At 40.6% G+C, this 143,334-nt stretch overlaps 7 protein-coding genes across 17 annotated transcripts in view; 3 read left to right on the forward strand and 4 right to left on the reverse strand.

Annotated features, from left to right (window-relative positions):
- cep135 (centrosomal protein 135) overlaps positions 1-2,159 on the reverse strand; it is a 12,736-nt gene extending 10,577 nt beyond the window's left edge. For 2 of the 3 annotated variants that reach the window (XM_039811804.1, XM_039811806.1), the window contains exons 1-5: positions 1,888-2,159; positions 1,361-1,482; positions 1,053-1,243; positions 632-799; positions 346-487 (exon numbers count right to left, since the gene is read on the reverse strand). In XM_039811804.1, the coding sequence (XP_039667738.1) occupies positions 346-487; positions 632-799; positions 1,053-1,243; positions 1,361-1,473 (614 nt within the window). In that variant the 5' untranslated portion in view covers positions 1,474-1,482; positions 1,888-2,159. Of the gene's footprint in view, positions 1-345; positions 488-631; positions 800-1,052; positions 1,244-1,360; positions 1,506-1,887 lie in introns of all 3 variants that reach the window. The other variant, XM_039811805.1, reaches the window with a different exon arrangement.
- Positions 2,160-2,277: 118 nt separating this feature from the next.
- On the reverse strand, positions 2,278-19,017 carry exoc1 (exocyst complex component 1). Of its 5 annotated transcripts, XM_039811862.1 has the most exons (20): positions 18,901-19,017; positions 17,276-17,407; positions 16,463-16,593; positions 16,170-16,329; positions 15,847-15,864; positions 12,010-12,197; positions 11,036-11,263; positions 10,557-10,689; positions 10,222-10,331; positions 8,230-8,379; positions 6,916-7,024; positions 6,272-6,316; positions 5,187-5,350; positions 4,653-4,766; positions 4,316-4,395; positions 3,909-4,137; positions 3,603-3,786; positions 3,306-3,505; positions 2,986-3,180; positions 2,560-2,712 (listed from the first exon to the last, which is right to left on the reverse strand). In XM_039811862.1, the coding sequence occupies exons 2-20, from the start codon at positions 17,397-17,399 to the stop codon at positions 2,560-2,562; spliced, it is 2,715 nt and encodes a 904-aa protein (XP_039667796.1). In that variant the 5' UTR covers positions 17,400-17,407; positions 18,901-19,017. The 5 variants fall into 5 exon arrangements, with proteins under 5 accessions (XP_039667797.1, XP_039667796.1, XP_039667798.1 ...); XM_039811863.1 differs by lacking the exon at positions 18,901-19,017 and having other exon boundaries at positions 2,278-2,712; positions 17,276-17,399; XM_039811864.1 differs by lacking the exon at positions 15,847-15,864.
- Positions 19,018-33,939: 14,922 nt separating this feature from the next.
- On the forward strand, positions 33,940-40,416 carry nmu (neuromedin U). The gene is made up of 9 exons (XM_039810439.1): positions 33,940-34,132; positions 35,017-35,057; positions 35,256-35,303; positions 35,427-35,480; positions 35,655-35,684; positions 36,851-36,919; positions 37,648-37,701; positions 37,798-37,840; positions 40,212-40,416. Exons 1-8 carry the CDS (start codon positions 33,976-33,978, stop codon positions 37,831-37,833), a joined length of 489 nt encoding a protein of 162 aa, XP_039666373.1. The 5' UTR covers positions 33,940-33,975; the 3' UTR covers positions 37,834-37,840; positions 40,212-40,416.
- Positions 40,417-43,998: 3,582 nt separating this feature from the next.
- On the forward strand, positions 43,999-70,729 carry clocka (clock circadian regulator a). 4 transcript variants are annotated; one of them, XM_039810436.1, is made up of 23 exons: positions 43,999-44,112; positions 48,548-48,637; positions 57,514-57,745; positions 57,835-57,926; positions 58,291-58,350; positions 58,599-58,747; positions 58,855-58,946; positions 59,035-59,124; positions 59,309-59,429; positions 59,544-59,657; positions 59,747-59,865; positions 60,970-61,052; positions 62,033-62,139; positions 62,254-62,401; positions 62,522-62,597; positions 62,682-62,826; positions 62,923-63,023; positions 64,009-64,158; positions 64,971-65,219; positions 65,348-65,563; positions 65,663-65,850; positions 67,080-67,344; positions 69,212-70,729. In XM_039810436.1, the coding sequence occupies exons 4-23, from the start codon at positions 57,907-57,909 to the stop codon at positions 69,494-69,496; spliced, it is 2,778 nt and encodes a 925-aa protein (XP_039666370.1). In that variant the 5' UTR covers positions 43,999-44,112; positions 48,548-48,637; positions 57,514-57,745; positions 57,835-57,906; the 3' UTR covers positions 69,497-70,729. The 4 variants fall into 4 exon arrangements, with proteins under 4 accessions (XP_039666370.1, XP_039666371.1, XP_039666369.1 ...); XM_039810437.1 differs by having other exon boundaries at positions 67,080-67,266; XM_039810435.1 differs by lacking the exon at positions 43,999-44,112 and adding an exon at positions 44,320-44,482 and having other exon boundaries at positions 69,212-69,496.
- A 4,439-nt stretch (positions 70,730-75,168) lies between these two features.
- Positions 75,169-84,913, reverse strand: tmem165 (transmembrane protein 165). Its single transcript, XM_039810438.1, has 6 exons — positions 84,551-84,913; positions 83,509-83,734; positions 82,328-82,503; positions 80,680-80,862; positions 80,298-80,403; positions 75,169-78,433 (listed from the first exon to the last, which is right to left on the reverse strand). Exons 1-6 carry the CDS (start codon positions 84,701-84,703, stop codon positions 78,357-78,359), a joined length of 921 nt encoding a protein of 306 aa, XP_039666372.1. The 5' UTR covers positions 84,704-84,913; the 3' UTR covers positions 75,169-78,356.
- A 2,827-nt stretch (positions 84,914-87,740) lies between these two features.
- srd5a3 (steroid 5 alpha-reductase 3) lies at positions 87,741-93,783 on the reverse strand. The gene is made up of 5 exons (XM_039812399.1): positions 93,492-93,783; positions 93,143-93,294; positions 90,788-90,973; positions 90,579-90,704; positions 87,741-89,364 (listed from the first exon to the last, which is right to left on the reverse strand). Exons 1-5 carry the CDS (start codon positions 93,737-93,739, stop codon positions 89,105-89,107), a joined length of 972 nt encoding a protein of 323 aa, XP_039668333.1. The 5' UTR covers positions 93,740-93,783; the 3' UTR covers positions 87,741-89,104.
- Positions 93,784-105,281: 11,498 nt separating this feature from the next.
- kdr (kinase insert domain receptor (a type III receptor tyrosine kinase)) lies at positions 105,282-136,283 on the forward strand. Of its 2 annotated transcripts, none has more exons than XM_039811551.1 (30): positions 105,282-105,631; positions 106,522-106,615; positions 106,701-106,903; positions 109,431-109,552; positions 110,301-110,469; positions 110,804-110,943; positions 111,681-111,864; positions 113,668-113,782; positions 114,595-114,761; positions 114,865-115,021; positions 117,574-117,694; positions 117,834-117,945; positions 118,857-119,186; positions 119,581-119,727; positions 119,816-119,947; positions 122,097-122,203; positions 122,693-122,828; positions 123,742-123,846; positions 123,971-124,084; positions 124,432-124,520; positions 124,759-124,921; positions 125,045-125,136; positions 125,246-125,368; positions 125,459-125,570; positions 126,847-126,946; positions 127,045-127,150; positions 128,907-129,052; positions 129,759-129,843; positions 131,540-131,625; positions 135,476-136,283. In XM_039811551.1, the coding sequence occupies exons 1-30, from the start codon at positions 105,565-105,567 to the stop codon at positions 135,690-135,692; spliced, it is 4,041 nt and encodes a 1,346-aa protein (XP_039667485.1). In that variant the 5' UTR covers positions 105,282-105,564; the 3' UTR covers positions 135,693-136,283. The 2 variants fall into 2 exon arrangements, with proteins under 2 accessions (XP_039667485.1, XP_039667486.1); XM_039811552.1 differs by having other exon boundaries at positions 110,304-110,469.
- The last annotated feature ends 7,051 nt before the right edge of the window (positions 136,284-143,334 follow it).

The following is a 143,334-nucleotide window of genomic DNA, read 5'->3' on the forward strand; positions in this document are numbered from 1 at the left end:
GATGCGTTTCGATTAGCGCGAAAATGGATGCTGAGGAGGTGAAACAGAGGCTGGCCTCTGGAGGACTTATTTTATTTCTTTGTTCCAACTTCCAAGTGGCCTATAGCCTAGATTAGTCATGAGTAAATAATGTTAAAAAATGTATACATGACTCATTCTTGACGAAAGACAAAAGAGCTGCGTGTGTGCGCACATCTGAATAATGTCGGGCTGTAAACTGGTTTGGTCTTTTAAAAAGCTGTCAATCAAAATGTACTTGTCGGGCCTAACTTCTAAGGCCCGATTACAGCTCTAGTTACCACCTCTCTCAATAATACAGTTCATTTGTCACAAAAGAAAACAAACCTTCCGTCTGCCAGTTGGAGTAGGTCAGCTATATACGGATCATCAGGCTGCGACACAGGATAAGCTGATGTAGAGGAGGAAGGTATGAGCTCATCAATCTGCATTCTCTGTCGTCTGAAGGGGATGCTGCGCTTCTTTCCACCTGTGAGTGTGCGAGAGGAAAGGAGGATCCAATTCTTCAGCCATGGTTAAATATTGGATTTTTGGTTGCTCTTTAAAATCTACCAAAGTCACTTGTCACTTTCAGTGTGTTGTCATAGAGCTTAGGTCAGACCCGTGGCATTACCTGGTGTCTGCACCACAGCTTGCATGTTCTTCTCCTGCAGCTGTTGGATGCGCTCAGCTTTAGCCTTGCTATCTTTCTCCAAGCAGCGAACTTTGTGCACATACTGATTATTTAAAAACTTTAGGTCCGATGTCTCGTGGTCCAGTTTTCTGACGTGGGCCTTCAGTTCTAAAACAAGACATGATTTTAAAGGATCATTTAATGAACATTGTGTGTGTGTGTGTGTGTGTGGGGGGGTCAAGTATAGGGCTGGGTACTGAATTCAATAATTTTTTAGGCACTGACTGAATTGCCTCTAAAGTATCAAAAAATGCCTCGTCATTCAATACCAAATTTCAATACCTAAGGAGTAAATCTCATCAGCGTCAGTGAGTGAATAAGCATGCTTCTACCAAGACAGGGACTGGTTATCACAGCTTACCTCTGCTGACACGATCCTTCTCCTCCTTCAGCTTGAGAAGTTCAAGATGCAACTCATTGTTCTCCCTGACCACCCGGGCATTCTCTGCCCTGTATGGCTCCAGAAGAGCATCAACGTTGCGACTTTCTTTCTCAGTTTTCCCTGCTGACAGTTTGGCATTGCGCAGGCTTTCTGTTGTGTGGATCAGGTCACTGTAACACAGAGGAAGACCTGTCTGAACTAAATCTCCTCAACTCTTAATTGGCTGGCTGGCTGGCTGGCTGGCTGGGATGAAAGGAGAGCAGGTGCAGAAGGATTAAAGGTTTCACCTGAATAGTTTCTCCACTAGTGGCAGTGACTCTATTCCCAGTGGGTGTCGGTAGCCCAGCTGATCCAGACGCTTCCTCAAATTGACGAATTTCCTCTCTGCGGTGTTGTTCATGGCTGTGATCTGATGTGGCACTAGTTAAGTTACTATTACACGACACAGCAACGGTTACATGAACTTATTAGTAAGGTAGCTCAATACAGAAGTAACGTGAAATAAACAAACAACGTAAATTGTTAAGACTTGTGTTGGGTTAAGAGGGTGACGTAACGTTACAGTGGCTAGCCAACTGTTAGGTTTGCTAACATACAGCTAACCAGCTAGTTGACGTTATTTAATGTTGGCTAACACAACGTAGCTAACGTTAGCTTACAGGCTAATAGCTAAGCCAATACTAGCATTGTGTGTGTTTAACTACTGAGCTACCTGGAGCGATAAAGGGTAGCATTAACAAGCACTGTTTGGCTAACCTTAACCAAGTAGCTAACTTAGTTAGCTAGCGTTAAATCTCAGTTTGCCTTAACTTACCTTGCTTGAAAGGACACCGCTTTCTTGACAGCTAATCTGAGTAACGTCAACTTGGTTCTACATCACCGACATTAATGTCTATATTGGGCCAATAACTTGCACTACCTTACTTGTGACATTACATTTTGTTCTCCGTTAACAACTCGTGAGTTAACATCGTTTCCGCGGTAAAGGGGTTTGAAAAGAGCGCCGATGATCTCCAGTTTGGATTCGTCACCATGGAAGTGAGACACTCGCTGTGGAGCATCTGGGGAAGCGTGTTTTGTGAACCGGCGTTGTCCGTACACAAGGTGGAGGGTGGAGTCAGCACAGACCATAGACTGTATAAAACAGTCACAGACTGACATCTAGTGTCAACAGTAAAATAACTACAAATATCCAACACAGCACTGAATGGGTCGGCAGCAGCAAATTTATTATGTACATATGGCATAAAGAAATAATAAAAATAACACAAACAATTGGGTATTTTAGTGCGGAGTTGTTGGATCTCAAATGGGACAGGCGCACACACACACACTGTCCAATGTACAAATCCCTTTCATTGAAATACACCGACACACACAAAAAAAAACAATACAGGGCCTAAATCGAGTAGCTTGTGTCATCCATCATCAGCCAATGTGAGGCAGTAGTGAATCACTATTAGAAAGTGCATAGCAGCTAGCTAGACTAATGAGACTGAGCAATGCTGGAGAAGTACTCCAACATGTCCTGGATGGTAAAGTCCATGGTGATTCCAGATCCAGGGTAGCATCTGCCGATCAAATCTTCAAAGTGCTTGTACTGACGGATGAACTCGTCTTGCATGGAGTGCCACACCACCTGGTGGAGTAAATCAGCAAGGGCAACAGTTCACAATTCAGAATCAGAAAAGGATTCATTGCCAAGTGAGTTACACTTACAAGAAATTTGCCTGGGTTGTTGGTGCATACATACATATTAAACATTAATAAGAAATAAACAAAACAAATACGGAGACAAATATATACAGTAGAACCGTTTAATGTTAAGAAATAAAGAGGCTGTATTCAGAGAGAAGATGAGGAACGTGACCCTACTGACCAGCTGAGCACCATTCAACGTTTCATTGCTCACCTGTAGCAGACTTTCTTCTTCACACAGATGTTTGTCCACCTTCTTGTAAAGGTTGTCAAGTCCCTTTTTCACCTCTTTGCCAGGATACTCTTTGATAACTTTGCGCAGCTCTTGTTTGTTGAAGGCCAGCTGGTAGCTCACCTCCTCCTCACGAACACCCTGAGCTACACGGGCCTCAACTCCTTCAAAGAAATGCTGCGGGGAGGGAAAGAACACTTTACCTAAGATGCACTGAATTACAATAAGTCGGTCAATGCTCACGTGCTGCCTCTCTCTACTCGTGCCCAGGAACTTTCTAACTCAAAGATATACTAACTTACATTGAGTTTTTCTAGAGGCTGGCCCAGAGAGTTGATTACATAGGACTGCAGGTGGTCTGTGTATTTGTGTTTGGCCTCTCGCCTCTCTGCTTCCAGGCAGGAGATCTTTAGACGCGACAGCGTGGAAAAGATGTGGTGGAAATTCTCCATCATCACAACGTCCCGTGGCGTCTTCTGGCTTTCGTTGGCTACCTTCTCCACTGAAAAGACAAACGGTATTCAGAAGTTTGTTTCCGGGCATCACGTAAAATACCACATCACCTGTAGCCAATAGGTAAGCTGACCAAGTGGTCTCACCATTCACGAAGACAGCTCGGATAAGTTTGACGTAAGCTTTATCCAGGTCCCCTCGGCGCTCTGCGTTACGGAAGATGGTTTCAGCCAGCTCGGCAAACTCCTCAAACGCAGTGACAAAAAGCAGGATACCAACTTTGCTTTTCTTAGAAATCTTCACTTCCTCCATCTGTCTGATCTGACCAGACTGTGAGGAAAAAGACAGATCGTATTCAATTCTGAGCATAATATCTACTGTATAAGACCTTAACCATACTTTGTCTGTTTTCAAAAGACTAGATTTTTTTCCATAATTTGGCCTCTACTCACAATGCATTTGTCAAAGTTCCTCTTGACAGTGACAAGCACATTGCCCAAAGTAGTGCTGAGGTAAGAGGCCGGGTCAACGTTCTCCGCTGTCCACACATGGTGACTCATCTTCACCAGCATGTAGAGAGAGTTGAAGCTGTCAATCTTGTCGCCCAGAGCAATGAGACTGTTGAGCTCCGTCTCGATGCTCTGGAAGATCTTATTCATCATCAGGCGCACAATGTCTTTCCTTCAATCCGGAAAAAAAAAGAGGAAATGAACAAGACAGAAAGGGAGGTGGAAGAGAAGACAAGTGAAACAAGGACAAGGGAGCGATTCATAGAAAACATAAACACTAATCTTTTTCGGCAGTGAAGATGGGTTACATTTTCAGCAGAACTGGTAGCCCACGACATGAAACTACTCACTCAGATGACATGGAGTGCCTGTGTTCAGCCTGGGGAGGCATTCTTGACGGCATGCTTCCATCTGCTTCCTCTGTTTCGGGCTGACGAGAAAAGAAACATAAAACGTGACAAATCCAACCAAACATCTGCATGTCTGAATGATGCTGCACCCTGTTATTGCTTTATTATATCACGCTTTCAGGCAGGAAAAAAACAACTTCAGATGCCACCACACACAAGTACAGCCACTAATGTAAAGTGAAGGATTAGACAATTTCATATGACTGCACATCAGTAGGTGGCATAGCGTACGATCCCCCTTTTCGCAGCTATTTCCAAGATCGGTTTACAGACTTACCTGAGCAAGAGGGGGGGTAACGGTCGGATGCTGCTGCAGCTTGAAGAACTTGCTGATGAAATCTTGTTCTGCGAGACACAGAGGCTCCAGCTCACTGAGGACCTGCTCAAATATCTGCGAAAACAAACACCCTCCCAATTAATCTCTCAATACAGAGCAACGTGCATGCACAGTTTTATTTCTATTTCACATTTGAAGGAATACGCCACCGTTTGTTGAAATAGGGCATATCACGTTCTACCCTGGCTATAGATAGGTGGGCCAACGCATTTTTTGTCTCAGTGCAAGTAATTAGGTTGTTTTTTTGTCTTTTGTTGGCTCACAACATGCTAACCGGCAACATAGTGTTCCATTCACTACGCTAAGCTAACTAGCGGCGGCGCTGCCGGTGTTGCACCGGACTAAAACGATGCATGCACAAAAAATGCGTTGGCCCACCTATCTACAGCTAGAGGAGACCGTGATAAGCCCTATTTCAACAAACGGTGGCGTATCCCTTTAATAGTCTGATAAAAACATCTGTGTCAGTGTCACCTTGTCAAACTTGGTCCTGTCAGCCACGTCCAGGTCGGAGGCGGACATGTTGCCCATGTCCAGCAGTGAAGAAGACTGGGAACGCCGGCTGTTGGAGCCCTGCACGGTCAGCTTGTTCAGACTTGAGGTAGAGCCTGTCAGCTTCCCAGAGCTACCATGAAGGCCTAACGCAGCACAACAAATCCAGCGATTCAATGTCACGTGTTCAGTGAGAGCGAGTCAAACTTTTGAAAGTCAATCACGACACTATTCAATAAATTGCATAGTCAAAATCATTAAAAAAATAACATGGATATCAATGGTATAGCTTTTTTTTTTAGGCATTTCTCATAGAATCAGAATATGTGATGGTGCATTCAGCTGCATTGTGAAGACTTAGTGCAAACAGGGCTTAAAAGTGTTATGTATCGGGGTAGCCAAGGGTTTTGAGCAAATGATTCCTTTTAGTGCCGCTATGTAAGAAGCAGATCAACATGGCATCATGACTTTGCGTAAACATACACGCCACTTTCCTAAAGCCAAATGGCGTGTTATCTGTATGCATTTTGAGCTATCCACGTGTATGTCTACGCTGTATACAGCGGATGTAAACACGTGGCGTGTTATCGCGAGAACAACGTCACACGCGTGTAAAAAAAAAAAAAAAAAAAGTTTGGGTTTAGGAAAAGAACGTTGGGATAGGCTTTAGTAACACAAAAAACACGACGGTGGCCAACGTCACACGCTTAGGAAAACAAACGGGTGGGTTTAGGAAAGAAACATTGGGGAAGGCTTCATCAAAAAAAAAAAAAAAAACACTGTGATAAACGCCACTCACGGGACGCGATCCCGGCTCTCCTGGGTGAAAGTCCTGTCCAACCAACTGCCCTCCGCGGACTGCCGTCCTTTCATACTACTCGCACAGCGATAATTCACACGTAATATAAGTCAATGGAGGCCAAATGGCGTTGATAAACGATTATTCATCTTGATAACACGCCAAAATGCCATACGAATTGGCGTGTCATACATACGCCACTTCGTGAGATCAGTCTGAGCAGACTGAGTAACAGAGTGGAATAGCTCTATCCAAATGTCATACTTACTTTCGGTTTCCTGTTTGAGTGCACTCTCTTTCCGCGGAAGCGTGGCTGCAGCCAGTTAGAAAGGCAGGCATCAAAGACAGAGACAAGTTAGGGCTTACAACATGCAGCATGGGACGGGGTGAGGCCAGATGTTAGATGTACAAAAGTAACATATATGCTGACGTGCAGTGCAGTGCAGCGGCTCAGGTGTGCTTGTAGCTCAGACAAACCTTTGGAAAACATGTTTTCAGCAGGAAAAGCTGATACAGAATGCAGATAACAGTTCTATAATTCTGCCAAAAACAAAGCTCAACCAAAAGACCTCTTCAGATTTTAAATATTCAAAAGAGAGTTGAGAATTCAACATGTGAGGTCCTTTTAAAAAGAGACGTCATCTAATCAGGTAAAACAAAAGGCAGGACTTCAGCACTATTTCGAAGCACACATTATTAGTTGGGAAACGTATGCTTTTGTTAACCGACGTGACGCAGAAAAGACTGTTTCCTTATTTAAACATGGATATTACATTCAATTCTGTGTGACAGTACAATACTGGAGGGAGAAAAAGACAAAAACAGACGTTACTTGAAAATCCTAGTAATACACACATATTAAGACAAGCATGATTCATGGCTCCAACAGACATGTGCATTTACAACTCTTACCGAACTTGCCCTTGGCCTCCTTGGTTGTACCCGCCATCTTTATCTTGGCAACCTCAAAGAAGTCTTTGATTTCTCGTTCATACAATCTGCTCATGTAGTCAACGTAGGTCTAAATGAAAACAGGAGATGAGATTGGTGTAGATGTTGAGATGACAGTAAATATGAAGCTACAATCATTAGACACTTAGCTTAGGGCAAGTTCTTTAGCCCAGTTTCTATCTCAAATGGGGGTACTAGGAATAAGTTGGAGTACTGCGGGGAGTTTGTGAATTTTTTAAATGCATAATTCCTAAAATAATTATGCTATAATAATAAATGAATTCAGTGGATTCTAATCATTTGAAATGTAGGCTAGCATTTAAGTATTTTTTCAGTTACAAGGTTGTTAAAAGGTGCCGTGCTGTATTGTACCTTTTATACAGGTTTTATTTTTTTTCCAACAAAAATGTTTTGCGCTGTTTAGGGTGTACTTGGCTGAATTTTTTCAAAAGGAGGTACATTACTGAAAAAAGGTTTGAGAACCACTGCTCTTTATAATCATTAAGATCTCCCTGGAATCAAACCCCATTATTGATACTGTTTATGATGGGCATTGTTTTCTGCAGTAGCCATTCAATGTCACCTTTCTATATACAGAAGTTGTTTTCATTGTTAGTGCTGCTGTTGCCACGGTAACCACGGGTGTCGCCAAAACAACCCAAGACGGAAATCTTAGGGATTACAACTTAAAGTGCTCATATTATGCTGTTTGGCTTTTTCCCCTTTCATTTATTGTGTCATATATCTTTTTTTGTGCACGTTTATATATATATATATATATATATATATATATATATATATATATATATATATATATATATATATATATATATATATATATATATATATATATATATATATATATAGGTTTACAAAGTGAAAAAGCCCAAAGTCCCCCCATCTCCCCTAAGGGACTTACCATCTGCTTCTGACTGGCTAGTAGTCCTTACCTAGGTACTGCGCATGTGCGACTCCCAACAAAGATGGAACAAAAGTGTGATGCCTCACTCTGTAGCTAAAACAGAGAGCTCAACACACAGGGTGAAAAGAGGAGCTGCAGCAATGTGCAGTACAACAAAAATATGGTGTTTTCTGAAAATTTAACCATGTAAACCTATTCTGGTACAACCTCTAAATACAATTATGAACCTGAAAATGAGCATAATATGAGCACTTTAACAGTGGCATCAATCTTGTCATCTAACTCTTGGTAAGAAAGCGCATAGGTGTATTTCGGCTATTCCTTTAGAGGTGTTCTCCAATAACAGCACTGACCCTTGACAGGCCCTCGTACTTCTCCCTGTGGGTGTTCTTCAGCCACTCCATGAGCTTGGCGTAGCGCAGCAGGTCCCTGTGGAGGGGGCTGTGTTTGGGCAGGCTCATCTCGGCTGTGTGCTGCACCAGGGTGGAGCTCTGGTCGTGGCCCTGGATGACGGAGCAAGGGGAGACAATTACTAATGCATTAAATTAAGAGTTAGCATAGACACCTAATATTAAGTCCCATTCCATATTTCTGTATACACTCAAACACACTCTCTCAACACATGAGGAATATTCATCTTCCTATCGCAAACATCTGGATAGGATAGGTTACCTCAAATTACCATAAAAACCAGAAGTTTCCAAGGTAAACACATTGTTCAACTCAAAATTCCACCAGATCTTCAGCTCATATTATTGACAAACTTAGTGAAAAGCACAGCTCTTACTGGCATACTGATGTTCTCCTCACATCGCCTCATTGTTATGTTCAGTATCTACTGCTTGTGCTACGAAACATGCACACGCAGAGCAGACAGGCACAGGATTTTAATGATATGAGACCTTTTGCAACAAAGCCAAGCTGAGTGCAGACAGTCGATGGACAAGAAAGATGAGCGATGCTTCTCCAGCTTTGGGTTCAAATGAAAGATGTTAAGTGATTAGAAATATATCCCATGCAATAAATAATAGGCTCTGTTAGGATATGGAAGGTCTGAGGTCTCTGAGGTAATGACAAGTAAGTTGGAGTGAGGTGTGAGCGGGTCAAACATTAGCAAAAGAGGGGGCAAGTGGGTGGTTGCTGTGAGGGTACTCACTGGAAGCGACAGACAGGAGGACCTATAGAACTGAGGGATGGTCATTTTGAAGTGACTGAAGTGGTTGAACTGACACAGAGACAGAGAGCAGAGTGGGATGATTCAAAGTGAGCAACAGGGAGAGTCAGGAATAGGAGGGACACAACTAGAAGGAAACGACACAAGGAAGCCCAGGAAGAGAGTCCCAGATAAACAGGAAGTCCATGAGGGGGGGAGAAGGAGAGAGAGAGACAGAGAGACACAGCCTGGAAAAGGAACAGGAGAGACTGCCTGGCGCTGCAGACTCACAATGGCAAGGCGTGAGCACAACAAAAGGTCTTCCTCTTAAATCTGTTAAAAAACCCTACTTTGTTGGCCAGAAAATAGAAAAAAAATGTCTTTGCCTGAAGATGTATGTAAAAGTAAAACATTTTGTAGCCTCTGAGTCTTTACGAGCTAACACAAACGTAGACATTTAAAACAAAAACAAAACGGTGTACAACTGCCCAGTTCAAACCAAGCACTATCAACAAAATGTGCTTAAAGTATCAAAAGTAAAAAATACTCATTCTGCAGTAAAATGTCCCTTGTAACGGATAAAGTAAAAAGAAATCGCTATTTCTATACCACTAACAAGGCTCAAAATAGCACCACACTTCAACGGTAGCATAATGAGGGTGGGAAAAACAGTCACGAACCACGAACGCCGTGCAACCAGTAACATGGCTCAAGCACGGCGTTCGTCGTTCGACTGATCGTGACCCAAGATGGCGCCCGCCTGTATACGTGAACAGTACTGTCTTTCTAAACTATCTTTTTAATAAACTGTCTGTACACTTACAAAGTTCTCAATGCTTGGGTTTACATGTAGGGACCCTCATGATGCTACCGTGGAAGTCTGGTGCTATTTTGAGCCTTGTTAGTGGTATAGAAATAGCGATTTCTTTATACTTTACTGTGCCCCAACGACTAGCTTCATAAGCTAATTAGCGGTTTGCGCTAAAACTGGTCACATTCGATTAGCATGAAAGCATATCCCAGAGAACAGTCAACTCGGTACAATGGTTAATGTGTTATTAACCCCTAGGTTCATTTTGCGCCGGATTTCTCCTTTAAAAGGATATTCCAATGTAACCTATCACCTGAAACTGCAAATTAGAAAGTTATTGTAGAAAGAGTTATATACTGGGAAGCATAGGGTGCCTGTTACCTGGTGAACAAACACATTGTTGAGGTGATTGGTGAGGCGGCGAGCGAAGGTGTCTCTCAGCTCAGCGAACAGGAGCTGTTGCTGGGTCACAGCCATCAGCTTGTCGTGGCCTATGGAAAGTAAAAAAACATCACTTTTATTTGATGAAAGGCATTTCCAGGCTAGGAAAATGTATGATATTGTATAAATCTGCTTGTAGGCACACCTTAGATCATTTGAAACTTATTTATTTTTTCAAAAATGTGTCTATTAGGTTTTCCAAATGTGCAACTTCTGAGAGTTGCTCGACCGACCGACTGATTCAGTTGATCAAACAAGTACATGTGTAAACTAACCTGGTCGGAGGGCCACGTTCATGCACTGCAGAAGAGCTTCGGAGGCATTGATGCAGGCCTCAATGCCTTTAGGGGAGGTCAGGTCTCCCTCCTGCAAGGCTCTGACGTGTCCCTTTGACAGGTCCATGTAGTTCTGCGTGAGGAGAGACCAGCGCAGTTAAAACTTAGTCTAGAAACCTAGTCAGCATTGTTTTAATGTTTTTTTTGTTTCACTGTAAAGTACTTTGTGACCCCTCTTGTCTGTGAAAGGTGCTATATAAATAAAGTTTACTTACTTACTTAAGGATCACATCCAGCAAATAGGATTGTTGGAATATTTTGCGCATTTACATCAGAATTATTTGAAATTTACATTAGTTTGCTGTAGTTTGTTCTTTAACTCTGGCATACTTTATCCACAAACTGTCTAAAAATCGTGTGACACTTGAGTGTGTGCCACCTCATTTAGTAATAATAGGCATTCAAATGTGTTTCCTAACCACTAAGAACTGGATCTCATCCAGCAGTTTGACGTTGTTGGTGTTGCTGATCTGGATGAGGCGGTTGCTCTGGGAGATCTGGTCCATTTGCTCCTTGACGCTCTGGAGCATCTCCTCGTAGCTGCTCAGCTTTCCCTCGATGGTGTCCACCTCGCCCAGCGCCTCGTCCAGCAGCTGCATCAGGATGTTGACCTGCTTCTCGGACGCCATGATGGACTGGATGTTGGCCTTGAAGTAAGAAACAATGAAAAGGTATTGTTAATGTTCCTGTCAGGGCTGGGACCATACGCCTTAGTCCCGATTCAATTCTTTCGCGATACATGGGTGCCGATTCGATTTGTATTGCGATTTTCATTTATTGTGATTCTAGAAGTATTGTGATTCAATAGTATTGAGTTTTGCGATTTTCTTTTCCTTCTTTAAAAAACAAACAAAAGTTGAGTAATGCACTTCTAGAGACAATACAGTATATCATAAGACATTCCTAAAAACAAATTGTTTTCTAAAAAGAATGCACGTCACGTCAGTCAGTCAGTCTGACATTTATTTCATCTGTAAAGGAGTACATAACATGGATTTTCTGCATTTTCAGCTTTCGCTCTGTTTTGCTGATAACATAGTAGTTTGCTGTAGTTGTAGGGCTGGACGAGTAATGTTATATTAACAGCTAATTTTAGGTTATCGTGCAGCCCTATGTACTCGGCGTTGGCGGTACCATATTAATAATAAATATTTAGGTGAATCATTGGTAAAAAAAAATTAAAAAAATACAGATTCTAGGGGAAAAGAATACATTTTAAAAAACGGTCGCAAAACGAAATCACGATACATTTGTGAAATTGATTTGTCTTCCCACCCGTAGTTTCTATGTTTTTTAAAACTTAAAACTGCTATAAAATGATATCATTACTCAGAACAATACTTTTTATACCTTACGTTCCTTTTATTTTTAATTTAGCCTTCGCGTTACTCACCCCATCTAGAACCTGCAGCTCCCTGGAGAGCTGCTCGGCGAAAGCCTCGGCGTTGGAGATGGCGTACTCACACATCTCCATCATGCCCTCAATGTCCTGCTCTTCGCGGGTGCTCAGCTCCTGGTAGTCGTCCAGAGCGTCTTCATCGCCCCCGGCAACGCTCTGACTCTCACCACTCGGCACAGACTCTAATTCCACAAACAGAGATGGAAAAATGTAGGTTGAAGGCGTGAGCACAACAGCAAAGTTCGAGACACATTCTGATATCTTCCAACACATCAAGTTTTAAACACCCCCTGTAAGAATAACTACGGACAAAAATACCTTCGGTGATGGGGAATGGGATAAAACATGTTTTAAAGTGCTCATATTATGCTCATTTTCAGGTTCATAATTGTATTTAGTGGTAGTACCAGAATAGGTTTACATGGTTTAATTTTCAAAAAACACCATATTTTTGTTGTACAGCACATTTCTGCAGCTCCTCTTTTCACCCTGTGTGTTGAGCTCTCTGTTTTAGCTACAGAGTGAGACTTCTGTTCCATCTTTTTTGGGAGTCGTACATGCTCAGTATCTAGGTCAGGACTACTAGCCAGTCAGAAGCAGAGTATGAGGGCGTGCCATGCTAGCAGCTAGGCGAGCATTATAACGTGTCTTGTCTCTGAAGTAAAGGCTGGACTACAACAGAGCTGTTTGGAGCAGTTGGTGAACAGTGTTTTCTGTTGGAGATGGTAAGTCCCTTTGGGGGGGGACTTTGGGCTTTTTCACTTTGTAAACCTGTAACGTGCACAAAAAAGATATATAACACAGGGAAAGGGAAAAAGCCAAAAAGCATAATATGAGCACTTTAAATAAATTTTACTTATTGACCACCAGTGATGGAAGAAGTTTACCTGCAATCTGAAATGGCTACTTACTGTACCATGAGCTTAATTTACTTCTCTATTTGTTCTAGCGGATTAAAAAAAAAGAAAAGAAAAAAAAGGCCTCTGTGAATCAAATTAAAGTACAACAGCTAAACAAACAACTGCACTTTACTCGGCTCTGGAACAATTAGAAACAATATGTGCTACAAGTTTCGGTCACATTAGATACGGAGTAAATTAATGAACACATGTCAGTGAAGAGTTATTATGAAACCCACGCAACTTCTAGGAGGGACCCGCCCTTCAATAGCATTCACACGCTACTATTGGCCAGGCGTCCATGCTTACGCAATGTAACGGAACCCGATTTGTTCAGGTCCTATCCCCTGACCAATCGGCTATCCTAACCTTAACCACTCGAGGTCAATGCCTAAAGGCTCCTGCATGCTGCCTGGGTGGCGTGAGCGTGGCGTTTCTGTTGCGTGGTGTTCTCTATGTCTGTGCACACCAGAAACGTGTCTGACGCGGCGCTGCTGCTGCTGCTAGCCTTGTCTGTACACATGTGTTTCCCATAAACATAAATACAGTGCCTTGCGAAAGTATTCGGCCCCCTTGAACGTTTCGACCTTTTGCCACATTTCAGGCCTCAAACATAAAGATATAAAACTGTAATTTTTTGTGAAGAATCAACAACAAGTGGGTCCCAATTATGAAGTGGAACGAAATTCATTGGCTATTTCAAACTTTTTTAACAAATAAAAAACTGAAAAAGTGGGCGTGCAAAATTATTCAGCCCCTTTACTTTCAGTGCAGCAAACTCTCTCCAGAAGTTCAGTGAGGATCTCTGAATGATCCAATGTTGACCTAAATGACTAATGATGATAAATAGAATCCAGCTGTGTGTAATCAAGTCTCCGTATAAATGCACCTGCTCTGTGATAGTCTCAGAGGTCCGTGTAAAGCGCAGAGAGCATCATGAAGAACAAGGAACACACCAGGCAGGTCCGAGATACTGTTGTGGAGAAGTTTAAAGCCGGATTTGGATACAAAAAGATTTCCCAAGCTTTAAACATCCCAAGGAGCACTGTGCAAGCGATAATATTGAAATGGAAGGAGTATCAGACCACTGCAAATCGAAGACCCGCCCGGTCCCTCTAAACTTTCAGCTCATACAATGAGAAGACTGATCAGAGATGCAGCCAAGAGGCCCATGATCACTCTGGATGAACTGCAGAGATCTACAGCTGAGGTGGGAGACTCTGTCCATAGGACAACAATCAGTCGTATACTGCACAAATCTGGCCTTTATGGAAGAGTGGCAAGAAGAAAGCCATTTCTTAAAGATATCCATAAAAAGTGTCGTTTAAAGTTTGCCAAAAGCCACCTGGGAGACACACCAAACATGTGGAAGAAGGTGCTGTGGTCAGATGAAACCAAAATCGAACTTTTGGCAACAATGCAAAACGTTATGTTTGGCGTAAAAGCAACACAGCTCATCACCCTGAACGCACCATCCCCACTGTCAAACATGGTGGTGGCAGCATCATGGTTTGGGCCTGCTTTTCTTCAGCAGGGACAGGGAAGATGGTTAAAATTGATGGGAAGATGGATGGAGCCAAATACAGGACCATTCTGGAAGAAAACCTGATGGAGTCTGCAAAAGACCTGAGACTGGGACGGAGATTTGTCTTCCAACAAGACAATGATCCAAAACATAAAGCAAAATCTACAATGGAATGGTTCACAAATAAACATATCCAGGTGTTAGAATGGCCAAGTCAAAGTCCAGACCTGAATCCAATCGAGAATCTGTGGAAAGAACTGAAAACTGCTGTTCACAAACGCTCTCCATCCAACCTCACTGAGCTCGAGCTGTTTTGCAAGGAGGAATGGGCAAAAATTTCAGTCTCTCGATGTGCAAAACTGATAGAGACATACCCCAAGCGACTTACAGCTGTAATCGCAGCAAAAGGTGGCGCTACAAAGTATTAACTTAAGGGGGCTGAATAATTTTGCACGCCAATATTTCCATTTTTTATTTGTTTAAAAGGTTTGAAATATCCAATAAATTTCGTTCCACTTCATGATTGTGTCCCACTTGTTGTTGATTCTTCACAAAAAATTACAGTTTTATATCTTTATGTTTGAGGCCTGAAATGTGGCAAAAGGTCGAAACGTTCAAGGGGGCCGAATACTTTCGCAAGGCACTGTATATACTGAATTGATTACAGCAAAGACCACATCGGCAGTATTGACGGCAAAATTGGCTCCAGAATATTTGGTTCTGTATTGACAGGTGCAATATTTGAAAATCGATAATTATTTATTATTTTTATTTATCTGCATTTATGTCAAAACCTAGAGACTTTCAAACATTAAACTATCATTTATTAAATGTATTCGCGTAAAAATGACATATAAACATCTTTTGTATTCTATTTTGCCTGGAAACGCTTCCAACACGCGTCTCGCGTGAAAAATAGGCGTCGGCCCTATTTCTAGCAGGCACACGTTTTTCGGGACGTTTCTGAGACGTGCGTGTCACGCAGGCAGTGTGCACGCTCTAACCTGTTAACATGGAAGCCGAAATAAAAACAGACACGCCACGCAGCTGACCCGCTCACGCCACACAGGCAGTGTGCAGGAGCCCTAACCCCAACCAATCGGGCTGCTCCAAAGGGCGGGACTTGCCTAGAAGTTACGTGGGATCCATAATAACGCGTCAGTGAATAATCCCATGAATTAAGGTGGAATGGACAAGTAAAAACAGCTAAAAGTGAGGTAAAAACATGACCTAAATGTGTGTTAGGATTATTGAAAAATGAATCATGCCCATCTGTACTTAGCGTCCGGTAATTCACACAGGAGGAGCTTTAAGGACGGGAGAGTCTCTAATGAGAATGGTGGTTCGAGGTCATGAGATAGATAACAATGGAGAGGAGTGAGGAGGGGGAAGTTAAGTCCTACCAACCTTCCGCTTTAGGAAGTTCTGGCCAGAGAAAGTTTAAGAGAGAAGAGTGAGAATAAAGAACAATTTAACACAGAAAACCATACCACAAACCAAGATACAAAGAAATAAACGTGCTATTAATAAAAGAATTTAACCAAAAACCAGCAGAAATTCTCACTTACTGGGCTAAATTAGATTACCTCAAACATGACCAATACACACTAGGGTCAGCACTATTGGTTTAAGAGTAAGAGACAAGCCTTTTAAAAGCAAATATAAGCAAATCATGAAAAGAGGCATGCTCTCACAGGGGTGGCTACAGTAAGGATAGAGCGTTTCCACACCTTCCAGCAGCTGAGAACTGACATTCACAAACTCCACCTTCTTCCTCAGGTATCGCTGGTTCAGCTTCCAAATGCACGAGATGAAGGAGTTTTTTTCAGCTGTACTGCTGGCCAGCCAGCGGTACACCTTCTCAAAGTGAAGATCAAATTCAGGATTTTCCTAAACCGTAAAAGTAAAAAAAAGAAGAAAAAATAAAGAGAGTGTATGAGCACTAAACAAGAAAGAAAAGGAACATTTATGACAACTGAACAAGGTTATGGGTGAAAAAAGTAAAAGATGCATTATGTCTGACCTTGCTTGCATCTTTGGCATCTACTTCTGTCAGATCTCGGAGCTCCCATGTCTGCTGTCGTTTGTAAAAGTCCCCTTTGTCAGATTTCTTCACCTTAACCACTTTAACCTGGACAGGCCTCTCTGTAGAAACTGGAAGGGAAAAAAAAACATTATTACAGAGACATTTACCTGTTATCCTTAAAAGGTCCCATGTGTAGGAAATTCTCCCATCTAGCGTTGAGATCATATATAACAATCAACTCTGTCACACCGCGCAGTTCAAAGTACGTATTACAGCTACGGTAGCCGCTCGGCGTCTCTTTGGATCCCCTTTTCCTTCATCAGATCTTTCCATCTTTGGAAGGCAGCTCCAATGTTCACTCTTTTTTGATGATGACGCCGGTCTCTTGCTCTTTTCAATATCCTTCATCTTTTTTTCTGGGCGAAAAGGAAGACTCCTGTACCTGAAATTTGGATTTTGAATATGTGTGGTCCTCCGTGTTTCCTTCTTCAAACTTGCCGGGGCCGGGAAGCTATGATACCCATTAGCAGCATTAGCAGCACCTGGGAGTTTATCATGTGACAGCGAAAACGTGAAAGGCGGAGCAGTATGTCCTGTATGTCCCTTACCAACTAATGTATTTCAAGATGGCGCATGAGTATGGAGCGTCTACCCCAGGTCATGCAAATGTAAATGTAAAATTTCAAGACAATAGGAATACTTGGAATTGATGGTGGAGGTAAATATTCATGAAAAAGGACAAGTTTGTGAACAGGCAACACAGATTTTACTAAACATGTTACACACTATTTAAAACTGTTTGTCTCTTACCTGTCGCACACAAGAAGCAGTTCTTCTTTTTCTTCCCGGCCTTGCAGACATTAACAATGCCCAGGAGACGCTCATCGTTGGGTGTGAAGATGTCCCTCTGGAGAGCATGCTTGATGGCTGTCATGGTGGATGCTGTCACACAGAAGGTAGCAGGTACTTTAATAATAATATTATTATTATTATTATTATGAAGATATAGTGGCCGGGTTAGCTCAGTTGGTAGAGCAGGCGCACATATATAGAGGTTTATTCCTCGACAAGTTGGATTGACACGCCATTTAGCCTGAATAGCATTTCCTCCCCCAGCATCAGGTAACCAAATCCATTTACATACGAAATTTGACATATCATTTGGGAATTCGGAGAGAGCCAGTCCTGCTTATGACAAGGGACAAATCCCAGCACACACATGAAGCTAACATTTCCTTAAAGGTCCCATGGCATGAAATTGTCACCTTATGAGGTTTTTTAACATTAATATGAGTTCCCCCAGCCTGCCTATGGTCCCCCAGTGGCTAGAAATGGTGATAGGTGTAAACCGAGCCCTGGGTATCCTGCTCTGCCTTTGAGAAAATGAAAGCTCAGATGGGCCGATCTGGAATCTTCTCCTTATGAGGTCATAAGGAGCAAGGTTACCTCCCCTTTCTCTGCTTTGCCCACCCAGAGAATTTGGCCCATCCATGAGAGAGAGACATCATGGCTTTCAAAAGAGAAAAGTGGCAGTTGGTCAAGGCCACACCCCCACCCTCCACCTTGCCCCCCCTCTCTCCTCCTCAATAGCTACAGACACAGAAATGGCACATCCTAAGGAAAGCTCATTGTGGGACTGGCTCTAGTGGCTGTAATTCTGCACCAAGGCTAAATTTCGGGAAAGAGACTTCAGATACAGTATTAGGGGACCACTAAGGTCTATATAAAAGAGACTTCAGATACAGTATTAGGGGACCACTAAGGTCTATATAAAAGCATCCAAAGAGCACCATGTCATGGGACCTTTAATGATATGCACGTCAATTAAAACCATTGTGCTTTGGTTTGTGAATATTAAGTTGAAACATAATTTCAGAGGTCATCTACGGTGGCCGACAGGGGCGGACGAACTGCAACTTTATGAAACATGCATATAGACAAAACACAAGCAAATAAAGAAAACATCTTCATTGATTTGACAACACATGCGCAGCATTTAGCAAACGCGTTGCATATACACACACATACACACACACAACACAACCAAATACACAAACGCGCTGCAAATACACAAACGATGCAAAAAGAAAAGCACCAGAAAAACCGCTGCAACGGTTTATAAGCGAGCTAACGTTAACTACCGCCGGTGTTGGCTACCGTAACTCTAGACTAACAGTGAGAAAGTGAGGAAGACCCTTTCCTAAATAAAGGCACTGTAAGTTGTCCTCTGCGTCTGTTAGCTTGCTGACTGTTAACGTTAGCTTGAAAGAGCTAGCTACCGTTAGCAGCAATTACGCTAGTTGCTCAGAACACGCAAAGGTTGTGACTACATGAGCGAAATAATCAACTAAACAAGTGGTTATCTGAATTGAAATGTACTCTCTCATCTGTATTTTTGAAAGAGTTAACGTTATATATCGTTAAATAGCCACTACCTTATTGTTGCTGTTTTATCAGCCCACCAGCCCTTTGCAAAGCACCGCCCTATGGCACCGCCCTCTCACTTCCTGGTTCACAGCCGGAGCTGTCATGTGACATGTGACAGGGGCAGTGTCAACATCCACCCTCCACCCAATGTTGCTGCATCCTTGCTTTTTATTTCTCTTTGTTGTAAAGAAAAAGAAAGTTCTTGCCGTACAGTTTCCTTGGTTCTCTTGAAAGATTTTACACAAACTTAGAAACAATGTATCATTATTTACACAGAGTAAAATAAAATAAAGGGTTTTTATTTATTTTTCTACCTTATCTTGAGGCACTGAACTCTTGTGTCAAAATCTAGTTTTTTTTTTTTTTTTTACATATTCCTAAATCAATTTGTGTTTAATCAAATTACCATTCGGCCATCTGTACTCAGGAAGTATTGTAACATTAAAACCACATAATAAAAGCTCTCGGTGTCTACAGAACATCTCCTTCCGTTCCTCATACTGTAATTATTCCAGAAGATCCAAATGAAATGTGTATACCCAGAGTAAAGTATATAGAACATAAAGGATAATGTGTACTGTTGATTGTCCTGCTCGTGTGTTCTACTGAGGGACAATTTCAAAAGGTGACTATGAGTCAAAAAGCACAGAGGGTGAAAAAACAGATTACATTAAGGCTTTAAGTTATGACAAAATGAGCTTACTTCCAACTAAATAATGACAATTGACAAAATACAGAATTAGAAAACTACAACAGACTATACAGAGTACAAGCTGAGTGCTACCGAGAAGGTTTATGTAATATCAAACAGTTGACGGAGGAAAGTCAGTTGCCTTCATCTTAGTTGTGACAGCAATATGTCGGCTAGTCTCTATAACAGTGTTTCTTAAATGGGGGTACATGTACCCCAAGGGGTACTTTGGAGGACTGCACGGGGTACGTGAGCGCTTTCTTCGAAGTTGTTGTCGCTGTTTTTGAAGTTTGTCACTTTTTTAAAGTTATTGTCGCTTTTTTGTCGCTATTTTCCACATGTTCTTGCCTTCCTTCCTTCCTTTTTTCCACCGTCTTCTTTTTTTTCTCCAAATTTGTAGAAGTTTTTGCCGTTTTCAAGGTTTTTGTCACTTTTTTCGAAGTTTGTCTTCCTTCTTTCTTCTGTGTTTTTTTACAAGTCTGTCGCTTTTCACAAAGTTTTTGTCGCTGTTTTCTAAGTTTTTGACACTATTTTCCACCTATTCTTGCCTTACTTCCTTCTTTCTACCAACTTTTTACTTTTTGTTGCCTTTCATTAGTATTTAAATGTTTTTTCAGTGGCTGTTGTTTAGTAAATCTATCACTGGTCAGGGGGTACATGGCTTTAAAACACAATTCAGATGGGGAACATTAATGAAAAAAGTTTGAGAACCAATGCTCTATAACAACAATGTTATCATTGATATCACAAGTTTTTGGTATATTGTACAGGTGTTGCAGCTGCCAGTAAATGTGATATTGAACACCTTTAAGTAGGGTAACAGTTGAATTAGGTTACAGATGAATTTGCCTTTAAACAAGGTCATTTTCTTTATCCTTAATATCATTTTAATAACAATATGTTATTTGCTTTATGTAAGCATTTATTTACTTGATCAATGAATGCATATTGGACTCGGCCTTTTAGTATAAATACACATGTGCACCATAACTAGTAAGTACTGCATAACTGGTCTTACATTTCTAGCCTTTAATGCGTGCCATTTGAGTTGATGCCTGCAAATGCCATGTGGCATTATATACATGATCTTTTTAGGACACCAGATGGCATTGTTAATCCATCTAGTAGTTATATCATACCATGTTTGTTTTCCTTGCATCTTGTCTTCTTATACTTAATCTATGTTTGTCACTTTTTTTATTTATCAGTGTTGCAGTGTATTCATGTTTCCTCGTAACAATAAGAGTGATGAACCATGTATAGCAAGAGCCCATAGAGGCTATTGAGACTGTGTGTCAGCAGAGTCAACACAGTGAGCCAAATGTGATGGATAAGAAAGTCACAGATTAACAAGTGATCTGCAGACAACGCCTTGGGGGTACACTGTCTGTGTTTGAAGTGATTGTGCAGAGACAGCACTTGATTTCCCAGCTGGTGAATGAGGAAGTCACTGTCATCAACAGTTAAATTCACGTTTTTTTTGTTTGTTTGTTTTTTTGCTGCCTGTGTCATAAGCTTTCGAACACAGGACATCATACAGTAATGTCTTCTTTAGAGAATTAAATCATGGGTATAATTCAGGCAAGGAACACAGCATCACTGTCAGGAGTGTGACATCCTATTGCAGGTCTCTGTGGTGCCTTTTAGCAGGCCGTCTTTATATTCCTGTTTGTGTTGACGTAAATGTCCCTGGACATCACTGTCTTTCCTTCAGCATCGGAAAACATGGACATGCTGTGATTGTAGCTCATGGATATTGTAAGTTGCATGTTAAGCTGTGCTCTACAATATTATTTGACACATTTGAGAAAAATGTAAAGGTCCTATGACATGCTGCTTTTTGGATGCTTTTATACAGGCCTTAGTGGTCCCCTAATACTGTATCTGAAGTCTCTTTTATATAGGCCTTAGTGGTCCCCTAATACTGTATCTGAAGTCTCTTTTATATAGGCCTTAGTGGTCCCCTAATACTGTATCTGAAGTCTCTTTTATATAGGCCTTAGTGGTCCCCTAATACTGTATCTGAAGTCTCTTTTATATAGACCTTAGTGGTCCCCTAATACTGTATCTGAAGTCTCTTTTATATAGGCCTTAGTGGTCCCCTAATACTGTATCTGAAGTCTCTTTCCCGAAATTCAGCCTTGGTGCAGACTTACAGCCATTAGAACCAGTGGGAGGTAACCTTGCTCCTTATGACCTCATAAGGAGAAGATTCCAGATCGGCCCATCTGAGCTTTCATTTTCTCAAAGGCAGAGCAGGATACCCAGGGCTCGGTTTACACCTATCACCATTTCTAGCCACTGGGGGACCATAGGCAGGCTGGGGGAACTCATATTAATGTTAATTAATTAAAAAAACCTCATAAAGTGAAATGTTCATGCCATGGGACCTTTAATATCTAACACATAACAATATTATCTTTAGCCTTCAGAGAAAATGGTGGAGGAGTTTACAGTAAGCCCAGCCAGTATACATTTGTTAGATTAAATTAGGTTTTTATAGACCTTTTTAAAATGGACATTCACTGCAACATATTGAAGTTACATATTTCTAAGACATTGTTTTGTCACGTGGTGCATCCGACATACAGAACAATCAAATTGTTGAAATTGTTGTGTGAGATCTTTATGCCTAAATCAGTACATGAGCCTACACCTCATGTATTTCCAGTTTCATTTAAATATTTCATTTTCGTATTTATTTTTTTCATTCAAAGATAAAATATTTCTTGTGTTTGGTCCATTATGTCCATAAAAATAATACAGTTTTTCAGCCCAACATGTGTACATCACACATCCCATACACACATATTACAAAACAGACAGACACTGACACACTACCATTATCTTTCTTCAACATGTTTTCCCACTTGTTGTGCTTTCCTGTAGTCATGATTCACCCACGGTTTCTGCTATTCTGGCACTTACTGTCTATATATTTTTGTGAATGTCAAAGGTCTGCAGTCAGCTCTGACGTTCATGTTCCTACAACCGGGGGTGGAAAAAGTACTCATCCTTAACTTAAGTAAAAGTAAAAAAAAAAAAAAAACATAGTCCAAAAATACTCCATTGCCAGAAAAAGTCCTGAATTCAAAATGTTACTTATAGAAAGTAAAAGTACAGAAGTCTTATCAGCAAAATGTACTTAAAGTATCAAAAGTCAAAGTACTCATTATACAGAATGGCTCTTTTCACAGTGTTCTATTATTATGGAATATGATGTCATTTGTTATTTGCATTTTACTGTTGTAGTTTATCAATGTGGAGCCAATTTGAGATTCTTTGTATACTACTGGGTAGATGATTAGTATACTACTGTATCATATCATATAAACACGTTTTTTTGTATTAAAAAAAGTAACTATAAGTGTCAAATAAATGTAGTGTAAAATGAAAATACCCAAGTAAAGTACAAGTACCCTCTTCATGGTAATTTGACTGCTAGAGTTATGTAACGTAGTGGTAGGCTCAGGCCTCCTGTGACACGAACTAAGCGGTATGCTCTCTTTACTTTTGTACTATGGCTTTTTTTTTTTTTTTTTTAAGCTATCAGACATTTGGTATTGTACACATGTAATGTTTCCATTCCTATGGATGAAATAAACTTGACTTGAAGTATGTAAAAATGATACCCATGTAGGGGAGAGCGGGACATCTCGTCATACTTTTTGCTTTCACTCCAATTTCTCAGTCTCAGTACATTACAGTCACTCATTTTCCATATTAAAGGAAATAGTAAAATTCTTTTCCACAAATGTGTAACTTCTCACTTTAATATAGTTATAAATGGTTAAAGGTCGCATGGCATGAACATTTCACTTTATGAGTTTTTTCTTCAGATACAGTATTAGGGGACCACTAAGGTCTATATAAAAGAGACTTCAGATACAGTATTAGGGGACCACTAAGGTCTATATAAAAGAGACTTCAGATACAGTATTAGGGGACCACTAAGGCCTATATAAAAGAGACTTCAGATACAGTATTAGGGGACCACTAAGGCCTATATAAAAGAGACTTCAGATACAGTATTAGGGGACCCCAAGGTACTATATTAAAGAGACTTCAGATACAGTATTAGGGGACCACTAAGGTCTATATAAAAGAGACTTCAGATACAGTATTAAGGGACCACTAAGGTCAATATAAAAGAGACTTCAGATACAGTATTAGGGGACCACTAAGGTCTATATAAAAGAGACTTCAGATACAGTATTAGGGGACCACTAAGGCCTATATAAAAGAGACTTCAGATACAGTATTAGGGGACCACTAAGGCCTATATAAAAGAGACTTCAGATACAGTATTAGGGGACCACTAAGGTCTATATAAAAGAGACTTCAGATACAGTATTAGGGGACCACTAAGGTCTATATAAAAGAGACTTCAGATACAGTATTAGGGGACCACTAAGGCCTATATAAAAGAGACTTCAGATACAGTATTAGGGGACCACTAAGGCCTATATAAAAGAGACTTCAGATACAGTATTAGGGGACCACTAAGGTCTATATAAAAGAGACTTCAGATACAGTATTAGGGGACCACTAATGCCTATATAAAAGAGACTTCAGATACAGTATTAGGGGACCACTAAGGTCTATATAAAAGAGACTTCAGATACAGTATGAGAGGACCACTAAGGCCTATATAAAAGAGACTTCAGATACAGTATTAGGGGGACCACTAAGGCCTATATAAAAGAGACTTCAGATACAGTATTAGGGGACCACTAAGGTCTATATAAAAGAGACTTCAGATACAGTATTAGGGGACCACTGAGGTCTATATAAAAGAGACTTCAGATACAGTATTAGGGGGCCACTAAGGTCTATATAAAAGAGACTTCAGATACAGTATTAGGGGACCACTAAGGTCTATATAAAAGAGACTTCAGATACAGTATTAGGGGACCACTAAGGTCTATATAAAAGAGACTTCAGATACAGTATTAGGGGACCACTGAGGTCTATATAAAAGAGACTTCAGATACAGTATTAGGGGACCACTGAGGCCTATATAAAAGCATCCAAAAAGCAGCATGTCATAGGACCTTTAAGTTAAGAATGTGCATCTGTGACCCCCATCACCTACACCAAGTTGTCACACTATGCGGGGTAAATTGTCACATATTTTCCCATCAAATAAAAACATGTATAAAAGTAGAGGCTTCACTCATTTTGGCAGTTAAAAGTCTGATTTATATAGACAGATGTTTTAAATAGTAGGGCTTCATCAGTGTCAGTGCATGAAAAAACAACCCAAGTAAGTGATGAAATAGTCTGCCGTGGTCAAGGCAGATTGATAAGTCTATCCAGACCAAAATGCACTCAAGTGCAACAAGTGTAAATGAATATCAAATTACAAAAACAAATAATTCATCCTGAACTATGCAATTTTCGGTTTCCATTCAAGACCAAATGCAACATGAATGAAACAAAACTGACTAGCTCAACATAGTTTACATTTTGTCACTGACATAGGCTACGTAGCCTGATCTGAGTCATCGGCAGAGTCACAGTTCTAACAGAAATTAACTGTAAACCCTGGAGTACAAGCCTTGTGTGCCCATTTGTTGTATCGGATACATTTCACCCATTTCTCTTTTCAGCTGTTTGAGAAAGACTCCACACAGACAAGGCAGAAGGAAGGAGCATTTTCTTTTTTCCGCTAGCCACTTTTACCTTGCGCAGCAGCTGGATTCTCACACGAAAATCCATCTGGTCAGGCTCATGTATGTATCATAAGGTCAGGCTTCAAGTAAAGCGTTTGTGTCAGGCCCCCAGGAAGTGTGCCAGACTTTGAACATATACTGTATAGGCCAAGCGGTGGAATTGCATCCCGACCTGTCACGTGATGCCCTCTGGCCCAAAAAGACTTTTTCCCATCGACAAAAGAGAAAGAGACCTCTGTAATTCAGTGGATTTTTTTTTTTAAGCATCACAACGCCGCAAAATGACTTGAATTTGATCCATTCAGTTCAATAACATTTGCAAAGTCATTAAGAGCCGCTCAAATCAATTATGTAATCCCTATTAAAGTTAGCGGAGCGCCAAACCGGAAGTAGTGTTGCATTGCCAGACCTTCCTCCACAGCGCTGCGGAAAAGTGTCTGGCTAGTCCACACAGCATTTCGGGATGGGAGGAAAACGTGCTCTGGCATTTCTTTAAACCAATCACAATCGTCTTGGGCGCTGCTAAGTGCCGGACGGAACCACGGTGGCGCTGCAACATAGCCTCGGGAAGGAACTTGTTTTGGTGGAAGGTGTACGTTCAAAAGTTGTTTTAGTCGTGCAACAGAAAACTCAGATTGGACAGATAGTCTAGCTAGCTGTCTGGATTTACCCTGCAGAGATCTGAGGAGCAGTTAACCATAGTCCTCACAAATCCACCGGAGGTTAGAACGCCAACACAAAGGAAGAGGAAGGGGACGGACATCCAGACAAAATGAGGAACATCTGGTGGAACTTCCGGCGGGCAGTGGAGCAATCCCGGAAGTGGAACGTCTTGGATATAGACTAATCTGGAAGTAAACTGGCTCGGCCAGCTGAAGTTTTTTTGACTCCATCATGGCTTCATGCACAACTGACCCACTCTCTTAGGAATGAACGGAGCTCTGCCTTGAACGCTGTATCCAGTATTTATTATACATCCACGGTTTGTGTCCAAACAGCAGCTGACCGAACCAATCAGCTTCCGGTGAGGAGCTTCTGGCAGCCCCGGGGCGTGGTTAGGTGTGTGTGTTTGAGACGCCCACGACTGTTAATTCAAAAACAATGGCGGATAGACAGATAGTTCTTCCAATCACCTGCCAGTTTTTTTTACTCCTGCTCTTACCCAAACCGTTTCCAATGACAGCTTCTCAGATGGTTCTGTGATAACCAAACCATCTGGCACGTCAGATTACTATCTCTTTGCAGATGCTGGAAATCACCCGCGCTTCTCTTGCTCCTTCGAAATCCTTGTGCTTTGTTTTTTTCCTCTTCTAAGGCCTCTCTCTCTCTCTGGTGTATCAGTGAGAAAACGTACTTAGTTACAGTCCACCACTGCCTACAACAGACTGATGTCGGCACAAAAATATATAACTGTAGAAACCTTTGGCAAAGTTTAAATGAATAACTAAGATACAGCATCTATTGCGGGTGACTCTGCAGGTGAGAGGTGTTCCCACTAAAGTAACTTGTTGTGTCAGGAGGGCGTCCCACCTGTGAGGGAGCCCCAGTGACATGCACGGCGGATAGCATGCAGATGGGGCTCGCAAACAAAAGGGGCTTTTTACACCCGCGGGGCAGCGTCAGAGGAAGGTGATTACATCTGTGTAATCTACATTTGACATTAACGCTGGGGATTAAAGGCTGATAGCATTTTCTATTTCTGTTTGGAATCAGAAACATTTGAGTTGCTATCTGGATGGCATTTAGTGCAGCCCTTTAAGAAGGCACCATCAGTCTTGTTTTAGATCCATGTTTATTGTGCTGTCAGTGTGGCAAAAAATAAACGCAGGAATGAAAAAATCTGCATATGTACAGCCTGAATTATGATATAATACTGTAACTTCTTTCACTTCAACTTCACTACTTTTTGTTCAGGTCATAACTTTTACAGTTTGGAGCCTTTGTGAGTTGTAATAACAAACACAAAACCTCTTCACATACACTCTGACTCATGTGACCTTCTGCCACTGTTATGGTATTCCCTCTTGACTTCCGTGATGTGGCTTTCACAGTAGTACATAATAGAGACACCTGCATCAACAACACCATCACAGTGGCGGCAGCTGTATGAAAACTTGTGTGACCGTTGACCCCACTTTGGTAACCTCATCCCAAGGCGAGGCCTTTTGCTCATCACTGCCAAATTACACGCAAAGAAGAACACAGCGGTCGCGCAAACTGAAGTAAGCATAAGAGCTGCTATTACAGCGTGTACAGCTCTTTGCTTGTTAGGAGGGTTGATCATGTGTGCGATTTTGTTTTAAAGTAATCATGTAATTTAAAGTGTGTTGTGCATGTGTGTACATGTGTGCGCCTGCAGGAGTGCTTTCCTGTTTGTTTGAGTAGGGGTTAGAGTAAGGTGAGAGAGAGAGAGAGAGAGAGACTGATGAAATAAAGAGAGACCATTTATAGAAATTAATATGAAGACCATAATTAATTGAAATTGCTGGAAATTAGCTGAGAATATAATCAGATCTGATAAAGAATAACTATGAAAGAAAATATAATTGGTGTTGCTGGTCATGGATTCAGTTGGTGATCAGAGAAAATGTTGGCTAATCATATTAATCTCCACTCTACAATATAAGGTAAATGGCTCATCAATCCGCTTTATCAATTTACTAAAAACTATTTTAATGTTTCTTTTTTAATGAATCTTTATCAGAGAATGTTTTCATCTCTTACGAGACCTTTACATGCATTTATGTATTTTTCAGCCTATTAATGCTGTTAATATGATTATAGAAACTACTTAATTTATGGAAAAACTCATAAGAAGTGGGAGGCTGGAGTGGTAAACTTAATTTAACTATAAACATGGAAAACAAGGATGGGAAGAGAAGGATCATTGTGAAATACTGTTCATTTCACATTCATCAAAGTGAGGGTAATGCTTATTGCATGCTTTCATTCATTTAGCATAGCCCGCCTGCACAGGAAATTGTAAATGTTGATAGAATGTGATACTCAGTGTAATGATATAATATTAGATACTTAGCCCGAAGTGAAACATAATATGTAAAATTGCACAAAAACTCATGAAATATAGGCTAAATCAAAGTGGATTTCTGTTACAATCTGCATAAGTATTAAGAGTGAAATTCAAAGCAAAACTGAAAATGATCAGAGTTAGGCTATTTGACAAGGATCTCCTTTACATTAGGTTCCTCAATAATTCTATGATTGAAGTTCATAATCCCTTATTAAAATGTAATATTAAACCTTCATTTCTGGTTTAGTTTGCAACCCAATCTAAATGCCATGGTTCAACCAATATTCTGAGATAATCTAAAGAGAATATTTTCATATTTATATTTCCAGCCTTTTTAGGTTTATAAAGCAACATTTGCAATAAGATTATGGGTTTGAATGTTAATTTAAATAAACACAGTTCCACTGAACATTGAGTCTTTAGCCAAGAGAACAACTTCAATTCCATGCACAAAATGGAAATAAAATGAAGAAATAAAATCACTTCAATCTGCCACATATTATAAACTGCCACATAAGCCAATTGCAGATGTTTACAACAATTGGTTTTCATGATTCCTACAATTTGGAAATAAAATAAACTCAGAAGCTTGTCACGTTTCGTCGGGGGCAACTCCCGTCGGGGAGGCTCGGACCCTTTCATAACTGCTTGCAGTTCTAGTTATTATTTAAATTACCGTCTCATCCCTGGTTTCTCCTGCATCTACCTTATGCATGTGTGTGTGTGTGTGTGTGTGTGTGTGTGTGTGTGTGTGTGTGTCGCGGGGAGAACTGAGCAGCAGCCGAGCCCCCTACTTTGATGAGCTACCCTCCTTTTAACCACATTTATTGAGCAGGTAGACCCAGGGGCGTAGCACAACATTCTGGGCCCTGTAGAAAGGCATTTCTATGGGCCCCTCTCCGCATCCACAGCTATTCATTCTAGCATCTTTTTGGGCCCTCCTCACATGAGGGCCCTGGGTACTCAAGTCCCCATTCCACCCCCAGTCCGATGCGCCTGGGTAGACCATTCTGATATACGTTTTCTGCCTGACAGAATAAGCTACCCTCCTTTCAACCACATTCATCGCGAAGGTAGGCCATTCTGATAGACATTTCCTGCATGACAGAATGAGCTACCCTAAGTTTAACCACATTTATCGAGCAGGTAGGCCATTCTGATAGATATTTCCTGCCTGACAGAATGAGCTACCCTCCTTTTAACCACATTAATGGAGGTGGTAAACCATTCTGATAGGTGTGTTCTGCCTGACAGAATGAGCTCCCCTCCTTTCATCCACATCTATTGAGGAAGTAGGCCAATCTGATAAGACGTTTCCTGCCTGAAAGAATGACCTGCCCTCCTTTTAACCATATTTATCGAGGAGGTAGGCCATTCTGATAGATATTTCCTGCCTGACAGAATGAGCTGCCCTCCTTTTAACCACATTAATGGAGGAGGTAGACCATATTGATAGACGTTTCCTGCCTTGAAGAATGAGCTGCCCTCCTTTTAACCACATTTATGGGGAGGTATGCCATTTTCCTGGCTGACACAGCATTGTGTGGAACCACTCATGTTATTTTTGGGCAATTTGCTTGAAAGAAGACCCAAATTTCTCATGTAGTAACTTTGAGGTCAACGGGAGGGTTAATCACTTAGTTGATTGACAGAACAGTTGTGATCGTTTCCAGCTCATCAAATGTTAGGATTTCCATGCATTGAGTACTTTTACTTTTAATACTTTAAGTGTATTTCCCTTACGAGACTTACATAATTTTACTCAAGTAAAATTTTCAATGCAGGATTTCTACTTAACGGAGTATTTTGTACAGTGTGGTATTAGTACTTTTACTTATTTAAAGAATCTGACTACTTCTTCCATCACTGTATGTGTGTCAAGATGCCAGTAGGTTGTATGTAATTTATATTAATACTAGAGCAAATTCCACTTTGTTTGTATTATACTGTAATTTAATTCAGGCTCTGTCCTTGAACGTGTCTTAGAATTAGAGCACAATAAAGACTATAATCTGTGTTTTGGCTTCAAGGTGCAACAGTGTGTGAATCACAGACAATAACCTTCCCTCAATACCTTTGGGCTTTCGATCAAACAAATCACTCAGACCAGCGCATGCAGATGCTACTCAACTTCATATTAAATGAAAACTCTTTAAAGGGCACGACATTTCAGGGCTTTTCCAGAGCAGTGGACCAAGGGGAGCTTTCTCCAGAAGAAACACATCAGATCTAATTACTGAAGCAACAATGATGTGAGTCCAATCAAAGGGCCATAAGAAATAATGCTCCTATGAGCTGCAAAAACAATACATCTCATCGTCCTGTTGGCCCACTGTCCTCCATTGTTGAGTCTTAATTCGTAATAATAAGGAGGGATTGGGAGATTAAAGAGGATAGAGAGATTAGTGTAGGAGGGGGACAAGGGTGGGGATGAGTGTAATGACTCCCTGCAATTGCTCAATTATCAATGCAGTCCATTTGTTACTACTCATGCTCTCAAACAAAGTCCCATCAAATTTCAAAACTCAAAGCTGCGATGAGGGCAGGACTGTTGTTTTAGTCAAGTCTGTCTCTCTGCAATCTGCTTTCTTGACATACACTTGAACATGTCAAGTGTATGTCCACTTTATTCCCTTATAATGTCCATATTTAATACTGTCTTTTTTTTTTTATTTTATCCTTGCACTGCTATAGTTTTTTTATTCCTATGTCTACATTATTCTCTTATATTGTCCATATTTAATGCTGGTCTCTAGACTTTATCCTTGCACTATTGGACTTATTTGCACTACCACCATAACACACCCTCTCATAGAACACCTTACCATGCAGACTGAATCACAGGGCCAGTCCCTGTCCTGTCACTGGAAGCCTCTCATGCTTATACATCCCTTATAGTACATTCATGTGAATTTTTTATTTAGTATCTTTTCTTAGCATCTTGTCCATATTATTCAGGTGGATTTGTTATTTTATCATCCTGTTATGATGTATGTTGTGTGTGATGTCTGTAAGCTACTGGGACCTTGAATTTCCTCTTGGGGATCAATAAAGTATCTATCTATCTATCTATCTATCTATCTATCTATCTATCTATCTATCTATCTATCTATCTATCTATCTATCTATCTATCTATCTATCTATCAATAAAGGAACATAATTAAGATATATTATTTTGTGAGTAACAAAAGATGCCAATCCAGGACCACAATGTAAATGTGTCACATAGTCTATCATTCTGTCTACAAAATCCTTATGGAATATCTACATGAATTCAGTAAATCTCTTGTTGAATCAAACAGGACAGTGGTTGTTATTGTATTATGTCTTCTGGTTTATTGTAACAGATTTAAATGAATTAGTGCCGGAGAGTATTTATACCCTCACACAAGCAGCTTCGCACAAAGACCAACAAATTACCTGACTTTTATGAGAAAAGGTAATTTTGTGATAATCCATAATGTGACTCTCAAATAATGAAGGTGTTTCAAATTGATGTAATAGTGAGTGAATGCATGAAATATTGGACAAAAAGGTAAAAAAGGAAGTCATACTGTAGTTCATACAATTATACTTATCACATATATAATTTGAAGGTGTGGGCTGACCTGTACTGTCTACATTCACAAAAAAATAATGCATTTTTTTTCTGAAGTTAAAGCACGACTCCTGCTTAAAGATAGATTTTAAGGCTTCACTGTTGTAAATGTAATCTGCTGGGTTGGTCAGGATACATTCATCATGGCTGTTTGTCAGTAACACCTTTCAGGCCATTATTAGGTCTTCATTTTTCAAGGCATGAAACAAATAATCCACTGTGGTGGATAACAGTGTAAGTGTTTATGATATCATTTAAAAAATGTAATACATTTGATAATACAAGAATCAGCTACAAATGGTAGGCTCAAATATTTGCATTACAGTTTACCACTCATCATTACAATGTGGCTCAAGCGTGAAATAACATTTCCATCACACAGGTGGGGTGAGAACAGGACATTATGCAGAAATGTTTTCCTAATGACCAACATGAAAAGAAAAATTCATGCTTTGACTTTCTTGGTCACAAAGATCAAGAAAGTGGATCACATCAGTCCAGTTGTTAGATCTTTGCACTGACTTTGTGTATATTAAACCATTGGTTTATAAAGCACTGAATGGTTTCTGATCTGCTGCAATGTTATGAACCGTCCACTCTGCTCACTGTTTTACCCATCACAACTAAACCTGGATTAGCACCACTCAGTCTTTATGCACAACATGTAAACAACTTTCAGCTTTTTCACTGTGGACCAAGGCTCAAAACTGTGCTAAGTTTGCCACTTCTAAACTTAGCACAAAAAGTAAGGAAATTTGTGTTTGGTAGATTATTTCTCTGTGGTAACAATGCTTTTTGGCAATAAATCTTATACCGTTGGAAAGCCTGTTTAGTTCCCTTTCAAATGGTGCCCCATTTGTGAGGAACATGCATTTGTGGGATGAGCAGCAGCGCGCCATGAAAAATTTGCCAAATCTTCTCTGCCAATGCCAAACAGCTTATTCTGCCTTTGACTCATTTGGTGGATGATTGAACTTTGAAGAAACAAGACATATTGACAATTTAACAATTTATTCATTTCACAAACAGGAGCCTCAGTAGCGTGTGGAAGAACCAGACACAGCCACAACAACCTGGCACCTCCTCCTCATGCTGGTCACTACAACACAACCACGTTGGCTGACTTGCGACAAATGCTGGTTGAAGAATGGGATGCCATCCCACAGCAGTGTGTGACCAGGCTGGTGACCAGCATGAGGAGGAGGTGCCAGGCTGTTTTGGCTGTTGTTCCACATGCTACTGAGGCTACTGTTTGTGAAATGAATAAATTGTTAAATTGCCAATATGCCTTGTTTCTTCAAACTTCAATCATCCAATCCACCAAACACAAAACGAGTCAAAGGCAGAATAAGCTGTTTGGCATTGGCATTTAACAATTACATGTTTCTTATCAACGCTGCTCAGCATGTTCAGCAGAAGGGGCACCATTTCAAAGGGAACTAAACAAATAACATTATTATATTTTTTCTAGCATTACTAAAGTTTATTTTAATTAAGTCTTTTTAAACCCCAATTCATATGTATGTTGTTTTATTTTATTACATCTCTTTGTACTTTTTTCTGTCTTATATAAAGCACTTTGAATTACTATGTTTTTGAAAGGTGCTATACAAATAAACTGGCCTGGCCTTACAGTAGACCATAAAAGACAAAGTTAAATCGGCCAATCTAAAATTCTGGTTTGATTGGAGAGATATGTGTTATATTGTGTAATCAGTGCGATATGAGTAACGGGTGTTAGAAGAAAACATTTTTTTATTTTATTTTTTTGACGTAGGCTATATTATTTAGGCTACTTTATTCACCTTAACTGATAATTGTCTATGACTCCATCTCAGCTCACACCTCCCTAAAGCTCTACGTTCAGCCTGCCTGTTGATCAAATGTAAATAACTTTTCACGTGCGCGCGGATCTGTAATCATGACGCAGCCAAGTGTCAGCGCGCGAGGGGTGTGTGTGACACGAGCCTTCATATTTCTCTGATGTGAGATAAAAACTCTCACAAGAGTAAGTAAGTCAAGCGGACACAACCAAAAACACAGACAAGTAAAGGCAGAGAGAGAGAGAGAGAGCCAGACAGAGGGAGATGCGGACCTTCCAGAGCCGGAATCAGCCTGCGCAGCGCGGAGCCTCCAGCTGCCTGCCCAGCCTCAGCAGCAGCAGCAGCGGCGCCGTGAGTCCCCTCAGCACGGCCAGCGTCACCCTCACAGCCCTGCTCATCCTCACCATCCCAGTCTGCAAAAGTAAGTCAGACACTATTCCATGATGTTTGATCTAACTCTCTTGTAATAGCTTCTCTATAACATTCTAGTAATAGAAAATTAACAAGTAATAAACAATCCAAATAATATGGTTAATATGAATAAACAATATGGTTAATACACACTGGTGATGATGTATTTCTATAGCAAATACCTGTTATTCAAAATATTTTTTTTGGTTTATCTTATACTGTAGAAAACAACAGTTTTTTTTAAATATAAAAACTTACTTTACTAGAAAATAGTGTATTTTCATGTGATATATTTACTGTACATCGGTTAGCTGCTGACTCAAATCCATGTTTTGAATATCTATAATGATTCATGTTAAAAGTTTTTTTTTAATCCATCCATCCATCCACCCGTCCATCCATCCTTCTACCATCCATCCATCCATCTACCATCCATCCATCCATCCATCCATCCATCCATCCATCCATCCATCCATCCGTCCATCCATCCATCCATCCATCTACCATCCATGCGTCCATCCATCTGTCCATCCATCCATCCATCCATCCATCCATCTGACATGAAAACACAAATGACGTAGATGTAGATTGACAGTCACTTCTTCCCATGATGTCAAAGCGGTTCATGAGCTTTTGAGATGTTCTTTGAGGCTGTGTTGTCTTCTTTTCTTACATCAATGTTTTGGACAGCGTCCTCCATGTTCGACAGTAAAGCATTTACCACTGCTAATAGACATCCACTGCAATCACGTCAAAGCAGAGCACCGTACAGGAGATGCTATGATAAAAGTATTGTTGTCAGATGTAAATGTCCTATATTTTGTGAGGAGGATGATATGTGTTAGCTGTATTATGTTAACTGTGTGCTTCTGTTGTTGTCGTATGACACAAAAGGTGCTCCAGCAGAACTTCAGCAAACAGATCAACTACTGCCAGCTTAATGCGCACCATTTTATATCTCTCCTTTTTTTTTTTTTTTTTTTTTTTTTTTTTTTTTTTTTTTTTTTTTTTTTTTTTTTTTTTTTTTTTTTTTTTTTTTTTTTTTTTTTTTTTTTTTTTTTTTTTTTTTTTTTTTTTTTTTTTTCTCCTTCCTGTTTGTGTGCCTGTCCGTCACCCTCTGTGCTGCTCCACAGATAGATGCTGTGTGCTCATCCTACCTCTCTACAGACCTGAAGTTTTGGGTGAGCGGGATGTGATTTTGTTCGGCTTTTTTTTTTTTAAATTTTAACTTTTTTTACATGCATATTCCAAGTTTATAGTACATTTATTATTGTTTTGACAGCCGCTCTTCTTTCTCTTATCAGGCATCTGATATCTTAGGAGAACTCTGTGTCTTGATGCTGGTTCAGAAGTCAAAGGTACTTCATACTTGATCATCTCTTAGTGAGGAGTATATGTCACTATGCTATCAAAAAAAGAATATGAAATGTCACAGTGGAACGTTAATTCTACATCCTGTTTGAGTAGAGCAATACAGTACAAAGATTCCCAGAATTACATCAACTAAAAGAATCATTGTGTCGTCTTCTCAGGAGTTAAAAGTGCGTGAAAATAGTAAAAGGGTAAGTACAACTTATTTGTCTTTTATTATTTTCCCTCAAATGATTAGACTAAGACCCACAGAGACATGCCATGATATTAAACGTAACGACAAATATGTGTTGGCTTGTTTGTGTGTGTGTGTTTCTGATGTCATGCACCGCAGTTTTTATTTCATTACTCTAGACAACAAGGTTCTGCCTTGTCAGAGGGAGCGGTAAGTTAAAAGATAACTCTGCACTGTTACAGTATGTTGCCTGACCTGAGAAAGCACCTCAGATTGTTTTAAAGCTATGTGACCTGCACTTTTTGTGTAGTAAGTATGATACTTTTCATCTGCCTGAACCTTCATCCCCCAAACTAAAATGCATGCAGGTGCAAATTTACCGCCACAGATAAACACTAACGTAGCCTATACTGTATGTATGCATGCATGCAGACAAAACTGCGACATGGACACACATGCACAGTCCTCATATACACAAAGATATAAAATGACATTTTCTCCTGCGCTCGTCTCCCTCGCTCTGTGCTCTATATATCAGATTGAATGAGAACTTTATAATTATGTTTGCCCCAAATGTCAATCAAGAAACATAAAATTAACACTCCAGATGTGTCTGCAGTTCCCAATATAGCTATTATCGATAACGGGAATTAGATATTTAATCATTAAATATGATCCATCTTGATATTTCTATATGTCAGTTGACTCTAAAAAAGATTTCTGGTCATATAGTCTATATATATAATCAACAAAGATGATGTAAAAAAAGATGGTTATTTGCAGCTGAGACAAAAGTAAAGTGTTTACATTGTCTAGCTTCAGTTATGAATTAAGTTATGAATATTTATTGTGTTTATTTTCCTCGCTTATTGAAACCTACAATCCCATAAAACATCCCAGGATGCACATTCCCTTGCCACAACGAGCCATATTTCTTATACGAAATATGAAGCCATTTTGTCTTCTGCTCCTCCATCGCTTGGTTATAATGCAGAATGTAAAGCATTTATCAAAGCACTGATGCTGAGGCTGCGATGACAAAATTGTGAAGCATTTGTATGATTTCTGAGTTTACATGTCATTGGGTGTTTATTGGAGATGATACAGAGATCATCTTTTTGCCTCTTTTGACTCCATACACAGCCGTCTGGCTCTATCTGTGTGTTTGTCTGTGTTTGTCAGACCTCTCAGTTGCACCCTCTCCTGCGTCTAGTTTCTCAACTCAGAAGAGAAAAAGGACTCTCAATGCGCGTATGTACCACCTAAGTCAGTTCTCTTTTCACTTTTCACTTTGCATTTTCTCTTTGTACAAAATAAGCCACTGATTGATAAAACAAAGATATTAAAACTAATACTTTGTTCTTTTAGCATACAAAAAAACTATGTCATTTCATTTCATGAGTGGTGACATGAAACCTTTTTTGGTGTGACATGATTTCTGGCTTATAAAATATATTCACAGCTCTCAATAGGATCCCTGGTTGAAAATAAATAAAGAGCGGATGAATAGAAAATTATAAAGTTGCAGCATTCACAATGGAAGTAGCACATTGTACTTTTGTATCTTCATAAAGAATGTTGATATTGAAATGTGTTTGTTACATATGTTGTTCCCTTCCCGAGCTTACATGTCAATAATGCAGTTTCGTGTCAGGCAGCTCTCCCCACTCTCTGTACGAGCTCACTCTGCATTAGTTGTTCTTTCCCAAGCTACGAGCAATTATGGTCTAAAATTAGTTCAGCTGACAGATGAACGGATCCCTCATTGCTATCAAGCGCTGACATTCACAAAGTGGACACAGAGGAATTGTGGGGGAGACACGTGGAGAGTGTTTGCTTTGGATGTGAATGTTTGAGTGTGTGCGCTGCTGGCGCTGGTGATGGAGTGTTGTAGCAACACGGAGAAAATGGCAAATAAGACTGAGACGTTCTTCTATTCAAGTTCAATTCTGTGTTGTTGTTTTTTATTGTCTATACAGGCTGAACTCCAGGGACCTGGGGGAATCCAGAGCAGAGGTTACTTCCTCTATCGGGTATGAACGTGTTCATGTCAGGAAATAAAATGAAAAAAATTAATTTCACTGGATAATATTGATGAACATTCAATAAAATGTTGTTTGCACTTACAGCCACGAAATGGAAGACGATCCTTAGAATATGAGTAAATTAAAGGTAATACTAATGTTATTGGGCAACGTCCATAGACAGTCTTAAAGGTCCCATGGCATGAAAATGTCACTTTATGAGGTTTTTTAACATTAATATGAGTTCCCAGCCTGCCTATGGTCCCCCAGTGGCTAGAAATGGTGATAGGTGTAAACCGAGCCCTGGGTATCCTGCTCTGCCTTTGAGAAAATGAAAGCTCAGATGGGCCGATCTGGAATCTTCTCCTTATGAGGTCATAAGGAGCAAGGTTACCTCCCCTTTCTCTGCTTTGCCTGCCCAGAGAATTTGACCCACCCATGAGAGAGAGACATCATGGCTTTCAAACGAGCAAAGTGGCAGTTGGTCAAGGCCACACCCCCACCCTCCACCTTGCCCCCCCCCCCTCTCTCCTCCTCAATTTTTTAGAGACACAGAAATGGCACATCCTAAGGAAAGCTCATTGTGGGACTGGCTCTAGTGGCTGTAATTCTGCACCAAGGCTGAATTTCGGGAAAGACTTCAGATACAGTATTAGGGGACCACTAAGGTCTATGTAAAAGAGACTTCAGATACAGTATTAGGGGACCACTAAGGTCTATATAAAATAGACTTCAGATACAGTATTAGGGGACCACTAAGGCCTATATAAAAGAGACTTCAGATACAGTATTAGGGGACCACTAAGGCCTATATAAAAGAGACTTCAGATACAGTATTAGGGGACCACTAAGGTCAATATAAAAGAGACTTCAGATACAGTATTAGGGGACCACTAAGGTCTATATAAAAGAGACTTCAGATACAGTATTAGGGGACCACTAAGGTCTATATAAAAGAGACTTCAGATACAGTATTAGGAGACCACTAAGGTCTATATAAAAGAGACTTCAGATACAGTATTAGGGGACCACTAAGGCCTATATAAAAGAGACTTCAGATACAGTATTAGGGGACCACTAAGGTCTATATAAAAGAGACTTCAGATACAGTATTAGGGGACCACTAAGGTCTATATAAAAGAGACTTCAGATACAGTATTAGGGGACCACTAAGGTCTATATAAAAGAGACTTCAGATACAGTATGAGAGGACCACTAAGGCCTATATAAAAGCAACCAAAGAGCACCATGTTATGGGACCTTTAAATAGACATGTCACAATGACACTTCAAAGTTTAAGGGTCTGTATGAAAATGATTAGGGGTCGATGGGGATTGGAAAAATTGAAAGGATATTCTAATTACTTCTTTTATTTTGGCTAAAGTAAGGCTAGCTTAATTTATTTGGGATAATGACAGTATCAAGAAGATAACTTTCATGTCAAATTGTTCATGGGTTTGTTCACGGCTGATTTACTATATGCAAAGGACAGCAGTGCTGTGCCTATCCAACCTGTTGTCACACCGAACTCGTAAAATATGGATGCTTGGGCAGCGGCTGTCAGCGTCACATATGACGCAAAAAGCACCTGTCCCGTTCTTCTTTTCCTAAACCCAACTGTTTTTTTTTTCCCCCCCTTTCTTTCTTTTTTCCTATCCAACTGTCTCTATCTTCTTTACTAAACCGTCAGTTCTTCGTTTACTTACTTACTTCTACCCCTAAATCCACGTCTCGTTTTCTCTAAACCCAACACTCCCCGTTTTTCTTTCACCCACTTTAAACCCAACTGTCCCGTTTCTTTTAAACCCAACGGTCTCGTTTCTTTCCTCTAAACCCACTCCCCGTTCTTCTTTTTTACCCCAACTGTCCCTTCTTTTCTTAACTACAAACCCAACTGCTTCTTTTAACTTATTATCTCCCGTTCTTGTCCCGCGTGTCACGGAAACGTAAGCCCACCCACAACCTTTTCCTTAACCTAACTGCGTCAAAAGTAACGCCAATAGTCCCGACCAAGAGCGTTTAGATAAAGCGCGTTTAGATATGACACTAAAAGGAGAATTTTAGCGTCAATAACAACGCCAAAGGCACCTGACCAAGGGTCTGTATTTTACGCGATGGGAGTGAGAATGTATTGGTCTATCAGGGTTTTACTTTTTACCATCATAATCCACTAGTAGCCAATGTAACATAGCTAACTTCCTGATCTAGTTTTAATGAAACAAGGCATACGCTTGGATCTTTTTAGTTACTGTTGATTGAATGAATCCTTCTAAATAGTGGGTCATTTTTAAAGATCTGTTGTAAAAAGAATAAGGTTTATTTCCAAATAGTTGTACAAATTTAACAGTTATATTAGAGCTGGTGTGATGGTCCAAAGATCCTCCCCCTTTCATAAAAAAACAAAACACAAGGGTCACGACCCTTCCCACCCCCGTAATTTTCCTACAGTCCCTAATTGCCATTGAAATCCTGTCGTTAGCCCTATATCATCATCTAACCATGTGCATTAATGTGTGAAGCTTATGTACAGAGACAACACAGACCCTGAGACCCGAGCTGCTGCACCACGACTGATCCAGATTTCAACCACAGCCCTCTGCCACTGCTCTATTGTTATGTCTGAATGTATACAAATAATACGATTAAAATAGGCTACTATTCAGTTGTCAAGATTTTATTTTGTGTTACACGGGTGTCATTTGCATTAAAACTGCTACAATGTGGTGTGGTTTGTAGTTGTGCGCGGTTTGATTTGCTACACGTTGCATTTGGAAAAAGTGTGAAACATGGTACTGTATCCATGAATGAATGAATGAATGCAGATACAAACAATATTATCACATATTGTACAGATCAGGAACATTTCAAACCAAATAAAGCATTAATTGCACATAAATTGTTATACTTAGATATTTAGATTTAATTAAACAATTAACATTAACATAGAATAAAAAGCTGCACCTTTTGCTTTTTTGTCTTCTGCATGTGTCCTTTATAATAATGCCCATAAAGTAAGACATCGGTTACACACTGAACAAACAAAGCTGCTAAAAGAAAAAGACATGCATTCATGCAAGAATATTAGGTGTATTTTATATATTGATCATCTTTTTCTTTTACACTATTTTACATGAGAGATAATTGTGATCTAAAAAATGACAAGCCTAACTGACCTATCATACCTTTTTATTTTACAAAGAAGAAGAATAAAGGTAGTTCAACATCCCTTGTTATAAAACGCAAATGAAACATAGAACATAGGTACAGTCCCCACAACCCTGGGAAATCTGGCTTTCTCTGGATTCATAATGTCCAAATATGAAAATTGTCATATTTGGAAAAATAGTGGAATATTGGTGTGCAAACGTAGGCCTACTCAGTGTGTTATTTTCTACCGTGAATATGTAATAACTGTAATAAACAGCAGATGTCACCATCGTACCATTCAAAATCCAAGGCTATTTCAGTTATATTGATAAGAAGTATGAACAGTAATGTTTTTATCCATTTAGCTTTCAGTTGGAGTTAATATTACACTATTTTCTTTACCCTTAAAAATGATGGATCGCCTTTACAGGTATGATAAAATGATGAATCCTAAAAGTTGCAGATTTGATCAGTTCATGCTGTGGTAAAGAGATTTCTCAATAGACAAATACATTTTGCTTGCAAAGATGACAAGTTCCAAACAGGTACAGGAATGTTTAAGCTAGTTGAATTGTTACTATACTGTATCAGTGCAATGTGGAGTTTTTTAATGGTTTAACTGTACCACAGTACACCACAAATAACACAATGAATGTTAACATTTAACAGAACAGAATGAGTTTGGCTGTCTCTCAATGTTTTAATTAAGACAAAGTGCTGGCATTTCCAGCCAATAATGGTGATTTCACCACAAACAACAATACATGTTTTTTTACAGTACATTTTTAAATAGTTTAAGTTGACTTTTGTGTCATTTGGGCCATTTTTAGAACATAATGATCTACTGTGTAAAATATCACGGGTCCTCTGGCCATCTCAGTAAAATTAAACACCACAACATATACAACACTGTGGTGGAGATGACGCAGTGGATATGACACATAACTTTGGTTGCGATACAACAACCAATGTGTCCCTGAGCAAGACACTTAACCCCTAGTTGCTCCAGAGGCGTGCGACCTCTGACGTATTTAGCAAATGGAAGTCACTTTGGATAAAAGCATCACCTAAATGATATTTAATGTAATGTATGTGTTGGGCTACCTTTGAAATTGTTTCCTGTGAGCATATGTGTCACAATGTGGATTCTTTTCGGGAATCAATTATGATAATGGAATGAAAAAAAAAAAAAAAAATCCTTGGGGGAGGGAGAGGGGGGGTGTTTTTGGGGGTTTTTGTTTTTTTTTTTAAGAAAAAAAATTTTTTTTTTTTTTTTTTTATTGTAAGATGGACATGACCAGTTTGAATGCAAACCATTTAACATCATCAGTGAATACAGAGTTGGAATGAAAAACCTGGGTTTATACTGTATAATGTGACAGAACATCCTCTGTCCCTGCCTCTTCTCTGTGGAAAGAAGAAATGAACATAAGGGTAATGTAGGCCTACTTTCTAACGGATAATAAGGGCGTTATATATTTGAATTCTATGTGACACTTTTCCCATACACTGGACAATCATATTCGTCCTTTTAATCTCTCCCCACCTAAATATGGAAACAGCGCCACTCGCCTTGTGACTGCATACATGTGGTCAGAAATTGCATTGCAACTTTTACTACTTTGGCTGTTGCCATGGTGATGAGTACCACGCTGGGGATGGGGGAAAATGGTAAAACAATCTGATGGCCAGTTAATCTAAAGACACTCGGCCCAAAAAGTAGACAGGAATAGGGAGTTTTATTCCGTTTAAACAATGCAGTATTTCGCTATTCTGAATTCATTTGTGTTCAAGTTGAGAAAACAACAATAAATTAAATAAAAACACAAAAGATTTATGCAAAATCTACAGGCTGACAATACAGGTCTATCTGGTATCCTACTAAATGATAGGATAACCTCAAAAAGTAGCCTTATAAACCTATAATGCTATACAATATCATCAGGGATTTATAAAGATTCTTTCAGGTAGAAAATATCAGAATGGACTACTACTACTACTACTTACTCAATAAATGTAGTTAATTAGGGTAGTTCATTTTGACAGGTAGGAAATATCTATCAGAATGGACTTCTTACTCTATAAATGTAGTTAAACCTGGAGTAGCTCATTCTGTCAGGTGGGAAATATCAGAATGACTACTTACTCTATAAATGTAGTCAAAGAAGTGTAGTTCATTATTACAGGTAGGACATATCTATCAGAATGGACTACTTCCTCTATAAATGTAGTTAAAAGTAGAGTAGCTCATTCTGTCAGGTATGAAATATGTATTAGAATGGCCTACTACATCCACACATGTAGTTTAAAGTAGGGTAGCTCATTCTTTCAGGTAGAAAATATCTCAGAATTGACTACTTCCTCTATAAATGTATAGTTACATGTAGAGTAGCTCATTTTGTCAGGTGGAAAATATACATCAGAATGGACAACTTACTCCATAGATGTAGTTAAAAATAGATAAGCTCATTCTGTCAGGTGGGAAATACTGTATCTATCCCCATGGACTACTTACTCTAAATGTAATTAATGTAGGGTAGTTCATTATGATAGGTAGGAAATATCCATCAGAATGGACTACTTACTCAATAAATGTAGTTAAAAATATTATGATAGGTAGGAATTTTCTATCAGAATGGACTAAAAAGTAGAGTAGCTCTCACTGTGAGGTAAGACATATTTATGAATGGCCTACTACATCCACAAATGTAGTTAAAAGTATGGTAGCTCATTCTTTCAGGTAGGATATATCTATCAGAATTGACTACTTCTTTTATAAATGTAGTTAAAAGTAGGGTAGCTCATTCTGTCAGGTAGGAAAACCTCTATCAGAATGGACTACTTTCTCTGTACAGTTATGGGGCCAATTTGGCATTCAGACCATGTAGCCTTATAATGTTTCTTTTATGCATGTAATATTCCTAAGGGTAAAAAGCAACAATGTACTGCTCTTGAATTTTGCCTTTCCACAAGTGGTTCAGGTTAATCTGACAGATTTTAGCCTCACTGTATCTACAAAAAAAAAACTATAGGCTAATAACAGAACAAGTACCTGCGTGAGATAAAGAAATCCTGGTAATGTAACTAAACCAGGATGTCGATCACCTTTCTCTGAGCGTTATCTGGAGTTATAGCGGTGGTAGGCCCCTTTGGCTTCAATTCCGACTCCAGTCAGTCTGCCTCTGTGCCATATATGCCTGAGCCCTGCGCAGTCAACCGTCAGCAGCGCCACTGGGTGTAGGGATATCCCGATGAAAGGGGAGACTGTTCGGGGTAAGTGTGACATCTCCACCGGTGAACTCTGCTCTGTATTTATATCGCTATATCGGCAGCCTCTCTGTATAACGTTACTATTGACACACGTAAAGCTGCAAACGGAACAGTTTAGCTTGTGCTCATTTGGTGACAGCGTCTGGCCAAAGGCCCAGTGACCCACATTCTTATCTAACGTTTTAATGCTGCACGTAAGCTAGCTAGCTCCAGCTAAAAGTGGGTTGACATACATACATGTAATGTTACATTGTTGCGGACGAGTTGAATGCTCGGAATTATTTTATTGTAAAGTCACTAGCCAGCGAAAAAACCCGCTTTTTTAATTTGTCATGAATAAAAGGTGCCATGGCAGTGTGTGTCATATGTCGCAGTAAGTGTGGCAAACTATAAAGCTGTTGTTTTGTTGCTGTAATTGATGTTAGCAAGCAAGCTAGGTGGCGTTAGCCTTCTAAGCAATCACTGCCCGGCAACCGGCCGGTATCACCGGCAGCGGCGAGACAGATAGACGTGCTGCCAATGGTTTGTCACTTCAAAGCTGACTTCAGTTCAGGTGACTTGAGATATTGGACAACCGTACACATCTTACCGGCACAGTCTGTCCACATCTACTGGCTCTTTTTAACGGTATGCCTGTTTCCCCCCCCCCGCCCCTGGTGTTAGCTAATTAATAGATCTGTGGCAGCAACGTTTCTCTCCAGTTCCAGTCTAGTTTTCGCATTCATCTATTCTGCTGCTCCCCATTCAACAGATATGACATTGATCACAGTCACTTCATCTATTCATTTTTGCTGTTCTACCTGTCTGGCTTTACCAGGACCTGGATCATACCTGTTAAGATGACAGGAACTAGATAAATAGTTATGCAGTCTGAGGAGGGTCAAATGTGTTTATGTGTGAACCTGCAACATGCATAGAACAAATGGGCAAGAGTAATGTACAAGATTTTTTGTATTCTCAATTATGTTTGTCACAGTAATTTAGTCAGGCTAGTTCATGTTGTATCCATTAGACATAGGCCATTGCTAAATAATACTGTAAGACATTACAGGCGTTTTACACTTAATAGAGAGATTTAAAATACATTTTTACTATACAGAGTTTGTTGGAACTGATCGTGGAGAAATACTGTGACACCTTTTTTTGTTGTTGCTGGCACTGGCTGGCTGCAGGTGAAGGGAGGAAACTGCTTTGGACAAAACTATTTCCACTAACTACTATCCATTGTGTTTAATTGTTGCTTGGAATCTTTTACACATTGGAACATGTTAATCAAGTTTAACAAGTTTCTCCAAGTTTGTTAAAAATCTAAATGGCACATACAATGTGTTTTGTATACAGTAGTTCTGAAAGAATAGTGGGCAAACTTGGCAGCAGAATGCTGGCAAATTGTCTTTAAACATGAGGGGGTGTGACAACATTAGACAAGGAGGGGGGAGAATAACATACAGATTACATTATTATGCGCTACGCCTAATAATGTAATTACTTTACGCCTGTCATGTCAGACTCTTCTGATACAGATGAGTCTGCGTGGATTCAGATGTGATGTTCTCTGGCTTTATTGCAGACAGCGTTGTTTTGCTTCTGCAGCTTAGGTGGAATTAAAAGTTCACTCAAAGGCTGCGTTATCGTCGAGGCCTTGGGCTTCGTGCAGCGGCTCTAAATGTGAACTGGACATTCAGTGTCTCAAGCATGACTTCTATAGTGTCACCACCTCGGGGAAATCTTCCTATTGTGAATATCAGTGGGACATTTGTTACAACAACCAAAGTGGTAGACAATTCAAGTATCAGATTTACAAGTCCAAGGCTTTCATGCCTTGTTCAGAAACCTTGAAGTAAGTGTCTTTAGACCATATGTTTGCTACAGTCTGTCAGACCTGCTATCATGTGGTCAAAGATTTGACTCTTGTGTTTTGAACCTGACTTTGACATCATCTGGGGCCCATTTCAGGAAGGAGGTTTAAGAAACTCTGAGTCTAACCCTGAACTCTGAGTTGATTTACCCTGAGATGGGAAACTGAGTTTTCGCTTCCAGAACAGCTGATTTGAGTTGGTTCACTCAGAGTTAAGCGCGTGCACCACCACAATAAAAAGGCAGCCTGAATGGAGCCATGATACTACGATTCACCATGGCAACAACCACAAACAAACTGGTCGGCGGAAATACTCACGTGCACATACAGCGAGTTTGAACATATATTTTGTTAAAAATATAATATCTGCTGCAAAATAGCGAGAATTGGTGTTTGGAAAATTGCTGCTCGAGTCAGTGAGTAAGCTCTAATATAGTGTATTCATTTAATATTTAATCACAGGTAACCTATAATATTACTGGTGAAAACTGGAACAGTATTAGCCTATACACGTATAATTTAATTTAGGTGCAGTCCTGCTGGCGAAAAAGTAAACTACTACTAATCCCATTCTGAGGTTCATTAACAGAATTAGGATTTACAATCATTTATTTCTTTTTAATGTCTCTTACTGGTTTGTGTCCACAAAAACGTTTAAAAAACATTTCAGAGCGAGTCACACTCTTCTGACGGGGCTTTGCTATACAGCGGCTTTACTAATATGCTCCACATCAACAATGTTGTAAAGAAAACTGCAGTTTGCAACAAAAGTAATGCGGCACAAAGAATGTGCTGGGATGTGAGAGCATGTCCATGATGGGTGATGTTAGTCATATGAGGACGGATAAGGTTATGCTATCTACATATCTGATGGACTGTGAAGAAAAACGATACTGCTCAAATAGGTAGTTATCTGGAAATGAAAATAAATCTATAGTCGGGACCTCCATATCCTCTCCAGACGTATGATTAACTCCCTGCGAAGTAATACAGCTTCTTCATCGGGATCGTCGACAAAAGGAAATGCCATGATGTTCGGAACAAAAACGTTTTATAGTCTTCCTAACATGGTTAATAAACCAACACTTTTCATGTTGCTGCCTCGCCGCCCGGCCTGCCTTCCTTCACAGACCCCGGCCTGCTATGAGGTACTTGGAGCTCCGTCACGGCAGCCCACAGCACTCCATACCCGCGCAAAGTCACAGTTTTTTTGCGCTAATGGACAAACAAACGCTGCTGCCCTGACAGAGCTCCAGGGCCTGCAACTCCCCTCTTACTGCTAGCTAAATGGCCCGTGTATGTGAGCGAGAGCGCGGTCAGCGAGCTTGTTACGCCAGCAATCTCTTACCACAGTTCCAGTTAATTGTTTAATGTGTGTAATTATAATGTGTTGACTTATTTAAACAAACGATTGGTGAAATAAACGCTGCTTGTCCGCGAGTCTCATAGATAGAGCCTGCGGCTGGATGTAGACCGTGATTTGTAGCTACAAATCACGGATAGTTGGCTTCATTTTCGACGTAATTCGAGTATATTTACAGTTTGAATTTCGTAACGCCACGTATACAACATCTAGCTAAATGTCTTATAAAGCTAACAACGGTGTCCGATTTCAAGTTAATGAATATTTGTGAATTTCAGAGGAATTCTAAGAGGAGGCTGGCTAGCTCTCATTGATAGAGCTAGCTACATCCAGCCGCAGGCTCTATAGATGAGACGGACAAGCAGCGTTTATTTCCCCAATAGTTTGTTTAAATAACTCAACACATTATAATTACACACATTAAAAGATTAACTGGAACTGTGATAAGAGATTGCTGGCGTAACAAGCTCGCTGACCGCGCTCTCACTCACATACACCAGGCATTTAGCTAGCAGGAAGAGAGGAGTTGTAGGCCCTGGAGCTCTGTCAGAGCAGCGCCGTTATTGTCACTTTAGCCCAACAGACGGTGACTTTGGCGCTGGTATGAATGAATGCTGTGGGAGCTCCAAGTATCCATAACGAGCGGTGGGGGGTCTGCAAATAAATGCTATTGTAATATGAGGCCAATATATTGACACGAGTAGCAAATTAACATCAATATATGACACCGTTTGTACGTGCTAGTATGATAAAGTTCTTGATCGTGACGAGGGTTTTAAAACCTCTACGTTCTAGTGCTCGAGCATACACTCGCATGCACTCTTACACACTTTGAGCATCACTTTTTACAATAATGAGCAGATGCTTATGTTTACATTGCCTGGACTGTAAATCCCCTTCCCAGCTGATGGCCAGGGGCTCAGGTTGTTAATGGATGACCTTTCAAGAGGGGTGTGTGTGTGTGTGTGTGTGTGTGTGTGTGTGTGTGTGTGTGTGTGTGTGTGTGTGTGTGTGTGTGTGTGTGTGTGTGTGTGTGTGTGTGTGTGTGTGTGTGTGTGTGTGTGTGTGTGTGTGTGTGTTTTCAAAGCTGTTTTTTATTTCTGCAGTGCTGTGTGTGGGAGGCTCATAATGACCCAGCTGTTTTAGTTCTGATTCAGAAATTCAAAATGTTTTTTTTGCTCATTTGTAAGACTAACTTTTCTCTTTCTGTTTAACAGGTCAATAATTCACACGAGAAGAGTTTCCCACAGAGTCATCCGTATTGAGGTGAAGCGCTTACTTAATTAGCCATCACTCAAAGACAAAAGGTAAGCCATGGTTGACTTCACCTACTTTATTTGGGTCTTGGTTACAGCAGTGGACTGTTTTAGTGTCACTCAGACAAGGGCTGCTCGATTATGGACAAAATCATCATTATTTTGGTCAATATTGAAATTACGATTATTTAACACGATCACTTGACTTTTGGAAAGATGTTGCAAGCATTGAACTTAAAAAAGAGTGGAAAAAGTTCAACAAATCAACAGTGAAAACACCTTGAAGTGTGAAATTCCCCTTAATACTTTTCCCATTTGAACATTTTTGTTTTCATTCAGAACACAAGAGAAAATAAGAGTTTACTCGCAAAACGTGATGTGCAAAATAATAGTTTTTCTCGATATCTGTTTTTGTGATCATTAAGAGACGAAATCGCAATCACGATTAAAATGCGGATTAATTGCACAGCCCTAGGATAGGACGCTCTTGGCTAATGTATTTTTAAACCTAATTCACAAGGAGCTATTACAGAGACATTATACATCCATTCAGTAATGTTCTATTTTTGATCTGCAGTCTGTTGATGTTTCTCCTGAATATAATGCATATGGCATTGAAATGGTTTTGACACAGTCACTGGAGCCTTTCAAATAATCTTCTTTTGAGAAGGTCCTACTAGAAATGGTTTAGTGTTCTTTGATTGCGTCTGATGATACTCTTGATTAGTTTGGATTGCTAATATTGCTGTCTTTCCTAGCTGCGTACGTGCGTGCTTGTTTGCGTTTATCTAGTTAGTCCTAATAGGTTTAGTACAAGAAAGGTTAAATCTTTTTCTTCCCAATATCTAAACAAACATATCGTTTTATAATCTTGATCTGGGTGTTAATCATGCTTAGTTTTAACTTGTTAACAGTTTAAAGGGGTGATAGAATGATTATATAGGGTATTTTACACTGTTCCTTAAGGTCTCCTAATAGGGTATGTAACATTGGTTGGGCTGAAAATTGCCCGAATGCTATTTAATTAGGCCCTTAACTACCCTGTTAATATGGCTCTATTTGGAACAAGAGCTTTTCTTCCAAATATGGTATGCTCATGAATATTTAGAATGAGCTGCGCGCTGATTGGTTTGAGCAAACTACATAGAAACACATGGGAGACTCGACAGCAGGTCTCATATTTCAGACACTGCAAAGTTATACATTGTTTGTCGGGCTATTTCGTTATTAAATTCACTTCTGAGACTTTTTTAAGCGAGAAATCAGCTATATAAAGCTCAAATATGGGCCGTTTTACGAAAATTGATGGCTAATTGCAAATTTGGTAAGACTGTGTGTCGGAGTTCAGCGGCCGGTGCTGCCTGTGTTGCTGCCTCGCTGCCCGGCCTGCCTTCCTTCACAGACCCCGGCCTGCTATGAGGTACTTGGAGCTCCGTCACGGCTGGCAGCCCACAGCACTCCATACCCGCACAAAGTCACCGTTTTTTGGGCTAATGGCCTACCAAACGGCGCTACCCTGACAGCCTGCAGCTCCCCTCTTCCAGCTAGCTAGCTAAATGGCCCATGTGTAAGAGTGAGAGCGCGGTCAGCGAGCTTGTTACGCCAGCAATCTCTTACTACATGTTACACACATGTCACACCACTTATACAACATCTACCTAAATGTCTTATAAAGCTAACAACGGTGTCCAATTTCAAGTTAATTAATATTTGTGAATTTCAGAAGAATTCTAAGAGGAGGCTAGCTCTCATTGATAGAGCTACATCCAGCCGCAGGCTCTATCATTGAGACTCGCGGACAAGCGGCGTTTATTTTCCCAATCGTTCGTTTAAATAACTCAACACATTATAATTAAACACATTAAAAGATTAACTGGAACCTGTGGTAAGAGATTCCTGGCGTAAACAAGCTCGCTGACTGCGCTCTCACTCACATACACCGGGCATTTAGCTAGCAGGAAGAGGCGAGTTGCAGGCCCTAGAGCTCTGTCAGAGCAGCAGCGTTTGGTTGTCCATTAGCCCAAAAAAGGGTGACTTTGCGCGGGTATGGAGTGCTGTTGGCTGCCAGCCTTGACGGAGCTCAATCGAGCTCACAGCAGGCCGGGATCTGTGAAGGAAGGCAGGCCAGGCGGCGAGGCAACAACACAGGCAGCACCGGCCGCTGAACTCCGACACACAGTCGGACAAAATTTGCAATTAGCCATCCATTTTCGTAAAGCGGCCCATATTTGAGCTTTACATAGTTGATTTCTCGCATAAAAATTTTTCAGAAGTGAATTTTGTAATGGAATAGCAGAGATCTGCGCGACCTAGATTCAGAAGACTACCTGATCTCAGGTCAGTTGTGTAGCCTATGTAAATGTTGGGGCATGACCGTTCTCTTAATACACCCATGGGGGTGACAAAGGTACAGGTCCTGAGATGCTTACGTAAGCAACTAGCTTTGTTGAGATTCACCCGTTTTCAGCGGCAGTTTCAAAATATGAGATTTTCATAGTAAAGGGGTGTCAATTGGATTTTGAGCTTCTATGTATGTACTATTACCCACCGAACTGTTGTTATTCAACTATGACAGGGTAAAATCGGTTTTGCATTCTATCACCCCTTTTAATATCACCCAAACTATAGTCTTAAACTATGGGTATAACTCAGTTTTAATTATGATGTTATTGATTAGCTACCTTGTGTCCTTATATTCCCCTTTAAACAAATGGCTTTATGTCCTACATGTGTCCCTGTTATGAAAAGTCCAACCATGACAGGACCATCAGCCTATAGTAAGAGCCTCAATCCTCACAAGATATTCAGCAGGGGTGCACGATTCAGAAAATGTCCCGATTCAATATTGATGTTTAGGCTCAAGATTCGATTCAAAATTGATTTTCGATTCAAAAACAATATATAGAGGTTTAATTCTCGACGCAGCGGGCCCGGGTTCGACTCCGACCTGCGGCCCTTTGCTTAATGTCATTCCCCCCTCTCTCTCCCCTTCCATGTCTTCAGCTGTTCTATCAAAATAAATTCTGAAAATGCCCCAAAACATAATCATAAAATTTGTTTTTGTTACTTTTCCCATGTGATTGCAGTAGACATACAATAAATAAATAAAAAATATATATGATTCGATTTTTGGAATTCTATGAATCGATTTTGAATCGGTAGAGCTTGAATTAGAGATGTTCCGATACCGATACCAGTATCGGTATCGGCTCCGATACTGCCTAAAACGCTGGTATCGGTATCGGGAAGTACTGGAGTTTATGCACCGATCCGATACCACGTAATGAAGCCCTAAAGAAAATCTACGTTAAAGTAGTTTATTTATGTTCTTTTTCATTATAACTATAAAAGAAAGTTCTGGGGCATTCCTTGTTTGCGTTTGTTCATGTTTCACAAAGAGTTTAACCTGAGCCAGACCGACAACAAAGAAAGAAATCATATCACATCCATACAGAGATAGTAGTATACAGATGTTAAAACATAATGAAATATATGACACGCTGGTATCGGATCGGTACTCGGTATTGGCCGATACTCAAGTTCAGGTATCGGAATCGGTATCGGGAAGCAAAAAAGTGGTATCGGACCATCTCTAGCTTGAATCGCGATACGAATGTGAGTCGATTTTTTTGCACACCCCTAATATTCAGCATGTGGCACACAAGACTAGGTTATGAATGTGATGCACATAATGCACGTGTTGAGAGATAGTAAACTGCAACATGCGGCTAAGTTCTTTTGTTACCTTGCCTTTGGTGTAAAAGGATTGCAGTCTGTCATTCATTCCTACAAATGTTGCGTGTCTCCAAAAGTGTCTTTTACGAGTCATTTTTGCACCTTAAAATGTATGTAATGCATAGCGTTTAAAGCTTCACTTTCTTATCTCTCGTCGTAGGTTGAAATGCTTCACACAGAAATGTTTTACGTAATAAAGTAGAAATCTTTTGCGTGCCTTGATCTGCCTACCCAGGTAGGCAGCGTGACATTTCAATTTGAGGTTATTTTTTAAACATGATGCCAACAATGACTCTAACTTATCATTATTTTCATTATAGATTTAGATTTAGAGAAGCTAGAATATTGCATTTTTGCTTGATTGGTGATTCATCAGTTATTAAAATTGTTGATTTGTGTTCTGTCTATTTACTAATTAATAAATTCACAAATTCTTTCAGGAATAAAACCAGCAAATAAAAGTATTTACCACAGTGCATGTCTAAATGGGACGTGTGAGGTTGTCAGATCCTGTGGCAGTTGTTTCTGCATAATGAATGATGTTTAATCAAAAATCTTGCAGTCGCAGAATATGGAAGTCTTTATCTGACATTAACTGCACTCAATTTATGCCTTGACACAATCTGTAGAGTGGTGCAAAGTCTTCTGAGAAACTACAAGTCCATATGCTCACTTAGAGCAAAGTCAAGTAAAGGCATCAATTATTTACAGCAGGTTTCTAATGGTTCAACCTGTTTATAACACTATACTGTAAAATGTTGGTTCTTAATCGAGTGGTTGGCTGGTTAGCATAATAAGCGTTTATATACCAAATTAAGTGTTGGTGATCACATGGTCATATAGTTTGATCATAGTAGACTGGTCTTACAGGGCTGGAGTCAGTTTTTTAAAGATAAGTTTTGGGCATTTCGGTCTTTAATGGATAGGAAAGCTGAGATATTGAAGGGGATAGAGAGGAGGGATGACACGCAGGAAACCGTCACAGGTCGGATTCGAACCCTTGGCCTTCTGCGTCGAGGAATAAACCTCTACATTGGTGCGCTCGCTCCACCAACTGAGCTTACCGGCCACAAGGGCTGGAGTCAGTTTTGACTGCTTCTCGTGTGCTGCCAGTCATCCTTCTGAACTCCAATGACCCACTTGGCATCGTCGTGAGGCCCCTGGCTGAGCTCCTGCTCCGCTGGGACTGGAGGCCAGCAGCAGTCAAGGGGCCCCTGCCAACCACTGCTGTCTGTGGGCTGTGGAGGAAAAATGCAAAACAAAGAGCCATTTTGTGCTGCTGGGCCTGTGGATGTGTGTGCTTTGAGTGGAAGCACAGCTGGCTGCCCAGAGTTGAGGGGTTAGTTGCTACAATGTTTTAGCTATATGGTGGGCAGTGTTGACAAGCTTGTGTTGTGGATTTTATTTGCTTACTGGCAAAATGACCATGGCATAAATTAAACCCATTTTGACAAGGGAACCTCTATGCCTGTGAAGCGAGGGAATCGCATCTTTGATTGATTGCTATGTGGATGCCACCAGGATGTTCAGGCCTTGATGCAGCTGCCTCTGAGTCATTTATTTGTATGTGTTTTTGTTGATTTGTGTGACCTCCTTGGCAGTGAGTCTCTTGCTTGCCAGATGTTAAAATCTGCATAACATTATCCTAGATACTTCCAAACACTTGGAGCAGAATGAGACCGCCCACCCCATCCTCTTTATTTGCTCCTAACCCGAGTACCACTTCGGTTTTGTTGTAGACTGTCTTTGTGTCTACCAGTACGTGCGAGTTTCACGTTTTAAATGGTTGACTGAATTTATCAGTCTTTCTAGAAATGTTGTAAAAGCCGAGGTGTTGTGACACCTGGGATCTTTGAGGGTTCACAAACCCCCCTGCTCTAGGGTGTCAGGGTGTGACCTAGATGATGAAGAAAACATATGACATTCACGTTTTATCAAGTATAAGACTGAAAGTCTACTGTCAATTGAAAGATACCTGGCCATTTCCCCTATGCCCATTGCAGTCCTAATCACACACAACATAATAGTACAAGCTGATATAAAAACATACTTGTTAGTTGTATAAATGTTTCGAACGCAGGAGATATATGGCACAGATCTCATTCAGACAATCTTATGCATTTGTTTGCCTTCATCCTAATATAAAGGTTTAATTTGGTAGCGTTTTAGTTCAAATGGATGTATCCTGCTATCTAATTTTAAAGAACTATGGCAAAACAAGCTCTTCTTGGCTTTAGTCTGCTTCTGATTAGAGGACTGCTGCTCCTTTGCATATCAACAAGTAGTTTCTATCCTCATCTTGGCATTCTAATATGCAGTGATATTATCCTCTGTGGTGGAGTATAAAAGTAAAAAAGCTGTATCCCTGGGGATATTAATTATTGGTCTTTGGTTTACATTTGGATTTTCATCACCGGGCACATTTCAAACATTACCTGTTTGAATTTCTGAGCCTACTGAGTCATAAGAAGAAAAAGCTGTTAAGCTGTGCTGTATTCTCTGTTTGTCAGTTGCTGTGTCGCCTAATGTAATAGTAAAAACACTCTTCCTGATGGAGAGAATCTGCTTCATAATACAATAAGGATGGGAGGGATTGCTTGTGATTGGTTTCCTCTGAATGATGCAGAATGACGGCCACTGTGTGTTAATGCAGCGCTGCATAGGTCGACCTGTCAGTGTTTTACATCCAGTCTTAACCAATAGTCGAATCATTCTCCGTGTATGTTGGAGGGAGCGTCAGCTGTGGAAGAATTTCAGCTAGGCTATTTTCGATCGACACGGTGAGGCCGGTTGCTATGGTGTTGCCCGTTGGCACCGTTGCTGTGCTGGCATCTCAATGCGGGGTGTGGTGGGGTGCGTGTCGAGCGGCGCCATACGTCTACTTCAGAGTGACTCATATCCTCAGAGCTCTGCTGCCCTACATCTGAGCATGGGCGGACACATCCACACACACATTCAACAATGCTGTGTGAGCAACAGAAAAACTGTGATAAAAGAGCGTTTTCAGTCTGTGATTTGATGTGTTTCAGGATCAAAAATGCTTCTACTTGTGTGAGGTGTGCTCATTTGAATACTTCTGCCTAGTCTACATGATTGACATGACTAAAAACTGATAATTGACTGGTAAAAATGTAGCACCTTTCCTTTGACATCTATGCCCGCTGAGGCTCAGGGAACACCAGGTCGCCTTTGCATATCCTATGATTAAAGGAGGAAATGCGATATATGCAGACAGTGTGATTCCCTGATCACACCTTTAGTGAAGGTACTTGCTTTGTAAAATGGGCAGCTTTTGAAGGATTTCTGTTGACAGGGAGTGTAGTGATATTGGTATAACAGGAAAGCGTTGCCTGTGCAGCTGTGATTAAGTTAGATCAGAGGAGGAGGAAAGTAGGTCACTGGGCCAGCAGGTCAGTGAATCACAGATGACATCACAGTTATACAACCTCTGCTCTCCCAGTTACACAACGCTCACTATGACTGCTGCAACTGCTGCTGATACACTCATATCAACACACATTATTTAATTTAAACATTGGAATTTCCCCTTGCGGGATTAATAAAGTATAAATTAATTATTATTATTACTATTATTTTCCTCTCATATCACTCATGTCTTTTTTTAATTACATTTTTTTACATAGTTTCTTTTCGCCTTTTTTCAGTCTGGGTCTGTGTTCCAGTTAGCTTGTCTATTTTCAAATGCTGTAGAGCAGAAATGCAAAGGATGTCTGCTTCTGTTTTTTAGTAGGTACTAAGTGTGTAGATAAAGCTCTTTACTACAACTATCCACTCCCTTTATAATGTTGCCGCAGAGTGTAGTTGGCCCCTTGTCTTGACAAAGCAGTAATCTTAGATAAGGCACCCATTCTCTGTATTTGTCTCGAAAGGGCCCCCGGGGGGGGGCCAAAAAAAAATGCAAAGCGAAAAATAAAGGGGCCCCCCCCCTTTTTTTTTTTTTTTTTTTTCCTTGCTGTCTTGTTTTTAACATGAACGTGTAAATACTCCCAGTTCTGACTTCCTTTCCTCGTTTTGATGAACCCAGCAGCAGTAAGTTTAACACAGCACAACAGTGGAAGTGCTGGCTGGGGCTCCCCTAACACACTGATCCTGGGTCAATTGTTAATGAATTTAAACATGTACTGTATTTATATGGGTATTTTATCTATCTTATCTATTAGTTTACTATCTTTACTTAGGCACTAGGCAATGACACATCTTTTGAAAAACCCATTTTATTGCTTCTAAAATTGGAGCAGTAAATAATCATAAATAATCAAATTAGGAAACCGAGTTTTATTTTTGTGATGTGTGTGTGTTGTCTTGGTTTGGTATTTTGGGGACTTAACCGTGAACATGAATGTGTAAGAATGCTAGTTATGTCAATAAGTGCAGCTGTTTTTTATGCTGTTTGGTTTAACCAAACGCTGCTCACAATAACCAACCTCAATTCAACTATTTTTGTGTGTATATCTATATTAGCTTACAATACATGACTTAAGTATAAATCCCTAAAATAGCAAAAACTACAATGAAGTTTCAGCCAAATTTGTAATAATGGAAATGTTATGTGTACCATGATACAAGGAGAGAAGGGCTTTTCTCACCAACGCAAATAGGCCGTTATGATGAGAAAACCTCCCACACAGGTTCTGACGGTAACTGGTTCATGGGATAAGTGGGTCAAATATTTAGGCTAGAGACCCAGTGGGCCTTCTCATTTTAATTGGACAATCTATTGTAGGCCTACCTGCGCAAGGAGAAGAGTAGAGTCAGGTGATAGGAAGAAAAATCAACTGTCAGTGATGTGCGGAATATTACTGTAGAATTTTTTTTATGCGGCAAATTGAAATCAAGATAGGTGCTTTTATGTATCTGTTACATCAGCATTCAGGGTATCAAACATGTGGCAATAATTTACCTTTAAAAGCATTATATTATGTATTACATTTAATATAATCCCAGAGTATTTCCTGGATGTTAATGCAAAGAATGATCACCTCTATAAATTAGATTGACATCGTACAAACATTCATATGTTGCACCAAACCTTCCCACCCAAATTTGTTTTGCACTTGTTGGGGTTGAGCTCCTTTTCCTTCCAGGGAAGGGCTCTCCTACCCAAGACCTGACTATAACAATTGTGTTTGTATTTCAATAATGACAATGTGTGTTTTTCTACCCTCTTATAGACTCAGATGTTGCTGCCATGTGCCAGTCTCCCACCCGAAGCAGACGAAGAACTCTGCTCATTGAAGACCCCTTTTCAACTTTCTACCCGCTGATTGGGGAAACTTTCAGTGACTCTCCTCCAAGACACAGAGCTCCACTGCCCCAATCACCACAGTGTGTCCAGCCACACCCTGCCTTCATCCAGCAGTAACTTCTTCATCGTCTCACAGGACTGGCTGTACTGTCAGTAAGGTGAGATTTAGTTCTACCATCGGTCTTGAATTTAGTGATGAAGCTGTTTGCAAGTTGTTATTTCACGTAGGGTTCTTTTTTCCTCAAAGGTTCGTCCCCAAATGTCTACCTCACGATTAAAAGACCCCTCTCCAACACTGCGACCCTAAACAGGATACAAAATGACCTCGAGCATTGACCGGTGAGACAAAGGTTTTGAGTTACCTGCATTTAGCTTGTTTTTCTTAGTAATTTCTATTAATTGTGTAGTCTATAAAACATCAAAACCATTTTTCTTTTCTCTGACCAACAATAAAAGAAACTTAATTTACGGTGAGGTTTTGTACTAAATAATGATTTAAAACAATTGTTTATCACAATTGCCATAGATTGATTTTCAATCTCGATATCAATCTTATAATTGTCTCAGCACTAGATATGTTTTTTCCTCAAAATAAAAAAAAATGGTAAGATGAGCAGACCCTCTTTTCAAAGTGTTCATAAAAGATTATTAGAGAACGAATATTAAAGGATCTTCTTCAACTGTCGGCGTGTTTGCTCTGCAGGGATGACAGCAGTATCTTTGATGGGTTAATGGAAGAAGATGAAAAGGATAAAGCTAAACGGTATGATCCATGTGATTTGTGTTCAGATCAAAAGACATTTAATGTTATTTAAAACATCCTCCATGATATTACAATTTTTAGTTTTCATGAGACTTGATTATACATCTGTGTGATTATTAAAGTTCCACATGCAGAGACACAGCTATCTTACCTGCCTCACAATAATGCAGCATTGTAACCAATCCCCAAACTACTGTATGTAATGAAGACAAAACGGGTTCTTATTCTTATCGTGTCTAATCCGACAGTGTGTCCCGTAACAAGTCTGAGAAGAAACGCAGAGACCAGTTCAATGTCCTCATCAAGGAGCTGGGCACCATGTTGCCGGGCAACACCCGGAAGATGGACAAGTCCACTATTTTGCAGAAGAGCATCGACTTTCTGCACAAACATAAGGGTGAGGACCGCTCACGACGGGCAGAAATCTGTCTGATCCAGAGAGTTGTGGGTCACACTCTTCGGCTGAACCTGTTTTGTTGACACGTTTCATGTCTCCTTCATCAGAAATCGCTGCTCAGTCAGAGTCAACTGAGATCAGGCAAGACTGGAAGCCTCCTTTTCTTAGTAATGAAGAGTTCACTCAGCTGATGTTGGAGGTGAGTAGTCTTTGCATGTCCTTTTTTTGTTTTTGTTTACAAGAGTATTAATGAATTAAAAAAGTTTTAAACATTTTATTTCCGTAAGGCGTTAGATGGATTTTTTCTTGCAATCATGACCGATGGGAACATAATCTACGCTTCTGAGAGTGTGACGTCCCTACTAGAACACTTACCTGTGAGTATAATGTGAATGAATGATAATATAGAGTCAGTATTGGAGTTTTAGAATAGTTCAAGTCTAAATAACAAAGCAAACATGTCAACAGTGCCACCCGCTTGATACAGTGTTACAAGCTAAGTGTTTAGAGCTACACATGCTCAAAGATGCATTAGTTTGAAACATATTGTATGTGTTTCAGTCTGATCTTGTGGATCAGAACTTGTTGAACTTCCTGCCTATGGGGGAGCATTCAGATGTGTACAAGGCTCTGTCCTCTCATATCATGGAAGGAGAGACACCGACGCCTGAATATCTGAAAAGTAAGTGGAATTTTTTATTTGCACCATTTCAATTTGTCTTATTATGCTATTATATTATCTTACTGGTATAGTAATTACTTACTTCAATTCTTAACTTTTTCATTTTTTTCCCAGCAAAAAATCAGCTTGAGTTCTGTTGCCACATGCTCCGAGGGACAATCGACCCCAACGAGCCCCCCGTGTACGAATATGTCAAGTTCATTGGAAACTTCAAGTCCCTGAATAATGGTGAGCTACACGCCACTAATTGTCTGAGCCTCAAGTTGAGTTTTCCTGGCCGTAAAGCCTAAGCTTTTCTTTGTTTTATTCGTCACCAGTGCCTAACTGTACCCGAAATGGTTTCGAGGGAGTGATCCAGCGATCGCTTCACTCTGCCTTTGAAGACAGAGTGTGTCTTATAGCAACTGTGAGGCTTGCCAAACCACAGTTTATCAAGGTAAAAATCATTAGCCGTTCTTCCACTTTTTACTTCTCCTTTTATCCTGTTGACACACATTCAATCTGTGCCTCAAGGTTTGAAAAAAGGTAGTTCAAATTAGGACAGGGCTCAGCAGTAACGCTTGCCCAGTCACCCCAGGCAAACACATTTGGGCTCCTGTCAACCATTTTGTGTGGTGCCGTGTTGTCTCTTTTCTTTGGTTTAAAAACACTGTATCTATGTATCTTTCTTCCAGCTAAGTTAAAAAGCTACTGTTGATTTTACTTTTACCTTTACTGTTGGAAGTAAAGTGACATTGAGTTTGGAATCAAACGATCATCATTATGGAAAAATACACAAGACGGTGCAACTGAAACTGAGACAGCAGAACTTGAATGAAAGAGAAGCAGAAACTTCATTAAGACTTGTGAGGCTAAGTAGTGCTGGTGTACAATGTACGGCATTTATAATGGCCGATAAATGAATATTTAAAAAATAACATAAAAAAGGACGAAACATCCTTCAACGGTTATGTTCTGAGTGTTGGCGTTGCATAGTTTGTCCACCAGAGGGCGATCTACAACGTCCCTATTGGCAACACTTGGATTTTTTTGTTATTGTGTTTTTGTTCAAAGGACTTTAATCTTCATATCTTAAGTTTGTACTTTTATACATTTTATTTATCAGAACTTAATATATTTTGATGTTCCTCTGTTCTGTTAAAACAAAAAAGTTCATTTTAAAACTTTTATTATCATATTATTTTAGTGAGGACTCATAAATAACTAATGTTAGGAAAATCGGTTTGTTTTGTTACGCGTTTCTTGATATCTTTTTAAAATATATATCGGCCGATATATTGGAATATTGTATTTTTAAATCACCAAATATTTGTATTGATATCGGCCTTAAAAATCCTTTATCGGTCGAGCTCTAACAATGAACACTGCCCTTTGAAGAGCCTGAACACTAAAATTGGACTCTTCAAACTTACCTTATTTCCTGCATGTTCAGCTCAACATTGGCTCAGATAAGTTAGTATTTACTGTAGTACATGCATTTTTTTAGATAAATGTAGATACTGTCTAAATACATTCTACACTTCCACCCTATCCCTCCCAGGAGATGTGCACTGTAGAGGAGCCTAATGAGGAATTCACCTCCAGACATAGTTTAGAGTGGAAATTTCTGTTCTTGGACCACAGGTACAGTTTATTTTTCTTCCTTTTTTTACAGTGTCTTCTATCCAATGTGCTCTGCTGTTTGTGTTATATGTTTTTGTATCGTAACTCTTTACCAATGGATCATTTATTCAGGGTGCTTTCACACCTGTCCTGTTTGTTCAGTTCAATTTCAATCAAACTCTGAGACCACCTGAGAAGTCGGGTTTCTGTCCGCTACCGCAGGACTGTGTAAAAGTAGATGTGTGACATTAGCAGGAATTTCAAAGCTAATAATAAATGCACTGCTGATTGTGAAATCTAAAAGAAGCCCTCTCCCGTTCCTATAGGCGATGTTATGCGTCTGTGTTGAGCTTGTGTCCTATGCATTGTAGCAGTTCCCCAATACAAAGTGTGTGAAATGTATTGACACAGTAACTATCCCAATAGTAAATGCCTGGTATTTTGACCTTTTTTTTTATCTGTTTGTCTCTATTTATGCTACACGAGATCCAGTTGCAATCTTGACTTATAATGATGATAATCAGTTATTTCTTTGTGAGCACTTTTTGATTGCAGCGGAGATAAATAAACGCATAAAGACACAGTTAAGTGCAGCATAATGGCTGTCAGACACCAGAATTAGATTTTCCCACATAGGTCCTAATGATGCAGGATGTCATCACACAAAACTGTCCAATCAAAGACTTACCTGTCAGTGTATGTGCCTCCACGTTCACCCATCTTGGTTTGGTTGTAATAAAGCAGTGTGAACATGAAGCGGCATGGCAAAGGCAGCATGTAACTTCTTGGTTTTTTTGGACCAAATGAACTGAACTACAGGAGAGAAAGCAACCTTGCTGTGAGCCCTTTGGGGAAAAACACACTTTTCTTTCCTACTACTCTAAAGGTTTATGATAATTAGCATTAGTGTACTTTAACAGCAGAAGAAGGTGTGCTGAGGTCTTCCAATGACTCATCTCACTAACATTTTCTTGTTTGTCATTCAACATTTGTTTGTCCAGAGCTCCACCCATTATAGGTTACCTCCCGTTTGAGGTGCTGGGTACATCAGGATATGACTACTACCACGTAGATGACCTGGAGACACTGGCCAAATGCCACGAACACTGTGAGTACATCTTTCTCGGACATCATTAAAGTGAGTTCATCTAGAGTGTTGGCTTCTTTTTGAGCTTTCAAATAGTGAATATCTGTGAGCGCCCTCTCTCTTGTGTGTTTGCAGTAATGCAATATGGCAAAGGAAAGTCCTGCTACTACAGATTCCTCACCAAAGGGCAGCAGTGGATTTGGCTTCAGACCCACTACTACATCACCTACCACCAGTGGAACTCCAGACCAGAGTTTATTGTCTGCACGCACACTGTTGTCAGGTACATGGATTATACATTATTTAGTGGAAAAATGCATCATCTCTGTCCCACATCTTTCACTTTAATCGCAATGCAACACACATATATACGTGTAGTTTATTCACTGTCTTTGCTCCACAGTTATGCTGAAGTAAGAGCAGAACAGCGCAGAGAGCTTGGAATTGAAGAACTACAACCTGAGCTCACAGCAGACAAGGTGAGACTTCTGTTCAACTTCAGTCATCTGTGACAATGCCTTTTGTATGGAGACTCAGAGCTGACTATCCCCCTCGCCTCACAGCAGTCCCAGGATTCAGGCTCTGAGTCCCAGCTCAACACATCCAGCCTGAAAGAGGCTCTAGAGCGCTTCAACCACAGCCGGACACCCTCGGCCTCGTCTCGCAGCTCACGCAAATCCTCGCACACAGCTGTGTCTGACCCAGCTTGTAAGCACCCTCAACAATCTCTGTCACCGACACTATTTTATATTAGGGGGTCATCTTCTTGCTTTATTTTTTATCATGTTTATATTTCCCTCTCAGCGTCACAGATGAAGCTTCAGGGAGACAGGAGTACACCAGGTCGGCAGTCTGTCTCTGCTGTGGAGATGACATCACAACGAAGATCATCTATCAGCAGCCAGGTCAGTGAAGGGACAAGAACAGAGTCAGGTGGAAAAGGGCTTTAATAAGGGATAAAGAGATTAGACTGGCTGTACTCTGACCTGTTCTTCATCCTTTTCTGTTTGTTAAAGGACAAATCCGGTGCAAAATGAACCTAGGGGTTAATAACACGTGCACCGAGGTCGACCGTTCTCTGGGATATGTTTTCATTCTAATCAAATGTGACCAGTTTCATCGCAAACCGCTAATTAGCTTATAATGCTAGTCGTCGGGGCACAGGTAAAGTAAAAAAGAAATAGCTATTTCTACACCACTACCAAGGCTCAAAATAGCACCACACATCCACGGTAGCATAATGAGGGTCCCTACATGTAAACCGAAGCATTGAGAACTTTGTAAGTGTACAGACAGTTTATTAAAAAGATAGTTTATGACAGTACTGTTCACGTATACAGGCAGGCGCCATCTTGGGAAAACAGTCATGACCAGTTGAACGACAAACGCCGTGCATATATTTTAATAAACAGATATAATTCATGCATTTCCATGTAATTACATTTCACAAACATAATTCCTATCGACCCATTGGGAAACCACGGACCATGGGAGATTTCAAGTGACAGTTCAGCTCACGTTGCACGGCATTCGTTGTTCGACTGGTCATGACTGTTTTCCCAAGATGGCGCCCGGCTGTATACATGAATGGTACAGTCTTTATAAACTATCTTTTTAATAAACTGTCTGTACACTTACAAAGTTCTCAATGCTTCGGTTTACATGTAGGGACCCTCAAATAGCGATTTCTTTTTATTTTACCCGTGCCCCGACCACTAGCTTTATAAGTTAATTAGCGGTTTGCGCTAAAACTGGTCACATTCGATTAGCATGAAAACATATCCCAGAGAACGGTCAACTCGGTACATGTGTTATCAACCCCTAGGTTCATTTTGCGCCGGATTTGTCCTTTTAATGTTGTTGCTAATGTTGTTCTGTATTCATTCTCAGCAGTCAATGAGCTCCCAAAATACAATACAGAACATGGCACCATCCATGGTTTCACAACAACAACAGCAGCAACAACAGCAGCAACAACCACAACAACAACAACAACAACAACAGCCTCAACAGCAGCAACAAGTTCAGACCAGCGACCAAGTAAGATATTTACCTCATTTGTTTTAAAGCCTACTTTATGTTTACCAGACAGCCAACTTTTCGTGCACCTTAGATCTCGCTGATTCTGTCAGTGGATCCTCATCATTGGATGTATTCTTACATATAATTTGAATGTAATTTCCCTTGGTATGCCATGGTTTGATTCATAAAACCAAATGACAAGAAAAGTGCAAACTTGTTTTACAAGTGGAATCGTCCTTTGAGCTCCTCTGATAAATAGGGGCATGCATTAATAGAATGTGAACAATTCATTCATAAATTCTTCTTATCAATGCAGCTTCTAATAGATTATTTTATGTATCTCCAAATAGAAAAAACTAGCATACGGAATTTGTACAGTTTATTTTATGGTTTATTCTTTAGTTGAGCACAAACCAAACCGTATTATCATCACAGCACTATTAGGAAACATTTCAAATCTGAATATACATTTATAGTGCCCTGGAACTATTACATATTTATGTAATGTATATATAAAAGTCAGATGTTTGCAGGTGGCAGGATGATGAAGCTTTTCTCCTCTGCCTAATAAGATCATGTGTGCCAATCAATGTTTTAGTTTCCTACACTGAGGCATTTATTGAATACAGGCAGGCTACCCCCAGTTATACCTAGACCACGGTTTCAGTTGGATTTTAGTCAGCATTAGACCTCGCACGTGCCACTGAAAAAACTCTTGAAAATGAATTGCTCCTCTGATGCTACGCCACATGTAAATGTTCACATATGAACTACCTCAACAGCTGCCATTTCACTTCCCGCTTTGTCCCCATGTCATTGTTCTTTGACAGTCAATGGTGCAGTTCTCCAGCCAGCTAGAAGTCATGCATAACCTGAAAGAGCAGCTGGAGCATAGGACCAGGATGATCGAGGCCAACATTCAGCGGCAGCAGGATGAGCTGCGACAGATCCAGGACGAGTTGCACAGAGTGCAGGGACAGAGCCTGCAGGGACAGAGCCTGCAGGGACAGAGCCTGCAGGGACAGAGCCTGCAGGGACAGAGCCTGCAGGGACAGAGCCTTCAGGGACAGAGCCTTCAGGTGAGATGCAAGAGCTGCTCAGGAGTGTGTGGCAATCATGAAGCCCATGTTTTTTTTATTGTTGTATTTATTTACTGTTTGGGTTGATGTTTTGCTGTCATAGTTATAATCTGTGCTGTATGTTTCAGATGTTCTTGCCGAAAGGAGCCGGAGGACTGAATTTCAGCTCTGTTCAGACGGCCCAGGGGAACGCCTTGCAGCAGGGGGGAACCCTCAGCATGCAGGGCCAGGTGGTGTCTGCAGTGACTCTACAGAACGGCATACAGCAACAACATGCTGTCCAGCCCCAGCCCCAACCCCAGCAACAAACTCTCTTGCGGGAACAGAGCACAGCACTCTCACAGGTCTGACAAACCAAATAGTTCTCCTTTTCCCCGTGCTGTTCATTAAACACATCCAACACAGCCACATCTTGTCACTTACTCTGGTTCTGTGTATTTCAGTCTCAGCGGCCGTCCCTCACTCTACAGCCTCAACAGAATCCACTGCCCGCGTCTCTGTACAACACAATGATGATCCCTCAGCAAAGCCCTGCTAACATGGTCCAGATTGCCACTACCCTGGCTCAGAATACTGGACCAAACGCTGCTGCTGTGGCTACATTTGCACAGGATCGTTCAGCTCAGATAAGGTATGTAATCTAGTATAGTCATTTGAATGTTGCATTCGAAAGGGGAGGCAAAGACAATACACACTGCTGGGTGTTAGATTTTTTTTAAAGTTGTTTTTTTGTTCTAAAAAGCCTTTTAAAATGTCAATGACGTCATACACATCGTACGGCCAGAGATGCTGCTTTACAGCAAGCTCTGAGTCACTTGGTTCCACTTTGGATGCCATCAAGCTGGATCTCTGGTCGTAATCAGTCCTTCACTGACCAATCGGCATTCATTAGCAGAATGCTAGCGTGTTATGGGCAACAACGACTCAAACTTTCGACCTATAATCATGTTGAACTTGCAAAAACTACAATCAAATCTGAGATTTCTCAACGGCAATCAGGCGAAAGAGACAAATTTAGCTGTCTAGCTCCATTGACTCCCATTAATTTTGCACTCGCCCGCAATCACCCCCAGTGGAACTCTGGTGGAACTGCAACCAAATTCGGTAAAATGGGGCTGAATAGGGAGTGAACCAAGGGGGTAAGCTTCGCTTCAGAACTCAAACCTCCTATGGCGCCATTTTGATGCTACAAAGCGATCACCTCCTGTTAGCATTCCATTGACTGCCATTCATTTTGACGTCACTTTGACAGCGAATAACTTTACATCTGAAGCGTTTAAAGACTCTATTTGTCCATTGTTTATTTGTAAAGAAACATGACGATGTATAAAAGGCTCCATTACCTTGTACCTCACGTTATGGCTCCGTAGCAGACGCTTTTGTAAAACGATTGTGTCATAACCAAGCGACTTACTGTCGCATAGTAGAGGAATTACCATATAGTACAGGAGAAGCTCACAGGCAGTTTTGACTTACATTAGCTGTTTAGGTTTAATTACTGATGTTAACTAGCATGTTAGTTAGCAATAATTAGCCTGTGCCTATGTTATCTCCTTACATATACCTACGCTCTCCGTCTCTGTAAGATTGGGAATGATTGAGATTTCTCTCGGCACAGCTACTAGAAGACTTCCAACTTTCAGACACGTTGCTCACGTCACATTTACATTGTCTCTCTCAGTTGGAGGCTGCGTAGTAACGCTCAGCGCTCACCGGAAAAGTGCTTCTAATATCCTTCACTGGTCTCCATCCAGAGCAACGGGCTCTGTTGGTCCATTTTATATATGTCAATGGAGTGAACAGGCTCTCCGTAGACGGGCTCTGCCTCTACCTCACGTTTGCCCACTTCCTGTCTGACAGGTTTCCTGCCAGTCCTCAGCTGCTCACCAAGCTAGTGACAGGACAGATGGCATGTGGTGCAGTCATGGTCCCTACAACCATGTTTATGGGCCAAGTTGTGACGGCCTTCGCTCCTCAGCAGGGTCAGACCCAGACCATCAGCATTTCCCAGCAGCCACCGCAGCAGCAGCAGCCACAGGAGCAGCAGGTACAGCAGCAATTACAGGTCATAGCCATGCAGCCAGGGCAGGCTCCACTGGCCCAGCAGCAAACACAGTTCCTACAGGTAACACTCAGGTGAAAATGGTCATTTAGGTAACTAGGTAACTTTACACTTAAGTGGTTCCAAATGACATTTATTGAGCAACTGTGTATTCTGTATGTGTGAGCTCAGTATATGTAGCGTGCTGTTTAAGTGACCTTTTAAAATTAGTTTGTAAGTTTCAAGTTTATTTAGCCATGTGCTCATAGAACTACACACTATCATATCCAAATTTAATTTGATCAAATGGAGGGATATGCATGTGATTTCACTGTAAATGGAAGACACCACTGCCACTCCCCACTGAATGGCAATCACGACTCTTAACACCAATCAGCATCTGCATTGTGCATTCACTTTTGGTATGAATAAGGTAAGATACTATATACAGTTGAACAGAGTAAGCAGGGCAGGTAAGTACAAATAAAAACCGTGCAGAAAGTGTACTGTAATGGTACGTGTATACTGGCAAGCATCATTTCCACACTTCGCATTCATTGTCTATATAAGCAGCCGGGCAATGCATTCTGGTAGTGTCGTGGCGACTTTTGAGAAGCGGGGCGTTGAGTTGCCGGCTCCTTATTTGCATAAAGTTATAAAGTCCGGGCTTCTTTATGCAAATCAGGGGCATCTAGCTCGACCCGCCGTCTCTCGAAAACTCACGAAAATCTTTTAAACTGACCGTTTTTCTACCAGAAATGAAGACAGATTCAGCAACTGCAGGGCTTATTTCTCGCATGAAAATGTTTTCAGAAACACATTTCGGTGAACCTACAGATTGGCATGGGTACTTTCCATAAGATCATCTCTCAATGAAAAATCAAACCAGCTATTAGGTTAACTGAAATAAAACCATGCCAATCTCTAGGTATGGTGAAGGGTATGTGATGATGTGGGGGGACTATTTTAATTCCAAAGGCCAAGGGAACTTTATCAGGATGCATAGTATCCTGGATCCATCAAATAACTGACCTTTAAAAATAAAAATCTGCCTGCCTCTATGGAAATTTAACATAGGGGTGTACTGACTTATGCCCCCTTTAAGTAAGAACATTTATTTATTTACGATACATTATTCATTCACAAAGAAAATTGGTGTCCTTAAAGATTGGATTTTTCCTCATTTTTTTAATTAAGGCATTAAGATCAATTTCCAAAAGATAATTTTGTATTCCTCTTTTTAGTCAACTTTAGCATGGGTGTCCTAATTTTTTCACATGACTGTATGGACACGTACCATTAGTACAAGGTGTGCTAAGAGTAAACATACAGAGTAAAAGCTATGGCAAGATATAAGTAGGGGTATAAACTATAGATCCAGTATGTGCAATATAGACGGGAATAAATATAACTACCCTATAGGTCAGTATGAACAGTAAGAGCTGTAGTATAAGTGGCTGGGTATGTGAGATTGTATATGGTGCAGTATTTAAGTGAATGTGTAGTTGGCAGTGTTGGATAAGCCAGAGAGGCAGTGACGGTTCGAGTGTAAATGTTCTGTGGCTGGGCGTAGGTCTGTGTGTTCTACTGATATATCTGCAATAAGCTCATACCACGGCCAGGATGATTTATTGGTCTAGCTCTAATGGATGGATTAGTATCAATTCAAATGGCCTCACTTTATCAAGATATGTTTGTTTGCCTCTCAGCATCACAGTTCTCTTCATCGTTAGCAGCCACAGAGAGTGAGTCCTGCCACTCAGTGGCTGTGAAAAGGTGGTTGTCGTTGCAAAACCCTCCAGAAAGTCAATCAAAAAGGCCGTCATTTCAAATCTCAAAACCCCAAAGTTGCCTTGTGCAGTTTTAAGTTGAATCTTGATGTGTTCTTCGTGACTCAACAGGTTCATTTCCACCCTAAGATCTAGCTAATCCTTTTTTTTTTTCACTCGAGGCTTCTCGGCTACTTCATGGAAACCAGTCCACCCAGTTGATCTTGCAGGCAGCGTTCCCTTTGCAGCAGCAGGGTACCTTTACTGCCACAACCCAACAGCAGCAGCAGCAGCAGCAGTTACAACAGCAACAACAGTTACAACAACAACAACAACAACAACAACAGCATCATCATCATCATCATCCTCATCAACATCAACATCAACATCAACAACAGCAGAAACAGCAACTGGCCCCTCACAGGGCGGATAGTTTGTCTGATCGCTCTGCTACGCAGCCACAGTAGCCGGCCAAAGCCAAATCCGTAGTGGAGTGAGTCAAAACCCAAGTGTTGGTGGCTTTGTGACGGCGGCCTAAAGACGAGTTCTACTGAAAGTGCAGCACTGAGACCATGCCTCAGAGACTGAAAAGTGATTGGATGGGCAGGCTGTGGCTTCCCTCCCCTCACAAGGATCTTTTGCTGTTTGCACTTAACTCCTGAGCACCGAGTGCTGCAGAGAACAGGACTGAGCTCGCTGTGGCTCTGGCTCTGGGACGAAGGCCTTTTCACCGAGACAACAGGGAACCACTATCCCTGTAATGGACTCCCCCTCAAACCTCTGGCCCTCTCTTGTGTGTTTAGTGTGTGTGTGTGTGCGTGCTCCAGCCCCCCCCCCCCTCACAGGATTATTTTATGCAGATCTCTCTGGTTAATTGAGTCAGTGCAGCAAAGCTTCTGTCAAGCTTCGAGGACATCCTGCAGAACAGCCAGAGGCTCGTTTCTTTTGGATGTTTTCTCCTATTTGTTGTTTTTCATGTAAAATTAATTATGGGTCAGAAAATATTTTTAAGAATGGTGTCTGGATTGAACTTTTACTGTACAGAACATCATGTGTAATATATTATGTAAATATAATGAAAAAGAAAGAACTAATATTTTATATGATGCATGAAATGAAATGCCTAGTCTGTTATATGCGGCGTTGAATATACTTTTTTTTTTTCTAGTATGCTATGACGAAAAGCTCTTAAAGTGCTCAGAGGCGGATATTTTCCCAGACTTCCTTTCTCCTAGGGGATGGGTTTGTGTGTCTGCATAGCAGACATTGCCGATGCTGCTTGTTGTGTCACAGTTTGTTTCATCCTCGACCCATATTTTCACAGAATTTCATAAAACTGTTGAAGACATGTTTTAAAGTATTTTTAAGCTTTTTAAGATGTGCGTAAAGATCTGCACACTAAAGACTAAAATCAACTTGAGTCAAATATTGTGAATGAACTGAAGACTGCCAAGGTGAAGCTAAAATGTATGCAATATTATAATTTGCCAGGATAATCTTTCATATTCTTATTTCTTAATTTTAGCACTTTTGCTGAGATGTCTCCAATTCAGAGCTATCCATAAGGTCTGTATGGTTCCTGAAGAGGATTTATTCAATATATAGATTTATTCTATATACATTCAGTTCCACCAGAGTTCCACTGGGGGTGATTGCGGGAGAGTGCAAAATGAATGGGAGTCAATGGAGCTAGACAGCTAAATTTGTCTCTTTCGCCTGATTGCCGTTGAGAAATCTCAGATTTGATTGTAGTTTTTGCAAGTTCAACATGATTATAGGTCGAAAGTTTGAGTCGTTGTTGCCCATAACACGCTAGCATTCTGCTAATGAATGCCGATTGGTCAGTGAAGGACTGATTACGACCAGAGATCCAGCTTGATGGCATCCAAAGTGGAACCAAGTGACTCAGAGCTTGCTGTAAAGCAGCATCTCTGGCCGTACGATGTGTATGACATCATTGACATTTTAAAAGAGAGAGAGAGAGAGAGAGACATTTAAAAAATGTAAAGTCAGACATGTTAACAGGTGGCTAATGTTCTCACACTAAGCTTGAGCTTGATTTGTGTGTCCCCCAAACATCCTCCTCTAGTTCTTTCTGGGAGACTTCCAGTCACTCCTGTGTGAGCTGCAAGAGTCCCAAAAAGTTGCGAGGCTGGTTTTTCCGCTCACAGGCGCTAGGGGGGGGAGCGAGACGACCACCATTCAACCCGAAAAAAGTAAAATAACCATTCCAATGACTCCGAAGCTGTTCAGTTAAGGTAAATTAAGCTAAAACAAAACCTGCATAGTTCCCCTTTAACCCAACACTGACATATTATTCACATTCATTTGGAGTCATGTATGTGTCTGCCTGACAAATCTATGTCTAATATTGTCCTTTTATTTCTTTTTAATTATCCGCAAAAGGGTAAAAAGGTGCTTCACTGTTTAGCAATCCGAGCAGAATCTCTTCTAAACACCCCTACCTAATCTTTGTACCATTTGAAAATGGGGACCAGCATCAGGTCTGCTGAATGTGAGGCACTGTTGTCAAACTCATGATGACATAAGAGAGATTACAGATGCAGACCCCCCACCCATCCCTCCCATGCATTCTGGGTTAGCAGGCTTGCCTGGCATGGTGTCAGGATGACAGCAAGTGTCTGTCTGGTGGAATACATACGTACTGTAGTCGGTCTTTGACCTTTGGCCCAAGTTGTCTGGTGATACCACGTGCGCTTACAGCATGCATCTCCTAATGTTCGAAGCTTAGTTTGTGTGCTTGAACATAAAAAATAATATATATATATATATATATATATATTTTAACCCACATTACTACCATGGCATTAAGATGCTTCAGTTTAACTCCAAAGTTTCAAATGTTTAGTAAGTGGGATTGTCATTTTATTAGATTTGTGCTCCCATTGTGTATCTAAAGTACTAATCACTCAGTTCAGAGTACATTTGGCTTGCCTTATATTTATGTAAGGTCTTATGTATGGTCTTTTTTAAAGTGGTTGTCATGTCGCCTTTGTTGGTTAAAGTTGTTATTTCATATCTAACTGGTGATTTCATGATACAGGGTGTAGTTCCCTCTGGAGCTGTTGTCAGACCACATTATAGTCGGTCACATTTAATATCCAGTGTCAGTGTTGCATCGCGTTGGGAGTATGGCCACTTAATTCATCCATATTTTATTTGTTTTTCATCTAAGGGACTGTACACAAATGATTGGCATGGGGGAGGGGGCTTAATCTTAAATTTGACTTTTTGAAAAAGTAAGACCTCCTCCAAGTTTATTATATTTGGTTTGGACTCCTCTGAAAACAGAACCCCTTCTCCGTAACTCAGCTCGAACCTGGTTTCAAGCTTCAAATGTTATTGTTGATGTAGCCCATATTACACAAGTTGTTTCCAGCTGCTCTCTATTTTTGAACCACAAGCTACTAAATGACCAATTATTACCACTGTCAGCTCTCTCATATTGTAGCTTCACCCATTAGTAGCGCAACACCCCCTCTTGTGCTAGCACAGGTTGGGTTGTGCTAAATGCATTATATCATATCTATATGACCCATTCCAATTTGTCTTGTAAAATCTTGTAATGCGGAACAAAGTGAAGGTGATTGTATGTGTAGTAACAAAAAGATTGTGCGCTTCAGATATAATGTTCAGTCCCAACTAAGGATGATAATTCACATCCACTGTTACTCAGAACTGGCATATTGATCCTACTAGCAACTAGAAAATCAAGTCCTGTTACTGAGACGTGATTGTTGTCCTCTGTATGGCAGAAAACAACTTTACGATCCATGGCACTGTCACAAGGCATGTTTTCACTTTACTAGGTTGATGTAATTATTCATTTTTTAATGCAGTAAATCTTGCAAGAAAATTATGAAATGAAAAAGAAATCTGGGCCATGTAAAAATGGCCTTTCCTTCAGCAACAGAGAAATGAGACATAACCCTCCTCCTTTTCTGACCCTACTAATAATTTCCATACAGTCCCTAATATCTGCTTTCTCCACTGTGTCGTATATGTGCTTCTATTATGCCTGCATCTAGTTAGAGTATATGTAGACGGGAGACCTCCTAGTCTGGTACGTTGCACAGCGCTCCTCTCTTCTTTCAAATCAGTTGTTGTGCAACACATCAATTTAAATTGAAATAGGACACAACTGTTCTTTGTCCTGTGCTACTGCAAACAGCACTCTGGAGTGTGACATAAGTGGTGCAATATACCTACAGGAATGTAATTAAATGTCACTGACGCAAGTACTTTTGCACGAGACGTGTGGCTGTGAGAGACTTTGCACAATGTATGATAGGACATGCAGTAAATAAGAGAACAAAATTATTTTTCTATTACCGGAATAGACCTCATTGAGCTCGCTTATAGATACACGATATCAAACGGTAACGGCGCTGCTTTTCGATGTGCAAACATCGAGGGACGTGAAGGATCTAAACCAACTGTGACATACACACAAAAACTGTGAGTCGATGGTTACGCAAAGACTTTGTATCAAATTTTAAAAGGTTGTTTGGAGTCTTTACCAGCCGGTCAAGTCGTGTTCCTTCACGCTGGGAATAGCTGAAATGGACACAAACTTTTTAAAAGTTATTAGTCAATGCCAAGTCACTAAAAAAAAAACCCGAGGGAAAATGTTTGGTTATCCAAAGAGAGGGGAGCCCTGAATGAAAGGACATTGTGTTAAATGTTGTGTAGTTCTGATGTACACACTGGAATCTGTCGATGTCTATCAGTGTTCTCTCCGTTTTCCGTTCCTATTTGTGCGGTGGTGGTGTTTGGCTCATGAAATTCACTGCTGCAGTACACTCAACGGCCACACCTGACTCCGTGATGTCAGAGCAGGATGATGAAGCACCTGCTCTGACATCATCCGTTCAGGTGTGACCTCACCAGCTAAATGAAACCTTTCGGCCCAGATAGTACGACTGGGTATTGTTACATATGTCGTTTGTACCACTTTCCAATAGGGCTGGGCAATATATTGATATCGATATATGAGGCTAGATATCCTCTTCAATTTTGGATATTGTAATATCCTGATATGACACAAATGTCTTCTCCTGGTTTTAAAGGCTGCATTACAGTAGAGTGATGTCATTTTCTGAACACACCAGACGGCTCTAGCTGTTCTATTATTTGCCTTTACCCACATAGTTATTATATCAGCATAACTGATGATTATTTATCAAAAATGTCATTGTGAAAGCACCAATTGTCAACCCTAAAATATCGCCACAATATAGATATCGAGGTATTTGGTCAAAAATATCGCGATATTTGATTTTCTCCATATCGCCCAGCTCTACTTTCCAATAAAGCACCCTTTATAAGTTTCAACGTACAACACCTTTTTAAAGGACGGCCTTATTAGAAAGTGGTACCAAATTGTTGATATTTTTCCTAATACAATAAGTGTCTTTCAGTAACCACACCTCATTATACTACACTGTAGATCTCCCCCTGAAATGTTAGGCTGCTCAGGTTATATTCTGATGCTGAGACACAAGGATGTAGGGCTCATTTTGCAATTCTTTACATCCACTACTGCCACCTGCTGGTCAGTTTTAGGTGAAACACCATTTTTAGGCTCTGTTTGAAGGTCTTCGATGTCAATAAATTTACATCAAACATTACATTCTCAAATTATGTGAAATGGGGCCTTCTGAATATGAAATCCCTCATTGCATTTGAATTCGCGAATTAATGCTAAAAGCCTGCTGCCTGCTTTGCGTTTATTTCTTGAGCCAAACCAGTCATAAAGTAAAATATGACCTTTTGATGGCAAATCTATCAATCGTTTGCTCCCCTTCAAATTTGAAAATAAAATTGTAATGAAAACTGTTACCTCGATTTACTTGTTCTCCTAGCCCTTGTGTTATCTTCCCGTCAACCTTGGAAAAAAACTATTTTTTTTCTATGTTTTTGATGCCTTTTTTCAGAGTTTGTTTTTGCTTTTTCCAACGTTTTAAATTGTAACATTTTTCTTCTTTACATTTTCAGCGCTTATTTCTACGTCCCATATTTTCTGATATAAAACAAAAATTGAAAACGGGTCGATTTGACCCGAAGTCAACACCAGGGTTAAATGGGTCCATGCCGCTCAATAAACCACAAGCACAAATCATTTGGTCTGGAAATCAGACAACACATTTTTTATTGAGTGTTTTAGATTTATAGGCATTTCAACCGACCTGTATCACAAACACAAATATTTCACAGCTGGGCACAGCCTGTCAAATATTGACAATGCAGCTTCAGTCTGTTCACGTTAAAAAATATATTTCCATTCCTTTCCTCCGTTCCAGTCCTCTGCTTATGGCGCCCTTTATGTTTCTACAGTACTATAGCTTAAAAAGGAAAGAAAATGAAGCTAAATAAATAGATGCCACTAAATAAAAAAGATGAAACGTAGGCTTGAATTCCATTGCCGTGTCCAGGTGTCGCTGTAGCTACAACACGGCTGCTTATGGCAAAGGTAGTGACTTGTACTGGAGAGTTGTAGTACGATAAATGACAGTAGTATTTGTGGTGACCGATTTATTTTGTACCCGATGATCAAGCATTGATTTTGCGAAACGACAGAGGCAGCGAGGTCCATGCCGGTCCGTACGTAATGGCTTTAATCGCCGAGGAGGAGTTAACGTGTGTGGGACAACCTGTAGAGGGGATTACTGGCCTTTCTTCAACTCGATCCATGTTTTGTTCACTATCGGCACCTGAAACTAGAACCAGTACATATGAAGCACCGGGATCAGTCAACATCTCCAACGTGGGATTTTTAAGGAGGAGGTGCATGTAAACCGTGTTAGGCCGTTTTGTAGTTCTCTGGGCACTGGCCCTATACAGATACTCCGACATACTGTAGGCTTGGCTCCACCTGGACGCAGAGGTTTTCTAGTGGTTTACGTCTCCGTCTCCTCAAAAGACTGCTCCTATGTGAAACGCAGGGTTAACTGAAGGAACTATATTGATGACATCTCTGCCTTAAAAGGGATACGCCACCGTTTGTTGAAATAGAGCTTATCACGGTCTACCCTGGCTGTAGATAGGTGGGCCAATGCATTTTTTTTGTCTCAGTGCATGTAATTAGGTTTTTTATTTTGTTAGCTCACTTTTACATGCTAGCCGGCAACATAGGATTCCATTCACTACGCTAAGCTAACTAGCGGCGGCACTGCCGGTGTTGCGCCGGACTAAAACATTGCATGCACAAAAAAATGCGTTGGCCCCCCCTATCTACAGCTAGGGGAGACCGTGATAAGCCCTATTTCAACAAACTGTGATGTATCCCTTTAAATAAAATCTCAATTTAAATCAGATCTCAAAAAACTGTCAGTGCTGGTTTTTTGTGTTCTTCCTCACACTGGGAAATTTTAAATCTTACGTAAACTAGGCCCGCTTATTATGGGATTTAAATATAGTGGGGCAGAAAAGGTCACCCAGAGAGGAAGATGTCATAAACAACCAAGGGTGACCCTTTACTTGAAGGTATCTACACAAGGGCCGTTTTACAGTCGACGCATCCGAGCTTGCGCGCGACGTAGATCTCGCTGGCGCGCCAGGATTTTGCGGCGCGCGACAAAGCGGAAACCGGAAGCCTGAACGAGCTCGAGCGTAACCAGTTGCGAGGACTCTGAGTGACTGCATTTCTCTCTTGTAAACTTACTGGGTTAAGAGGAGTTCTTTTATGGTGAATGAAAGGCTCGATCCCACCAAGTAGGTCATCCAATCAAATCGAAGCATTGACGTCAATGCTGCTGCCAGTTCTGCCGTTGTTCACCTTTTTTTTTCCTTCTAGTCCGTAGAATTAGCAAATTCGGTAGCCTTTCCTCATTAGCGCCACCTCTGTTCCGGAGAAGACTGCAGCTAGGTGTATTTACGGCGCTCCCGTGACGTCACACTGGCGCTCGACAGGTCGGCTGCAGCTAGTATACCGCACGTTTCAGAGTGACATGACACGGTCATGAACATGTCATAAACACTATAAACAAGTCATGAATGTTTATGACATACCGCTTCTTTTAGTAAGTGTCATGACAAGTTAGGGTTAGAGTTCATGTGTTCATGACAGTGTCATGTCACGCTTATGTAGACACCTTCAAGTAAAGTGTTACCCAACCAAGTAACACCAGTCACAAGACGTTAACATTTAAAAACAAGAAAGAAAGGCAAAGATTTTTTTTTTTTTTAACTGGACTGAGTGTCTAGCAGACGGCTGAGTGTGAGGGAAGTACAGCACGTCAGGGGCTGTTTACGAGCCCCTGAACCTTTGACAGATGGCTTGGAGGGCGGCGGTCGGTAACGGCCCCGCCTTCTTTCTCTCACACGCCTTGTGAGGAGCACGCAGCCCTGATGGAGCGCTACGGTCCCGCCCCTCCCTCCCAGCCGGCCTCTCTAACTCAACGGTGTCTTCTCATCGAGGCTTTATGGGAAGTTCTGCTTTGAGTTCAATGCCAACCCAACTTCTGTACTTGAGAGAAAACACGGACTAGTTGACATTCAACTACTTCACCTCCCTGAGGCTTTGATGTGAACACCCCCACACAGGCGTTTAGAGTCGGTGTGGCTGATTGGACCTTTTCCAGGACTGCGTGGGCGGGGTTAGACTGAGTGATTGACATCTTCCCGAGTCCACTTTTAGGCTGCGTTCAGACCGCAGGTCAAAGTGACCCAAATCCATTTTTTTTTTGCTCAGATCTGATTTTTTTTTGTCATTACAGTGTGAACAGCCCAAGGCACAAGGCATCCGATCTTTTCCAAATCCGTTACAGGTCAGATTCTTTCTTAAATGCAAGCTCAGTCTGGACAGTCAGATCATGCCCAGTTGAGTCTGATGCGGGCCACACTTAAAAATAAATAAATCAGTCAGGCAAAAAAAAAAAATTGAGCATTACTGCCTGCAGTCTGAACGTAGCCTTAGTGTTGTTGCATCTGTTAGGGCGGGACAAATGACACCTTTATCATCCTTATTGGCTGAAAGAATTTGGGAGCTATCGAAGCTCCGGCCCACCTTCAACCTGAGAAGAGTCTAATCAAGCCAGAAGAACTGAAAAACGCCTGTGTGGCTGTTCAGAGGCGTTCAAAAATAACATTGGAAGTGATCGACCTCCACGAGAAAACCCGTTGAGTTACACGGACTGCAGGGGAACAGAGGCTCGCTAGGAGAAGAGGGCGGGACTTTGGCTTTCTGTTAAGCCCGTCGCGTCGTCTGTCGGGACACACACACACACAGAGTCAAAACTACAGTCTGTCTACAGCAACTCCACATTTTACATGTATGTACAGAGAAAACCTGAAAGTCTTGTCAGATTACAATCCAGCGTCTGGCTTGATGAACAGGGCCGAGAGGGCGAACGCCAGAAAAACAATCCCTCCGATGATTGTAACTACGGAAGCAAAACAAGAAAAGAAAATGTGGTTATAGGACAAACAACCAATGTACTTTGTTCTACAGTTCAAGAGGAAATTAAACAAGTGTTGGGTCATTCACTAATGTAGGATGGGTCGCTCCCTACACTGGAACATAACTCGTAATCTAGCAGTAGATTCAGAACTCTAAGATGTTCTGTTCTAGTCTAAAGTGTCATTAGAAAGACACCTGCTGGCACCGGAGAAGGATCCAGTTCAGATTCCAGCCATCAAAATCAGACATGCATTCAGCAAAAAAACAAACGCCACTTTTTCAGGACACTGTATTTTAAAGATCTAAATAGCTTTAGAGATCTTCATTGTAAAGGGTTTATATTTCCCATGCTTGTTCAATGAACCATGACCATGCACCTGTTAAACAGTCGAAAAGGCAATAACAGCTTGCAGGCGGTAGGCAATTAAAGTGCTCATATTATGCTCATTTTCAGGTTCATAATTGTATTTAGAGGTTGTACCAGAATAGGTTTACATGGTTTAATTTTCAAAAAACGCCATATTTTTGTTGTACTGCACATTGCTGCAGCTCCTCTTTTCACCCTGTGTGTTGAGCTCTCTGTTTTAGCTACAGAGTGAGACATCTCACTTCTGTTCCATCTTTGTTGGGAGTCGCACATGCTCAGTACCTAGGTAAGGACTACTAGCCAGTCAGAAGGCTTTTTCCCCTTTCCTTTATTGTGTTATATATCTTTTTTGTGCACGTTATACGTTTACAAAGTGAAAAAGCCCAAAGTCCCCCCCAAAGGGACTTACCATCTCCAACAGAAAACACTGTTCACCAACTGCTCCAAACAGCTCTATTGTAGTCCAGCCTTGACTTCAGAGACAGACTCGGTCACTTTGGAACACACGTTATAATGCTCGCCTAGCTGCTAGCATGGCACGCCCTCATACTCTGCTTCTGACTGGCTAGTAGTCCCTTCCTAGGTACTGTCAGGGCACGCCCTCATACTCTGCTTCTGACTGGCTAGTAGTACTTATCTAGGTACTGTCAGGGCACACCCTCATACTCTGCTTCTGACTGGCTAGTAGTCCTTACCTAGGTACTGTCAGGGCACACCCTCATACTCTGCTTCTGACTGGCTAGTAGTCCTTACCTAGCCACTGAGCATGTGCGACTCCCAACAAAGATGGAACAGAAGTGAGATGCCTCACTCTGTAGCTAAAACAGAGAGCTCAACACACAGGGTGAAAAGAGGAGCTGCAGCAATGTGCAGTACAACAAAAATATGGTGTCTTTTGAAAATTAAACCATGTAAATCTATTCTGATATAACATCTAAATACAATTATGAACCTGAAAATGAGCATAATATGAGCACTTTAATGTTCATACAAATATTTGCATAAGTTAAGTTTGCTTAAAATATAAAGCAGTTGAAAGTGACAGGACGTTTCTTTTTTTGCCGAGTATACATCAATTTAAATGTCTGGGCTGGTGTGCCAAAAGCCATGACTAATATCGGCCTTTTTTTGTTAAACAAGACTTTAAAGTGTTAAATCAGCACTAGACTAACTATTTAAAAACATAAAACCAACTCTGTTCGTAATCCATGTAAAAAAAAAACTATAAAGATGTATAACATTTTGTATATAATTCAATATGAATCTATCCTATAAAAAGTTCTTAATCCGTGTGTACGCCCAAGACAAGATCTCGTCTGTGTCTACACTTTTTTCAAGAAAGATTCACGGTGTTTTAAAGTAACTTCTTTAGCAAATAGAATTATATCATGGTACATTTTAAGGATGGGCTGTAAACATGAAAAACTGTTTGATAAAACCATCTGCTTTCAAAAAAAGAAAAACACAAACAAACTCTTACCTGTCCTGACAGATATTTTCTGGGCGATCATTCTCCCCCCTATCACAGCCAGTCCTGTACACAAACAGTGTCCAATTGTACCACCCACTGCAACTCCAAATGGATTCTGGGAATAAAAAAAAAGAAAAAAGAAATGGCCTTTTAAGTCTATTATAGCTTAAGAAAATAATGCATTGCCTTTCATAAATGTTTAAATAACAGTGTATTATCAGCAGGCAGGGCTTTTGCCGTTTGTGGTATGGCTGAATAACAAACAGAGGATTTGTTTTGCACTGGGGGGCCCCCCCCAAAAGGTGAAAAGTCAGCGCTACGATACTGTAAATACTATATAAAAAAGTACTAAAAACACACAGGCTTGTGCCTTAGAGGTGATGTAACAAACCTCCCGCGCAGCTAGAATAATGGTGGTCAGCTGCGAGCGGTCCCCCCACTCTGCCAGGAAGGTGAGGGTGAGGGCCTGGAGGAAGATGGGGGAAATGAAGCTGTGCCACTTTCCCTGAGGCATGGCGGCCCCTGATCCAGCCTCCACATCTGCAGCCCCATTAACCAGCTTGGACCGCTGGAGCTGCACAGACAACAGAGGACAATAAATGTACGTACTGAAATATGGGAGTATTATACACTCTCTTACAAACAGTACCTGCCACACATCAGACGTCAGGAGTCCCCGACTTTAGAGGACACAACTTCAGAATTGACTAAAAAGTTTGATTAATCATCTGGGAAACCTTTGGTTCAATCTACCGCTGGGAAAGTACGAGGGGGGCTTTCATCTAGGGCTGCACGATGTGAGGACGATATCTAATTGGGAATATTTTGACTGATATTACAATTTGCGATATGATCCACGATATTGGAGGGAATTTTATTTTTATACCATTATTTTTATTTACCTAGAAAAATATTTTAAAAAATGTAAATGATTATAATGTGATCTTTTTCAAGGATCTGTACAAAACAAAGATTTTTTTCTTTAGTCTGTAGGATACAATATGTAGGCTGGAGCACCGCAAGACTTAATTCAGTGTGTCCAAGTGTTTGACACCAGTTATGCCTTTAACAAACATTGCCCTACTTTCAACAGCAACTTCAGATAAGTACAAGGCTCAGAGAGGTTGCCGTCTGAAATGGGTAGGATTCCCAAGATAAGGAGAAACCTTTGTGACAGCAGGTCAGTTGGTCATGTGATGAGACGCAAGGCAGATCTCTTCGGGAAACTCCACTATCACCAAGTGGAACGATTAATCGTTTTCACATCGAAATCGCGATTTGAAAGAATGCGATTGGCGAATCGTGAAGACCGCAATTAATCGAATGTGCAATATTTATCGTTATCGTTTGGTGTAACATTTGGTCTAAAAAAAAAAATTCTGCTTTTATTATTATTATTATTATTATTTACTGTTATTTCATAAGATAAATGCTGGAATAATGCTACATATCACAGATTCAATGTTCCATGCTTATTAAAAGAAGAACAGTTGTTGCTGGCAATTCATATCTATGTTCTCATCCTTGCATATGAATAAAGAGTTTAATCTGTTACACAGTTAATACTGAACTTTAGCTAAACTTAAAAATAATAGTCACAAATCGAAATATCTGGCAGGAAAATCGCAATTTGATTCCCCCCGCCCCAAATCGTTCAGCCCTACTTTTCACCTATAAGAGCTGTGGTTTTAACAGTAAACAGCCCCATACTCCCATACAGTGAGGTAATAAACATGGCTTCAACACTCATCGCATTAACTTTGGATTCAAATCAATTTCACATTTAAATCTTCACACAGACACGTAAACCGCATCTTTTCAGTTCTTCCTCCTTGCATGTGCAAGTACGACACTATCTTCAACACCATGACACAGCATTCCTGGTAGTGGAGTCATGTGAAACCATTTGGGAGGCTGTGACTAAGTCACAAACACTATACATTATGTATGCTTACTTATAGTCCCCCTGGAGTTGTACTACTTGATCTGCCGGGGGTAAGAGTGTCTTTCAAGGTCTTCCAAGTCAAAACTTGGCTCACCTCTTCGTCCTTCTTCTTGATCTCTGCCTGCACCTCCTCCAGCTCCTCCTGGCCTTCATCGGCACTCATCCTCAGCCCCTCTCGCAGCATGCGTATACCGAAGATGGCAAACAGAGCGGTGGACACATAGTAAGTGTAGATTCTAGGGATGACGGTGGTGGCATAGCCAAACAGCACTGGGGGGGGGGGAGAAACAACAATTACTTAATTATTTACATAGATATTTATAGCATGGAGCTCTAATTCCAGCTTTGTGACACCTATATCGGTTTCAGACTCCCGCCTTGCTATTGATCCTTATCTTCTGCAGCTTGAAGTTGATTTTTATTGCTGAGCCTATTGCTCATATTTCTAACCTGGGACTCCAGACTAATTCCATCCCCAAAATCTGGAAAGCAGCCTTTGTTCTCCCTGCAACCACCGCCCATATATCCAAATGTGTTACCCTTGCCAAAGATTTTAGAATTTCAAGTAAACTCAATTGAAATAATGTGAATATTTTAAGTGGCTCCCAGATCTCATGTCGGCTTTCATTCCTTAGGAGAGGATCTAACTGAAAGACAATCATCCTACAAGTACTTGGGTATTTGAGTGGATGACAGGCTCTCTATCAGAGTGCATACTGAGAACCTAGTGAAGAAACTCAAGGCTAGGCTTTTAAAACTCACAAAACTAATTATCTACATGCACGCAGCCTCCTCTACACTTTGATACCTTAACTGTGTATCACAGTTCTCTGCGATAAACGCGTTTTACCTAAAACATCACTGTACTTTATGATCTGGTTTCCTGGCCTTCATTAAGCCCAAGAAGACAGTAGCAGTGGAAACATTTTTTTATTTACAAAGCTATAGAAGGTAATATCCCTTCATTTCTGTGTAATCTCCTCTCACTCACCAACAGCTGTTGTGATTTTGTCTCCCTGGGAGAGTTCAAAACCGATAGAAAAAAAACTGACTGAAGAGTTCAATTCCTAAACTGGATTTTATATCATGCATCTGTGGTCCCTCGTCGGTTTTTAACGTACTCAATTTTTAATTGTCCCGTGTTTTTTTGACAGTCTATTTTATCATTTTTGTAACCTTGTAAAAGTGTGCTATTTCGGCGAGGTCTCACTTGAAACAGGGACTTTAATCTCAAGGGAGTTGGTGCAAAAACCAAAGATATTCACTTCTACTAACCAGAAAGACAAGTCATCACTCCCAAGGCCAGCATGGCACCTGTCAGCACAGTGAGGCGGTTGTAACGCATGGCCATGATAGCTGCAATGAAAAATGTCTTGTCTCCCAGCTCAGAGACGATGATGACAGAGAAAGAGGCCACAAAAGCATGGATGAAACCCGTGTTTCCTTCTTTGGGAACATCTTCAGAAACTGCTGGGCCTATTGGATGGGGACTTGCTGCTTTCTGCAAAGAAAGGCAACAGAGTGACACACAATGACAGTCAGCTACGTTACACTGGGAGCGTGCCTATGTTCCCACAGCCCCATGTTCCCACATTTCTAAGATTTGTTTTCAAAATAAGGCACTATGTTCCCACATTTCCTTTTTCATAAATTTGCATCAGATTTTATCCCTGGGAGGATAGGGCTTAAATTGAAGGGAATGTAGGAACACAAGACCTAATTTTGAAATTGTCCTAGAAATGTGGGAACATAGGGCTGTGGGACCATTGGGGTCAGTTTATAATAAAAGTCAAATCGACAGGTCTGTGCGGGTAACTTAACCCTTGTTTGTTTTTGCTTTTTCCAACGTTTTAAATTGTTAATTTTTTTTCTTCTACACATTTTCAGCGCTTATTTCTACGTCCCATATTTTCTGATATAATTTTTTTTTTAAACGGGTACAATTTTACCCGAAGTCAACACAAGGGTTTAATATGGGGGGCCGCATGCTTTAAGAACATTATTGAAAATGTAAACAAAACTAGTGGCGACATTATGTCAGCGTAGCCCTGCTCATGCCAACACCCCTATCACGTCTATCTTGTTATCTTAACTTTCCTTCAAACATTTGCTTTGCTGTCCATATCTCAAATGAAAGACTAACTTTACCCAGTAGAGCTAACGTTACACCCGGAACACAATGTGGTAGCTAGGTAGCTATCTCAGTTAGCATGTGGTGGCTAGCTCGGAGGCGTTAGCAAGCAGCGGCGGAAGCAGCAGCAGCAGCACCGGCGAAGATAAAAGGTTTAATCGGTAATTATGAATTCAACGCGTTTACCTCTTGTGGGGGTTGCTCTTGGACCGGCGGGTTCTCCTCGGGAACGGCAGCAACTCCGAGCGACAGCAACAACACGGCGGAGAGCAGAAAGCAGAAGGACATCACCTGATTTCTATCAGCCCGTCGGTCTCCTCCGCCGACCATGAGAGCCATTATGGCTTCCAAAGATACTGACCACAGTTTTCGCTTTAATTTGCCTTTTGTAAATCACTTCATATCATCGGTGACAAAATGGGGCTAACTTCATATTAACGACCTAGCTGTAAAATTTTAGGAATCCTCGGTTATACACGTCACGATCACACCGACCCAGCCAGGCGGAAGTCAGAAGCTTGCTTCTTCTTCTTCTTCTTCTGGCTTCCCGGCAGACTAGAAGTCTTGCGGCAAATTGCTGCCTCTCACAGGACAGTTCAGAATCCGTTTTTATTGCAATCAGTTTTATTGGCCAAGTATACTTACATACACATGGGATTTGACTTCGGTAGGTGTTAACTCTCTATACATTCAACAAATAGACATGCAGTAGTAAGCATTCAGTAGACAAATAGTAATATAGACACATACTGTACACTAAAGACAACAATATGCACATAACATAATATACAAAAATACAAATATGCAAATAAGACATAATATCAAGTACAAATGGAGTGGGATGTAGTGCACAAAGTAATAGTGCAAAGTACTGTGCAAGATGCATATTGGAATGATAAGGTAATGTGTAGAGAAGTGGGTGAGTGGCCAAAGTGGGGATGACCCCACTTCTCAAGTGTTAAGTAGAGTGATGGCAGTGGGGAAGAAGCTGTTCTTATGTCTGGTTGTTTTTGTGCGCAGGGATCCATAGCCCCTGCCAGAGGGGAGGAGGTTAAAGAGAGTGTGTGCAGGATGTGTGGGGTCTTTGGTGATGTTCTCTGCCCTTTTGCCTGTATAAGTAACATTTGAAAGTATTGTCAAACTCAGTGGAGTAGTCCTGTTGCAGAGATATAATCCATGACGGCTTCCACTATCTCAAATTGATATTCGGTGGGAATAAAGGTCCCATGGCATGAAAATGTCACTTTATGAGGTTTTTTAACATTAATATGAGTTCCCCCAGCCTGCCATTGGTCCCCCAGTGGCTAGAAATAGTGATAGGTGTAAACCGAGCCCTGGGTATCCTGCTCTGTCTTTGAGAAAATGAAAGCTCAGATGGGCCGATCTGGAATGGTTACCTTCCGTTTCTCTGCTTTGCCCGCCCAGAGAATTTGGCCCACCCATGAGAGAGAGACATCATGGCTTTCAAACGAGCAAAGTGGCAGTTGGTCAAGGCCACACCCCCACCCTCCACCTTGCCCCCCCTCTCTCCTCCTCAATAGCTACAGACGCAGAAATTGCACATACTAAGGAAAGCTCATTGTGGGACTGGCTCTAGTGGCTGTAATTCTGCACCAAGGCTGAATTTCGGGAAAGAGACTTCAGATACGGTATTAGGTGACCACTAAGGTCTATATAAAAGATACTTCAGATACAGTATTAGGGGACCACTAAGGTCTATATATAAGAGACTTCAGATACAGTATTAGGGGACCACTAAGGTCTATATAAAAGATACTTCAGATACAGTATTAGGGGACCACTAAGGTCTATAAAAGAGACTTCAGATACAGTATTAGGGGACCACCAAGGCCTATATAAAAGAGACTTCAGATACAGTATTAGGGGACCACTAAGGTCTATATATAAGAGACTTCAGATACAGTATTAGGGGACCACTAAGGCCTATATAAAAGCATCCAAAGAGCACCATGTCATGGGACCTTTAAGTAAGGATCTCAATGTCATGTTCTGTATTCCCATGTGACATAGCGCAGTGAACAACTGTTCTCTTTCATTTTTGTATTGGTGACTGTGCAAAAGTACATGTTGAACAGTTTGTTTCTGTTTGCAGGTTCCACAAAGTCCATCCTCATGCTTGCTCATCTTTGCTAGATTCCATGCAAGTCCACAATGCCCGAGTCTCAGCCTTGTCATTATTACAAAGTGTCTGCTTTCTTTGCCCAAGTAGCACTGCTCTGCCTGTACCCTATTTTGAATCGAAAAATAACGACGACCCCTCTTTTCCTTTTCCCACTTCCTTTGCCACACCGCTGTAACATTTTTCTTAATGACAGACCGGCATTCAGATATCCCAACACATACCCTTAAATCAATGTCTCTTTTCAGTGCCATTTTAGCTGCCTTATCTGCTATCTCATTCCCATCTATCCCAACATAGGCAGGCACCCAAACAATCCCACCAATCCTCCAGCCTTCTCCATCTTATACAACAGAGCCATTACTTCCATAACAAGGTCTGGCCTGGCTCCCCAATTGCTTCCTATCAGAGTTTTAAAAACTGAGGCCGAATCTGAACATATGACCGCTCTCCTTGGCAGCACTTCCTCCACCCACTGTAGTGCCCAAATTATAGCTATGTTGTATAAACCGATACCCCTTCAGACAGTCGTTTGAGCTGTACAATTTCGTAATGGTCAGTGTGCGGGACTTTTTCTAAGCTTCTGATCTGTTACTTTTGATCTAATCCTACGCACCTGCCCGACAAAAGAGGTGTGCAAATAAAGCTTTCCTACGTATGTTGAGGAATATAAAAAGCAAAGCCCCACTTCCCAGTTTGTGGATCTTGAGATCCATCTGTGTAAATCTGAAGATATGTCTCCCAATGCTTACCCAGCCTTTGTTTAACCAACCCCGGATATACACTACTTTCAAGATGTTTTATATTTTTCAATATACTGAAGTCTATTTCTGGGGTGGGCAGCATCCATGGAGGTATAACTGCCCAGTACACTTGCGGGGCCACACCGGCCTCTCCTAGTCCCAGTTTCTCAACCTTTTTGCTGATGTTAAACAAAAAACACTCTGTCTTCCTGTTCCCTTATGCCCACTCCCAAGCATTATTCAGAACTGCTTTTGCCGGGTGCTCTTCTTTATATCCCCACAGTTTAACAACATACTGCAACGCCAGTTTCTCTCGTCGAATTGACAATGGCATCTCCCCTATCTCAACCAGTAAAGCTGGGACTGGGGTTGTACGAAGGGCCCCACAACATAATCTCAGAGCCTTGGCCTGTATTACATCGTTTTTTTTATCTAATATTCTTGACCTTATAATTGCTCTGTAAATCATTACACAACACACACACACTACAGCTGGTTTACACTCTCCTTTAAATACATCCACAAATCTTTTAAACTCCTGCCCATTTGCAGTTAAGCTCCTTGCATTCCATTGCAAGATGTAAAACATCAACAGATTAATTATCATCACGTTCATTCACATCCATTTCCGCCTCTTTACCACTTTCCTCACTCCTACCCGTGGGCCTCCTTTCTCTCTCCCTCCCTCTCTCCTGCACCTCCAACTTCTGTCTCATGAACACGTGCGACTCCTCTGGGCCTAGTTCTACCTCCTCAAGAAACCTTTCAGCAGCCTCTACTACAATCTTAATAGCATCTGACCTTTTGGTTATATTTATATGTCTAGCTGCCCATATCACATCTACCATGAATGCAAGAAGTGACTGCTTTTCCTTTATCTGCATTGTTCCCCTTTTTTCTGGCAGTGCAGGGCCTGTTAGTTTCCCCTGAGCCCTTCACTTTTCTTAAAGCATCTGCATAAGACATGTTCTCTCCAGCTCTAATCTTTTCCACTTCCACAGCTGTTATAGGATACCCACACCCCCTGAAAGAAGTTATATGGTTACCACCACAATTGCAACACTTTGTTTCCACAACCTGGCATTGTGCAAAGTCACGGTCCCCCCCACACTTTCCACATCTCTTATTCCCTCTACGTGCAGCTGCCACATGCCCAAACCGTTGACACTTGTAGCATCGCAATGGAGGACGTCTGTACTCTCTCACTGGGAAACTCATATACCCCATGTATACTCTTGGTGGTATGCTCTCTTGCTTAACAGGTAAGCAACACAGCTGTGCCATCTTTTTTTAAACCTACTGGCAGACTCAATCTCAGCTCTCTGTAAATGTTTAACTATGGCACTCTCGGTAATATCAGAGTTAATTTATATTACTCCCTTAACATCTCTACCTGCAGGAACAAAGCATTCAATTGGCCTGTTAATGAGATGGCGGACTCTCATAGCTTTTGTTTTTTGGCCTTTTGTTTTACAGAAAATCGAATATTTCCATTTCTCAACATTCTCACATTAAGTACACTTCCCATTTTATCCTTTATTTCATAAAAGAACAAGTGATTTTTGGTGACATTGATGACACAACAGCTCACCTCTCACCTGGAGAGACTTTTGCTGTGGAAGAATGTTACTGCAGCACTGCCAGGCCTCACATTCACTATCGGGAGCTGTTGACTACAGTCCATTTTGTCCCGTTGGCTATTGAGCAGCTTCATTAGTCGAGAACACTTTGTCAATCAGTGCTCAGAAGGAGGTGAGTTTTACTCCCACACCTTCATATCACCAGGCGTCTCTGACATTTTTCTGGGACTTTACAGTTCCAGAAAAGGAACGCAAAACAGAAGACACCAATAACAACTCACAGCACAAAAGGTATAAATGCTTTTCTATGCCTCGGATATGACTCATATTTGCTAATATAAAGTTCATGACAAAGCTGTGCTGCTAGTGCCTGGTTGAACAGCACATAAAGAACAACAAGCCACCAGGTAAGAGACAGGCCTCCGAAAACCAAGCTCAGTGAGACGTAGATCAGTAGCTCTGCGAGGTAATGTGGGCATGACACCAGCTCGAACCAGCCTCCCTCTGGCACTCTGTGAGCCAGCGTTTCCACTCTCCCTGAAAGACACAAAAGACAACAAACAGAAAACACATCAGTCTGCATGTAACTGATAGACAACTGGTTTACCTTACTATTCCATTGGTTATGTATGTGCTATGTTAAAAGGTCCCATGGCATGCTGCTTTTTGGATGCTTTTATATAGACCTTAATGGTCCCCTAATACTGTATCTGAAGTCTCTTTTATATAGACCTTAGTGGTCCCCTAATACTGTATCTGAAGTCTCTTTTATATAGACCTTAGTGGTCCCCTAATACTGTATCTGAAGTCTCTTTTATATAGACCTTAGTGGTCCCCTAATACTGTATCTGAAGTCTCTTTTATATAGACCTTAGTGGTCCCCTAATACTGTATCTGAAGTCTCTTTTATATAGACCTTAGTGGTCCCCAAATACTGTATCTGAAGTCTCTTTCCCAAAATTCAGCCTTGGCGCAGAATTACAGCCACTAGAGCCAGTCCCACAATGAGCTTTCCTTAGGATGTGCCATTTCTGTGTCTGTAGCTTTAAATGCTATTGAGGAGGAGAGGGGGTGCAAGGTGGACGGTGGGGGTGTGGCTTTGACTAACTGCCATGCTTCGCTTGTTTGCAAGCCATGATGTCTCTCTATTTCTCATGGGTGGGCCAAATTCTGTGGGTGGGAAAAGCAGAGAAAGAGGAGGTAACCTTGCTCCTTATGACCTCATAAGGAGAAGATTCCAGATCGGCCCATCTGAGCTTTCATTTTCTCAAAGGCAGAGCAGGATACCCAGGGCTCGGTTAACACCTATCACCATTTCTAGCCACTGGGGGACCATAGGCAGGCTGGGAACTCATATTAATGTTAAAAAACCTCATGAAGTGAAATGTTCATGCCATTGGACCTTTAAAGCTGCACCAGTGAATATATTTATATGGATTACATGACTATGTGTAATGTGAAAGGTGTTGCTCACTGGGACTACAGACATAAATTAGCTCATAGCTAACTCTGGCTAACTTATGTTGCATACGTTTGTTTACAGCTAAGAAACTGTACACTGTCAAATAAATAAATAACTTGTGATAAACCCACAGACCACCAACTCTGCAATTCTCCTCAGCTTTACAGAGCTGGAGGTAGCAAAAAACACCCATCGATTCTAATAATTATGGTCAATTGGTAAATAATCAGCAGTATTTTAGTATACATCATTTGTAGTAAAAGACCCAAAACACCCAGAAACAGCATACCTGACTTTCCAGTGCGAAGCCTGGCCAGCAGGACAGTGGATTGATGCTGCATCAGTGACGCTCCAATGAAAAGTGAGCTTCCAGCCAAGTGAAACCAGTCCAGCTGAGAGAGGAGGGTTCCAGTCCCTAAAAAGAACATCACAAACATCAATACCACATAGGGAGAACCAGTGAACGGCAGATGTAGAGAGAAGTGATTTCAGTTCAACCTTTTCCCAGACGATCCGAACAGAGCACCGTCAACCCCATTGCGATGTAATAGCACACGCCGAACACATACTGCACCAAATGCATGGCTCCATCAGAGAAGACACTGACAAACAGGCACTCCATCAGCCTCCGGAGGGAGTGGACGCAGAGCAGCAGCTGCACCAGCAGAGTAGACAGCTGTGGGACTAAACACAGTAGGATTACCAGAAGTGGGGCAGTTAACCCTCCTGTTGTCCTCAGGGCAAATTTGACCCCTTTTTAAAATGTCTATATCAGAAATATGGGTTTCCCTTCAACCAAATTACCCAAAAATAACATGGATGGTTCCCTACAACGCTCTTCGCAAGTACAATTAATGATCACTAATTTCATTGAATTTTGAGTGTTTTATTTTTTGTTTCATTTATTTGAAAAAAATTTAAACAGTTTAAAAAGTATACTGACTAAACTTTGACACAAGTCTCTGATTATCCATCAACATACGTTCCTCTAAAATTAGTCAAAATAATTCATAATTTCTGCTTTTTTTTAATTAAACAATTATGTATAATTTCATATACACAAGGTCTATTGACCATTCATTCAAAAAATAAGTGTAAAACTAAAGTGTTTAAGTTGGTGTTAGTGGTAGTGAAAAGATTTGTCAAGCGTCGAAAAAAAACGCCAAAAATATTGAAAAACATGACAAAAAAAAAAGGGTTAATTTTCTATTTTTGACCCGAGAGGACATATCGATGCACTGGAAATTTTGCCCATGAGGACCATGGCAACCATATTCCAGAATGGCCACCAAATAGGTACTAAATATGCCTGAATGTTGCAGAAAACTGATTTTTTTTTCGACTCCTGCCAAGACGTGTTCAAGCTAATTAGATCCGATGTTATAAGACTACCGACTAGGAGTGTAAATCTTCACTGGTCTCATGATTCGATTATGATGCATCACGATGTGCCACCTCCTCAATATTTTTATATATTGCTACACATGGTTTTCATCAACACATTCAAGCAGTCAGATATATAAACACTCCTTTTATAGTATCTGCTGTTAAAAAAAGACACTTCCTGAAGGTAGCGGAGTCCGAACACAGCAGACAAAACGTAAAAACAAAATAAGCAGCGACCGGAAAATCAACAAGTAATATCAGTAGGCAATAATCGATTATGGTCTGTCAATGCCTCGATGCAGAATCGTCCAGGTCCGCATCGCGAAGCATCGATGCAATGATTCATTTCGACAACCTTACTACAGAAATGCTTCCTTCCCTCTTTTTTTTTTTTTAAGGATGCTTTCTTTATTCTATGTAATGTAACACGTAAAATAACAACTTATGTTGCATACGTTTGTTCACTGATTTACAATTATTAGTAAAGGTACTATTTTCTTACAAGAGATAGTAATGCAGTTATACCGTATGTCTCCAGGCAGCCATGAGGAGGCTGATAGTAGGATGTTACTCCATGTTTTACATGCTGCACCTCACGGCCATCAGATATTGATTTATACTGTTGATTCAGATGTTGTTGTGCTAGCTGTTTCTGTGCTGCAAAGTCTTAAAGAAGGTACACTGAGCCTCTGCTTGCATTCGGAGCACGCAAACATTTCAGATACCTTGCAGCACATGGTATTCCAAAGGGCCTTGGATTTGAAAGGCCCTTCAGGGGCTACTTTTGCAGCAACCCACATATCCATATCTTTTTTATAACATATAAACCTACATCTGTTTCAAATGTGTTGCTTTTATCGCAAAATACACAATTGTTTAAAACAATGTGCTTTTTTTGTGCACTTGAACACTGTAAGTTTCAGTACAATGTCAACTACTATGTCATGGAAGCATTTGGCAGACCTGTTCAAGTAGGAGATGATGTACATTTTTTATTTGAAAATGTATTTTTATTTATTTTACTCCTAAGGACTGAAGTTTGAAGTCTGAACTTAAAAATAAAATGTGGCACTGGCATATCACTTATTCTCCAGGTAAAATAATTTACCTATTTTTCAGGTGTGAATGTGTGTCTACATTTGTCAAATGAAACACTTATGGTAGAATAAAATGCTGTTTGTCTTGTGTATCGCCTTATCTACAACACACAAGTGTAATAAGGTAAAGGTAGTACACGAGAGATACTTGGATTTCTCTTCAGTAAAATGAAAGTGTATGTATATCAGGGGAAACGTGGATATACACATCAGTATGGGCCAAAATGAGTTTGAAAATACTGGTGTATCGAATATCGGCCAAAATCCAATATCGTGCATCCCTAATTTTTTGGGATATTTCAAACTAGCTGCCCCACTACAGTACCAGTGTGAATCAAACAGGATAACACAAGCTTTAAAAAGAGCCTACCTTGACTGTCAGTGCTGGGAACACCTGTCAAAAAGTCTAATACCCCAGTCAGCAATAACGGGTATGACTGATGCTGGAATATGGAGATCAGGTAGAAGGCCAGGAGAAGACCATTCCAGCCAACAGAGATGGCATAGAAATGCCAGAACCACCTGAACAGAGAGAAAAGTAGCTCAAGTTATGATTGGTGTGTGCGTAACTAAATAAGCAAAGACACATTCAAGTTTTAAATTAACCCCTAGAATTTCAGTTAAATATATTACAAATGTGTTAATTATACACACCATTTATAATTTTTTATATTACAGTTTATCACGTTTGTCTACGTGTTTTCCTAAATGACCGTTACCTTTTTGGGACGTCAAATGCCCGCAGCCAGTCGTCTCTTTTGAGGTTTTGTTTGGTTTTTCCGTACCGAATAAGATCCTGAAATAACATGTAAAGACGACATGTTTCATATTTTCTCGGCAGGTGCAATGAGATTTTGTGAGCACAGAACGCCAGAAGGAAAAATAAAGCCAGAAACGACCATAAAACATCAGCAAAGCTTAAAGCGTAGCTAACTGAACCCCAACTCATTTTCAAGCTTGTGGACATTGTTTTGTGCGACGCAGAATAGAGACCGTCGGGAAACGGTCACAATAGTTCCGGGTGAAATTGATGCCAGGAAATGCCAGGTAATTATTTAATCGTAATAAGTTAGTTATATGCAAGGTAGTTAAATATGTAATTCCATAGCTACTTATCTAACAAAAAGTTCATGTCCATCTGCCATCATGACCATACAGTGTGGTCACTGTCTCTCAAAACATGCATCAGTTTGACTTTGAACATACAAAGTAAAATGTAGTAATGTACGTATTCATATTGCGGCTGCAGCCAATGATTATGCAACTAACGATTTTTTTCGTTGTCAAATTATCGGTTAATAAAATGCAAAAAACAAACGAAAACAACCAAAAAACATGAGAAATGCCAATATCAGACCTAGCATAGGAACATATTGAAACAGTTTATTTTGTTCAACCAAAAATCTAATATCAAAAAAAGAAAAACAGCAAATATTTGGTGGTGGTGTTTTTTTTTTTGGTATTGGTCTTCTTAATGATCTATCAGACTATAACTACTTGAGAGTCAAAAAGACATATACCATTAAAAAAATCTAGGTTTCATTAAAGTTGTGTGTTAAACAAGATGAAGATTGTTTTTAGGAAAGCGTGGCTATACATGCCTATAGGCTATTAAGGCTCCATGCTAGCAGCAAACTACATATATATGTAGTTTGCTGCTAGCATGGAGCTTAAGTCGGACCCCCGTGTGAAACACCAAACTGCTTCCTTACGGTGGCCGGGAAGTGCAATGCAACATTACAAAGAATGAAACACTTTTACATTTTGGAAAACAAATTTACATTTTGGAAAACAAATTTACATTTTGGAAAACAAAATAACATTTTAGAAAACAAATTTACATTTTGGAAAACAAAATAACATTTTAGAAAACAAATTTACATTTTGGAAAACAAAATAACATTTTCGAAAACAAATTTACATTTTAGAAAACAAATTTACATTTTGGAAAACAAAATAACATTTTAGAAAACAAATTTACATTTTCGAAAACAAATTTACATTTTAGAAAACAAATTAACAAGATGCAAAACACTTTTACCAGTCCCGAAACAAATTTACAAATGACAGATTCTTCACGGAAAGGGAATGTACCACATACCGGAAGTGATGAGGTGTTGTTGGTGAGCGCAGTCAATTTGTGTTGTTGTGAGTGAGTATATGGCGTGAATGAAGTTTATGGTGACTTTACGTGTGGTCGGTGTTTGGAGTTTTTATATGACGCGGACCTGACGGAAACACAGGGAACGTATCGACAGCCGCGGCCGGATCGAAGCGCTACGGGGGGGGAGCGCAGTCCGTCTGCAGCTGCAGGACCTGGAGCTCACTGCCCATTCCTGGGAGCCAAAACCGACACCACGCAGCTGGAGACCCAGGCCGTATTGCTGGGCCCGCTGGAGGGAAGGGAAGCCCGGGAGAATCAGATCCAGGACTGAACGGAGCGGACTGTCACAGCCTGCTGAAGTTTAAATCACAGGTTTCCTAAAGGGAGTCTGGCGGGACTCGGACTGTGGACGACGAAACACGACTTAAAGTCTCGTTAAATAAATAAATACATGCAGAAATAAATGAATCATTAGTGGGGGAGTGAGCCTGGACATTTCAGTCTGTTTAAACTTCACTTTGAAGCAGAACCTCTTAGTTCAGAAGGGTGAAGTTTCCGTTTGTACTCATATCTGTGAACTGATTATAATAAATATTCTTTGTATTAACACATTAATTAGTCTCTTTGTCTTTTTGTTTAAAAAAACTAGAACATCGCATGAGATTTTGACGATTTATAGTGATTTTATTTCCGTTAGACCTTTGTACGGTGGCCGAGAAGTGCAATGCAACATTACAAAGAATGAAACACTTTTACATTTTGGAAAACAAATTTACATTTTGGAAAACAAATTTACATTTTGGAAAACAAAATAACATTTTGGAAAACAAATTTACATTTTGGAAAACAAAATAACATTTTAGAAAACAAATTTACATTTTGGAAAACAAAATAACATTTTAGAAAACAAATTTACATTTTAGAAAACAAATTTACATTTTGGAAAACAAAATAACATTTTAGAAAACAAATTTACATTTTGGAAAACAAAATAACATTTTCGAAAACAAATTTACATTTTGGAAAACAAAATAACATTTTCGAAAACAAATTTACATTTTAGAAAACAAATTTACATTTTGGAAAACAAATTTACATTTTGGAAAACAAAATAACATTTTCGAAAACAAATTAACAAGATGCAAAACACTTTTACCAGTCCCAAAACAAATTTACAAATGACAGATTCTTCACGGAAAGGGAATGTACCACATACCGGAAGTGATGAGGTTTTGTATACATGTCGCCTTGACTACGGCAGTTATGGATCGAATGCGTCAATAGAGCCGCCATCTTGGAACAGGGGAGGCACTGCCTTATATACTGTCTATGGGCCGTCCTTAATGCATCAGCGTCAATGTAGGCAAAGGTCTAACGGAAATAAAATCACTATAAATCGTCAAAATCTCATGCGATGTTCTAGTTTTTTTAAACAAAAAGACAAAGAGACTAATTAATGTGTTAATACAAAGAATATTTATTATAATCAGTTCACAGATATGAGTACAAACGGAAACTTCACCCTTCTGAACTAAGAGGTTCTGCTTCAAAGTGAAGTTTAAACAGACTGAAATGTCCAGGCTCACTCCCCACCACAATGATTCATTTATTTCTGCATGTATTTATTTATTTAACGGAGACTTTAAGTCGTGTTTCGTCGTTCACAGTCCGAGTCCCGCCAGACTCCCTTTAGGAAACCTGTGATTTAAACTTCAGCAGGCTGTGACAGTCCGCCTCGCTTCAGTCCTGGATCTGATTCTCCCGGGCTTCCCTTCCCTCCAGCGGGCCCAGCAATACGGCCTGGGTCTCCAGCTGCGTGGTGTCGGTTTTGGCTCCCAGGAATGGGCAGTGAGCTCCAGGTCCTGCAGCTGCAGACGGACTCAGCTGCCCCCTGCTGTAGCTTCCGGACCGGCGGGCTGTCGATACGTTCCCTGTGTTTCCGTCAGGTCCGCGTGCATATAAAAACTCCAAACACCGACCACACGTAAAGTCACCATAAACTTCATTCACGCCATATACTCACTCACAACAACACAAATTGACTGCGCTCACCAACAACACCTCATCACTTCCGGTATGTGGTACATTCCCTTTCCGTGAAGAATCTGTCATTTGTAAATTTGTTTCGGGACTGGTAAAAGTGTTTTGCATCTTGTTAATTTGTTTTCTAAAATGTAAATTTGTTTTCTAAAATGTTATTTTGTTTTCCAAAATGTAAATTTGTTTTCTAAAATGTTATTTTGTTTTCCAAAATGTAAATTTGTTTTCTAAAATGTAAATTTGTTTTCTAAAATGTAAATTTGTTTTCTAAAATGTTATTTTGTTTTCCAAAATGTAAATTTGTTTTCTAAAATGTTATTTTGTTTTCCAAAATGTAAATTTGTTTTCCAAAATGTTATTTTGTTTTCCAAAATGTAAATTTGTTTTCCAAAATGTAAATTTGTTTTCCAAAATGTAAAAGTGTTTCATTCTTTGTAATGTTGCATTGCACTTCCCGGCCACCGTACCTTTGCCTACATTGACGCTGATGCATTAAGGACGGCCCATAGACAGTATATAAGGCAGTGCCTCCCCTGTTCCAAGATGGCGGCTCTATTGACGCATTCGATCCATAACTGCCGTAGTCAAGGCGACATGTATACAAAACCTCATCACTTCCGGTATGTGGTACATTCCCTTTCCGTGAAGAATCTGTCATTTGTAAATTTGTTTCGGGACTGGTAAAAGTGTTTTGCATCTTGTTAATTTGTTTTCGAAAATGTAAATTTGTTTTCGAAAATGTTATTTTGTTTTCGAAAATGTAAATTTGTTTTCTAAAATGTAAATTTGTTTTCGAAAATGTTATTTTGTTTTCCAAAATGTAAATTTGTTTTCTAAAATGTTATTTTGTTTTCCAAAATGTAAATTTGTTTTCTAAAATGTAAATTTGTTTTCTAAAATGTAAATTTGTTTTCTAAAATGTTATTTTGTTTTCCAAAATGTAAATTTGTTTTCTAAAATGTTATTTTGTTTTCCAAAATGTAAATTTGTTTTCCAAAATGTTATTTTGTTTTCCAAAATGTAAATTTGTTTTCCAAAATGTAAATTTGTTTTCCAAAATGTAAAAGTGTTTCATTCTTTGTAATGTTGCATTGCACTTCCCGGCCACCGTACCTTTGCCTACATTGACGCTGATGCATTAAGGACGGCCCATAGACAGTATATAAGGCAGTGCCTCCCCTGTTCCAAGATGGCGGCTCTATTGACGCATTCGATCCATAACTGCCGTAGTCAAGGCGACATGTATACAAAACCTCATCACTTCCGGTATGTGGTACATTCCCTTCCGTGAAGAATCTGTCATTTGTAAATTTGTTTCGGGACTGGTAAAAGTGTTTTGCATCTTGTTAATTTGTTTTCGAAAATGTAAATTTGTTTTCGAAAATGTTATTTTGTTTTCCAAAATGTAAATTTGTTTTCTAAAATGTAAATTTGTTTTCGAAAATGTTATTTTGTTTTCCAAAATGTAAATTTGTTTTCTAAAATGTTATTTTGTTTTCCAAAATGTAAATTTGTTTTCTAAAATGTTATTTTGTTTTCCAAAATGTAAATTTGTTTTCCAAAATCTAAATTTGTTTTCTAAAATGTAAATTTGTTTTCTAAAATGTTATTTTGTTTTCCAAAATGTAAATTTGTTTTCTAAAATGTTATTTTGTTTTCCAAAATATAAATTTGTTTTCCAAAATGTTATTTTGTTTTCCAAAATGTAAAAGTGTTTCATTCTTTGTAATGTTGCATTGCACTTCCCTGCCACCGTACTTCCTACATATTTTGCAAAACGCTTTGTTTGCATCGCGGAAAACTGCCGTAATCCAGGGGTATTTCCCTACCCAGTCCTCCCCGTACCTGCAGAGACGTTTTTGCTTTTTAGCTACGTGTTGATCTTGATCGGGTCCCGGTACGCCAGCCTGAGCCTCATTTTCAAAAATGAATGAATGAAAATTTGTGTTGCAACTTGCAGCCAATGGGAGCTGGCTGCAGGATGACTCAATCACCATGAACAGTTTTTAATGTTCTATCAGACTAGAACTACTCGAGAGTCAAAAAATAAATAAATAAATAAATACTCGAGAGTCTGCTTTTGAGACTTTGTTCTAATTTTCGGGACAATTAGGGCAGGATTCGGGATTCGGGACAACTGCTTGGATGCCCGAATTTTTCGGGACGTCTGGTCACCCTACCTATAATGGCCTAATATTAATATAGACATTAGGTCATTATAATTACTGATGGATCCTGGAATGACATGAAAGCTGCATTTTAATAGCCTGGTTGGTGGAATTTTAATCACTTTATATACTGTTACTAGTTAAATAAAGCACTATAAGTGCATACATTTTTTTTATGTAAAGTTTTTTTCTGCAATTTATCTCGTAAACTACAACTACAGATAAATGTACAGATACATATATAGTTAATGCGGTGTAAAAAGAACAATATTTCCCTCAGAGATGTAGCGGAGTAGAAGTAGTAGGGAAGTTGAATGTAAGTGCATTAGTGTTGGTGATTGTTCAAATCAAAAACCTCATCAGTTCTTCACACTTTGATCTGCGTCCCGGTGTCACCGCGCGTGATGTTGTCCGACCTCATGGCCTTGGTACTTCACTCATGCTTGTTTTTTTTGCTGAGCTTTCCACTCACAGTTCTCACTCCGTGTGTCCCTCCTCTCCACAATGTAGTGATGTGTCAAAGGAAAGAAGTGTGTTTGTGTGAAAGACTCGGTAAAGCCTTTGAGGCATTAGATTCCAGGATGCCTCTTGGAGGAGCACAGCATCCTGTCTAAGGAAGCGTGGACTGTTTCCTGCTCCCCTCCCTTCTCTGTCCTCAGTGTCCTCTTTGTTTGTTTTTACTGGGCCAAGAGTGGGACCCCCCCCACCCCTCCTTTAGTCCCCCGAAAAGATTGCAGTTAAGCTGGTGCTCCATGGGCACTTTAGAATGGCATAAAATAAGATTTGTGTTGCAGAAGATTCAAAATCAGTATGTACAGATTCAGACAAAGTCAGTTGAAAATACCACACATGAAGGATACACACAGACAGAGAGACTGTTGACTTTCTACTCTTTCCCCTTTGTATCTTACACACTGAAGCGTGCAATGTATCCGGTAGCTTGTGCGTAATTTGTCAAACGTTTGTCACGTTTTAGTGTCCCTGCTAACAAATCCCAGAGGTACTGCTGCAGAAGTGTGACATGGTGACCTGAGATCCTCTGACCAAAGGCTCCTGTTTATCCAAGACTGTCCTCCCCTGAAAAACACTTTCATAAGTTGTTTGTTTAAGAAGCAATTACGACTCATATTTACGTTTATAGTGACTAGTGGCCATGATCATTATTACGGGAGCAAAGCAGGAAGTAAGGTGATGCAGTATAAGAGTGTCACATCCCATGTAGGTTGGGGTGGTGTATATGGCTCAGACAAACACAGGACTTTCACCCAGGAGGCCGAACACACTATGTCCCATTTTTCAGTTTTTTGACTTAGACATTTTCCACTGCCGGCTCCTGCATAGCAGTAGCCCAAGCTTGACAGTGTGTAACCATTACGTAAGCACATGGGATCTATAATAGTGTATTTAGCATTGGGCCTGAATACTCTTATTTGGACAGCATGACCCCCGGTGGACAAATGGGAATATTAAAAAAATTGGAATTAATAACATCTCTGCGAATTCCACACTTTGCAAAGTCATCCAGTGGGCTGGATTGGACCCCTTGGCGGGCTGGTTCTGACTCTAGGGCCGTATGTTTGACACCCCTGTATTAGAGAGAATAAAGGACCTATTTGGTTGTTAGAGGGCTTGCTGTTTTAATGGTATATCAATCTTCTCATGTCAGAGAAAAAGTGTTTCCCCAAATGTTAAACTATTCCTTTAACTGTGCCTAAACTGACCTGCTGTGTTTCTTCTGAAGTCTTTTTTGCTGCTTCTCTGTATGTTTGTGGTTTCTGTGTGCATTGCCATTAACATATCATTTTCATTTCTTCTCGCTCTCTCTTCTCTTTTGTTCTGTTTTTCTCTGCTTAGTAGTTACTTAGGTCAACTGAGTTGTATAATGTGCTATAAAGTTGAGTTCAGTTTGGCAGCAGCTCCAGAAAACTTAGACTGTTTGATGTATACTTATTTGAAATAAATATATAAAAGCAACCCATTTGACACCGTGGTTGGGAAGCTGTACAGTAAAAAACATATCACATATGTTATGCTTTTTATCTATATATTTTAATTCAGATTGTATTATATCCTTTTTTTTATTTAGTAGCTAGGCAGGCTTCTGTCCTGTAATAATAATGGAATGTAGAATGTGGAATGTAGTTTGTGTGTTTCTGTTTCCCCAAATGTACTGTGCTCTCTTTTCTGCACAACAATGCAGAGTGAATACACTCACTCACCCCTCTCAGCCTCTCTCTCTCTCTCTCTCTCAGTGCGTCAGTGCTTTGCGTGCATACTCTTTCTGTATTGAATTGTGTTACACTGACTTTAGAAATCCCTCTTGCGATCTCAGAGCATAAACACAAACAGTGCCAAGACAATTCACAGCTTTTTACTTGTGAATAGGGATTGTGATGTAATGGGATTTTAATGCAAACACTGTTTTTGAATTCAGAGAGCCACTTCTTCTAGCTCTCTAGAGTAGAAAACAAAAAATGATTTAGGGTCTCTATGCTTTGTTTTTGTTTTTATCAGAAAGAAGTGTGTAATTTAAAGTGTGGTGCAGACACTGAGCACATATCACTCATATTAAGACCCAAAAATGTAATATGTCCCACACAACTTCAAACATTTCCTGCAGTCTTTTTTTCCCCCGGAGATTCTTTAAAAATCACCTCTTATGTGTCTCTTTGTCTTTGAGTGGGCCAGAGTTCAAAGCAATCACCTCATGTTGAATTTGGAAAACAAAAGCAGATAGAGAAATGGAATATGTCTTCTGTTTCCAGCTTTTCCAAAAGTGTAGTTGGTGTGGAATGCCATCCAGGAAGTGTTGGTTAGGAGGGGGGTAGGTGCTTTAGTAAGCAGGGAGTCCCTGTAGAAGTGACCAGGTCAGGAAACATGTGGATGTAGCACATAACATACAACCCCATCATCCCTATACACCCTCCTGAATCCATGCCAGCATCAACACACACACCTCCTCCTTTTCCTCCTCCTTGGCAGGTGAAATGCTGCTTCCTGCTGGCATGTATTGGCACTGTCCCAAATTATCTGACAATTTAAAGGTGCCCTGCCACACGTATTTCATGACTTTGTGGTAATGTCTGAAGTTCTACCATGGACTCTGTAACATTTTTTGTGGAAAAAAATGCCTTGGTTACCTTGTTTCAAGCCATTCTAGTGTGGTATAGAAAGCCTGCAGGAAGACTCAGCTCGATTTGTGCCAGTTCTCATTAATATTCAACGAGCTAAGCTGCTTGACTCTGACTGGCTAACAGCTAGCCAATGAGAGCCTGGCTATCAGCATCCTTTACCCAACGCAACTGGGCGAGCTAATGAATAGTAATGAGCTCAGGCAACATGATGTCAGACTGACCAGCTTTTGTAATTGGCCTGTAATTTCTTTTTCAGTGGCTAGAGCTGACAGAGGAGGTAGCAGTTCATTTTCACATTCACCACATAACACAAACACATATGGACCTAACATATTAGGAAGTAAAAACGGTTTTGTGTGGCAGGGCACCTTTAAGCTCTAACTTCCAAACCTTAACAGATATCTTTGGGCAGGCGATGAAACTGGATCCACAGATTTATTTTCTTACCCTGTAAGAAGACTACTAAATATGACATGTCATAGTCTTTTGTTGTTGAGTTACAGTTGTGTCAGTTCCATTTTCCATTTGTGAACTGGTACACAAAAACAGTCTAAATAGAAATATATTAAAATGATGGTGAACAAAGTGGAGTGGGTGGAGACCAAAAACAAAGCTAAAAGGAGAGTGAATTTTGGACCATATTGTTTAGGTGGGCACAGGCATTACTCCAAATCAATGCTTATGCTGCTCCATATCTCCTGGAAGTGTGAATAAGCAATTGCTTTTGAATAAGTTCACATTATTTCTCTTTAAAAAAAGTTTTAAAAAGTTAGTTACCAGCCGCGGCTCTGGTATTGTTTTCACCTTGTGTGTGTGTGTCATCACGGCAAAATGTCTGCCTAAGGATACCTATAGTCCTACCACAGAAGCAGGTTTGAGTACTTTGCCAAGTTTTACATAAATATACTATAAATACTTGACCTACCGTATAAGTCGTTTATAATAACTGCCAGTGGTGGAATGTAACTAAGTACATGTACTCAAGTTCCGTAGGGACTTACTTAAATACAATTTGGTTGTAGCCTTCCTTCTTGTACTTTACTTTTATTTTACTTTATAGCTTACTTCTACTCCACTATATTTTGGAGGGGAATATTGTACTATTTACTCACATTTATCTAACAGCTTTAATTAGACAACTAGTTAGCTTACTTATAAATACAAAATGTTAGGCCTGTATAATAGGCCTATAAATCAGCGCTGCCTTAAATGTATGCATCAATAATTGTATTCCTATAAGATAATATGTATTATTTTAAAGTGGGCCATTCTGCATAATTAATAGTCTTTTTTGATTTTTGATGCTAATACTTTATTTTTTACTAAAGTAAACTGAATGGATGGATTTTACTTGTGTCATTTATACACTGTATTATTGCTATTTTTAGTTAAGTAAAACTTTCTTTCCGCCACTAATAATCCCCTTGGACTTTAATAGGCCTACTAATTATCACTTCATAAAGAAACTAATGCATGTGCTAGAATTTTTAAAGCTGGGAGAGTAGCTAGTGTGCTGCTTGTTAGGCTAAATTGAACATTCAAACTACTGAAATGTCACTTCAAAAAAACCAAAGGATCCGTGTTTCACCTTTCCAACAACAACAGCAACAGGTCCAGAAGTGGCTCTCATGTGCAGTCTTGTATAAATTACTTGAAAGCAATACTTGAGTAAATGTACAAGTATCTTACCAGAAAATGACTTTGGTAGAAGTTAAGTCACCTTTTAGAATATCCTATTACTTGAGTTACAGTCTTAAAGTATCTGACATTTACTGTTGAGTATTAAAACTAATTTTCATTATATTAAATGTACTTAAAGATGCTGTAAGTAGGATTGGGAAGATCCAGGACTTAGCCAAAACATATGAACATCAACAATTTCTCAGTCCCTCCCCCCTTTCTGCTAAAACCCAAAACGGTCTCCTAAGCCCCTCCCCCCACAAGGGAGAATGAATGCGTGTGCATGAGCAGTGATTGACACGCAGTTAGACACCGCCCCTTGGTGGATTTTTGCAAATCGCACTACAGGCTGTAGGTGGTGCCAGAGGAGCCGGATTTTTTTCTTTTTCAAATGACCTGCTTCATGTAGTTCTACTGGAACATAGGGTCAGTTTCAGAAATATGACAGAAAGTTAGTTTTATAAGTCTTACCTACTGCACCTTTAACTATTAGAAGTAAAAGTGAAAGTAAAGAAAAACTTTGATAATGAACTTTATTGTGGCTTCCTTATAGTAAAGCGTAATATTCAGGGTCTCCACACCTTAAACATCAAATTCAAAGTCTGACATCAACAAAGAGAAAAAACAGAAACAGAATTTTAAGATTTTATTCACTCCAACTAAACATTTCTTGTAAGTAACGAGTAACGGAGATGCTGAGAGGAAATGTAGTGGAGTAAAAGTATACATTTTATTTAGGAAAAGTAGTGGAGTAAAGTAAAAGTTTCCAATCAAATAACGAAGTAATTAAAATACAGATAAGTGACAATTCTACTTAACCCTCCTGTTGTCCTCGGGTCAAATCTGACTGATCTATCAGAAATTTGGGTTTCTTTCAACAGAAATGTCAGAAAAAATAACATGGATGGTTCCATACAACGCTCCTCACAGGTAAAATAAATGATCAGTTCACTACTGTCATTGAATTTGGGTGTTTTATTCAACTTTATAGCATTTGAAGAAAAAAATATATAAAAGAACGTTGAAAGAAATGAAATTGTTTTTGGAAAAAGCTTCAAAAACGTAGCGCAAAAAAGACGAAAAAGCGTCCCAAAAAAGAAGAAGAAACAGAAACAAATGGCAAAAGTGACAAAAAACGTGCGCAAAAAAGTGACACAAGTGTGGGAAAAAAAGAAGTTTTGATTTCAAATCTTGACCCAGAAAAACTAAAAGTTGCTTGGTCGACGGGAAGACAACACGAGGGTTAAGTGCAGTAACTAAGTAAACTAAAAACTAAGTATTTGTACTTCGTCACGTTACAACACTGCTCATGTGGTAGCTTTTAGTTCCGGGGGGGGTGGGGGGGAGAGTCGCTCCTCCCCTGCAGGCTGATCCCCGCGTCTCGGTCTCTCCATCCTCTCAGCAGTAGCAGCTTCATGGGGACACACTGAGCCCGCCGCACTTTACACCGTTCCAGTACTGCTGCTGATCCCCGGCCACTGCCGCTCTGCTGCCGCTAGTTTTCATGACTTTGTGGCGCCGCAAACTTTCTCCGGAGTGGAATATAAAACCTCCTAAATCAATGGATTAGCACCGAGCGCGTAGGATTATCAATACTGCAGTGAAGCTCTTTTCATTTTTTATTTTATTAGATGTTCATGAGGACTCTGTCTATGTCTTCAGTTGGATGATGGCTCAGGCAGTCTCTGTCATTCCACTGTTTGGCATTATTCTGAAAATCAGTTGCGTTGCTGGTAAGAGAATACATTCAAAACTCAATTATTATTATTTTTTTTACCTTGTCTTCAGATAAATAACAAACTGAAGGAGCTTTGTTATAGTCTGAAATAATATTCTACCAGATTGTTTTTATTTCTTTGTCAATTCGTCCAAAATGTCCTCAGTTGGGACCATGAGGACTGTCATACTGTTGAATTATTTTGTGATTTATGAACAGCTGCATAAATTTGCTCACTGGATATATTTGAAATACAAAGAGTATGAAAAAGTATTGTAGTGTGTGCATAAGCCAATTTCTGTTGAGAAAAGGAAGGGAATTATTATTATTATAGAAAATCAAAGAAGAATTTATTTCCGCTAGTCTTAATTCCAGTTTTTAATTGTTAAAGTGAAACGCTAATGTAGAGGTTATTAAGTTAAACTAAGGCAAACTTGTATAATGCCTACTTGGTTGGGCTTAAAATGGTTTTTTTTCCATACAATGCATTATGTGCTTTAGGGCCTCACAGGGAGGAGGTGGGCAGCCTGTATCCTCAGAAACAGGAACCCCACCTAGGCCACACTGTGCTTGGTCATTGAGCCTGACCCTTCCCATCTTCCCCTGCTTCCTGTTTTGACACAGCTCCGCCATTTTCTGCAGCAGTGGAAAAATGGCCCCGAGTAGCCAGAGAGCAAGTTACAAAACAACCCTACTTTATTCTGTATTGTACTTTAAGTTTCTACCTCGTGCTTCTGACCTGATTTAATTTCCACAAAACATGTCTAAGGACCATACTGTGCGCGTTATTGGGAACAATAAAGACCCCCGATTCCTTCATGTAGCTATTATTTGTCAGGGCCGTACAGGCTGAAGTCATCTCTGTTGATCGTGTCTTTGTTGTGATTGAATTGTTGGTTCCTGCAGCCATCGAACTGCGGTTTATGCCTGATCCACCAATGCTGAACATCTATGGCATTCACAGGATGAACAGATCTGACAACCTGGAACTGACATGCAGGTATGTATGAATGTTACTGAGTTGAATCCATCCATCGATCCATACCCAAACATACAGACAGAGCTCTCTATCTCTTGACTAACAGAGGCCGTCAGTACCTGAGGTGGACGACCCCTCCTACGAGCTCTCGCTTCTCCACCAGTGACTGCAGCGGATCGGGACTCTTCTGCACAACACTGCACATCTCCAACGCCACTGTCAATGAAACCGGGCAGTACCAGTGCTCCTACAGAGACCTGAAAGTCGAAGATGGCAAGACTTCAGCAGCCGCTTATGTGTTTGTTCGCGGTATAACCCATTTTAACCTTATTCTTTTTGGGGGTAGCTGGAGTGGTGACAGTGGCACGATGGGGCTGTGGTTTGTTGTGACGTCGTGTTTATGTATTTGGTCAAATTTAGGCCCTGTTTACACGACAACGTTCGCGGGTGAAAACGACAAAATATTTGATCAGATGTGTCTTTCGTTTAGACGTCGGCGGCGTTTTTAGGGCTTAAAAACGCAAAAAAAGCGAAACCACCCTCCAGAGGGGAAATCTTAAAAACGCCTAAAGGGTAAAAACGCGAAAGTCTGCTCCGATCTGCTCACGGTGGCACCCCATATTTCGTTACATAAATTCAAATATAGAGTGATTACTCACCCATGGCCACTCCACCGTTGGGTATGTACAGCCTGTCTATACTTGGTCCGGATGGCTTTTCAGCTTTTTCAGTGTCGTTCTCGTATGGATATGACGTCTCTCCAGGTACAGGATACTGCTGAAGAAATTTGGTCCATATGTCTATCACTGATTCTTGAAACTTTGGCAAAAACATGTCCCACTAAGAAAAGTGTTGGAAATTAATAACATTTTCATGAATAAAAAGAATCAAGGTTATAATCAGGGGGTCCGTTGCACATATGTAAGGTTCTTTTATAGTTTTATTTTTAATTTTTATTAATTTAATGATTATTTGCTGCCCCATTGCCTACAAAATCAGTTGTCCTCGGATAGGAGATAATCATTTCAACTTGATTAAAAAAAGATAAAGCAATAATTTAATTGAATAATATATTTACCACATGAAATAGTACATTGTAATATGTTTTAAAAACTAAAACAGTGAGTTTTTAACAATATTTACTATTATTTTGTGGTTGCTCAAAATGTGTCCCACATATTCATCACCACCGTCAGATATTTATAAAAAGCAATAAAATCAGGCAACTAAAAGGTCAACTACATTCGTGAGAACCCCATTTTCAAATCTTCAGCTCTACTGCATGCTTCAAGATCACTCAAGCTCCCTTAAATTTGCTATTTTCTCTTAAACTTGTTCATATTTTTGGACACTGCTACTGTCGCAACCATAACATGTCAACACCGTCTCTTTTGTATAAAAAATATTAGATTAGATTACGACATAAATGTATACTTTTTAAGAAGAGGTCTGAAGTCAAGACAATATGTTTCTTCAGTGCTGTTGAGTTATTAAAGTAAAAGTCTCTTTTAATACAAATATATGTTTGTTAAATAAAAAAACATTACTTTTTTCTATTTAGGCTTAAAGTAAACATTGTATGATGTTAGATCTTTTAAAGGAGTACACGTGAAACAGTATAAAAAATGAACAAAAGTGAATATTCAACATTTAACAGCATATCTTCTGTACTACAAATGTCAGATAATGATTTAAAACTCTAAATACATATTAGACCAAATAAATAAAACATAATATGCTTTTTATTGTGTCTGACGGTGTTGACAAAAACAAAGTAATAACTGGAAAAACAAAATGAGGAGGTTTCACCAGTACATTGCTGAACAGCCAACACTTTGGTCTATAATGATATACTTTCAGATTTTGTAATTTAACTAACTTTTTATTTTCAAAATGAAAACCTGTTTTATCCAAATTCCCAAGAATCAGTGCTATATATTTTGACTGGCAGGCCTTTGTGGCTTTGCAATCTAAGGTTTTTTGGAGCAATAACTCCACCTCCTCGTCTGTCCAGACAAAATTGTCCGCTTTCGCCATGTTTTCGTTTCACGCTACTAGGGAGAGGAGAGGGAGAGAGGAGGAGGAGAGGGAGAGAAGTAGAAGGAAGGTTTTACGCAGGCGCGCGGACTTGGTGGTGTTGTGTGCCAGTGCTTCACACTACCACCAAACTATCGTTTCCGTCTAAACATAGCCTTAGTTAAATTGTTGATTTTTTTACGAATAATATTACTGCAAATAGTGTCAGTGTCAACATTTAAACCCTAAAAATACTGTAACAGTGTTTCCTCTATGTTGATTTGACCGTGGCGGTCCCCCACGGCAACATTTCTGCCCCCCACGGTATCAGAAATAGGGCTGCATTGTTAGAGTGCATGTCGGAGAATGTTTGTATTTTAGGTGCATTATATACATGCTGAAGTAGTTACACTGCATTAAGATAATGTAATTAATAGTGGGTTTATTGTTATTTGCTACAGAATGCTTAGCCTGTATGTCGAGATCAAAGTTGGCCTATATATTAACTCAAAAAATACAGTTCAATCACAATTGAAAATATGCCTCATTGTGTGTGTGTGAATAGAGGTGAATAAATATATTAGTTTGTGTTGCAGCAAAGTGTTCAGTTCCATTTTATGGGGGTGGGGGGGTGTTAGGACCTGCCCCCACTGCTAAAAAAAATCCTAAAGGAAACACTGCTGTAAAAAATCTGAGACGACCAAATATAAGAGCAGCCAGTTCCACCCTGACCACCTCCTCACTGTAGCCCTGTCAGTGTTGTGTTGATTCCACTTTCTTCTTAACTTCACACATTATCTGTTTGCACATTTGATTTTAGATGACAAGGTGCCGTTTGTGCCGTCTGAGAAAGAATACGAGGTGGTGTTCACCCGGGAGGGAGAGCGGGTGGTCATACCATGCCGAGGCTCGGTGGAGAATCTCAACGTTACGCTCCACACTGTAAGGAAGAGTTGTTTCCGTTCTCCTCATGTTCTTTCTTTGGGAAATCTAAAGTGTTGCACAAGCTGGAGCAACTTCTGTAGCATGAAAGGCATGACAACAAACTCATATCCTGTCCCATTTTAAAGGGTTGCAGGTTTAAAAAGGAATGGTTAAAATCAAAGCCAAGATTTTTTTTCTCCCTAGTATGTGTCAAGCTCTAAAATCACGGGATCTTACGAAATGCAACCAATAGCGTCATTACCTTTTGCCACTCCATATCTGGTGGTTGATGCACATGTTTTTCAAACTTCGTGCCCCAGTTCCTGACACAGACTTTCTGTTAAATTTTTTCACTTCCGTTTCCAAGCCCAAGACACAACAAAGATGACATCATCGGGGGTGTTTTTCTGACTTTATGAAGCTCCTCTAGAGTCACAGATTATATAGATGTTACACAACTGTTTTCAATCCTGTTTTCAAGGAGCTGTTACTCCACATAAAGAGTAAAATGTTCTTCTTTAAACTAGTTGAACTGAGACAAAATGTGGTTTCAGACTAACATGCGTGACATCAGTTCCTTTATTATCAATGACCCCTAATTTCATATCAGTTTACACAGCTTTTTCACCTAATGTGGTGTTTAAAAAAAAATTAAAAATAATAATATGATCTAATTTACATAGCCAGAATAGGGGTGTTCATGTGTAAAATGTTCTGGTGTTGTTGGTTTCTGTTTTCCAAATCAGTAAATGTCTGTGTCTGTCAGAAGTATCCAAATAAGGAGCTTCATCCCGATGGGAAGGACTCTCTGTGGGACGCCAGGACGGGTTTCACCATTCACAGTCATCTGATCAGCTACGCTGGCGTCGTGTCCTGCCAGACCCGGATTGGAAATGAGACGTTCAAGTCCCCTCTCTACATTGTTGCTGTTGTCGGTAAGATGGAGAAAGATTCACATACAGCAAAGTATTACGTGTAGAAGTCAAACTGTATGTGTGTGTTATTGGACTGAATGACTACCAACACAGTGAACAGACCGCCTAATGCAGATTTTTGTATGTTTGTGTGAGAGTGTGGACTGATAGCAAGTAAGCGAAAGAGGGACTTGGTGGAATACTGAGCGAGCGAGGCAGAGTAGGCGCAGAAAGAGAGAGAGAGAGAGAGAGAGAGAGAGAGAGAGAGAGAGAGAGTCGGTAGTCTCAGGAGAACAATGGGCCTTCGACTGACTGCCTTCGACTGACTGCCGTGTCTTCCCTCCCTTTTCCGCAGGATACAAGATCTATGAACTCACCCTGACCCCCGCGCATATGAGGCTGTCTGTGGGGGAGCTGCTGGTGCTCAGCTGCACTGCCAAAACCGAGCTCAACGTGGGCATCGAATTCAACTGGACGCACTCCGGCCGGGCCCTGGTCAGTGCCCGAGGCTTCTCTGCTCATCCTTTGTGATGGGCACTGCCCTTGTATACTTAACGTGACAGCCTTCTATCAGCCGCTTTTACACACCGCTATTGACAGACAGACAGAGACACCAGAAGTGGTATATCGTACTTCCTATTGTCTCGGCACATACTCCTTACTTCCTGCTTTCGGGAATCCTTCACTTTATCTCTACACCAGGTCAAAGTGCATAGGTGACCAGATGGGTTTTTAATGTTGTGCCAGCTCACATAAGAAAAATATGCTTGGTAGGGCTCCAACTAACAATTCATTTCATTATCGACTAATCTGCTGATTATCTTAATAATAATAATAATAATAATTAGATTCACCGTTTGGTCCTTAAAATGTAAAAAAATAGTCAAAAATGTCCATCCCAGTTTCTCAAAGTCTTTAAATGTCTTGTTTTATCAGTCAAAACCTCAAAGATATTCAGTTTAATATGATATAAAACAGAAAAGAGCAGGACAACTCCATATTTGAGAGGCAGAAAACAGCATTTTCTGCCATTTGTGCATAAAAAATTAGTAAAAATAGTTGATATAGATAATAGATGATTTTTCTGTCAATCAACCTTAGCGATAAGTCGACTATCGTTGCAGCTCTAAAGCTTGGTAGACTGAAGCCAACGTTTGGCCATTTCTCTCTTCTGGTCTCAATTTAAACAATTATTCTGAAGGGTAATAACATAATTTTCTCTCTCATGTCAGACCTCGGTGAACGGTTCGAAGACGAGCCACTCAACACCCCACAAGAAGAAGCTGTGGAACTCCCTGGAGCTGTCCAACACACTCATAGTGGAGAACGTGACAGTGGATCACACCGGAGAATTCACCTGCACTGCATCCAGTGGGAAGATGGAGAAAAGTGCCTCAGCATTTCTCAAAGTGTACGGTAGGTGAACTGAATGTAGACTGACGCAAAAGTCGCATCAAATCCACCTTGGTTGTTCACACTGCGGCCGCATTGAAAAAAATCGGACCCGGGTCTGATTCAGGACCACATATGTGTTCTAAATCTGATTTGAAAAAATCAGATCTAGGCAAGATTTGAGTGTTCACACTACTTCTGAAGAAGTCACCTGACCCCAAAAAAAAATCAGATTTGGGCCACTTTTGACTGCAGTCTGAACGTACATTCATGAGAGCTTAGAGACCCTAGGACATGTTTTTCTCTCTTACAGACCACTGAGGGTTTTGATGTGTGTATTTTATTATGAGTGTATCTTTCCCTGCAATTTAGCCTGACATATATTTTATATTTGGAGCATCTGTGATATTGTTAAGAATGTGATATAAAGATATGAAAGTTAAAGTAGGTCGGTTATGCTCTAATCGTACTGCATGCAGTTTTTCTCACGCATTAGTTTCAATACCTCTCATTCAGGGGGAACGTTTTTTAGTTCCTTTACTTTTCCTTTACTTTTCCCTGAAAGTAATTTTTTTTTCTTGTAGATTTTTTGCTGGATAAGATGAGATGAGATAATCCTTTATTAGATCCACAACAGGGATAGAGACATGTTTGACTTATTGTCTGATAATATTTTACTACAGTTTGTCAGTTTTGGGGCTCATTGTGAATCATAAAAGTTCACGAGGGGGTTCTTACATAAAATATCTCCACCTTTTATTTCTTAAAAGACAATAGTTAATTTAGCTAAAATATGGCATTAAAGGTCATATGAGATGCTGCTTTTTGGATGCTTTTATATAGACCTTAGTGGTCCCCTAATACTGTATCTGAAGTCTTTTTTATATAGACCTTAGTGGTCCCCTAATAATGTATCTGAAGTCTCTTTTATATAGACCTTAGTGGTCCCCTAATACTGTATCTGAAGTCTCTTTTATATAGACCTTAGTGGTCCCCTAATACTGTATCTGAAGTCTCTTTTATATAGACCTTAGTGGTCCCCTAATACTGTAGCTGAAGTCTCTTTTATATAGACCTTAGTGGTCCCCTAATACTGTATCTGAAGTCTCTTTTATATAGACCTTAGTGGTCCCCTAATACTGTATCTGAAGTCTCTTTTATATAGACCTTAGTGGTCCCCTAATACTGTATCTGAAGTCTCTTTCCCGAAATTCTGTCTTGGTGCAGAATTACAGCCACTAGAGCCAGTCCCACAATGAGCTTTACTTAGGATGTGCCATTTCTGTGTCTGTAGCTATTGAGGAGGAAAGGGGGCAAGGTGGAGGGTGGGGGTATGGCCCTGACCAGCTTGTGGCCATGGTTGTAGCTCTATTTCCTCATGGGCGGGCCAAATTGTCTGGGCAGCTGTGGGTGGTGGGCAAAGCAGAGAAAGGGGAGGTAACCTTGCTCCTTATGACCTCATAAGGAGAAGATTCCAGATCGGCCCATCTGAGCTTTCATTTTCTCAAAGGCAGAGCAGGATACCCAGGGCTCGGTTTACACCTATCACCATTTCTAGCCACTGGGGGACCATAGGCAGGCTGGAGGAACGCATATTAATGTTAAAAAAACTCATAAAGTGACATTTTCATGTCATGGGACCTTTAACCAACAGAAATCTCACTTGGGCCGTATTCTTCCCCAGTAACAATGATTGAAATTAAATACTCAGATTACAATACTCCTTTCAGCACGTGGACTGTGTTTGATATCTCACGTGATGTGTTTTTCTTTAATGTAAGCTTATTTCTATGTTGAAATATTTTGCGATTGTGGTTGTGTTTCCAGAAAAGCCTTTCATTGATATGAAAGAGCCGTGGACAAAGGTTTCGGAGGTAAATGTGGGAGATCAAACATCTATCCCTGTCAAGTACTCGGCCTACCCAGAGCCCGACTATAAATGGTACGTAGTTGCAGCATTACAACTGTACAAGCAGCAGTTTGTCATACAGTTAATCAGCTAAAGGCCTACTACACATCTTTGGTAGCATGTTAAGAAGTTATAGTCTGTGTGCTGAGGATAACCTTCCGTTGAGACTAGGGATGCACCAAATCCAGATTTTTGAATACCGAATCCACTGGTTAAGATGCCGAATCCGAAACCGAATACTGAATCCTACTCTCATCCTCAGTCCATTAACACAGTAAACACATTAATGAAGTTTTTAGCCGGGACTGTCCTTCCTTTGCCGTACCTGAAGTTGCTGCATTCCGGCTGCTATTTGTAGATTTCTTCATGACACTCACATTTCCTCGCCAGACAAATCGGCATTGAACAGATTGAACACGTAGCTGGACTTGAATGGCCTTCTTTTGACTGAAAGTACTGCCAAACAACAACTTTTTCTGCTCACAAGTTCCATTTTCACTTTCTCACAGCCTACTGCATCGAACGCTCCACCTACGTAAACACCTTCAACGGTGCAGTCATTACGGCGACCAGCGTAGCGCGAGTACTGCAAGCGTAGGGTTCGGTTCGGTGGAAAAAAATTCTAAGGTTCAGCAGAAACCGAACCCCGTCAAAAAGCCCAATATTCGTCCAAATCCGAAGCCGAATCCTGGATTCGGTGCATCCCTGCTACACATTTTTGGTAGCATGTTAAGAAGTTATTGTCTGTGTGCTGAGGATAACTTTCCGTTGAGACCTTTGCATGTTGATCAAGATACTTTATGTTACAGATGACTTTGTAACAGTACTTTCCGTTGTCTGCCCAGGTTAAAAAATGGCCTGCCGCTGAAGGATGATTACAGAATAAAACAGAAAAGTGATGCCCTCATCATCCGGGGAGTCACAGAAATGGATGCAGGGAATTACACAATGGTCCTGACCAATAAGATTACCAAAGAGGAACAGAGACGCTCTTTCCAGCTGCTCGTCAACGGCATGTTTTCTCTCTACTTTACCTTTTTTTAATTTTTCTTCTTGAGCAGCTTTTTTTTGGTTCGACAGACTGTGGTGATTACTTTTGTTGTCTTCTTCTACAGTGCCTCCTCATATCATCGAGAAGGAGGTGGCGGTGGACACTGATGTGTACCCGTACGGCAGCAGCCCCACCCTAAGGTGCACAGCCCGTGGATTTCCCACACCTGCACACATCCACTGGCAGTGGATGTCTAAAGAGGACTGTCCAAAGGCCTTCCTGTAAGTCACCTTTCTTCATTGTGTGTGTGTGTGTGTGTGTGTGTGTGTGTGAGAGAGAGAGAGAGAAAGAGAGAGAAAGAGAAAAGTTGGACATTTCTATGACAAATAGTGTAAAAGCTACAGCAAAGTGTGGTTAGAAATGTCTTTCTTACAGTTATCAGGATATTCAAAGTGAATTATAGTGAGTACAGTACAGTCTACTTCATGTTGCTGGGCCCACTAAAGCAGTGGTTCCCAAAGTCCTAGGGGTCCTTGAAGGGGTTCCTGGGGGTCCCCAGCAAAAAAGAGAATAATTTATTTTCACAATAATTCCATCCATAAGTAACACAATGACAGAATGTACGACTATTTTGGTCATTGGTTTCATACACTTTATGTAATATAACATTGGATGGCAGATGTCCAAACAGGACTGTCCAAAGGCTTTTCTGTAAGGCACCTTTCTTCAGTGTGTGTGTGAGAGAGAGAGAGAGTCACAGAGAGAGAGTCACAGAGAGAGAGACAAAAAAATGATTTGGGACTTCCTTTTGGGTATGCACGCAGTGTTCACATGCTTCCCAGTCACTCATTGTCAACAGGTTGTTAAATTTGGAGTAGCTGCTTTCGTGATGTTGACAAAAACAATAGAGGAGACAATGAGAGCGCACTCTGACCTGATGCCGATCAGCGGATGTGATTCATGCTCGTCACAATGTCCATTTTGATAAGAAGGACATTAGTTATTCAGACTCAGAGTGTATTTTTGTAAAATCAGAAATTTGTTTTTAACCTCTCTGGATCAGCCCTTTAAAGGAACACGCCGACTTATTGGGACTTTATCTCATTCCCCGTATCCCCCAGAGTAAGATAAGTCCATACATACCCTTCTCATCTCCGTGCGTGTCGTAACTCTGTCTGATGCACCCACTGCTAGCCTAGCTTAGCACAGATCCTGGAGGTAACCGGCTCCATCTAGCCTACTGCTCCCAATAAGTGACAAAGTAACGCCAACATTTTCCTATTTACATGTTGTGATTTGTATAGTCACAGCGTGTATAAATAACAAGGTCACATGACACACAGCCATCTTCTAACCGTATACAAACCAGGAACTATATTCTCAGAAGGCGAAACACTGCTACTTCTGCTACTTGGGCGGAGTGATATTACTCCAACTCTGAGCAAACTCCAGGTGATCACCACGTGGCTTCTCAAGTGCTGCGAACAAATCCCTCCGCCCAAGAAGCAGAAATAGCAGTGCTTTGCCTTTCTGAGAATATAGTTCCCAGTTTGTATACGGTTAGAAGATGGCTGTGTGTCATGTGACCTTGTTATTTGTACACGCTGTAACTCTACAAATCACAACATGTAAATAGGAAAATGTTGGCGTTATTTTGTTACTTATTGGGAGCAGTAGGCTGGTTGGATCTGTGCTAAGCTAGGCTAGCGGTGGGTGCGTCAGACAGTTACAACATGCACGGAGATGAGAAGGGTATGTATGGACTTATCTAACTCTGGGTGAATAAGCCTATGTCCCAATAAGTCGGCGTGTTCCTTTAAGATGGCAGCTCTGTCCGTGCAATCCACAGACGGGTGGTTACACGACAGTTTCCTCAGGTATGCCGTGGTTTTACGAGTGTTGATAGAAAGGAGGAGGTGTGTGTGTGAGTGGCGGCTTTGGCCAGAGAAGACCATCAGCAGGTTCCCTTATCTCCTGCCTACACATCTGAGCACTTCCTCAGTCCTGCACTATGTTTCCTGTTGTTCCCGTAGTGCTCTCTGTCCATAAAAAAAGCTTCTTCCTGCTGAAGCTGTGTGTCTTCTTGCATAATTTCTTTCTCTATTTATCATGTAGCCAATTTTACAATCAATAAAATACACAGTTTTTTCTGTGTTTCTGAATTTGGATTGGCTTGGTTTGTCTCTGCCTCAACTAAAAATAAGTTGCATAACAAATCATTAAGATAAGATAAGATAAGATAGACATACACACATCAGAATAACACAAATACACGTTAAGTAGACATAGGAGAAAAAATATACATAAAGTATAAGAAATGGAAAAATAGAATTAGATATAATAATAATAGTAATAAAACAACCATATTTACACAATGAACACCCTTATATAAACAGACAGTATATAAACACAGATATACAGATGAGTAAGGTGCGAATGAATAGAGATGACATATTGCACAGTTGGAGGTAGCAAGGGGTGGTCCAGAATTTTGGACATAGGACCTCATTTCCAAGTTAGCCAGTGTGTTATTTATCAGTGGAGTGATAAATAACACACACTGGGTAACTTGGAAATGAGGTCCTATGTCCAAAATTCGGAGCCACCCCTTTAAGATGGACATTTTTGCAAATGTAAAAAATGATACATATGGAAAACAAATACATGACCGTAACAGTGAAAGTCACAGTTCTTCATTTGTAAGTGTAACAAAATGTATTTGGTGTATGCGAGTGAAAGAGAAACTGCAAAAGTGTGACACTGCACTGAAAATTGCCATCATAGCAAAAAGATATGTAAGTATCACCTGCTTTCTGTTTGTTTTTGCCAACAGGTCAGGGCTGGTAAAGTCTGAGGTACAGCTGGCCGAGTGTACAGGTTGGAGAGATATCAGCAATAGCACCGGTCACAAGCCTGTAGAGCGAATTCTGATTGACGCTGGGCACGCCCAAAAGGTAAATAATTCCTGTTGATTACACCCCCTTTCGCCCTGCTGTCCATCCCAATAAGAATCCCATCATTTAAACAGTGGATGTTGCATTTTGACTATATTTCATGTGCAATTATTAACAAAGTAAAAATGCATTTTCCCAGAAAATCGCCAGCTCTTTGAAGATTCAGAAAGCTGAGGCCCACGCCCTCTACAGATGCATGGCTGCCAACAAAGTAGGAGAGGATTCACGCGTCATCTTTTTCCACGTCACACGTGAGCACTTTTTCTTTCTTTCTCGCTCATGTGGGCTCTCTCCAGTGGTGGAATGGAACTAGATAGATAGATCTTCATTGTCGTTGTATGCGATACAACGAAATTCTGTTGGAGCCATCCTCTCCAAATAGCAGCATAGAGTAAAAAGATTAAAAAATATATATATATTTATATATAAATATATATATGCACATATCCCAGCACATTTTCACCCAAGCACATCTCGCACATACACATTCATCTCGTATACACATTCATTACAGTTCTCAATAAATAGCTCAAAAACAGTAAACACAGCAGTTATTGCACAGAGTCCGAGTGCACTGAGGGGGTAAGGGATGTGCGTATGTACTGTACTTAAGAACACATTTGTAGTAATTTACTTACTTTACTTAAGTCTTTTCTTTTCATGCCACTTTCTACTTCTACACTACATTTCAGAGGGGAACATTGTCCTTTTTACTCCCCTACATTAATCTGACAGCTTTAGTTACTAGTTACTGTACAAGTTAAGATTTTTGCACACAAAACACATAAAATATGATGTTTTATAAGAAATTAAACTACCCAACAATATAACGGCCTACAAGTCCAGCTGAGATGATTAGACCATTAAACTTAGTTGATTGACAGAACTGTTTGGATCGTTTCCAGTTTGTAAAAAAATTAGGATTTTTCTGCATTGAGTACTTTTACTTTTAATACCTTAAGTATATTTTCCTGATGATACTTACATACTTTTACTTAAGTAACATTTTCAATGCAGGACTTTTTACTTGTAACAGAGTATTTTTTTATTACAGTGTGGTAATAGTAATTTTCACTTAAGGAAAGGATCTGAATACTTCTTCCACCACTGTCTCTCTCTGTAACCATGACTACATCTCAGTCCTCATCTGTGCGTGGTATAGGTGGCCTTGAGGTGAGCGTGTCTCCATCCACTGAGCCCTTAGAGGAGGACCATGTGGTTCTGCGGTGTAAGGCCGACAGGCTGATCTACGGCAACCTCGCCTGGTTCCGTGTGACTAACGTCTCCGAGTCGGAGCATTTTGCGCCGGTACAGCCCTGTCGCTCCCTCGCACTGTCGCACGTCGTGCAGTCTAGCCTGAAGGGCGCTAACGTCGCCCTGGAGCTGTCGCTGGCCAACGCGTCCCGTCAGGATGAGGGTCTGTATGCCTGTCAGGTGGAAAACATCAAGACTCAGGAGAGAACTTGTCTGCTACGCCGTCTTTCTCTCAAAAGTAAGAAAAATGTACTAAAATGTACAGTTGTCTATTATCATGAAGGGTTTAGATGTTGTGTGTTCCATCTGTTTGAGTTGTAAAGGTTGTACATTTTTATGGTTTCACAATGGAAAATTTGATTGTAAGTAAATCTCACAGGTTTGTGCATTGAAAAAAAAAAAGATTTGTCAGATTTTCAATCTTTAAGTGGTGCTTAATGCCTTCAGAGTCAGATTATTCTATTTGTTTTCAGTGCAGTTACACTATCTTTAGACAGGGCAGAATATATGAATATTTGGATCATGAAGAATACACAATACCATACAATAAGAAAATATGCAAGTATTAGGAGTGGGGCATTTATAGTTTTATAATGTGTTTGAAATTAATTTACTTTGATTCCGGGTTTTAGGTCTTGAGGCAGCAAGGATCCTTAATAATTTAACCGATCAGAAAGTTAACGTGAGTGCAACCATCAGTCTCCTCTGTGATGCTGCCGGGACGCCGAAGCCGACGGTGGTGTGGACCAAGAACAACCACACTGTGGTGGAGGGCTCAGGTGAGACGGTGCATGGCTTTCTAATCAACACGGACTCACTTCATCAGTTGCAACAGCTTTTTAAAGTAACGGTACGGACTGCTTTCAGGTGTGATTCTCAGTCAGCACAACCACATCCTGACAATCCAGCGTGTGAAGAAGGAGGACAGCGGTCTATACACATGCAGTGCATGTAACAGCCGTGGCTGTGACACCTCACAGGCCTATTTGACTACTGAAGGTCAGTCCCTCCCCGAATAGTACCTGATATATTGGTTTTTGCGTTTGCTGTTAGCATAGATGGACTATAAGACAATGGGCCCCTGGGCACAGACATGTAAAAGGCCCCCCACCCCTTCTACTTACATGTAGGTCAGCCGTCCTAAAAACAGAGCATGCCAGGCAGACACTAAGCTGAGAGTAGAGAATCCGGTCTGCTGTGCAGTGCAGACTCTTCACTGATAAACCATAGATTGGCTTTATGGTCAAAGATAGTTTTTGTATAATTAACTTCTTTTAAAAGTAACGTAAAAGTAACGAGTAACCTAAGAAGTTACTTTCCATAGGGGGTAACTAAGTAAAGTAACAGATTACTTTTTTAAGAAGTAACGAGTAACGAGCAAACACTACTTTTTAAAAGTAACTTCCCCAACACTGGTCTCAGTGTCGTTTTTTTTGTGTCTCTTTGTAGTCTTTTTGAGTTTCTTTGTAGTCGTTCTGTCTCAATGTAGTTTATTTGTGGTCATTTTGCTTGTCTTTGTACTTTGTGATCATTTTATGTGTTTCTTTTTAATTGTTCTGTCTCTTTGCATCTCTTTTTGATCGTCTTGTGTCTTCTTGTAGTCGTATTGAGTCTCTTTTAATTGTTTTATGTCCTATATATTCATTTTGCATCTCTTTGTAGGCATTTTGTGTCTCTTTGTAGCTATTTATTAGATTTAGTGAACATTTACTTTCCAACAAGAAATGTTAACACACACACTTCAAACTGAGTCTCTGGTAAAGGGCCCCACTGACCTCTTGGACCCCTGGGCCTGTTCCCGGTAGGCCCGTTCAGTAATACATCCCTAGCTGATAGTAAAAAATATATTGTTCATAGCTTATGCAAGAGACTTTAGCCTTAACCTCTTGACAATACCCACACTACTCATGAAGACTCTGTATTTATATCTGACCTCAAGGCTTCATCAGTTGACATCATGAATACAACATGTTTGATATCAAAGATGTAAGAATAACTTTACTTCCACATGACAGGAAGTTGGCCCAGTTAGCATACATCCTCCCGGGACTTTCTAAATAGAAAACAATGAAGGGACTGCGGGACAAAGGCAGAGGCCAGCCCTGCCCCAGCTCCAGCTCCAGCCTCTGCTCTCCTGTCCACTCTTTTCTGTCCTGAACACAGAGACACAGCAACAAACAAACAAATGCTGTGACTAGAATCAGGGCCTACGTGACCTGGTCCCCGCCAGCAAAATGTAGACCCAGTTACAGTAGCTCCCTGCTCAGGCGCCAGCCCTTCGAACGAGGGAGGGTAGAGGACGGACCCGCTAACAAGAAAGTCTCCGCATGTGAGGGAGTTTCACAGAGCAACAGGGAGGGAGAGCAAGCAATTAAAAGAGACGTTGCGTAGGTTTTGGGGGTTTTGAGGGGGGTTGAATCTTATGCCTGACATTTATGAAATCAGATGTCTGACTGCTCATCAAATCAATTACATTGTGCCTGATTCGCATGGCTGGGCATGTTTATTTCATGTGTCTTCAAAATGAAAGTTATCTTTGTAATGTTACTATTTGAAAAAACATTTTTACAATACATTTCATAAGGGTAGAATTGATCTGGGATAAGAACAAGTGAAAAGATAAAACATTTACACTACTCTCCCATCAGCAAAAAGAAAGAATAGCAGGAAAATCCTCTTTTCTGACCCCCTCTTTCCCCCTAATAATTACCGTACCGTCCCTAAGCTGAATGGCAGTGGAGAGAGACGGCTCATTACAGCCTGTAGTTACACACTATGGCTCTGATAGGCCTTTTCCAAGTGGTCTTTGGCAGTAGTTGTCCGTGCTGACTCCTGACCATTTGACTAGATAAAATTTCAGTTTGCTTACAGTCCAGATTCCAACAGTCTCCTTCCTCCAACCCAAACAGAGACACACATAAACACATTTCTACACGCCAAAGACAATGACAAACCTGTCTGAACTTTATGCAACGCTGCCAAGGCACGCCACTTCAATTATAACCGACATTCCACTGTGAATGTCCCACGGTTTTCCCTAGAACTGTCTCCAAATTTGTCAAATTGTTGAATGAACACGTTTTTATCGTTTTATGAGGATTTATGTTTGTGAATACTCCTGCAATTCATATTATTGTGTCTATTCTAGGTGCAGAGGAAAAGACTAATGTGGAACTGATTGTTCCTATAGGCTCAGTGGTCATCGCCATGTTTTTCTGGTTACTGATCGTTTTTGTCATCCGTGGAAGAAAGAGAGTAAGAACTTCCTCATCCTCCCTTTGCAACACTTTTCCTTCCTTGGATTTTCCCTCCTGTTACAAACAAGGGAGCAGATACTGACTTAAAAAAAATTAAAAAATAAAGTTACAGCTAACACACACACACACACACACACACACACACACACACACACACACACACACACACACACACACACACACACACACACACACACACACACACACACTGCGGGGGTGTATGACTGATTAGAAGTGACCGATCTGGCTCTCAGTGGCCACTCTTCTTTGTATTTAGGAAAAACAGGGCCACTCTCTGCTCCCATAAGTCACGTAGACCCGCAGCGCTGATTGGACCCCTTTTGCTGGAAGGGCACCAGACTCACTGGAAAACTAAACTGCTGTTCAGTTTTATTGTAGTGACAGGGAAGAGACATTAGTGAACTCAGGCTCATTAAATCACACATAATCTCTCTCTCTCTCTCTCTCTCTCCTCACACTGTTTCAGCCAAGTGGTGGGGATCTGAAGACGGGCTACCTGTCCATGATCCTGGACTCTGAGGACATTCCCATGGACGAGCAATGTGAAAGGCTCACTTATGATGCTAACAAATGGGAGTTCCCTCGGGATAGGCTGAAGCTGGGTGAGAATAGCGTAGGCAGCAAGGGGGCATAGTGAGTAAGGAGACAGTGCTTCAACTTCTGACAACAAGCATCTGCTTTGCTGAAGTGTCATTGAGCAAGACGCCGAGCCCCCTACAAGTCCCAGCTCAGATAGTTCCCCTGGGTTCCGCCATCCATTCCGACATACCCCCACTCCGACATTGACGTCTAACTGTCGGAGTGGCGGCACTTCCATTGTTTTCAAACGTCCCACCACTCCGACGGGTTAGGGGTTAGGATTAGGGAATAGCAGCATGTCGGAATAGAAGCATGTAACCAGTTCCCCTCACATTTCTTTTAATTTCTATTTTAGGTCTTAGGTTCACAGTTCATGCTAGTTGGAAGCATGGCAATGTGCCGGTCTGTCAGTCCACAACTTTGGTTAGTTTTGTAATCGTGATCTTAGCATACTGATGTTCGCTATTAAAGCATCGCTGTGGCTAAGGGCAGTCTTTTACAGAGCTGCTAGCGTGGCTGTAGACATTAAAACAAAAGACAAAAAAAAGAAAAATGCTAACATGCTAATGTTTATCAGGTATAATGTTCTCCATGTTTGCCATCTTAATTTAGCCATGCTAACATTCGCTAATTGGAAGAAGCACAAACTACAGCTGAGGATGATTGGAATGTAATACATTTTGCAGGCCTCCACTTGAGGTGACACGAATTGATGTGCCAAATTTCCCGGCAATCCATCCAGTAGTTGTTGAGACACTTCTATGAAGGAGCCCCTTTTTTATAGTTAATAGTTTACATAAGTTTAAAATAAATTTGTGTGAACACATCTTATGATGGGTAGTGTCGATGAAGAGTTATTACATCTGAGAAAACAATATTGGAACTAATGGTGTTATTTGCAAGAATGTCTTCATGACAAAATGTCCTGCATTTAAGGTGACCCGCTGGGACGAGGAGCATTTGGTCAGGTGGTAGAAGCGGCCGCCTTTGGCATAGAGAAAGCAACCACGTGCACCACTGTGGCAGTCAAGATGCTTAAGGGTTAGTATTTTAGTCCTCCCAGTCCCTTTCTCTCCACCCGAACACACGCACACAGACAAACATTAGGCCTATGCACCATGAAAACCTCCAAACACACAGTTTAATGTATCCATCTGTGTTACAGAGGGAGCCACGTCGAGTGAGTACCGCGCATTGATGTCAGAGCTTAAAATTCTCATTCATATAGGACATCATCTCAATGTTGTCAACCTGCTGGGAGCCTGTACGAAGCCTGGAGGTGAGTCATACAAAGCACATAGCTGTCATACAAAGCACATAGCTGTACTGTAGCATAAAGACAGGCCTATTTACTTTGTCTCCTTTTGTGTCCTGAGCATGCAGTGTGTCCCTGCTGATTTTCTTCTTTATGAGGGCTAGTGATGGAACTTCACAAGCGTTCCCCTGACCTAATTATAGTTATCTGTGTCTACTTTGGGTGGCTAGTATTTATTTTCCTTTCTCTCTAATATGCCTCACTCTTCTCATTAAATCAGCCTCTAGATGTCCTATGTGGCCCTGTAATGTAAGGTTATGAGTTGTCTTACTTTGATCCTTTACCTCTTTGCTCTTCCCCTCTCTCCGCAGGGCCACTGATGGTGATTGTGGAGTATTGTAAACACGGAAACCTCTCCAGCTACCTGAAAAGCAAGCGCGGAGAGTACAGCCCCTACAAGGTAAATGATGTGTAATCATCATGCAGCCAGTAAACTGCAGCCAACCCTCTGATGTGGTTGCAGTCAGCCCAGACTGCTGCACACAGCCACATAAGTGACCACGCACCATTACACAGCAATGTACTGACCCCACAGATTGTATCCAACATGGACGACGCTGCAATACATACAAACCTGAATAAAATAATCATCATGATTCGGACTCTTTTTTTTCTGCGTTTACCCACGTGGTCGACAGAGGAAGCGGTTGAACAGCCAGAAGTGGGCGTCTGCAGAGGAGGATGTGACCGAAGGGGATCTGGGTCTGGGGAAGTTCGCTCAGCTGGACATCTGCACAGGAACGGCTGTCTGCTCCACAGCTGGAGACAGGTCTTCAGGCAGCAACGTGGACATGCAGGAAGGTGGGGAAAACAACTCCGAATGACACAGCTTTCACTTTTGCACCAGTGCATTGCTGGTTGTGGACACACGTAATGTTATTCAGGGTGTATGTTTATGATTTGAAATGTATTGTGTGAATTCAGAGAGCTCAGACGATGACCATCTGACCATGGAGGACCTGATATGCTACAGCTTCCAGGTGGCCAAAGGCATGGAGTTTCTCTCCTCCCGCAAGGTAAAACTACAATTATGTATCTGTAAGTACATGTAGACATTTAAAATTGTAGATAATAATCCCTCTTTGCGTGTGAATGTGAATTCCTCTGTTTCTGTTTGCCCTGTAGTGCATCCACAGAGATCTAGCAGCCAGAAACATCCTGCTTTCAGAGAACAATGTGGTGAAGATCTGCGACTTCGGCCTCGCTCGAGATGTCTACAAAGACCCTGACTACGTCCGCAAGGGAGATGTGAGTGCCCCCCCCCCCCCAAACTCATGCGATCAATCACACAATCAAGATCTGTGAAACAATGAAACTGACATCTTCTTCTTGCTGCAGGCCCGTCTCCCTCTAAAGTGGATGGCTCCCGAGACCATCTTCGATCGGGTGTACACCACACAAAGTGATGTTTGGTCCTTTGGGGTTCTTCTCTGGGAGATCTTTTCTCTGGGTAAGCCTAGCAGCAGTGGAATGTAATTAAGTACATTTACTCAAGTACTGTACTTAAGTACAAACTTCAGGTACTTGTACTTTAGTTGACTCTTTTCTTTTCATGCCACTTTCTACTTCTGCTCCGCTACATTTCAGAGAGAAATATTGCACTTTTTACTCCACTACATTCATCTGACAGCTTTAGTTACTACCGGTAGTTTATAAAATGCTGTTTTATTATAAATTAAACTACCCAACAATATGTAGGCCTACAAGTCCAGCTGAAATCCTACGCCGATTAAATACTTTCTGATTGTTTCCAGTTTCTAAAATGTGAGGATTTTTTCAGCATTGAGTACTTTAATTTTACTTTTAATACTTTCCGTACTTTTCCCTGATGATACTTACATACTTTTACTTAAGTAACATTTTCAATGCAGGACTTTTACTTTACTTAACTTTCACAGAGTATATTTACAGTGTGGTATTAGTACTTTAAGTAAAGCATCTGAATACTTCTTCCACCAGTGAAGCCTAGTAATCACCAGTACACATAACATTACACACATAGGGCCCTGTTTTAACGATCTAAGCGTATGGCGTGAAGTGCTTGGCGGCGGTACGTTTAGGGCGTGTCCAAATCCACTTTTGCTAGTTTGACGGCGGAAAAAAGTGTCCGTGCGCCGGGCGCATGTTTCCAAAGGGTTGTACTTAGTGTCTTCATTAATCAGAGGTGTGTTTTGGGCGTAACATGTAATAAACCAATCAGTGTCATCTCCCATTCCCTTTAAAAGCCAGGCACGTTTGGACCTTGGAGCATTGCTATTATGATGGCGGATTTGCACCGTAATATTTTTATTTGTAATCTTCTGCATGTGTGTGTGCTGCTGTGTGTCCCTGTGTGTGTAACAAGCATAGTGTGTGCGCGCTGTGCACGAGCCTAGGAGCATCTTACTAATGCTCTGTTAAAATAACAATGAAATGCTGCGTTATTGACTTTAGACCAGGTTTTTGTTGGTCAGTGGCGCGATCACTTCCCGCTGCCTCAAGATAGCAATACACCCAGAATGCACCTGAACACACCTCCCTTTAAGACCAGCACGCCCATGGATGCACAGCTGGGCGCAGGAGCATTTGCTATTTAAACGACGTGGGCGCTGGATGGGAAATTGACAACTGCGTCGCTCTTAAACTAGCAAAGACACTTGCGTCTGGCTTTGCGCTGCGCCGGGTGCAAGATAGGGCCCATAATGATCACTGTATATGAGGAATGTCACCTGTTGTATCTCCTCTAGGGGCTTCTCCTTATCCGGGTGTTTGCATCGACGAGTTATTCTGCAGGAGACTGAAGGAAGGCACCAGGATGAGACCCCCAGAATACGCCACCACTGAGATGTGAGTGGCAAGTTAACATGATGCAGTTACACACAGTAATGTACACAAGTAAAGTCGCTCCGATGTCTTACCGTAATCCAATTGATTTGTGCTCATAGATACCAGACCATGTTGGACTGCTGGCTGGATCGTCCCACAGACAGGCCAACATTCGCAGAGCTGGTTGAACATCTGGGCAACCTGCTGCAGGCCAGCGCTCAACAGGTCTGTTTGGCTCAAAACATGTGTCTACTGTGTCGGTGAAACATTTAACCCTTGTGTTGTCTTCACGCTAACCATGCACTTGTTGTCCTCTCAGGTCAAAATAGAACATTAACACATTTTTCAACATTCAACAGTCATTGTGAAACCAATCATACAGGATGCAGATGTAGCAGTTTCTGCACTGACATCACAGCCTCAATAGTCCATAATACATATTTGATTAAAGGCACACAAGTTTCCTTGGTAATATCTCTCAGTCCCAGTGTTTTACTATGCTATTGTTTGGCTGACAGTATTCCCCGTATACCCAAACAACCCATTGCAACAAGTTCACACCCATTCGTTGAGCAGTGCCAAGTAATTCTGGGAAATTTAGGAAGGCATTAGCTGAAGTTGAAGTAGAAAAACACTAGGATTACCACCTCGCGGTTGTATGCCTCCGTCAAACATTGAAATTGCAGGTTTACATCCATGTCCGTCCAGACTCACATAATATATGTAGTGAAGACTTTGAAGCAATTTAATCTAAAGGCATTAAGTGTATATTTTGGTGAAATGTGGATTCTTCACACACTCTTTAACTCAGCAGGACAGAAGATCTGTATAATCAGTACAGTTTCAAGATTAGTGTCGCATATTCATTATCTGATCAAATGTCTCCCCTTCTGTTCCTGATTTATAAATAATGGCCTGAATATTATGATGTCACTGTGAAGTGAACCTTTGACCTTTTGGGTATAAAATGCCATCACTTTACATTTCATCCATTTAGACATTTGTGTGAAATGTTGTCATAATTAAAAGTCCATGTGCCAAATTTGAAGAAACTCCCTCAAGGCGTTTCTGAGATATGGTGTTCAAGAGACAGGGACAAACCTACGTACAGACGGGTACTATGAAGGTAAATATGCTGCAAAATGTGAGAGCTTGTAGAATATGATGTGAGAACTTGCAGAACAAAAAAATCTGAACTTCAAATTTGCACTTGTAAAAAATATTCAAATACAATATGCAAATTTGAAACATACAAGATTTTTTGTCCTGCAAGTTCTCACATCATATTCTACAAGCTCTCACATTTTACAGCATATTTACCTTCATAGAGGGGTACACAGACGGACAACCTGAAAACATAGTAGGGCTGGGTATCGTTAAAAAATATTCAATACCAGTACTGGTACCGATACCAATACCATGACTTTGATACCGGTTCCTAAATGATACTTTTTTTTGATGCCAAGAAATTACAATCATGTTATGGCACAAATCTTTGTAATTATTTTTTCAGCTCCTACTATGTGAGCCGTCAGCGTAACGTAGAGTTTTTCCTGCGTGTCTCTGTGACATGTATCTTTAGACAGCCAATCACAAACATTAGATCTTGATAGAAGCATGCTGCGTGCTGATTGGCTCACTGAATCTGATGAGATTTACTGCTTAGGTATTGAAATTTTGTACTGAATGACGAGGCATTTTGTCGATACTCGATACTTTAAAGGCAGTTCGGTCGGTGCCTAAAAAGGTATTGAATTTGGTAGCCAGCCCTAGACGCCGGTGTGGAGGCATAAACAGGTTGATGTAAACTAGTTGCAACAGGAGAAGCTGATTACAGCATCAGAAGAAAAACAAATTACTGGAATACATTTATTATCACTAATTGATTGCTTTAATATAAATTCATATTTCAACTCGTGGGTGGATTTATTGATCCAGTGTGTATTTGAGGTGATATCATCAGAGTACTTTTGGTCTCCAGGATGGGAAGGACTACATCCCTCTGACAGCAGGCAGCGAGGCAGAAGGATCTCCAGTGACCCCTGACCCCAGGAGCCCCTACAGCAGGCCGCAAAGTGGGGAAGTCCTGGAGGCTCAGCTGCACTATGACAAACCGCCGTCCCTTGGGTCAGCATGAGAATCTCGCTCTCACTCGCCACTGTCTAGGGATGCACAGAATCCAGACGTTTACCGCATACCGAATCCACTGGTTAAGATTCTGCCGAAACCGAATACCGGCCAACTCCCATCCTCAATACATTAACACAGTTAACACATTAATGAAGTAAACAACGTCCACAGCAGTGTATTTTTGTCCTTTTCTGTCCTTCCTTTGCTGTACCTGAAGTTGCTGCATTTTGGCTGCTGTCTATAGATTCCTTCATGCATGTATTCGTTCTGATGTTTCATACCAAATGTTGTAACAGCGGCCATGTTGTGTATTGTTTAGGGTCCTCACCACCACCAGACAAATCAGCATTGTAATTTGAACATGTAGCTGGACTTGAATGGATGAATGAATGAACTTTTTCTGCTCACGAGTTCCATGTCCACTTTCTCACAGTCTACTGCATTGAACGCTCCACCTACGTAAATACCTTCCCGTAACCAACGGCAGCGCCATTACGTCGACCAGCGTAGCGCGCGTAGTGCAAGCGTAGGGTTCGGTTCGGTGGGAAAAAATTCTAAGGTTCGGCAGAAACCGAACCCGTCAAAAAGCCCAATATTCGTCCAAATCCGAAGCCGAATCCTGGATTCGGTGCATCCCTGCTACTTCTAAAAGTTAAACTACTCAGCTGTGAATCTTGCTCCATAACTTCTCTCCTCTGTGCAGGCTGTCCCAACAGAGTGAGCGGGGCAGTCGGCCCCTCAGTGTGAAGATGTTTGAGGACATCCCGGTGGCGCGCAGCAGTGTCATGGTGAGTGTCTGGGACTCTGCACAATCAAATAACAAAAAAACCCACATATGTAGTCAGATTACTTACTACTGTGAGAACTTCACAATATTTTCTTTACCCAAATGTTCCTCTACATTTGCATGAAATATTAGGAAATATTAGACATGCACACCGCCACAAAGTAAAGCTTTAGGAAAAAGCATGGAGTTAGTTTATATCCATGATGTTCCGAATTCTGGGATTGCTCCGTTGCCGTTGGAAATTCTCCCGGATTTCACTCTTTTCAGCCGGATGTTTGTTACCTTCCTCTGTCTTTGTGTTGGCGTTCTAACCTCTGGTGGATTTGTGAGGACTATGGTTAACTGCTCCTCAGATCTCTGCAGGGTAATTCCAGACAGCTAGCTAGACTATCTGTCAATTCTGAGTTTTCTGTTGCACGACTAAAACTACTTTTGAACGTACACGTTCCACCAAAACAAGTTCTTTCCTGAGACTATTTTGCCTGCTGCCGGTGGTTAGTGCCGCCCATGACGATTGTGATTGGTTTAAAAAAATTTCGATAAACCAGAGTGCGTTTTTCTCCCATCCCGGAATGCTTTGTGGACTAGCCAGACCCTCCTCCACAGCGCTGTGGAGGAAGGTCTGGCAATGCGAGACTACCATGGAGTTGAATCAGCCCTCTCTGACACAAGAAAAATGAATATGATGAAGCGGTTTTACTGATTTGTACAGATGTACCTGATAAACTCATTTTCTTTTCATCCATAAACCTACATACATACATACACACACATTATTTTTATACATTCATTTTTACATTCATACATTTCTATTCTTTTTGAACGTTTTGAAAATCCATGAAATAAAACACATCTGACATTTTAATAACAGAAAATATACTTACGAGAGTCACTACTTGTTTTATTTTTCATGATTTTTCTTAAATTAACCCTTGTGCTGTCTTCCCGTAAACCATGAAAAAAACACTTTTGTTGTCCCTGTCTCAATGAGTCACTTTTTTCAAAGTTTTGTATTTTACATTTTAGTGTTTTTTTCCCATTGTTTTGGTCACTTTTTTCAACATTTTAATCGCTTTTTCTGACATTTGTTCTGACAACAATGTTTTGGGTGCTTATTTTTGAAGTTTTTTAACATTTTTTTCATCGCTTTTTTTGTTGTTGTAGTATGTTGTTGCTTTTTTTAACGTTTGGTTCATTTTTTTAAATCTTTTTTTTATTTTTAAAGTGCTTTATCGACGTCCCATATATTCTAATATAAAAAAACATGAGGACAACATGAGGGTTAAAGGAAGTTTGTCATGTAGCTCTGGAATTGAAATGACAACTAAAGATGATTCTGATGACATGGTGTGAAATAAGTCGGTCTTTGCTCAATTAGTGGGTTGTCAGAAAATGTTTCGACAACTGATTATTCCATTCTCAGTCAATCTTTGCAATAGAGTTAAAACAATTAGTTGATTGACAGAAAATCGATTAGCAAAACATTTGGAGCAAGCAATTTGATGCTTGACGTGTTTTAGGCAAAATGATTAATCGATTAACAGAAAAAAAGACTCAGCAGATTAATCGATAGAGAGAATAATCACTGCAGCCCTACTTTACAAACTAAAGGGGCAATTTAAGAATATGAAGGAGTCCCATTGTTTCTATATGGCACTAACCACCAGTGTTCATTTCAATTGTTGCCATTTCTACAGGAGGGCCACACAGACAGTGGTATGGGCTTCTCACCAGAGGAGGTAAAGGGTTTGAATCAACAGCTGCCAACTACACCCAGCTTCAGGTGAGGGCTACGCATCAGCATATCTATTACTCATGGATCTATCTGGGACCCATGCAGTTCCTGATCTGTTTTAGCTCCAGATCAAGTTTTAAATCAGGGTTTAAAGGTACACTGTGTGGTGTTTTAAGTATTTTAGTAGCTAAAATCAATGTCTTCATTCATAAATATGTCCTCATTGTAGAGTTTAGATTCTCTGCCCGAGCCTGAGCCTGAGCCGGACCGTTATTTTCCGCCACTATCCTCTGGGCTGGGCCCTTACATTTGTGTTTTTTTTTAATCATTACTTTATTAGCCTAATTGGGTGGGGAGAAAGTTCTGCCATAATCAGAAATATTATCTATATAGACTATATTTAGGCCAAAGGAACTAATGTGTCCAAAAAGTTACACAAGTTGGACTACAGTAACAAAATGCAACAGGTGTCATGTGCAAAGTCTCCTCCTCTCGCACACATCACACTGGGCCTGCTGGGCTGTGTGTAGCATGGAGCTTGAGGATGTAACGAAAAAAAGAAAAACAGGAGAATTACCTTTGAGCAAGGGTGGAGGAAAGTCGGAGGTATGGAACCATTTTAAACAAGTCGTGGGCAGTGACAACATATGTGTCGGCTTTGTCGAGTGCATTAAGTGCGGCACGCTGCTCGCCTGTGACAGCAAATAAAATCGGGTTTAAATCGGGCTTGGGCTTATCATTACAGTCAATGTGTCGGGCCGGGCCGGGCTCGGACACACAGCTCTACCTCTTTGGTGTAAAATGACCTCTGCCAATGATCTGACTTCTCCTCGTAAGCGAAGAATTTCTTATCTGTATTGGACGGGCAAGTCCAAGGAGGCTTCCATGTCGTTCCGCCATTTTGAAAAACTATAACCGCTGAGAGAGACCTAAAGCATTAGTCGACCTGTCTAGCTAATCCACAACCCGTTTTCGGAGAAGGAGATCAGTGAGAGGTGCTTGTCACTGGCCCGGCAAATTTGAAAGCCTGCACTGCACTTTAGTTCATAAAGGAGGATCAGACTTACGCCGAGCCACAGGAGAAGGAATCCTCGTCGCCAAAAAAGCAAAAATTGGAAGACACGTTGTCATAGATTCTTGGTACATAACGGCTACCGTAGTTGCAACATGCATTTGAAAAAGTGAGGCGCTACAAAGCACTATTCGTTTGAATGCAAAATACAATTTCACCGCTAGATGGGAGAAATTCCTACACGGTGTACCTTTTAAAGTCTAAAATTAAAAAATCTAAAGGATTGTGAATGAAGTATTGTGTTCTAGGTCTTAAAGGGGTGATAGAATGAAAAACCAATTTTACCCTGTCATAGTTGAATAACGACAGTTCGGTGGGTAAATAGACATACATAGAAGCTCAAAATCCCATTGACACCCCTTTACTATGAAAATTTCATATTTTGAAACTGCCGCTGAAAACGGGCGAATCCCAACAAAGCTGGAAGTTGACGTCAACCTCCCAAAAACCGGAACCTTTGTCAGCCCATGGGTGTATTAAGAGAACGGTCACGCCCCAACATTTGCATAGGCTACACAACTGACCTGAGATCAGGTAGTTTTCTGAATCTAGGTCGTGCAGATCTCAGAAAATGTATACATTGTTCCTATGCTATTTTACCATTAAATTCACTTCTGAGACTTTTTTATGCAAGAAATCAACTACTTAGAGGTCAAATATGGGCCGTTTTACGAAAATGTATGTCTAATTGCAAATTTTGTCTGACTGTGTGTCGGACTTCAGAGGCTGGTGCTGCCTGTGTTGCTGCCTCGCCGCCTGGCCTGCCTTCCTCCACAGACCCCGGCTTGCTGTGAGCCCGATTGAGTACGCGCGCTCGGACGCCCCACAGCACCTCATACCCGCGCAAAGTCACCGTTTGGGCTGGTGGACTACTACCAAACGCTGCTGCTCTGACAGAGCTCCAGGGCCTGCAACTCCCCTCTTCCTGCTAGCTAAATGCCCGGTGTATGTGAGTGAAAGCGCGGTCAGCGAGCTTGTTACGCCAGCATTATCTTACCACAGATTCTAGTTAATCTTATAATGTGTGTAATTATAATGTGTTGAGTTATTTAAACAAACGATTGGGAAAATAAACGCCGCTTGTCCATGAGTCTCATTGATAGAGCCTGCGGCTGGATGGAGCTCTATCAATGAGAGCTAGCTAGCCTCCTCTTAGAATTCCTCTGAAATTCACAAATATTCATTAACTTGAAATCAGACACCGTTGTTAGCTTTATAAAACATATAGTTAGATGTTGTATAAGTGGCGTGATGAAATTCAAACTGTAAATATACTCGAATTACGACCAAAAATGAAGCTAACTAGCCGCAATCTGTACACATAGGATTGCAGGGACAGTCGCAGCTAACGAAACCCTTACAGCTCACAAATATTCATTAACTTGAAATCGGACACCGTTGTTAGCTTTATAAAACATATAGTTGGTTGTTGTATAAGTGGCGTGACGAATTCAAACTGTAAATATACCGAATTCGACCACAAAATGAAGAAGCTAACTAGCCGGCAATCTGTACACATAGGATTGCAGGGACAGTCGCAGCTAACGAAACCCTTACAGCTCACAAATATTCATTAACTTGAAATCGGACACCGTTGTTAGCTTTATAAAACATATAGTTAGATGTTGTATAGCTAAGTGGTGTGACATGTGTGTAACATGTGGTAAGAGATTGCTGGTGTAACAAGCTCGCTGACCGCGCTCTCACACACGGGCCATTTAGCCAGCAGGAAGAGAGGAGATGCAGGCCCTGGCGCTTTGTCAGGGCAGCCCAAGCGGTGACTTTGCGCGGGTATGAGGTGCTGTGGGCTGCAGCAGCCGTGCCGGAGCTCAATCGAGCTCACAGCAAGCCGGGGTCTGTGGAGGAAGGCAGGCCAGGCGGCGAGGCAGCAACACAGGCAGCTGAACTCCGACACACAGTTTTACCAAATTTGCAATTAGCCATCCATTTTCGTAAAACGGCCCATATTTGAGCTTTATATAGTTGATTTCTCGCCACAAAACGTCTCAGAAGTGAATTTGGTAAGGAAACATTGCAGTGTCTGGAATATGAGATTCTGTCGCGTTTCTAATGTCTGTGTATTGGGGATTCGCTCAACCAATCAGCACAACGACCTCTAATGCGTGTGTATGGCGGAGTCGCTCAACCAATCAGCTGCGTCTCTATGTGTGTTAATGCCGGGCTAAGGCTCAACCAAGCAGCGCAGCTCATCTAAATATTCATGACCATACCATATTTGGAAGAAAAGCTCTTGTTACAAATAGGGCCAAAACACAGGGATGCATAAGGGCCAATAAAATATCAACCAGGCCATTTTCAGCCCAACTAATGTTACATACCCCATTAGGAGACCATAAGGAACAGTGTGAAATACCCTATATAATCATTCTATCACCCCTTTAAATCATTTTAAACAGTTCTTTATTTTCTTAAGTCAATGTAACACTATCTCTAATGCTCATTGAAATGTTCCCGAAGTTCTTTTTAATTTTTTTTATTCTGTGGTGACTGTGGGACTGAGCCTGGGAGCGAACACTGTTGACCGCCGCACTAACGCACTTATATCAACACAAAGTAATTATACATGTGGTAACTGCAGTACTAGTTGTATTTTACGTGTGGAGGAATAAATCTTTGCAATACAATCGTCACAGTGTGTTTATGTATCTCTCAGTGTTCAGTCCCTCGCGGCAGCACTTTGTTGGACTGCTTACAGCCGCAACAATGGTCTTAAAAAGGTATTAAAAAGTCTTAAATTTGACTTGGTGAAACCTGTAGAAACCCTGTAAACATACTGTCTGTCCCCTCCCTGTTTTCTCTCCTCAGCCAGCTGCTGCGCTGTAAGAGTAAAGAGTCCCTGGCCTCGGAGTCATCCAATCAGACGAGCGGATACCAGTCGGGGTACCACTCTGACGACACGGACACCCCAATCTACGCCAACGAGGAGATGATCATGAAGCACAAGATGCTGAAGAAGCCTCCGCTGCCCAAGACGCCTGACAAATTCAACATGGAGATCCGCTACAGCACGCCGCCTGTCTGAGCCCAGCAACGCAGCCCTGAGTCTTTTCACTGTACAGTTTCTTTCCCTTCCACAGTTATTACACTTTAGGAACATGTTGAGGTATTTTTTTTCTTTCTTACGAGAGATAACTTGATAAGTCAGCTGGAACAAAATGATGGTTGTATGATAAGTTTGTAAGCATAGCTCTCTTTGGACCGCCGGAGGAATGCTTTTGTGTTTCCTCAGCGAGTAAAAGGTCTGGGGAGCTGAGACACGACCACACGCCTACTTCCTGAGGCGCAATACACTTACACCACTTCCTCTATTGCAGGAAATGACATCTGGAAGTTTTAGAAAATGGAATCTGCACATGTTGTCATTTCTTTCTTTCTTTCTTTATTTCTTTTTTTCATTCTCTACTTATTTTGTATTGTGTTGGCACAGTAAATGTCTGGTAAGGAGGCAGTTCTCTCAGATGAATCAGAACAATGTTTCTGTAGAGTCACATTTGTACAGTTCCTTTATGCATATATATATAACTTACAGTATTTTATTGAAAGTGTATAACTAAACCGGCAATAAATGTAACTAGTTTTATAAAATAAAAAAATACTCATTCAGTTTAAGACAGCTCTTGTTTCCTCTTTCTTTTCTTCTTTTTTTAGCAATGTCTTTTGTTGATTTTTCATTGCACTCATAAGTAGTCAGAGATGGCAAAAGTACTCACTTCCTGTACTTAAGTAGAAGTACAGATACTTGTGTTAAAAAATACTCTGGTAAAAGTAGAAGTACTGAGTTAACTTCTTTACTTAAGTAAAAGTAACAAAGTACAGGCTTTGAAATGTACTTAAAGTATAAAAGTAAAAGTAGCCTTGCGAATGACAACCACTTTTTATGCAAAGCTACCTGGACCACACACGTTACTAGAGTGCAAGATGAGAAACTTCAGTGGACATAAAAACCAGGCTCTTTATATGCCATTGTCTACATTTTAAATGGATGTCTGCCAAACATCACATATATGATTATTGTGACAGAGACTGGGACTCCAGCTTAATAAGATTCTGACTGAGTAGCAAGATATGGATTCAATTGTGATTCTGTGAGAATTCACAGATCCAGTTTCTCTTTTTTAATCGTCCCCTTAACATTTAAAGGAATCTACATGTATGTGTGTGTGCTCAAATATAGAAAGAAAATAAAGGATACAATATGAATTACTAAACATAGATTAATTAAGAAGTTCCCCATACTTTTAGAGTTACACAGCACATTGGCCAGGAGTCATACTTGATGCCTCCTAGCCTATCTCAAACATCTCTCTCAGATAAGGCCAGGGATGATTGGGAATGTCTTGCTGCTTGTCTGCCTAATCTCTGGGATCTCTGTTTTCTTCATTTTCAATCATGTCGCCGTCCATACTACTAGTGCTAACGTTACCACCATCAAGCTGCAATTATTTGCCGCAAATGAATGCAGAATGCGGCCGAATCTGTCGAGTCGTCTTGTAGTGGTGCGTTACATGCAACGTAGCCTACAGTATATTCCCATCCAATTAGATTGAATTCGGTATTGATCACGTGATAAATAATAACGGTAACTCCAGTGAAATTATTTGAAACTTGCTAGTGAGGACTAGATTAGGACCGTATTTAAAGCTGATGCTGGTTTCAAACTTCGCCCCATGTGTGTCTGTAAAACACGGACAACTCTCTTTTGATGCTTGGGAATGACGTTGCAAAAAAAAAAAAACAAAAAAAAAAAAAAAAAACAAACCTAATTTAAAAAAAAAAAAAAAAAAAACAAAAAAAAAAAAAACTTAAATACAAACTGAACAACATAAGTTATACTACTTACAGTTCTCAAGGACGCACACACACAATCTCAACTGATTATCCTCCGGACAGCAGTCTCTCTTTCTTTTTTTCTCACTTTTTTTTCTGTGTGGCGCACGCGCCCGCTCGCGGTGTGAGGCGCGTGTCCGCGCTATTCTCCGACATTACGACCTCCTGTACAAAACAAAGTAACGAGCCAATTTTTAAAATGTAAGGAGTAGAAAGTAAAAAGTCGCCACAAAAAAAAATAGTAAAGTAAAGTAGAAATATCCGAAAAATCTACTTAAGTACAGTAACGAAGTATTTGTACTTCGTTACTTCCCATCTCTGTAAGTAGTACATTACAACTTTTGTTTAACAATGCCCCTAATAGCCCTGCCAAGGCCAACAGGGCACATTTAAAAAGCAAGTTTGAGAGCTGAGGAGAAAAGAAAAATCATCCACACATAGGATCCTGGATGTTTAATCATGCATGATACTCACACTACCACGTGTAACCGCACTCTTGTTTGTGAATGTCACTACATGTTTACATATTGTTTTTTTTATTACTGTGATGCTGATGACTTTTGTTTGAGGCTCATGTCACTACATTGTTATACCTCTGGTTTACTGTTGTGCCAGGATGTGTTACTGTGACAGAGCCACTGATGCTCGGCCTAAAACTTAAAGGGATACACCACCGTTTGTTGAAATAGGGCTCATCACGGTCTCCCCTAGCTGTAGATAGGTGGGCCAACGCATTTTTTGTGCATGCATTGTTTTAGTCCGGTGCAACACCGGCAGCGCCGCCGCTAGTTAGCTTAGCGTAGTGAATGGAATCCTATGTTGCCGGTTAGCATGTTGTGAGTAAAAGTGAGCCAACAAAAGACAAAAAAACCTAATTACTTGCACTGAGACAAAAAAATGCGTTGGCCCACCTATCTACAGCTAGGGTAGACCGTGATAAGCCCTATTTCAACAAACGGTGGCATATTCCTTTAAAGGTGCTGGATAGTCATGAGAAAACCAAGATATTTTGTCTGCAATCAAGGCCGACGAACCCAGCTAATTATAGCATACTAGAGGAAACGACTCGCAGCCTCTAAATGAGTTGTTTCCACACTTCCACACGCAACACTGGGGGGTAAATTTAGAAAATCCTCCCCATTACCGGCGGAGGACAGCTGTAGGTGCATTCAAGACAGGGACAGAGGATTTTTTTAACCTAATGTTTCTAATGCATCATTTTACTGAAGCTTGCAGACGCTTGCTGAAGCCCAAATGGCACACAATAACTGTGGTTAACCCTTGTGTGGTGTTCATATTTTTGTTACACAGCCAATGATCGCATTTATGATCATTTTAGTTTTTTTTTGTGACAAAACAAGGAAATTCAATTATAAAAAAAGTAAAAAAAAAGAAGAAACAAGATTTTTGATCATTATTGGTGCTTATTTCTTAGAACTTAATCAGAACAGGTGAAAGTGTTTGAAATGTAACAATTTTATAACTTTGTGTGGGAATAGCAGGTGCAGAAAGACAACCTACACTCGGGTCCAGTAGACCCGAACACCTCTTATGTAATAGTTATGTGTAGGGGGGGCCAGAGGCTTTCAAACAATAGATTACAGTTTTTTCTGAATGCTTAAACCCTAACCGTTATTGTCATAGCACAATTTCTAAAACTAATACTTATAGCAAAACCACTCACTGAGTATGCAAAACTAAAAGCACAAACACTGCTTTGCACTCAGTTTGCAATTTTGTAACACACACTTTGCAAAACTGTAGGTACAATCCGCTGCACAGCACTCTTTTTGCGGAACTGTAAACACAACTCACTGCTTTACACTCATTTTCCAAATGATCAACACACTCCTAGCAAAACTATACACATGTATGGCTATTATTTACACTATTTTGTCAACTGTCTGGCACACTGTCACATGTGAAAACAGATAATTAGTTCACTTTGCAGTCAGCCTAAGCACTATACAGTAAATAAGCCACAGGTGAGCTGTCTGTGTGGAGTACAATGGAGGGAGCAGGAAGAGTGAGAAGAGTGAGAATTAGAGGAGGCCGAGAGGACGTGGAGGTGAAGAAGTAGGAGGAAGAGGAGGAGGAAGAGGACGCGGAGGTGAAGAAGTAGGAGGGAGAGGAGGAGGAAGAGGACGCGGAGGTGAAGAAGCGAGAGGGAGAGGACGACAAGGACAAGGAGGTGAAGTCAGAGGAAGAGGACAAGGAGGAGCAAGAGGAGGACGAGGAGGGAGAAGAGGAAGGGTAAGAAGAGTAAGAAATAGTGGACCATGTAATCAACCATGGAATGACCCTGAGGGAAGCTGACCAAAGGGTTCAGCCTAACTTGAGCCGCTACACTGTAGCAAACATCATAAGGACATTTCGAAATGAGAATCGGTTAGTACAGTCACTTTGCAATAAGTTTTGTAGCACTGCCATACTCTAATAACACAATAATTCCATACATGTAAAAATACTGAAATTGTTACTTTACAGAATTGCTTGATGTCCAGATGCTGGGGGCAGAGGAAGAATGTTCACTGCAGAACAAGAGACCCATATAGTCAATATGGTGATTGCAAATAATTCCATAAGGCTACGAGAAATACAGCGCATAATTGAGGATGACACCAACTTCCAAAACATACACAATGTGAGCATTTCTGTATTATGTTGTGTACTTGCCCGCAACAGAATCCAAATGAAACAAATCTACAGAGTCCCTTTTGAAAGAAACAACTGTGATATGACGATGTGCAGGTAAGCTATAGTATCATTGGCACTGAATCTGGAAGTGCATACTGTAGTGCTGTGCATGGGCCTGCTGCGCTGCATTTGTTTGGTCTTGTCCTGAGAGTGATGGAGCTGGAGGCAGATGCCATGGGTCATGAGCTGCTTTTTGTGAATGAGGCAGGTTTTAACCTCACTAAAACAAGGAGACGTGGCAGGAACATTATTGGACACCATGCCATAATCAATGTCCCAGGACAACGTGGTGGTAACATAACATAATTATGTGTGCAGCTATAAGTCAAAATAGTGTTGTTCACCAACATGCAACCCTAGGCCCATATAACAATGCACACATCATTACATTCCTGGACACCTTACATGACATGCTCACTAATGTTCAGAGACCAGAACAGACCAGATACATCATCATATGGGACAATGTTAGTTTCCATAGGGCTGCTTTGGTCCCCAACTGGTTTACAGATCACCCACTCTTCACTGTACTCAACCTCCCCGCATACTCTCCATTCTTGAATCCAGTGGAAGAGTTCTTCTCTTCCTGGCGCTGGAAGGTCTATGACGGTCATCCCCATCAACACATAGCCCTTTTACAGGCAGTGGAGGAGGCATGTGGGGATATTGACCAGGCATCATGTCAGGGCTGGATACGGCATTCCAGAAGAGATTTTCCCCGGTGCCTTGGACTAGAGGACATTGCATGTGATGTAGACGTAATTTTGTGGCCGGACCCAGAGAGATGATCCGGTGTAGACTGATATTTTTTTTTTCTTCTCAGTGAAATTACTATTTTGTGTTTTGACTTGGAAAAAAACACTTGTGTTTGTTTTGATGTGTGTAAATAACACCAATACTTGAAATTTTGATCCCTGTATGTTTACAGAACTATGACAAAAGTATGACCTCAAATTGACATAGCCTACCTTGTGCACAGAGAAAGCAAAAGCCAGATGTGTTTTTTATTCATGCCATCAGTGTGTAGTTGGCACATTGTGTGCTTATTAATGTGATGGCTTGTGTTAACTGTTTGATACGAAAATACAATTTTTACAAAGGTTTGAAGAGTTAAGCAAGGTTTATTAGCTTTTGCAAGAGAAGTACAAGGTTTTGCTGATTTGGTGAAAGGTTTTCTTATTTGTGTGTAGAGTTTTGCAAAAATAGCCAATAGTTACAAAAAATGTGCCCAAGCCATCCGAAAAAACTGTAATATGACAGTAGTGTTTATCTTTAGTGATAACTGAGCAACAGTGCCCCCTGTTGTACTAAAATGTGTAATTACATGTCAGTTGTTTCCTTGTATCCCCAATTCAGTAGGTCAGACAAGTTGACCAGTGGATATCTGACATAATGTAAAGCTGCTAAGTAAATATAAATAGATTATTTATAAGAAAAATCCCTCATCTCACACACTTTTGCTGATGTTTTAGAAAAGGGACATCTGAAACAAAGGAATGACACATCTTCTATGGCAGGAACTCTAATTTCCTCAGGAATGGACAGACACGCTGAGGGCCGAGCTCTGCGCCGCCAGGAAATACCTTGGCATTCACAGCCACAATATCATACACAGGCAGGCAGGCAGGCAGGCAGGCAGGCAGGCAGACAGACAAACAGACAGCGAGGCAGGCAAGCAGGCAGGCTGACAAACAGACAAACAGACTAATGTGAGTGCATAATACAGCTGTTGTAGTATAACTAGTGAGGTTAAAAGTACCAGGGAGGGACGTGGTGTGATTTTGACTAAGATCAGTTTATTTGAGGAAAAACGATCGGGGAAAATGTTTTTGTTCACAAATTAAGTCTGCTGCAATGTTGTGATGGAGAGTGCAGGAACAAGTTAGCAAGCTTACAAAGGAGTTTGAACAGCTACAACCTAACAGTTATGGATAAACAATTGGAATAGCTAAATTGATGGATACATGGTTGAAAACATCCAGTTCCTCCCACTCCAAGTGCTTGGCCAAACCAACCTAAACATGACAGCTCAATTGTATCAAAGAACATTGTAACAATATCATATTTTATATTATTAAATAATACCCAGTTTGAAATGTATTCAGACAAACACATTTTTTTGGAACATGAGGGTGGTGTCAGTGATACTTGAGTAGTTCATCTCATTTATTTGTTTTTGTTTGATTTAACCTTTATTTAACCAGGTTAAAATTTAATTGAGATTAAAAATTCTTTTTTTAAAGGTCCCATTACATGGGGCTCTTTGGATGCTTTTATATAGGCCTCAGTTGGCTCCTAATACTGTATCTGAAGTCTCTTTTATATAGACCTTAGTGGTCCCCTAATACTGTATCTGAAGTCTCTTTTATATAGGCATTAGTGGTCCCCTAACACTGTATCTGAAGTCTCTTTTATATAGACCTTAGTGGTCCCCTAATACTGTATCTGAAGTCTCTTTTATATAGGCCTTAGTGGTCCCCTAATACTGTATCTGAAGTCTCTTTTATATAGACCTTAGTGGTCCCCTAATACTGTATCTGAAGTCTCTTTTATATAGGCCTTAGTGGTCCCCTAATACTGTATCTGAAGTCTCTTTTGGAGGTGGAGGGTGGGGGTGTGGCCTTGACCAACTTCCACTTTGCTCGTTTGAAAGCCATGATGTCTCTCTCTCATGGGTGGGCCAAATTCTCTGGGTGGGCAAAGCAGAGAAAGGGGAGGTAACCTTTCTCTTGCCCTTTAAACACCTTTTTCCCAGTTCAGTTCGGACCTTTGGAACAGACAGCAAGAAAAGATCCTGAAACTATTTGAAGTAGACCTAAAATAGCCTCGTAAATGATATGCCATGTAAACGTTGAGACGAGGTGTGCAGTCAGTGGTGGAATGTAACTAAGTACATTTACTCAAAGTACAAAAGTTGAGGTACTTGTACTTTACTTGAGTCTTTTCTTTTCATGCCACTTTCTACTAATATTGTACTTTTTACTCCACTACATTCATCTGACAGCTTTGTTACTAGTTACTTTACAAATTAAGATTTTTTTACACACAAAACACATGTAGTTTATAAAATCTGATGTTTTATTATAAATTAAACTACCCAACAATATAACGGCCTACAAGTCCAGCTGAGATGATTAGAC

The sequence above is a fragment of the Perca fluviatilis genome, chromosome 9, assembly GCF_010015445.1.
Source record: "Perca fluviatilis chromosome 9, GENO_Pfluv_1.0, whole genome shotgun sequence".
Taxonomy (NCBI): Eukaryota; Metazoa; Chordata; class Actinopteri; order Perciformes; family Percidae; genus Perca; species Perca fluviatilis.

Bases quoted from the DNA above. Each gene is read 5' to 3' on its own strand.
- tmem165 (XM_039810438.1), bottom strand. From the start codon at position 84,703: ATGGCTCTCATGGTCGGCGGAGGAGACCGACGGGCTGATAGAAATCAG. The intron at 82,504-83,508 runs GTTAGTAGAAGT...CCCCCCCCCCAG, and splicing joins AGTGATGACTTGTCTTTCTG to TGCTGTTTGGCTATGCCACC. The intron at 80,863-82,327 runs GTGAGCCAAGTT...TTGTCTGTGCAG, and splicing joins TCAAGAAGAAGGACGAAGAG to CTCCAGCGGTCCAAGCTGGT.
- nmu (XM_039810439.1), top strand. From the start codon at position 33,976: ATGCGGACCTTCCAGAGCCGGAATCAGCCTGCGCAGCGCGGAGCCTCC. The intron at 34,133-35,016 runs GTAAGTCAGACA...ATGACACAAAAG, and splicing joins CACCATCCCAGTCTGCAAAA to GTGCTCCAGCAGAACTTCAG. The intron at 35,058-35,255 runs GCTTAATGCGCA...GCTGCTCCACAG, and splicing joins AAACAGATCAACTACTGCCA to ATAGATGCTGTGTGCTCATC.
- srd5a3 (XM_039812399.1), bottom strand. From the start codon at position 93,739: ATGTCCACAAGCTTGAAAATGAGTTGGGGTTCAGTTAGCTACGCTTTA. The intron at 93,295-93,491 runs GTAACGGTCATT...CTCTCTGTTCAG, and splicing joins GCATTTGACGTCCCAAAAAG to GTGGTTCTGGCATTTCTATG. The intron at 89,365-90,578 runs GTATGCTGTTTC...TGTGTCTTTCAG, and splicing joins GCTTCGCACTGGAAAGTCAG to GGAGAGTGGAAACGCTGGCT.
- exoc1 (XM_039811863.1), bottom strand. From the start codon at position 17,399: ATGACAGCCATCAAGCATGCTCTCCAGAGGGACATCTTCACACCCAAC. The intron at 8,380-10,221 runs GTAACAGGCACC...TCCGTCATCCAG, and splicing joins ACAATGTGTTTGTTCACCAG to GGCCACGACCAGAGCTCCAC. The intron at 3,506-3,602 runs GTGAGACCACTT...TTGTCTTTTCAG, and splicing joins CCGAGCTGTCTTCGTGAATG to TGGAGAAGGTAGCCAACGAA.
- kdr (XM_039811551.1), top strand. From the start codon at position 105,565: ATGATGGCTCAGGCAGTCTCTGTCATTCCACTGTTTGGCATTATTCTG. The intron at 119,187-119,580 runs GTAAGAAAAATG...TCCGGGTTTTAG, and splicing joins ACGCCGTCTTTCTCTCAAAA to GTCTTGAGGCAGCAAGGATC. The intron at 126,947-127,044 runs GTGAGTGGCAAG...TTGTGCTCATAG, and splicing joins GAATACGCCACCACTGAGAT to ATACCAGACCATGTTGGACT.
- clocka (XM_039810436.1), top strand. From the start codon at position 57,907: ATGACCTCGAGCATTGACCG. The intron at 59,430-59,543 runs GTAAGTGGAATT...TTTTTTTCCCAG, and splicing joins GACGCCTGAATATCTGAAAA to CAAAAAATCAGCTTGAGTTC. The intron at 62,827-62,922 runs GTAAGCACCCTC...TTTCCCTCTCAG, and splicing joins AGCTGTGTCTGACCCAGCTT to CGTCACAGATGAAGCTTCAG.